General features: G+C 41.8%; 3 protein-coding genes and 1 long non-coding RNA gene across 8 annotated transcripts in view; 3 read left to right on the top strand and 1 right to left on the bottom strand.

Annotated features, from left to right (window-relative positions):
- Positions 1-23,577: 23,577 nt before the first annotated feature.
- Positions 23,578-57,974, bottom strand: bin2b (bridging integrator 2b). 2 transcript variants are annotated; one of them, XM_080462639.1, is made up of 12 exons: positions 57,729-57,974; positions 39,590-39,670; positions 37,767-37,821; positions 34,053-34,147; positions 33,827-33,922; positions 33,633-33,740; positions 33,208-33,293; positions 32,585-32,660; positions 32,372-32,454; positions 30,759-31,527; positions 28,803-28,895; positions 23,578-23,973 (listed from the first exon to the last, which is right to left on the bottom strand). In XM_080462639.1, the coding sequence occupies exons 1-12, from the start codon at positions 57,819-57,821 to the stop codon at positions 23,869-23,871; spliced, it is 1,740 nt and encodes a 579-aa protein (XP_080318765.1). In that variant the 5' UTR covers positions 57,822-57,974; the 3' UTR covers positions 23,578-23,868. The 2 variants fall into 2 exon arrangements, with proteins under 2 accessions (XP_080318765.1, XP_080318766.1); XM_080462640.1 differs by having other exon boundaries at positions 23,578-23,970; positions 57,729-57,860.
- On the top strand, positions 57,651-65,052 carry LOC308109208. Its single transcript, XR_013935324.1, has 3 exons — positions 57,651-57,992; positions 64,373-64,452; positions 64,628-65,052. It is a non-coding gene; the product is annotated as an uncharacterized lncRNA (long non-coding RNA).
- Positions 65,053-70,791: 5,739 nt separating this feature from the next.
- On the top strand, positions 70,792-100,306 carry txnrd3 (thioredoxin reductase 3). 4 transcript variants are annotated; one of them, XM_080461640.1, is made up of 16 exons: positions 70,792-71,212; positions 73,493-73,553; positions 78,015-78,124; positions 81,893-82,000; positions 82,128-82,200; positions 82,269-82,388; positions 82,532-82,674; positions 84,646-84,761; positions 87,152-87,377; positions 89,557-89,649; positions 92,717-92,793; positions 94,655-94,811; positions 96,073-96,180; positions 96,756-96,851; positions 96,932-97,066; positions 99,667-100,306. In XM_080461640.1, the coding sequence occupies exons 1-16, from the start codon at positions 71,099-71,101 to the stop codon at positions 99,727-99,729; spliced, it is 1,800 nt and encodes a 599-aa protein (XP_080317766.1). In that variant the 5' UTR covers positions 70,792-71,098; the 3' UTR covers positions 99,730-100,306. The 4 variants fall into 4 exon arrangements, with proteins under 4 accessions (XP_080317766.1, XP_080317765.1, XP_080317768.1 ...); XM_080461639.1 differs by having other exon boundaries at positions 70,860-71,212; positions 82,269-82,451; XM_080461642.1 differs by having other exon boundaries at positions 70,909-71,005; positions 73,500-73,553.
- A 36,505-nt stretch (positions 100,307-136,811) lies between these two features.
- Positions 136,812-144,179, top strand: part of LOC308109118 (carbohydrate sulfotransferase 11-like) — a 43,066-nt gene continuing 35,698 nt past the window's right edge. The window contains exon 1 of the mRNA XM_080462493.1: positions 136,812-137,157. Within this exon, the coding sequence (XP_080318619.1) occupies positions 137,067-137,157 (91 nt within the window). The 5' untranslated portion in view covers positions 136,812-137,066. The remainder of the gene's footprint in view (positions 137,158-144,179) is intronic.

Here is a 144,179-nt window from a genome sequence, read left to right as displayed (position 1 = left end):
TTCAGCGAGGGCATTTTTCAGTTCGGACTTTATCACCGCTGAAATATCCGCTTTAAGTGAAAGAAGGATTTCCGACTTTAAGCTCGCTATTTCCATCTCTCCGGTATCCGCTGGGGGTGGGGTCTTCTCACCTGGACTCTTGGAAACACTCTGGTCCGAGGAGTTGCTTGGCCTCGTGCTGGCTGGGCCAGAATACTTGTATTTCCGCAAATTAGTCGCCATTTGTCCGTCCTCAGTGAAGAAGCCTTCTTTGGAGTTATATCAATAAAGTTGTAGTTGCTGTATACATAAAAATACTCATTAAATATTGCTTTTAGTAGAGGCTCGACGGGAGCTCAAGCTAAACACGGCTTACTCCATCGCGGTCAAGCCACGCCCCCCGCACAAGGGTTTTCTAATCATCCATTAGCCTTCTGACACAATGAGCAAACACATTGTACCATTAGAACACTAGAGTGATAGTTGCTGGAAATGGGCCTCTATACACCTGTAGATATTACACCAAAAATCAGACATTTGCAGCTGGAATAGTCATTTACCACATTAACAATGTATAGAGTGTATTTCTGATTAGTTTAAAGTATCTTCATTGAAAAAAACAGTACTTTTCTTTCAAAAATAAGGACATTTCTAAGTGACCCCAATGAAGCTCATGACAGCTGCTACCAGTTCACTAGTGGACAGAAATAGAGAGCAATAAGTTTCTATTCGCAAAATTCAAACAATAATAATGTTCCATCTCACCTGTAAAAGTAATCCCCAAGCCCTACTTTCAACAGTCCGCCGATTTGTCCAGCAATGGACATTATGCATTCAAACACATCTTTCATTGCTGTTGTCATTTTCTCAACCACTTTATATTTCAGGTCTATACCTACATATATAGCTCCCCCTCCAACCGCCTTCCCCTCTCTGTTAGGTAGTTGAACTCGTATCCATCCAGTTCAAAGTGAGCTCCCTTCTCAGTGTTGATCCGTTTCAGAGATGGCAATAATACTGAATGATTGTTTGCGCTGATCTACATAATGTTTGATTTGGCTGAAGTTTGAATATAAGCTCCTACTATTGAAATGTATGATTGAAAGTTTATTGTCTGTTTGAATTGTCCTGTTGAATTGATCTTGAGAGTAATAGCAACAGTTGTCAGTGACGTCGTAGTAGAAGTTATTGTCCAGGTGGACATCCTCTCCTGTTCTTTATAGTAAGTGTAATTGAATGGTTTTATTTTTGGATGTTCACCGTTTGCAGTCATAGTAGTTGATGATCTGTCAGCAGCTGGTGATGCTTTGTTTCTGGAGTTGTGTTGCATAATAATGTGGATTAGTTCAGGTAATTTTACCTTATTCCAGGACTCAGCCTAATCTCTCCAGCTCCTTGACTTCACTGATCACCAGGACCTTTGCCTTCTCCGGTGTCCTGTTGAGCTTGACGAAGATCTTGCAACTGGAGGTCCACATTCCCTGGATCTTCCCCTGCTTCTTCAGGAACCAGGCTTTGATGGCAATGGCCGCGTTCCTCTTAGTCAGATGTTCATTGATGTACACATCCGATCCTTTCAGCTTCCTTCGTTGTTTTAGGAGCTCCATTTTGTGCTTCCTGTTGACAAACATTATGATGGCTGGTTTGTTGTTGCTCCTCCTGGGGAGCGGGTGACAGGCCTCCACGGTGTTTTGGTCCACTTCTATTCCTTTGGACAGAAGAAAAGCTGCCACTTGGCGCTCCACGGAGTTGGACAGGTTGTCCTCTGCGAGCTCAGCTGGATCGGATGTCACCGCCCGAGCATAGGTTGCTTTTCGGGAGTCAGTTTACACAATGTGTATGGTTTCATTACAAAAACAACCAACAGCACCCACTAGTGGCCTGATTGCTAACTACATTGTTATCTTAAGTGTTTCTGCATTTTTATGTAAACACACATCAGTTTAAAACATTGCTGTGTAAACGCAAACATTTCCTGAAAGAAATATGCAAAGTGTCTTGTAAATGGGGCTTCAGTATGTGTCTACAAGAAATGCCTCCATGTATGCAGATGATGGTGAACTTAATGTTCATAAATATCAACTTTGTTGGGAATTTGAAGAGTGATCTGTTGAAACATTCTTCAGTTCTCCATTGTTTTTAAACCTGTTTCATATGGGATGATTCCCATGTTAGAAACATCCCACTCTGGCTCTGTGTTTTCACATGTCGCCGAGTGTGACCTCCGACCTCTGCCTGAACTATGATCTTCCTGACTCGGGGCGAAGGGAAGAATAACATTGTTACAGGAAGAAATACTGATAAAATATTTCCTCTATGCTTTCCACATTGGGTGATTTGTTCTTCCAGCGTCAGTCATGTGAGTGCTTTCTGCTCCCTGTCTGAATGCATGACCCAACGAGTATCACAAGAAATTATTCTGTTCTGTTATTTGTGATAACTCCATTTAAAAAAAGAAATTATAACAAACTTATTACATCTGTTCCATGCTTTATGGAGTCTGAAGCTAAAAACTAAAAAAAAACATTTTTTGCAATTTTCTACCACATTAAAATTTGTCTGAGGATGACACAACTCGTTAAATCTTAATTTGCCTGTACATCTTTAAGTTAACCTTTTCAGTAACCTTCTCAGCCATCTTGACATAGCTGTTTAAGCCATTTTAATGTTTTAGCCTTTTTTATATACATTTTGTTTTGTTTTGTTTTCTTTTTGCCTTTTCCAAGTCATTTTTTTTAACCTGTACAAAAAACGAAAAAGAAAAAAAAAATCTGTTTTGCTGTTTCTGGCAAATCTTTTCCCCATTGAGGGAATTTGTCAAACGAGCCGTGAAATACTTACAAAAGAAAGACAACACAGTGTTATGAAAGCCATGCCCCCCCCCCCCCAGACCAGTCATTCCCTATTCTGTCCTTGGACTGTTGATCGCTCCTCTTAAGGCCAGATCACACTACAGGATAATCTGGACGATTTTAGTACAGATCTCCATCAGGAGGATGTCTCCAAAAAGAACCAGGTCTGATTTTCCTGTGGTGTGCGCTGTGGTAAGAGTGATTGTATTCACTCCGATCCACTTGGAAGGTCTCAGAAGGAGAGATCGTAGATAATGAACATGTTCAATATTTGCAATGACAAATCCTGTAGTGTGTGTTCTGCTCCGAGAGGAGCCGAGCAGCAGGGTGTGTGACGTCATGAGTACCTCTATGAAAGCCAACCAGGCTGAAAGCATCACTGCTGCTGCTGCCAAACCCAGAAAGTTCCTGACTTGATAATGCCTGACTTCATGAGATTATATGATATTAATTCATTGGACAATATAAGTAGACCTGCACGGCACTGTGATCTCTCAGTTTCACTTTATCATTCCTCACTGCTCTTCTTTAACTTTATATTTTCCATCAGTTTGTTGGGAGGTTGTTTGCCCCGTGTGATTGCATTTTGTGTTGGAATATTATTTCATCACTGTGGCTGCAGAGTAGATGTGCGCTCAATAAAGTCATGTTTCTGCAGTTCTGTCAGACATGACCATTATTATTAACCTCATTATTACAGATCAACCCTCGTGGAACTAAAAAGACTTGGAACAAGTCAAGAACAAAAAGATCCTTCAAAGCCTCGGTGACCAGGATTTATTTTATTATGTCAAAAAGATTGCTCAGAAATCTCTGTCGCTGCTCCGCTGCGCATGAGTATCCCACGTAAGCGGCACAGTCCGTGCACCAATCAGGATATTCTAAAAATAGACAGGTCATTTTCCAAGAGATCCGATTGGCCAGGAGACGATGCTTCTATGCTCTGCTCAGGAACAGTTAAGACATTGAGTACTGGGGTAATATATCCCGGTAAGAAGTAGGGATGCACCGATACCACTTTGTTCCAAAATGAGTAGTGTATGAGTACTTGCATTTGAGTACTCACCGATACCAAGTACTTTGGCCAATCACACATTAATTTTTTTCCACAGATGTTATTTGAACAATGTTGGGCTGAAGATCCATTCGTCAAAGGCCTCTAGTGGTCGCGTGGGTCATCGCAATCCCGCTTGACGTCCACCTAGTGGACGCATCAAGTCATTGCGCTCGCTCTCTGCGCGCTGCCGCACGCCCCCAGTGGTCGTCATGGTCACCACATTGACCCGCCAACATCTGCCTCCACCTGGTGGACGTTCGGGGTCAGTACGCCCATCACCCTCATCACCCTGATCATTCCAGACCACACACACACACACACACACACACACACACACACACACACGCACACACACACACACACACACACACACACACACACACACACACACACACACACAAACACACTCTTTGTACATAGTGTTTGATGTTTAATAGATTAGATCTCCGTGTTGGATGTCGTTTGCTACTCGAATGTGTTGATTTATGAGATGATTTCAGAATTATTTATGAATTAATACATTTTGGTAATAAATGCCTGTTAGCTGAATTGAACGATTCTTGGTGATTATTGTGTATTTATTGTTGACAATTCACTGGTTTGTAACCGTCTGTGCTCTGATCTCACACCTCCCCTTTTATTTTAGATTGTTATATTTTTACACAGAAATATTAATTAACTTAAATAAACCTTTTACAAACTAAACTGATATTTTGGTATTAGCTATTTCCAGTTTATCTGGTGGTGCCCCAATTTAATATTAATAGCTAAACAACAAATTTATTCAAATTAATAGCTTTTCATTAATAAATTATTTTTGATAATTTATTAACTTTTAAGTAATTACTCAACTACTTTAGGAGTTGTTAATGAGTAAATTACTATTTACTTCCATTAATATTTTACATTTTTCATAAATTCCTTCCAATGATTTATTACTTTCAGTAATCTATTACTTATAGTAATTTAATGCTAGTAACCAACCATAAATTCCAACAACAACATTTCTACATTGTGATGTACTGACATTCAAAATTAGTTATTTTATGGCTCTGGCATTTATACTGTCAGAAAACATTTCAATAAAACTTTTCTGAGGACAGCTTCGGCCCGGAGTAGAAGTTGGTCTCCCTTGCGTCTTCCGACCACGGTCTTGAGACCGGAGCAGGAAGGGTTAACATTTTGTCATAAACTGATGAGTAACATTTAATTAAATTGCTTTCACCAAAACTTTGTCAGAAACCGCAGGGTTTCCTCTACATTCATGTAGGAGTGGCAGGCCGCCCGGGGTGGCAGTGCGCTCAGTGGAACAAGACAAACACAGGCAGTATTTTTGCTGCTAAAGCCAGTTTAAGTAGCGGCAGCTCCATTTCACTCCACTGTTTTAGGCAGCGAGCCTCCAATCGTCATTTGGACGGTCAATGTTCAAAAAAGACGTCCAGAAAAAGTAGCGCATAGCTTGCTCAAAGCCGTCTTAAAAGTTTAAACAGCTTTGAGCAAGCTGTGCGCTCCTCACTGCCCACCCGTGCCTTGCAGTGAAGTGGCATAACCGTGCGCTGCCGTAAAGTGGTATCGGTGTGGTGGTATCGGTGGCAGTGTAATATCGGCCCGAGGTTGATGTGTGGCAACATGTTTGTTTACATGTACATGCCATATTTTACACTGAAGTCACGTTTGACTACGCGAGATTTGGAATACAGCGCGTGAAGATTCCGATAAGGATAATGCAGCTCACTTTAGCACTTTAGGGATAGATGTAGTAATAGTTAATAAAATTAAGGTTTTTGTGTTTTTAATTCTGTACTGTCTGTTTGGTATTGTGGTATGTTTCCCAATGCGTTATGTCATATATTATTTTAATGTGATGTGTTTTTTAGTGTGTGCTATGTTTTGCATGTATTATTGTAACTATGTATGTTTGTGTTTGGAGTTATGTTTTTACCCCATGGGACTACAGATGGAAATGAGCTCTGAGCTAAATCTGGCATATTTACAGCACTGGATGTCTGTTCATTAATATGCACTGTCCCATTCAAATAAATTAATAAATGAAAAATGAAATGAAAGGATACTCTGCTGAAGGATCGGTTAGTGTGTGGTGAGTTCCGTCGTCACACCACACACTATCAGATCAGAAGAGGAAGATCTTATGCAATCTGTTTATTGTGATCATCAAGTTTGTGTTCTCTTGATCGGAGAAGCTTTGAGAAATCCTGTAGAGTGTGCCAGCCTTTACAGTGAAGCCAAACGTTGGTCATTCTCAGTATCACCAGCACACAAAATTGGGAGCCTTTATAAAATTTTTGGAAAATTGGCAAATACTGTGTTAATCCCCCCCTTTTGAACATGAGTAGTTCTAACTTTTCCAGCCAGGAGTGAACAAATCCCTCTGTGATTGACAATGATTGACCTTCAAACAGCAAAGAAACTTTTGTTTGTATACAGCTGCATTTTTATGGCTCTAATGTTTTTGTATATTGATTCAAAAGCTTTGTTTAGTATTTAGAATCGTGCTTTTCTTAATTTTGTTTTATGAATTTGCTCAAATGTGTCTAAGTGGTGGCGGGCGCTACCTTCGTATAAATCATGTACCTAATTTAAGACCTCGATGTTGCGGAAGTTTCACTTTGTTTTGTTTTTCTTTTCTTTTTTTTAAATACTGAAAGCAATTTGAATTAAAACCTGAAGCTCATCAGCTGATCGATATGAAGGATTTTCTACTTTTCACACCAAGTGACAAAGAAATAAGCCCACCAACCTTTAGTTTAAAGTAAAAACATCTAAAATAGCATCAAAATAATATTTAAAAGTAAAATGAAAACAGGAATCAACATATATTAAATAAAGAGTAATGAATTGAAATAACATGTGGCCAAATATATGTGAAAGAAACGAAAATGAAAATGTTAAAAAAAAAGACTTAAGATGGAAAGTTTTTCTTCCTGAATTAGTTTGGATGTTTTCAGTTTCCTTCTCTGGATTAAAATGATGTGGGAGAGCAGAGGGGACTTTGTAAAGAGATAAACAATGAATGTTTAAGCATTTTATCATGAGGTTTTTATCTTTGGAATCACAATCATGAATTTAGACCCATTTACACGACAACCTTGTTGCATTTTTGTTTTAGAAAAGTTTTGTGTTTACATGGCAATGTTTTGCAAATTATGTCTGTCTACATGGAAATGGCAGAAATGCCAAAAACTATGTCGTTTTCCTGTAGGGTTAAGGTTTCTTGCCATTTGTGGGTGCTGTTTGATGTTTGTTTGTTTTTGTAATAAAACCACACACACACACTTGTGCGCAGAGAACAATACACTATAAACATTAACAATGGCGACTAAACAGACATTTGTATGGACAGACGACCAAGTTGGATTGTTATTATGGTGACTGTCAACTACAAAACTACAAAGTTCCAGGACAATGTAGACTGTGAGCAGGGATGCACAATAACTATCGGTACCGATAATTGCCGGCCCGATATTAGAAAAAATGACATCACACAGATAAGTCGGACAATGTAATTTTTTGCTGACAATGTGATCCAGTTACATCTAAATAGCCAACATTACCTTGATTTTGCTCGTTTTCAATCTGTTTGTTTGCCCTGTGACACTGCTGCCTGCTGTTGTTGCGCGCATTATGTCATATTGATGTGCCATCTCAAACATAAAAGTGGCGCCACCATCACTAGTGCGGGCATTTTGCATTGTTTCTCTTGTACTCTATTCAAAAGTGAAAACATCATTTTGATATCTTCGACCTATTTCATTCTGTGAGCCTTTAAGTTTGATAAAGTTCTCAGCCCTTTTTGGAGTTTAACATGGGTGTGTATTGGAAATGTTAAGAGTGAGGAGATTATGGTTAGAGTGGGAGAAGCTGTCGACTTCCCAAAAAAACCTGTCTCTTTCTCATCGCCATGGCCACATTTCTTCCTCTTTCTTATCATGTTATACATCAAAACGTAGCTACAGACCTTGTGCTCCTAACGAGGGCACACTTTTGTCTGGGAAATTCTCTCTAAAAAATCCTTAACTGGCAGCAAGTGCACGATTTCCGCTCATTCACTTCGATGTATTTTAGGAAGACATTTTCTCGCTGAAATCACAAAGTTGAGACATTCATCTAATCTCCTCACGGGGAGACGGAACTTCGTTAAAACATGAGAAGCTCACTATAAAGGCCAATTCATACTCCATAAGAACAAGAAGAAAGTTCGGCACTGCGGGGTCTTGCCGAACAAAATTACGTCATTTCCTTGGGCCAGCTCCCTCTGGCCAAAGAAATTTGTTTCATGGTGCTATCCGTCCAGGCCAAACTATGTGGGTGCCGCACTGCCGAAACTTCTGCACTGTCCTGTGCTGTGCATGCATGTTCCAGTTCGCTAATAACTATCGGTCATATTTTAATCATATTTAGCTTGTAACATCGCAACTGTACGAGCCCCGCAGCTCGTTAAGATGTCAGAGTGCAGGCTTACATGATGCACCTGAATTAAAACGCACTGAACTTCTAATTGCTAGTTAGCATGCTAACAAAGTTTGTTCAATTGAGCTGTACTAAAGAGTAAACATAGCCAGCAGAACAGCTTGTTGTGCTCCCAGCTAGCTGTCACCCAGTCATAGTGTTGGTAGTTTCCTGCTGTAAAATGCTGCACAAAGCCTTTGGTCTTCCTCTACTCACAATTTCCTTTTCTTCTGCAAATGAGCGCTTTGAAAAAGGCCCCCGAAGCAGGTCCGCTATCGTATCACCCAATCTTACTGTTAAATTAGCCGCCATCCCCTCCAGAATAGCAGATAATAACAGTGAGTCATCACCACCTGCCCATGGGCCAATCAGTCAAGCTCATTTCAATGACACACCAAGACCAGCACTAAACTCCTCTTGCCCTAGAACGTTCTGTCAATAACACATCAAAATGTGATTGGCTGATGATACTGTCACTCAACAGTTTAGCCCAATAGCAGCGTCCAGTTTCGATCAGAGGTTAGCAATGCAGTTCCTGCTGGCCCCAGCTGAGGAAAGTAGCTGTGATGCGTTTAGAGGACATAAAATATAACCAGTCGTTTTCTGGATAAAGTTGCATACTGAACAAGTAGCCTAGTTGATTCCAGACACATATTTCAGAATCACTTTGTAATTATAGAAAAAAAGAAAAATCATTTTTGACAGGGCGAGCAGTGCTAGCCCTGCTGCCCCTGACTGCACACCACTGGTTACGGATCATGAGCTAATTAGCCGGGTCCCGCCCACTTTTGACCCCACTCAAGGGTTAGGGTTACAGGACCAACCCAAGCTGAAAGTGGCTTGCTTTGCTTTATCGAAACACCACCCCCACCATCCACGCCCACTATAATAGATAGTAGGGGGTATCGGTCAGCACAAAAAGTTTCCTCTGGAATGTTTTAGTTCTACATTTATAAACCCATGCAACCATCACACCCCGACCTCTGGAGGAGCCCCAGAGAAAGGTCGTACCATGAACTGGAGCAGCGGCATGAGGCCGAGCATTGAACACCCGAGCTTCCGAGGTTTCCTCCACCTGAAGAAGGTCCCTCATTGAGGAGGAAAAAAAACAACATTTCATTATATTCATTCTGGAGCAGAGCCTGATGTCCACTGCTGTGAATATCATCTTTCAGAACGTCTATAATGAATAACAGAAGCTCAGTTCATGCTGGGGTTTTTTAATCTCTGGAGTGTCAAATATCCCGACTTACAGCTAAGTAATGTCAGGCTTACATCTGCAGAGTTACTGGAGAAAAATTCCCAGAGAGGAAAAGAGGAAAGTGAAGGAATATTTCCAAGGAAGGAACCTCAACATGTTTTTTATCTTCAGCTCGATGTGAAGCACAGAGGAAGCTTGAAAAGCCTCAATCAACCTGAAGAAGCTTCCGGATAGACATGAATTATTAGAAGATGCTGATATTTTACAGAGAGACCTGAGATGAGATATTGGTGATGCTGCCATGGAAGATGAGAGAAGCTACCTTAGATGCTTACAATGTTGCCTTAATTTAAATAATAAATAATCTTAAAACCAATTTATATTCCATGGCTTTTAGCCCAGATGGAGATTCTTTTTATTGCATTGCCACTCTATTGTCATGGTGTGTGTGTGTGCGTGTGTGTATGTGTGTGTGTGTGTGTGTGTGTGTGTGTGTGTGTGTGTGTGTGTGTGTGTGTGTGTGTGTGTGTGTGTGTGTGTGTGTGTGTGTATAAATCACTGGCACATTAATAATCTATTTACATGAACAACAGAGTTCAAAGAACAAAAATGTCAGACTTTGGTCTGTTTAATCGCTGTAATTTAAAATAGACTATCATGTGTAAAGTTCACACATTAGACGTGGTTTCACTCGGATCTTAAAGGAGGAGATTTCTTCAGGGACAAAACTCTTTCTGATCCAATCAGTGTTAGTCAAAGTCCCTGTGGTGATTTCATTTATCGGGAATGGAGCTCAATAAACAGGATGGTGATGGTGTCAGTACATTCTCAAAAGAAAGCCAAAGCCTGCTTTTTAGTAAATACTCGTCTTCATAGTCAACTTCAAGCTGGGTCACTGGAAATACACCTCTAAAGAAAATGACCACAAGAGACTAGACGACCAGCAGCAAGAAAGAAAGCAAGCATACTTTATTATATTTCTCTGCGTTAAACACATCTTATGTTTGTCTTCATCTTCTGGAAGATCTTCATCAGGGACCCACAGTGGTTACCCTTCAAGAAAAATACAATTCTTGACTATGCAAACAAAAAGAAAGCCGCAATTTTTGATATGTATATAATATTAGGTGAACATACAAGATGCAGTTATTAAGTACTGTGCTTTACAATAAAACAAACAGCTGAATAGATGATGTCACTCTCTTGAAATGGGTTCTTACAAAGAACTGCACTTCAGGTCTGGTTTTGAGGAGCCGTCTGCTGATTGGTCAATGATTTACGACACGCCCTCACGCCCTCAACCTACCGGTGCGTGCAGACACGGAGCGCTGGCCAGGGCCTCGAGAAGCGACGTGATGCAACGCGATGAGCGGACTCATACCGCATCCACACACGGTGCGCCGGGACACCGCAGCTGCTCCGAGCCCCGTTTGTAGGTCCTCGCATCATGTCCGCTCTCTCGGCCCCAACGCAGAAGTTGCAGACCAGCGCCGACCGGCTTTGTGCCGCCAGAGTGCGCTCCAGTGTCACTTCGCCGGGGCGACTTCACCGATAGGTTTGCCAACTGACCGTTGAAAAATGGAATCGTCCCATATTAGCAAACAAAAGTATGTGTCCCGTATTGAGTTGAAAAGGGACGCACTTTGTCCCGTATTACCATGAGAATCAAAAATAGTCTGTAAAATGTCAATGGAATTTATGACAAACAGGGCGCTTTATATCAAAACTTACGGTAAACTTATTCCGCCGCCTCTCCTGCTCTGTGACCAATGAGTTGACAGCAAACTCACACACGAGTATGACAATACAGAATCCCAATTACCTCATTGGTTGAGGTGCAGTTGCTCGAGAACAAGTTACCAGAAGAAAACAAATGAGCATACAAAGCAGCATGGTGACAGACTCTGATAGTACACCTTCGACCAGCAATGCTTCTCCAAAAAAAACATAAATAAAGGCTGCAGAAATACAGGGAGGAATGAGAAGAAGTCAACATCTGAGAGGAAAAAGTGCATGATAATAATCTTCATGGTAAGTTTTCTTTTTTCTCAGTGCTTTTCTGCCTTGTCATGAAATGATGTGCATGCTTTAATATTAGTTGAGGTGTGTAAAGCTTTCCTAATGTTGAGAAGTTTGGCTCATGTGATGTTTAGAGTATCTAGCTAAGAACTGTGCTTAGTTAGCAGCTTGCTTTACTGTAGGAGGAATCCTTATCAATGGTTGGTTTTTTAAAAACAATATTTAAGTTACTTTACTGGCCGTTTATTTCCTCTGATCCCCTGAAATTAATTATGACCAATCTATCTGTAATATGAATTATGAGTTAAAATTGAGTCTGTTGTGTTAAAATACGTGAATCATCTGTCATGCTCAATTTATAGTAACTGCAGTGTGTATGAAGATGGTATTTTTTCACCAGGGATCATTAGGTAGTATTTCAAGTGATGGCCTTTACACAGACAATCGTGTCTCTGTGTTGTGTGTACTGGTACTGGTAGATCAATTTGGGTTCCATTTAGATTATTCCATGTTGTGATGTATATTTGGCATTATGGAGTCAATGTAATTATTTACTTTTACTCCTGACTATTTTTCATTTGTCCACGGTAATTTACACCTGCAGAATTTCATGTGTACTTTGTTGTTATGTAAATAAGTATTGATTGCAGGTGAATTCATATGTTCTTGCAGATCGTCTCTTCAATCAAGGTTCTTGTTCCAGTACAGAAAAACTTCTGAAAACTTTCCAGGGTAAAGGAGGAGTGAAGGGGCAGAAAACAAAGAGCAATGGCACAATCTAATGTAAGGTCAGTAAAAATGTAAAGAACATAATTTTAATGATTTTGTTAGGTTATATTGAGATTTACAGGAGACCTAAGTAGTTCAGCATTTTCATAAATATTATATTCTCAATAGTCCATTTTTTTTACAGTTTGAGATTTTCTTACAATTTGAGAGAACATTGAGAAGAAGACAAACTGTCTGAGGTATCATTCTATAAATGATTGAGATGTGTTTTTATTTCCAGTGTTGCACAGTGTATTAATTTAACTCCGTGCACACCCACAAAAGACCCTTTGTATACTAGAAATGACAACTACAGGTGCATTTGAGAGTTGATCTTTAAATTGGGCTGCCTTCACTTCACACAGTCTGTTCTCTTCATGCTGATTTTCTACTATTCTAGATGTGACTAAACTGGTCTGTTGTCCGTCTCTTGTTTCAGTCTGATGATTTCACCATCAGGAGAAAGAGTGACGTGGAGCCGAACAAGTTTTCATGGTTACAATAGCATTAGTTCACCAATCCAGCCACTCAACATGAAACTGGACTGTATGGAGCATCTGAAGTAAAATTTTATTTAGTATTTATTTTGAATACTTCTTTGCATATATTATATACATCTTTATATTGGTTCATTTATGGGCTTTTAAATAAGTATGTTTCTTTCATAACATACTATTTGGTGTTTGGTTCCTTCAATATCAACTAGTCCTACAATTTATCACGTCACAATGTAGTATTTAATAGTACACAATGCATTAGAATGCATCATTTATTTTGTTATTTGCTGTCTTTCAACTTCAGCAACTGTTTTGACAGCCTCAGCTTTGGACAGCAGCTCACCATGTTCATTCAGATTCATTTCTCATCACAGATGTCAGGGGCTTCTCAAAAGAAGTCACACACAACTTTAAATGGGTAAATGCTGGGTCTCTCCTGGTGCTGATGGTTGATCTCCAAGCAGATGTGTCCTGAAAGAGCAGTTTGTAAGAACGGATGATTCCACTTAAGCTGCGGTTCCACCGCACTTTCTGTGCCAGGGCATCGTGGTGGCGGGGCGGGTTTATGCGTGGTCCGACTGAAAAAGTTGTGGATAGTACGGAAAGAAACCACGACCACCGGCTACGATTTTCCGCCAACCCTCAGTTGAGGTACCTAGCACCGAGGAACGGGTCTGTGAGGAGGAGCTGCAACACTTGATCGCCACTCTCGACTTACCTGCAATATTTAATGATTTCATCGGCCGTACGTAAACCCTCATGTTGTTGTTTACATACAGCGCTTTGCGCTCACTGGTTGATTTGTTAACTGGGTTTATTGAAACGTTGACGCGCAACACAACATTGCGTCTTTTAACGAGATACAGACGCTCCTCCGTCAGGAACAGAAGGAGTAAATTCAACACAAGCTGGACGCTGCTGTTTACAATGAGAAAGTTTAACCTGAGTCACAGAGAACGACTCAGACGGCCGCCGGCCGCTTCCCTGTTCTTTGCTGGACGCTCTCCAAGTCGTTCACAACCCCGCCTACATTTTTACCGTACTTTCTGTGGTGGGACCGCGTGACTGAGTTGATCCTGGGTGCGCTTTACCGTACCGTAACCGCCCGCTCTGGTGGAACAGCAGCTTTACTGACTCCAAATCTCCCCGTGACTCTATCCCAGGTCTGAGGAAAGCAGCTCTCTACATTGAGAGGCAGCTTATTCCACAATGAGCAGAGTCAAAACTAAAGATGGTTCCAGTATCACCAAGGAGCTCCTCCAGTTGAGTCTCAGAATGATTCTGAAGTGAGCCTTTCTCCAGAAATCAACATGCGTTTAGATTAATTACCTGTAAAATGTATTGTTCTGGAGTCAAGCACTGCATTTCAACATGCAAAATTTTCACATTTTATTTTTCTCTCACTTTGAAAATGAGCCTGACGTTATCTCGTAAATGAGATAATATATCAGCAGTCATACATATATTTTCAGTTCCATGTCACATGATGATAATTATTTATGGCATCAATTCATTGCGAAAATCACAAGTGCAGAAAAACTGTAATTGCGCACAGTGAGGCCACTATTTGTGCACGCGCTGTGCCGTTCTACACACACACCGTTTCTGTACCTAAGTGAAGCTGGCCCCCCACCCTACACAAAACTCAGTGAAAATACACCCAATCGATTATGCTGTGTTAGTGCTGGTTTGTGCCTAAAAATAGTTTTGCTGCTTTCGCTTTTCAGATAATAAAGAATATTTTAAAGGGGTCAATCTAAGTCCATGTATCTCCTCCACAATGTCCAAATTGAACAAAAATGCTGTCAGTCATTAGTGCCGCAATAGTGCTGGTTTGTGCTGATAACTATGCAAGACTTACTTGCCATGATAGCGCCTACTGTACCTCTGACCGGGAAACAGTGACATTTAAAGTAGCCAATCAGAAAGGAGGGGGGATTATGAGGCCGTCTGCAATTCAAAGTGCCAAAACTCAAACATCACCGCGTGCAGAGAGATCACAGAAGTCATAGCGAGCGGACAGACACAGACCGCCAGTGCGCAGAAAGGCACCGCGCATGCAGAGAGCAGTCTAACTGCACGATTAGTTTTTATGCGGCTCTGAATTGACGCTATAATTATTGTCAAACTGTTTTTGAATTGCACTGAATTCATTTGATCCGACAGCCAGCTGTTGATTCCATGCAGATGTTGATAGAACTATGAGGCAACTTAAATATATATTCAGCCACCCATCTTCTAATCGGTTTAAAACTAGTCAGGGTGGCGGGACGCTGGAGCAAGTCGCAGTTTAGCAATTAACCTAACATGCATGTTTTTGGACTGTGGGAGGAAACTGGAGTATATTTATATATACAACACTAAAATGTGTATTATAAAATGTAAATAGTTAGAAACTCTGATCTTCTGGACCTTTGGCTCAAGACATTTTGTCAAACTGGACCTCTGAAACAGGGATATTCTATTTATGTTCAAAGACTCAGAGGTTTGTATAGTATTAACAAAATGCTACAGGTTTTTATTAAAAATGTACAACTCAACATAGTGTTTTATAGTTTTATCATTAGAAACTTTGTTAGACACTGAAAGTGTGCAAGCATTTCACACAACTGACACCATTCAGTGAGTGTGTAAATGTGACAGATCGCAAGAGTACAAATGTGATCACATTAAAGTCCATTAACCATTTACCATTATTTCCTCAAATGACTCTTCAGGAGGGGGATTGGCGCTGCGCCCTCGACTGGATGAAATCTGAGCTGGGAGCTTGAATGAAGTGAGGTTTTGCACATCGGTGCAGCTGTTTGATGAAGCTTTTATCAGTCTTTGCTTGGTATTTATCGTGGAGAACCTCCAGTGGAGCTCAGTTTGGACAGTTGTGTTTATCTGCACATAGGCTGATTGAACATTTTCACATCAAGTCACGTTAACATGATACTGATCAACCAGAGTGAAGCTTCAACAGACACTTTCCTGAAAGTATGAACGGCTATTAGATTCTCTCCTGATTGTGGTTCCATCAAACTAGCCTGGAAGCCATGCTGTCAGGGGGAGTTTGTAAAAACATTTTTATCACGTTCACTCTGAGCCACAACAAAGAAACTTTTCATTTATAGGTTACTATGTCACTATTTTACCGGTCCGACCCACTCAAGATGAAATTGTGTTGCATGTGGCCCCTGAAGTAAAATGTGTTTGACAACTCTCGTCTAAATTTATCGCAGTTCAACTAAGACAATGGTCCAATGTGTTAATCATCAGCCTGGATTAGCATTGACACCTTTTTTTTTTTTTTTAGGATATCTAAAGCATAAAATAAAATAAATGAAACCTATTTTTCGACTGTTTAGCATAGATAACTGTAGAACTCTATTAAACATCAGATGTGTACAATGCGAACTGAAGTCTTTTCTGACTTGAGAATAAACATCAGATTCTGTGGTTTGACAGTCTACATATTTTGATATAAATAACTCATAGTATCAATTAAGGATGCAATCATGATTTTGAGCTTTTTGGTTGTTTAAATCCTATGTGCAGCTTGCAGAGTTTCAATCAATCAATCAACTTTATTTATATAGCACTTTTTATACAATTATTGTAATAAAGTGCTTAACGTGATATAAAAACAGTGCAAAGATACAACAGATAATTAAGAAACAAGTGAACACACACACACACACACACACACACACACACACACACACACACACACACACACACACACACACACACACACACACACACACACACACACACACACACATATGCAGACACACACACATGCAGACATGCCTAGTGGTATGGAGACATGGCAGGGCACTGAGGACTAGGGTGAGGAAAGGCCACATTTGGGGGCCGTCCACACTGGGAGTGGCACAGCCTCTAACCACGGGGTCCACTGCCCCACAGATCCCCCCAGCCCGGGCAGACCGGCCAGTCCCTCAACATTCTGTTCGTAGGGGACCAACCAGGTTCCCGGGACGGGGAAACCCACGGGACCGGCCCACCAGTGGGGAACGTCCCTCACAGTTCCCTGCCGCGGCTCTTCACCAGCTCTTTGATTGAAATGTTCAAACTTGGCGACGATAGGCCGCGGGCGCTGGTTGTCCTGTCGTCTTGCTCGAAGGCGGTGGACGCGGGCGAAGGTGATCTTACTCACGGTGTTGGCGGGCAGCTTCAGGCTCACCTGCATGAAGTCCCTCAGCGATGTCTCGGCGTCCTCCTTCGCCCCCTCAGGCAGTCCCGCCAAGACGAGGTTGTCTTCAATGCTCCAACTCTGGAGATCGAGGATGGACTCCATCTTCTAGTTCTCCTCCGTCAGCCCGGTCAGTCCTTTGTTCAGCGACTTCACCTCGTCCCGAAGTCCCTGGTTCTCAGCGGTCAGTTCCACCACTTGCTGCTGGCTGAACTCCAGCAAGTCCCGGAGAGCCTGAAACTCACAGTGGAGCACCTCGACCAGAGCGAGCCGGGCATCGAAGCTGGACAGCTTGTAGTTGATGCTGTCCAGGATGTCCTCAAACTGTTTGGATGGTGAAGAAGCCACAGGTGGAGACGGCCCTGGGCAGCTTCTTTTGGAGGAAGAGGTCTGCAGAGTCTTGGGCATTACGATAGGTCGTAGCACTCGTCCAAGTAGGCTTGAAGGTCTGCTATTGTGTCTTCTTCCAGCGTGGTGGGTGAGCTTAATTTCCCTTTTGTTTCTTTGTTTGTTTTGTTTTTTCTTCCCGTCGGACGGAAAACTTTCTATTACAAGCTGGGTGCCACCATGTTGGATTGCACTAGATTACGTCACACTGGAATCACTCACTGCGCATGATTCTCTCTCTAGAGGCCAAAACCGTTAAGACACTTAACTAATAAAAGAACCTTACAATCAATCCTGAAACAGGCGTGATGTGGGGCCGCCCTCTGGTCCTCGTCAGCACTCATGTAGCAGAGTTTTGCAGAAGTTGGAGAGCTGACACGTTTTTTTTGGAGAGACCAGAGAGCAGGGCGTTACAATAGTCCAGCCTACAGGAGATAAAAGCATTAGCACCTCCACGCTTGCCTGAGAGAGAAGTAGGCAGACTCTGGTTATGTTCTTCAGGTGATAAAAACAGTCTTCTTATATAAATATTATATATATACAGAGTTATATATAGTGGTTTATGTGTTTATGTGCAGAAGTCTACTTCTACATTTCTATGTGGTCTGTCTTCTTCTGCTTTTTTATTGTGTTTGGTGAGTCACAGCACCCCTAAAGGCCTGGCATGTGTACTACATGCCCTGAAGCCTCGTGTTGAGCCGTGTTCATAGTGAGGTGTGGACGGTTTTTTGGGAGCAGGCCAGGGAGAACAAAAGATTGTTTTTTCATCGTGTGGATGTACCCTCAGTTTACAACAACAACTAAAGAGAAAGAGAAGAATTTTGATTCAATAAGTGAGTTTTACCACAATTTCTAGCTAAACAAAGCTTCTTCCAATAGTGCTTTTAGCTTCAGACATCTTAGTTGCTCCAAAAGTAGACTATTGAGTATATTTGCAATAGCAATGTGAGTATCGGATCGGGAAAGTATCGGTATCGGCCGATACTCAATTCTGAAAAATCTGATCGTATCGGGGCAAAAAAGTGTGATCGGGACATCCCTAACATTTGACAATTGTTGATACTGTCATGTTAAACTTACAATACATCAGATAGCCTTGATGATATCCCCGAGTGTTTTCAGTGTGTGTAGAAGCAGAGCAGCTGTCACTGAGCTGCTCAGTGTGAAGATGACCTGATGAACATTCACTTCTCTTTTCCTCTCAGTCGAAACTGAAGGGAGTGAGAGCCACGGTCACATGTTCACATAAAACATCTTCCCATAAACTCTCAATAGTGTTTCACCGTTCCTCTCAAATGAATCGTCATCAGTTTATATTTACAGGCTTGGATCCAAACTTCCATCACTGACGAAATCTGTGAGACTTCAATCAGTTAATAAAATCAAGCATGAGGGAAAATGTGAAATCCCAAAATGTTCATTGTGTTTTGGGGTTCTGATAAGATGACAGTGGTGCTCAGAGCCACTGAAAAAACTAAGTTTTGAAAATGACTCTCAAGGTGGAACTTTTTGAAAATGGTAAGACCATGGAAACGGCGGAAAACACTACTTTTCCGAAATGCTGCTACTCTGCTGCTATTCTTCTGCACATGCTCAGCAGATGGACAATACTTTTGCCTCCAGAGTGTCATGACTCCTGGTGCATACTCTCCAGGGTTTGTTGTCCATCTTTAGTTCTTTTGAGAGTCGGAGCATGACCATGCGACACCCGTCAAATGAAATAGTAAATTCTGTAGAATTTGTAATCATTTATCGTCCTCCTGGACCTTATTCAACTTTTTTAACTGAATTCTATGAATTTTTGTCAGATCTAGCCCTGAATAAAGATAAGGTTATCATGGTAGGAGACTTCAATGTTCATGTTGACGTAGAAAATGATAGTTTCAATGCCAGCTTTAGATCTACACTTGACTCTCTAGGTTTCTCTCAGGTAGTAGACGGGCCTACCCATAAACATCTACACACCCTAGACCTTATTCTAACTTATGGTTTGAATATAGAGCATCTGACCATCTCTCCTCACAATGATTTCCTGTCAGATCACTTCTTAATAACCTTTGACTTTGTTCTAAATAGTTATAACCCTCCGGCTAAAGCCGTGTTAACCAGGTCTCTCTCTGATAACATAGTAACTAAATTCAAGGAAAGAATTCCCACTGCTATAGAATCAGTAGTGAATCTTCCTGACCCATATACTGTTGCTAGCTCAGACATTGAATATCTAACAAACAGTCTGACAGATATGCTAAGAACAACGCTAGACGACATAACTCCTCAAAAAATGAAAATGAAAAAACAGGAAAAGTTATCCCCATGGTTTAACTCATCAACCCGCGAGCTTAAACAACGCTCCTGTAGATTAGAAAGAACTTGGCGTTCAACAAAAACAGACATAGATTATATAGCCTGGAAGGATAGCTTCAAAACTTATAAGAAAGCTCTGAGTAGAAGTAGAACTAATTACTACTCATCCTTAATGGAGGAAAACAAAAACAACCCTCGGTTTCTTTTCAGTACTGTAGCCAAACTGACCAAGAACCAAAATAGCATTGAGCCCACCGTTCCTATCAATATATGTAGTGAGGACTTCATGAAGTTCTTTCAAAATAAAATTACAACGCTTAGGGATAACATCCATCAAACCCTACCGTCCATTAGCCCCATAACAGAGGAACTGGTTAAACCTAACAGTCATCTGGAATGCTTTCAGCAAATACAACTAGTCGAACTAAATTCCCTTATTTCTTCTGCTAAACCAACTACTAGCCTGTTGGACCCAATTCCTACTAGAATTCTGAAAGAGGCACTGCCACTAATCAATAATTCTATACTCGCAATTATTAACCAGTCTCTAACAATAGGCTATGTGCCACAATCCTTTAAACTAGCAGTTATTAAACCTCTCATTAAGAAGCCAAACTTAGACACAAGCCTTCTCTCAAACTACAGGCCGATCTCCAACCTTCCTTTCCTGAGGAAGAGGTCTTCTATCTGTTTTAGTTCTTCTGGACCTTAGTGCCGCATTTGATACTGTCGATCATAATATACTTTTAAGGAGATTAGAAGATGCCGTCGGCATTAAAATCTTAGCATTAAACGGGTTTAAATCATATTTATCTGACAGGTTTCAATTTGGTCATGTAAATAACAAATCTTCAATACATGAACGGGTCCTGTGTGGAGTACCACAAGGCTCCGTCCTCGGACCGATATTGTTTAATCTCTATATGTTACCACTCAGAAATATTATTAGGAAACACAACATTAACTTTCATTGTTATGCAGATGATACTCAGCTATATTTATCAATTAAAGCCAATCAGGCCGACCAACTTGTTAAATTAGAGTCCTGCCTCAGGGACGTTAAGTCCTGGATGTCTATCAACTTCTTACTGCTCAACACATCCAAGACTGAGGTTATAATCGTAGGTCCTAAAAAGCTCAGGGATAACTTTTCAGATAGTCTGATTACCTTAGATAATATTACCTTAACCTCTAACAGTGATATTAGGAACCTGGGTGTTATTTTTGATCAGGATCTGTCCTTTATTTCCCATGTTAAACATGTCTCCAGGACAGCCTTCTTCCATCTAAGGAATATTGCAAAAATTTGAAACTTCTTGTCCTTCAAAGATGCAGAAAAAATTATTCATGCCTTTGTGACTTCAAGATTAGATTATTGTAACTCCCTCGTGTCAGGCTGTCCAAACTCCTCTGTTAGGATCTTACAGCTAGTGCAGAACGCTGCTGCACGTTTACTAACCAGAACTGGAAGAAGAGAGCACATCTCCCCAGTCTTAGCATCCTTACACTGGCTTCCAATTAAATCTAGAATAGAATTCAAGATCCTTCTGATCACATATAAAACTCTTCATCACCAGGCTCCGTCCTATATCGAGAAACTTCTAGAAGTGTATCACCCTCCACGAGCCCTTCGCTCTGAGGATGCAGGACTGTTGGTAATCCCTAAAGTCCATAAAAGTAAAACAGGAGGCAGGAGTTTCAGCCATATGGCTCCTTTACTCTGGAATCAACTAGCAGCCTCGGTCCGAAGGGCCCACACCATTAGTTTATTTAAGAGTAGACTAAAAACCTTCCTCTTTGATAAAGCTTATCATTAGGAATAAAATAGGAGCACTAAGTTGAGCTGCTATAGGCCTAGACTGCTGAGGGGATTTTCTCTCTCCCGTTAAAGGGAGTAACTGTACATTTGGAGGTTCTGTTTCTTGTCTTTCTTTCTTTCTCTCTGTGTAACAACATTACTGTAGCCACCAGATACTGCCGCCGTCTGTTTTTCTCCCTGACAGGAGGAGAGCAGGATCCAGGGGTTCAGACCCAAGACTCACAGAGTGGAGTTACGACGGTCCTACTACCCGACCCCACCACAGCACCGGGACCCCACCGCAACGGCACGGCCCTTAAACTCCAGACTGAGATTGGTTCATCATCAGACCAACGCTCATCATAGACTTTTCTTAGTATTTGTACTTATCTGGCCTGTCTGCCACTCTCTCTGTCCCTCTTCTATTCCTCTCTCTCCCTGTCCTATCCCATGTACTTCTCCCCCCAACCGGTCAAAGCGGATGGCCGCCCTTCCAGAGTCTAGGGTCCGCCCCACGGTTTCTTCCTGAAGAAGGAGTTCTTATGAACTTCTCTCCATGCGAGGGAGTTTTTCCTGGCCACTGTTGCTTGTTACATCTGCTTGCTTTGGAAGGGTTTAGTTGGATTCTGTTGTACTCTATCATTGTAAGAGCGCTTTGAGATGTGATTTAGTGCTTTACAAATAAAATTGAATTGAATTGAATCGTGTCCGTAGCAAAGCCCACCGTCGCAACGAAAAAGTCGGAAGAGGGTAACAGCTTTGTTGATCAAGCTGGAAGAATCTACATCGAAACGAATAAACTAGATTGTATACATAAAATAATGCATAATGACAAAAAAGGGTACATGTGTCACAATTTTCTTTTTTTATCAAAACGAAGCTAAAGCCACAATCTAATCCAGCATTTTCCACCAAAAACAGAATGGAGATCCGCCATGTTCTTCTTTCCAGCCGGGAGGAAAGTCGGCAGTCACATGACCCAACATTGTGCCTATAGAAGAGACTGTGCAGATGAAACATCACTTTGTCATTGCTTCAGACGGCCTTTTGTGAAATGACGACATCGGTGTGCAGTGGACCAACGTAGCTATTACACAATTTGGAGTGAGACTGAGTTGGATTTAAAGACAAAACATAGGAATGATGACGTGGCATTAGCTGCTAAACCACAGAGAGTGCAATTGGGAAAATCTTTATGCTGAATGCTGCAAAATGCAACAAATCCAGACTTTTACACGACTTAAAAAATAATATATATATATATATGTATTTTGCTCCAGCACTCATCTTTAAAAAATAGCATAATGTTGAAATTACAAAATCCAAAAAATTGATTTTCCGGACTATTAAGCAGACCTGGATATAAGCCGCACTGGCAAAATTTAAAAAAAAATAAAATAATAATTTGTGTGCGCGCGCGCACACACACACACACACACACACACACACACACACACACACACACACACACACACACACACACACACACACACACACACACACACACACACACACACACACACACACACACACACACACACACACACACACACACACACACACACACACACACACACACACACACACACACACACACACACACACACACACACACACACACACACACACGGGGTTTTATCTCTGTTGATAAAAATATTTTATCGGTTATTTGCTGATTGTGATTCTGAGGAGGAATATTTCTCAGCCACGGAGTCCAGCAGGGCGGCTTTAATTAAAAACAAAATTAATGTTCAGGTTTTATCGATTTAAAAACTTAATTATGTCAAACTGCTGATAAGGACTGTGTGAGGAATAACTGATTAATTATATATTTATCTTTTTAATCCTTGTTTCAAGTATCTTTTGCCGTCTTACTTATCGATTCATTTCCACTTTGTCACAACAGTTTTCATTGCTTAAGATGAATAAATATGAGTTTTATGGAGGAAAGTGCAAAATCTGAGCAATAAAGGCACATTTCAACAGCCTGATTATTGTGTGTTAATGTGTAGAGCACTTCATCAGAAACCATCAAAAAACAAGATCTTTTACTTCGAACTTTATTAGGAAATTTTACATGAACAGCTTAAAAAGATTTGTATGTTTCACAGTGTCATAATTAAAGAATATTGTTCAAAAAATACTGACATTTTCCAGCGTCTCTTATGAAATGTTCGGCAGCTCTTTTTCTTTTTCTTTTTTAAAGTTTTTTGTTCCACAAGTTGCATCGTGGGATGTGTGTGTGTGTGTGTGTGTGTGTGTGTGTGTGTGTGTGTGTGTGTGTGTGTGTGTGTGTGTGTCTCAGAGGAAGCGTGTTGCAGGCCGAAGACTGACTCTTGCCTCACTCTGGCTGGATGAGTTTTTCCAAGAAGATCCCAGAGTGGTTTTCTACGCAGCGGTGCTGCTTCCAGCTCTCCTCCCTGATTCCCCTCAGAAGACCCTCCTGCTGCAACACACAGACACCAAACATGTGAGAGGTTGCAGGGCCCAATTGCCCCCCTGCCATCAGTGCAAGCGGTTTTAGCCTTTTTGTGGATGAAAATACATTAAAACGCTGCAGCGAGCATAAACAGGTTGTTCCTGTTATGAAGATGCGTCTCTGAGCTCATTGAAGTTAAAGTTCAACCATGATTGTGAGAAAGCGAAGGGAACACAGCGTATTTGTGATGAAAAGGTCTGTATTTTAAAGAAAACTTAAAACAATTACTACAGAAAATGACTAAAATCGCAACATAAAGGTCAATTGATTAATTTACTCATGCGTATCCGGTATTCTTTTCAAAGTTCAAGCTCGATTGGGAGAAGATTGATTTGAAAATACGTTGTTTTGACTTTTATTTTGAAGTTGTGTCCAGGAATGTTGTTGGTAAATAAGAGTATGAAGCGCTTATTCAGTTGCGGATCTCAGGTCGGTCGGAGCGCGGGAGAACCCGGGGTGCAAAAAAAATAAAGAAAGAAAAAGAAAAAAAAACCAGAGCGTTGTTTTCCGCATTTTCGATTGTCCAAAACATCACGTAATCCCCGCCCCCACGATCGTGTAAAAACCTGTCAATATCTTGCGCGCACCCTCCGTCAACGATGACTCTCCGAGAGGGATCCCCGGTCATTCGCCACACTAAGTGAATGAAAGTCAAAGCGGAGCAGCCAGCCGACGCTTCCCCCACAGAGAGACTGACTACCCTCCTCGATGCAAATTACAACACAGTGACGCTGCGTGGCGACGCTTCTGACGTCGTCTCTTGTTCAGGATTGGATTGACACGAGGAATGCGACATTTGTATCCTGTCTAGGATTGGTCTGTGCGTAGTGGCTCTTGATGTTCTGACTCCAGCCTCAGTCCACTCCTTGTGAAGCTCCTCCAAATTCTTAAATGCATTTTGCTTGACAATCCTCTCAAGGCTGCGGAACCTTTTCCTATCACACTTTTTCCTTCCACTCAACTTTCTATGAACATGTTTGGATACAACACTCTGAACAAGCAGCTTCTTTAGCAATGACCTTTAGTGGCTTACCCTCCTTGTGGAGGATGTCAATGACTGTCTTCTGGACATCTGTCATTGTGGAGTTACCACGGTCCTACTACCCGACCCCACCACAGCACCGGGACCCCACCGCAACGGCACGGCCCTTAAACTCCAGACTGAGATTGGTTCATCATCAGACCAACGCTCATCATAGATTTTTCTTAGTATTTGTACTTATCTGGCCTGTCTGCCACTCTCTCTCTCCCTCTTCTCTTCCTCTCTCTCCCTGTCCTATCCCATGTACTTCTCCCCCCAACCGGTCAAGGCGGATGGCCGCCCTTCCAGAGTCTAGGGTCCGCCCCACGGTTTCTTCCTGAAGAAGGAGTTCTTATGAACTTTTCTCCATGCGAGGGAGTTTTTCCTGGCCACTGTTGCTTGTTACATCTGCTTGCTTTGGAAGGGTTTAGTTGGGTTCTGTTGTTGTCTATCATTGTAAGAGCGCTTTGAGATGTTTGTTGATGTGATTTAGCGCTTTACAAATAAAATTGAATTGAATTGTCAAGTCAGCAGTCTTCCCCATGATTGTGTAGCCTACTGACCCACACAGAGAGACCATTAAAAGGCTCAGGAAACCTTCGCAGGTGTTTTGAGTTCATTAGCTGGTTAGGGTGTGACACCATGACTTTCTAAAATGGAACTTTTCCACAATATTCTAATCTTCTGAGGCACTGAATTTAGGGTTTTCACTATCTGTAAGCTATAATTATAAACATTTCAAGAAATAAAGGCTTGAAAGATTTCACTGTATGTGTCATGAGCCTATATCATATAGGGTTTTGACATTCTGAAATGAGTGACAAATAAATAATATTGAACCTTTTCATGATATTGAAATTTTTTGAGATGTACCTGTATGTTTGATATTAAACTGTATATATAATAGTTGTGTCTAGTATATATAGAATGTGTATTATAAAAATAGTAATATTAGTTATCTAGAGAGCCTTGTTTTGATTTAGGTGTGTATAAGCTTTTGCTTCAACCCAGGCCCGGAGTGGCTAATGGGGAGGACCGGGACGATTCCCGGTGGGCCGGTCAGATGTTTGGGCCGTGAGGAGCGGTCTTCACCCCCCACCCCCCCACCACACACTGGGTTGATCACATGCTGTTTCTGCTGTTCCTGGGCCGCCCTGGCCTCCATCCACTGGCAGCTTCCTTTTTTTTTTTCGCAGACGCAACCTGATGTCGGTGCATTTAGTCAGTGGGTTTGAAAGATGGATAGAAAGAGCAAAGTGGAGCAGAGAAGGCGAGAATAAAAAAAGAGGAAAGTTCTGGAAACAGATGCAACTAAATGTGCTAAGATTGACAACTTTGTCATTAAACCTAGCTCACGGTCAGAAACAACAAATGACGACGGAACAGGTAAGATGTTTAACTTTGCCTACAAACCACTGTTTAGTTTAATTATCAAGACAATGAATTCTGTGGCGTTGTGGTATATAACATGAAATTATATTATTTTAATAATAGTATGACGCAACGCCACATAACTGGGAAACGTTGTCTATTGGCTGCTCAGAAACCAGATCCAGTCCAGAGTGGGCAGGTCGGACTGATCACAGGATCGATCATATTATTATATTCACTATAATGAAGAGTATGATGGAGACATGCTTCATATGAGAAATGCCCCGATATTCTAGATGATTCAGCTCTACATTAATGAAACTGACCTGAACTTTGTAAAAAGGGAGATTTGTGCTCATAATTTAGGTGATTTAGTGTGAGAAGCAGAGCCAGTGGTGATGGAGGGGATTGATCCCGTCAGTATGGAGGAACAGCTGAGCTGTTGGAACAGTGTGTGAACAATCAAGCAGTACTTCAAATATATAAGTATATATATAAGTTTCTCAACAGTACATTTCATTAAAAACAGGCTCAGGAGCACTTTGACCCAGAAGAAACTTGAGGCTTTCATGCTCATGAGCACTGAGGAAGGAATCCTCATGTCTGTGGTCAATGTTATTGTCATAAACAAAGTGGCAGAGACCACTGCACTGCTCAGGGATTATTAATGTTTTATGGTCGGTCATGTTTCTTTGAAATACATGATAGTGTTTTAAGAAAGTTAATTTTTTTATTCTATATTTTGAATATTATATTTTTGTTTAATTTTTAAGGTTTGGATATCTGTTAACACTTATTTGAAATATATATATATATATTTAAAAAAGACGTATACTGTTGGTGCACTCGTGTTGAACAAAATTTTCACTATGAAGCAACCCTTACTTGCAATGAATTGGAAATATTTCAGAAAGACACACTGAATTACAAGGCTTTACAGAACAGCGCTATAGACGTCACATGTCAGATCATAATTACATGATTTTAATATGTCAGATCTAAAGTGGGTCGGTCTGAGGTATGAAACTCCAAGGCTGAAAATGAGTCCCACTCTGGCCCTGCTTCAACCTCCACCCTTTGGGCTGATTAGTTGAACAGTTGACTGTTATTTGTTCTGTTTTGGGGTTTTTTCTGAAGATTGACGAAATAAATACAAATACAAATATAAAGAGAAATCAAATAACTAAAATGTATGTGGAGTGTTTTTCTCACTTTTACATAAAACAAACCTTTTTGTAGTTTCTAGAATATTAATCTATGTTAGCATCCATATGAGCGTAGTTTAGTTAGTCAATTGTTGAGGTTGTGAGGATTAGAAAAAAACCCCAATAAAATCTCTCCACATTTGACAAAAAGTTTAAAAACATAATGCAGGATTTTGTGATTATAAATGTAATTTTTCCACGAAGCAGCTCAAAATGTGTTCATATTTCATGGTACATTATGTAACAAGACATTTAGGTCCCATTAACACAAAACCATGTCATGAGAAAATGCATCAATTTTTGGGTTTGTTTCTAAAAACATTTGCTTTTACACAGCGTTCTGAAGCAGTCCCCCCCCCACCCCCGTTTCCATGGATACAGTCTGAGTGTTTTGAAAAAGTTGTGTTTTCAGTGGCTTCGACCACCGATGACACCCAAAATAATGACAATTTAGCATTTTCACTCGAAAACGTCTCAGATTTGTACATGCAAACATTCATATTTTTCATTTCGAACATAAGTAAAAACAAAAGAATTTTTTGAAGTTGAAAATCTAGATGAACATGCGTACCAAAAGGAGTAGAGGATGCACAAGCTTGTTCAATCCTACCTGCATAAAATATGTGTGTGTGTGTGTGTGTGTGTGTGTGTGTGTGTGTGTGTGTGTGTGTGTGTGTGTGTGTGTGTGTGTGTGTGTGTGTGTGTGTGTGTGTGTGTGTGTGTGTGTGACTACATTTGTGTGTTCCTACAGGAAGAAGTTTCCTATTTAAATTTGTTTTACTCTCCTACTGCAGCAGAGACTTGAGTTTACCTTCATGTTTTAGTTACACACTGTCTCGACTTGAAGGTCCCATTTAGTCTCCGTAATATTAGGTTTGTGTTTTCTGACTTCAATGCTGCTCAGCGATACGACGGCTCTGTAGTCAGTGAGAGGCACCAGTGAGCCAGCCAGTCCTCGAAAAATCTAGTTATAGTCAGATCAGTGTTGGAAGTCAAGGTGAAGACAGACATTTACAGGTCATTGGAGGCAAACACACGATACACATATTATATATGCAGAAAGTTTGACCATCAACAGCCACGTACATGGTGAACATTGACAAAGTATTGCTTCAGCAGCTGCAACAGAAACAACAAATCCCACAATGCATCTGTTTGAGATTCAAAGCATGCAGGAGGTTTGAAACGCAGACATATACCTGCAGAGTGTCATCGAGTACCAGGATGACGTCTCCATGTTCAAACTGGAGAAGACCTTCCTCAGAGGCTGCATGGCTCTCCAGCGCCACCCCCTGGAGGAAGCACAGGTTGCATCAAAAGAAACATTAACCATGTTGAGACATTTTATCCAACCCAGTAAACACATCAACTAGTCACTTTTTCTACATGAAGTTAGTAGATTTGGCCTAATGTGTACTGAAGAAGCAGCTGCAGTCTCAACACTAAGAAGTTTAAACAACTGCTACAACTCAAGCTTCATGATAAAATGTTACATTGCAATACATTTTGACAGATTGGAAGCCCTGACACACAAAAGACTCATTTCTATTGAGAAAATAAAAATCTTGACATTGGTTTATTCACAATTGAATCAAAAGTCTTAAACCAGTTTGTCATATTAACATGGTTTTTATCTGAATTCTCATAATAAATCTATCAAACTAGTATACATACGGCAAAAAAAATAAACAATTACTAAATTGACTTGATTTGTCTACACAACCTTAGTATTATATTTATTCCTGTATCTTTTTTCAACAAAGACCATGATTTGATTTTTTAATATATATTACATCTTTCTCATTCAGAAATATGAATTTTAAAACATAAAATATCAAATGCATTAGACATTTAGACAATGACATTAGTTAAAATTATGTCAAACGTCTGCAAACGTGTCAGGTTAGATGTGCTTATTTTATTTTCAACAACTCAATATTTGTTCAAGATAAATTTATTCTAAACCAGGGGTCTCAAACTCGCGGCTCGCGAGCCAATTGCAGCCCGCAGGACGATATTTTGTGGCCCCCACCTTGATATAAAAGTATAATATTAGTGCGGCCCGCCAGGGGAGTGGACCTCCGACATTGCCAGTCAGCCAGCTCGGGGCTAAGCTACACCGGCTTCATGCACTCCACTCCACGCTTGAAACACATCCCGGTGTGTAATGAACAGCCAGACCATTCATGTTCAGGAGAAATCATTAAAATGGTTAATAATGACGTTTGAGGATTTTTTGTACAACTTTTTTTGTGGAATCCCTGCTGCGGCCCAGCCTCACCCAGACTCTGCCTCCAGCGGCCCCCGGGTACATTGAGCTTGAGACCCCTCTTCTAAACTCACTGTATTGGTGCCCCAGCAATCAACCACATTTCTATTTTTATATTTGGACTTTTGTTGAGCCTAGTTTTTCTTATTTTAAAAGGTCAAATCTTTATTAGAAGATCATATCTAGAAAATCGTGACATAATGTTAAAAAGTCAAATATATAGTGGAAAATAATGTCTGATGTTTATTTAAAGAGCTTCTTTGAAGCATAAAATTAGAAATGGGATAACAAGCTAGGCCTGCCACAGTCCTTGTATAATTCAAATTAAACACAGATTAAGGGAAATTTAAGAGGTGCATGGGTGGTTTTTTAAAGCCCAACCCTCAAACCAATTCCTCTGCAATGTATAAAAGTTAATCTCAAGCTTGTATCTGTTTGTCGCTCAGCAGGTAGCATATATTTTCACAGGCCTCGTTTACACAACAACGTTTCAAGTGACAACGCATCGTATGACACTCTGGAGACTGCCATTATTGTTATTGTCCACCTACTGAGCATGTGCAGAACTATTTACTACGGCCGTGGTGCGCAGTAGCAGCTTTTCAGAAAAGTTGCACTTCCCCGGTTCCACAAAGTCAAAACTCTTTTAAAAATTTCCACCATGGGAGCCACTTTTCAAACACTCAAAACACAAGTTTCCGTTTTCACTCGAAAGCATTGTCTTGTGAATGGTAGTTTATAGGAATCAAATATTAGCCTGTTGTCGGCCCAAAGAGCTGAACTGGACTATTGGTCAAGATTAATCTGATCAATTTTATCTGCATCATCACCACAAACACTGTACTTCTCGTAATGTCATGACAGCTGCACTCGCGCTGTGGCGTACCTTGTAAAGAAAGCCTGGTGGATTGTGGGAGTCTTCCATAGTCTCCTGGTCGACCAATTCTTCTTCCATCTCCTTCGGTGTGTTAGCAGACCTGAGGGGGGGCTTCACATTGGAGCGGAAGGAGACTCGAGGGGCTGGAACTGGTGGAGGTTTGGGCTGGTCTTCCTCCGGCGGTGGTTTGACCTCGTCTTCCTGAGGTGGTTTGACCTCGTCTTCCTGAGGTGGTTTGACCTCGTCTTCCTCCGGCGGTGGTTTGACCTCGTCTTCCTCCGGCGGTGGTTTGACCTCGTCTTCCTCCGGCGGTGGTTTGACCTCGTCTTCCCCTGCTGGTGGGTTGTTGGCAGTGTCCTGATCAGGACTCTCTGGGGCAGACTCGTAGAGACTGCTGGCCTCCTGACACACACCCTCTAATTGTTGCTCTCCCACCCTGGAGTCTTCAGACTGGCTCTCTGCCTCCTCTGTACTTTGACTCTCTCCATCCTTGGTGCCGCCCTCCTTGTCACACGTGGATCGTCTCTTTGGCGTGTTGGCGCCACTGGAACTGAAGTCGGACTCTGACGAGCTGCTGTCTTTGGAGGGGAAGCTGCTCTCCTCTGGTGGGCTCCCTCCTTCAGAGATGCTCTGGGTTCGCTGGACCGAAGTAGGCGCAGGGTCTTTGCCATTTTGGTTGGAGGACTGAATGGAGACGTGGTCCGTGGGAAACGCTGTGTTGCAGGGTATGGGGTTGGAGATAACCAGGGATGTTCTCTTTTTGGATTTTGTGGTTGTGCTATTGGAAGAGTAGAAGATAGTCATTCTTCTTTAATTATTGTTCATGGGGTTAAAAGCAAGTGGGTTCAGTTTAACGAGTCGAAACTGGACTCAGGCTCTTTGTACCAAAGAGTCTGGCTTTGGTTTAGAGCAGTTTAGAGGGTCTAGGTCCAGTTTAGAGAGTTTAGGTCCAGTTTGAAGAGTCTAGATCCAGTTTAAAGGCTATGGGTCCAGATTAGAGAGTCTAGGTCCAGTTTGAAGTGTCTAGGTTCAGTTTAGTGGGTCTAGGTCCAGTTTGAAGTGTCTAGGTCCAGATTAGAGAGTCTAGGTTCAGTTTGAAGTGTCTAGGTCCAGTTTAGAGAGTCTAGGTCCAGTTTGAAGTCTCTAGGTTCAGTTTAGAGGGTCTAGGTCCAGTTTAGAGAGTCTAGGTCCAGTTTAAAGGCCCTGGGTCCAGTTTGAAGTGTCCAGGTTCAGTGTAGAGCTGCAGTTTATAAGCGGACTGTTAGCATTAGCCCAACCTGCCGTCTAAGCGATCCAACTTCTTTACTTCTTTATCCAGTTCAGCACCAGCGATTCAATTCATCGCTGGAGCCCAGAGGGTACAGTCATCCTAATAGATACTATTTTGCTGAACTCCCGTTTAGCAGAGAAGCAGCTCCGCTTTGAATCTAAACTAACTCAGTCCTCCGAAGTGCAACATGAAAGCTGTCCCACTGCGGTTAGCCGGGAATGTGGGAATGTCTGAATGAAGTACGACAGGAGCAGCCATTATGGCCTCATGTGTATGTGTGGTATTGACCTCAGACGGGGTGTGGCGGGAGGGTGACAGCATAATGAGCACTGACAAGACACCAAAACCTCACCTGTTCAGACCTTTGATGACGAAAGCTTTACCCGAGTGCTGAGTCTCCAGTTTCTTCATCACATTGTACAGCTCGTTATTTAGCTGGAATGCACATGTCAAACAAAGGGACACAAATTGCATTCCTGCAGGTTTTCACCACATTCTGGACATCAATATGTTGGCGTTATTTCCCGAATGAATGAAAGGAAGTTAAAAAAGTGTCATATCTTACCACACTCATTTCTTTATAGAAGACATCTCTCAGGTTAGAGATATTTTGGAAAACAGTCACATAGCAGCCAATCCGACTGTGGAGACAATAGAGAGCATTTTATTCTCACATGATCCTAATTTTTTGTTTTTCATAACCAAACAAACAACCATAACTTCTCTTGAACCAAATGTTTATTACAACACTTCTGAGCCAGCTGTCTGTGTGGCAGCGCTATGTGGCTCCTGCACCCTTCTGTTATGGCTTCACTAAAGTATGTCATTTTTGGTAGTGATGCATCAATACCAGTGTTGGGTCAGATACTGCTCAGCATAATCATGAAGGATCCCCAATCGTCTTAAAAAGAAAGGTCAAATAAGTAAATGAAACAGCTTTAAACAGATACTTTATTAATCCGCTAAAGCAGCTAAAATGGCTAAATCCACAGAAAACAATTCTAAACGATATATAAAACGGCTAGAAATGTTTTGAATTGTTATCAAAAAACATTTCAAACTAATTATTTTATTTTTAGTAAAAACTAAGTTCCAACAAAACTTTGAGTTTCCTTAATTTTAAAGGTTAAACATGTTTTAAAGCTCCAGATGAAGTGTGTGTGTGTGTGTGTGTGTGTTGAAGTTCACCTCTGATAGAGGACAGGTAGCTCCTCCCTCAACTCGTTGTTTATCTCCTCAAAGACATTCTGGGCTTCGTTGAACTCCTCCTCAGCCTGTGAAAGACAATTCAAACCACTTTGATCATCACCCACTCTGTAGGTGCAGAGCCAGAGTTAGAAACCGCTTACACTGCAATATTTCAAGTTGATTTGGGGCCACTCGGTGGTGCTGTTGGATTTCTTTTTTTATGTAATGAAACCACACACGCACGCCCACAGAACAATATGCTAGAAACACAGCGTTTTCTAAAAGTTCCACCTTGGGAGCCGTTTTAAAAAAGTAGCATTTTCAGAGGCTCTGAGCACCTTAAGTGCAAACGGACGCCCAAAACACAATGAAAGTTTAGCAGCATTTTCACTTGAAAACATGGTCATGGACAGCCTGATACCAACCTTGGATATTTTGGCTTCATCCTTCTTCTTGGCGCCCTGCAGCGCCTCCAGGTGGTGACGTGCTGAATCGTAGTCCACCAGTTTGCGTCCGCGCTTTGCGACTCTTTCCTGAAAAGCAGCATCCCGTTAACACGTTTTCCTCTGGGAGAACATGTGGATGGGATAAATATTAAAGTTGGGGGGTGTCGGGTTACCTTGACCTCGGGGAACTGGCTGGTGTAGTTCTCCATGGTGCGGACGATCTGGTCACTCAGCTTCTCCTCGAAGTCGTTCAACAGTAAGTCTTCACTCTAACACACAGACAGGGAGGCAGAGTAGTTTTAGAATTCACGATTGAATTAAACATAGTTGAACTCTCTCTCTCTTTTTTTTAATTGTTCTGATTGTTTGAGATTGTTGTTGATGTTTTTTTAATCAGACTTCTGCAATGACGCCCAGGTCCTGCACTCCCATCCAGTCTGATTCGTAGACGTCTCTCAGGGTCTGAGACAGCCGTTTGGACGTCTCGTGAACTCCTGCAGGAAGGAAGTGGAAACAAAAGAGCAGATTTATTCAACGGAGTCTGTAAAGGTCGACACGTCATCGAGCTGCAGCAGAACACAATGCTGTGGTCAAGCAACATGGAGCTCTTTAAAAAGAAAAATCAGACAAATTTACACCACATTATATGGAAATAAACTTTAACCTTTAGACTATTTCACAAAAAGATTTCTTCCCCAAAAAAACTAATAAAATTGCAATGATGACAGAAAAAGTTAAAGGGTGAAATGCTAAAGTTGCTGAACGGGTTGAATATTATTAATTGTAAAAAATAAAAAAAATAAAAAAAAGTCTCCAACAAATAAAATGGCCAAAAACACCGACACCCACACCCACACACAAATCTGAAGCTAAAATCACTAAAGAATTAAAGATGGCTGAAGAAATGAAGAGAAGTTAAAAAAACTAAATTTGCTAAAATGCCTTAAACATTTTTTTTGCCGTTTTAACCAAAACACAAAAAAACATAAAATGGCTAGAACAGCTAAAAAAATCAATAAATAAATACAAGGGAAATCACTAGATAATGTAAAATCTATTATTTTCGGAAATAATTTAAGTTAAAATGAATAAAACAATTAATAACAGAAATGTAAAACAGCTAGAATTGGTCAAATGCTTTACTCTAAACCCCAACAAAAGGTTAAAAAAAGAGAAAATGATTATTAGAGTCAAAATGGCTACAATTGCAAAGGCAATTAAATAAGGTGAAACAGCTAAACAGGCAAAATTCGCAAAGATGATGAAACAAGGAAATCATTTAAAATGCTAAAATACTACAGAAAATGTAAAAAAAAAAAAAACGTGGACCAAAGAAAATAGCTAAAACGGCTTAAACCATGACTAAATAAACAAAGGAATAAAACACACACAATTGATAAATAAGTCAAAAGGACAAACAAATCAAATGTTGGAAAGAAATGAGTTACATGAGATGAAACAGCTAAAATGGTTAAAAATTACTTGATAATGTGGAAACTAAACTAATCTGCCAAAATGTCTAAAATATTCAAAAAGGCTACAACAAAAGTCTGCTACATAGATGGAAAATAACTAAATCTACTAAACTTGCTAAATTGCTTTACCTAAAATAGCTTAAACCCAAAGAAAAGGTTAAAAATGTATGATGGTTATTAGAATGCAAGTGTGGTTTCATTACAAAAACAACCAACAGCGCCCAGTAGTGGCCTGGCATGGAAGCTATATCTTTTTCAGCGTTGGTCATTTCCACGGAAACGGACAATGTTTTCAAAATGTTACCTAAACATGACAGTATTCTGAAAGGGAAATGCAAAAATGATGTGTTTTCAACTTGAAACGTTGTGTAAACGGTGCCTATAACAGCTTAAAACCACTTGGAAAAAACAGTCGAATGTCATAAACAAACATGGCTGAATCAGCTAGCTAAATCAAATCAAATTGCTGGTCTTGGTTTTAATAATATTGCAAGCGAGTATTACATGCATTTCTATAAACAGAGATGTCTGATTCTTTTATTGTTGCTGATGTCTGGAAATGTGCAGCCCAATCCTGGTTCAAACACCCCCTTAGGTTTCCACACCCCTGCAGAGTTTAAAGAAAGAGCTGCTCTGGGTTTTGTTTACATCTGAATGTATGTAGTCTTGTCAGGGAAATAGACATGCTGCGGATCTGGACACACTCAACTGATGCAGATGTTAATTGTTTTATCTGAAACTTGGCTGAGTAATTCTGTACCAGACAGTGTTGTAAATATTACTGGCTATAATGTGTTTTGAAGTGACCACCCTAAAAGAGGTGGAGGTGTCACCATCTATTCCAAGAAAAGGTTCAGAGTAAGTCTGCTGCTCTCCAACACTGTGTCAATGCAGTTTGAGCTTTGAGCCTTGGATCTTGAAGTCTGTAAATCTCTGCATCTCAATGTTGTTGGTTGCTATCAAACACCCTCAGCTGGTAATTGTGCCCTTTCCAATTTAATGCGGCTCCTTTCAGAATTCCTTCCAAGGAATTTAGAGCTTTGGGTGACTTTAACCTAAACTGGTTATGTCCAGTCTCTGATGAGTCCCAGTCTCTCTGTGATTCACTGAACATTTCCCAGCTAGTACAGTGCAACTCATCCAAACTTTGAAAATCCAGAAAAGTCCTCTTTACTAGACCTTTTATCAACAAATGCTCCCCATAAATAGACAACTGCCTTCATATTTACATTTGATGTCAGTGACCATTGTGCTGTTGTAACAGTGAGAAATGTAAAAGTACCTAAAACTAGGCCACGCATCATTTTTAAACGTGATATGAAGCATTTCTCAGAGCAAGGGTTTCTTTACATTTTATTCCACTTTGATCGAGGAAAGATTGATCTTATTACTGATGTGAATTGCCTGGAATTGTTTTCATGATGGTTTCAGCAGCATTGTCAACAAACAAGCTCCGTTTAGTAGGTATAGAGTCAAAGGCAGAGACAATGCTTGGTTTACTCTGGACCTTTCTAATCTTCTCCACCAGCAGAACTTGGCCTGGGCTAAAGCCAGAAAAACGGATCAAAACTCTGACTGGCTGATCTTTAGGCAACGGAGAAAACACATGTACGGTTAAGATCAAGAAAGCTAAAGCCAATTACTTGCTCTCACAAACTACACAAAATCTGAATCACCCCTCTAAATTCTAGGAAACCATCAAATCTCTTCCTAACAAAGTATAGGTTCTGAGCTTCCTCCATGCATTGTTTAAGGCTCTCACAAGATCTCTGAAAAAACTGAAATGCTTACTTGTTTTGATGAACATTTTATTGCCTCTGAGTCTTTGAGTCTCTTAACTTCACAAATGGAAATGCTACATTCACTACTTCTGCTTGTGTTGGATGGTCGTCTTTATATACTCGGAGACTCAATTACTGGAGTGTTTTTATTAGGATCCGAGCACTGACAGTGCATAGGACCCTATTGAAACTGAAGAGATTTTTGTGCATTTTCGGTCTGCTCCCATCCTACCTAAAGACCTACATCAGTCACAGAAACACGGACTCTAATAATCTTTGCTTGCAAGATCTTCTGTCATTGTCTGTTCCAAAAGTCAGGACTGAACTGGGGAAGAAGGCTTCAGGTTTGCGGCTTCATCTGCTTGGAACAAACGACAAAAAACCCTGAAACTCAAAAACCTGGTTTCACTGGACTCTTTTATAAAGTTGCTTAGCGACTTGGAGACAGACACATCTGTCTGCAGATGTTCTGAATGATGGACTTAATTTTAATTTGTGGGCAATTTATTTTTATTTTTAGCAAATTTGCACATTTTTACTGTATTGACATTTTTCTCATATGTTTTATGTGGCCGTTTTATCTGGAACCTTAATATACTGTGCTTGTCTTGGCCAGGAAAAGGCAAGAACAGCTGAGGCTTGCCGGCTGAAAGCTTCACAAACACAGTGGCGTAATCGCATGAATCACTCCTGCAGTGCTGAGTCTTTGTTTTTTCCTCTGCCGTACATTAGTTGTTCAAGACCATCATGGCAACGCAGACAGAATTGCAAAAGTCGACTGGGCATCTAAGAATAGAAGAAATCCACTTCCCTACTTGTTAGGCCTCTTTCCTGATGTAGACGCATTGTGTACCCACCTTTCACTGCAGCGTAGTAGGCTTTGAAGTCTTTAAACAACCTGCAGCCGTCGATCTGTGGAGAGGCAGAGAGGAGAGGTTAAAGTCGGGACCACCCAGAGGCGACATCTGTGTGTGTGTGTGTGTGTGTGTGTGTGTGTGTGTGTGTGTGTGTGTGTGTGTGTGTGTGTGTGTGTGTGTGTGTGTGTGTGTGTGTGTGTGTGTGTGTGTGTGTGTGTGTGTGTGTGTGTGTGTGTGTCATCTGAGCTACGAGTGCTTCATCATTTCCTCAGCGAGCCCAGTTGATGACATCGTTGCATATCTGCTGCTCTTTTGTTTGCTAAATTCTCCTGCATGAGCCTCGGAATGATCTTCTCACTGTACGGCCACAAGATTGAAACCATCGCACATCTGATGTGGTTCTGGTAGAGGTGAAGTGAAAGTCTGTCCTGTCAGCATGTCCACTTCCTTCCTGCTGTTCTAGTTGAATTTAGCAATTTATGCTTTTCTTCTATGAAGCAAACATTATCTTCACTGCAGAGTTATTCTCTGAAAGCATTTAGATCAGGGGTGTCAAACATAAGGTCCGTGGGCCAAAACCAGCCCACCGAGACTCCAATCCAGGCAAACCATCAAGTAAATTCTAAACATTTCAAAAACAACATTGATTTATTTATTTATTTTTAACTAATTTCTTAAGAGTAGCAGACACAACACAACACTGAGACCAAAGCTGACATATTGGTGACGCTGCCATGAAAGATAGCTACCTCGTTGCTATCAAACCAGCCTCAAAGCCAAGCTGTCGGAGTGAATTTGTAAAAACACCCATAATGCAACAGGGAAAGGAGAAGCTTTGTGGACATGTTACTGTATTTTGCACCAGGAAGTTTCCTCAAAGTCTGTCAGCTCTCCCTCTGGCTTGTTTCAATTCTGAAAAAGTGTGTTGCTCTAACGAGTGAATCAGAAATCAAACCCTTATAGTGTCATCAGGAGTTTAGACAATCTCAAGGTAGGCCCTCCCTTTGATCCTCAAACAATTAGGCAGCTCTGCTCCGGCACATGGCACCACGAGAGGAATTACTTCCTCCTCTTCCCAAGATGGGCATGTGTGGGCGGAGCCAGTCCAGCTCACACAGACACAGCAGATTCTGAATGCAGCTACAATAATCCAATATTTAAATTGCTGAAAATCAAGGAAAAACTGGATTTGGGACGCTAAATTTTGAATACAACCGTTTTGGACCAATGAGACCATGTGAAAGTGTTGAGACGCTGGATAATATCACTTCTTAAAAACTGCCTTCATGTTGTTGTCATTTTCAGTAGCAATTGTTTGGGTTTGTGGAAAATATAGACTTTTTCATCACGTATACTCTGCACCACGACAAAGAAAAACTTTAAAGTTTAAATCTAAAGGTTATTATGACACCATTTTACCAGCGTGACCCACTCAAGATGAAATTGGACTGTATGTGGCCCCTGAACTGAAACGTGATTTACAGACAAGAATAAAGTCTTCAGCGTGGCTAAATCCCTTTAAATTCCCTGTTTGTTCCACGTTGAATCCCTGCTGCTTTTTCTTTCACAGAATCTCCCAGAAGAGACATAACAAGCAGCCTTTATGTGGAATAGATAACACCACCCGATCGAGCCGGCCGTCCACACTCCAGAAACCTGCAGTTGTTTTGCTGCAGCGAGTAGCCCTCTAATCACCAGAGGACTTTTGGTAAAGGGAGGATGCAACCGGCCATTTAATCCCAGACAGGGTTAGGTCATGTTGCAAGCTGTTATTTGTTTAGTTTTTTGTGTTCTCTCTCTGAAGATGAACGTGTTGGGAGTACCTGCTGTTTGTTGAGGTTGCGGAAACACAACTCAAAGTGTTCGTCTTTGGTCTCCATGGTTTTTCCCAGCTTCTGAAGGACCTGAGGAGGAAGAAGAAAACAGAGGAGAGGAAAATAAATTTGTTTATTGTGAAAGAAACCGCTTCAAGAAACATTTAAAACCGGCCTGAAGAGGCGCTGCAATATATGTAATAATAAGTAATCAATAAAATATTTAAATGCATCAAAAAATAAACAAAATAAGTCCAAACTTTGAAACACTGCGAGTGATACAGGGCCTTAATGTACACACTAGAGACAGGAGAAAGAACACAAAGATACCAACGTCATATGCATAAATGTTAGAATTTGTTTCAATCATTGAGCGTGGAAACTTGATTTATTACTGCGATATTTTGAATGTTGACAGTAAATTAGTGATATATCATGTAGCCCCACTGAATAGTAAATACTATAAGCACTTCAAAACTACACACCTTAAAGTGTAAAATAATATTTCAAAAATGATTTTGTGAATACACAAAAAAAAAGCAAAGTACTGTCTCGAGGTTAACATGAAGCCTTTGTGGTATAACGTATATTAATTACCCCACAAGGTGTTGACTTATTGGCATTATCAGATAATTTAAGTGACCAGTAATTTTGCATTAAGTAGTTTATCATTTCAGAATTATAGCACACACAGAAAAATTGTTTCATCATGTGGCAGCTGATAAGTAACAGAACTGTTCAGACGTCACAAAGTCAAGTTGAAGTGTTGCAGAAACAAATCTGCTGTCACAACCAGTATTAGATAAGATATTTGAAGTACACGAGATGAGGATTAGTGTTTTGATAATGATATAGCTAAACTTCAAGACTTACTTAGAATTAATGCCACCACCCTCACTTCTTAGATTTTTGAATACATGCATGACCGAAAAATATTGATTTTATGTCTGTTGGGAGAGTTTTACACTGACTGAACATGGATTCCTCACTGTATTTCAACAGTTACCTGGATGGAAAAACACGACTCGATCACTTAAGTATTGGCCTCCTTGCTTTGGGTGTCAGTCAATTTTATGATTCAGTTAAAGATTTCACTGCCTGGTTTCTAACGTTTGAAGGCTTTAATTAAACTGAGCTCTGAACAGTTCAGTCCGCATGCAGAGAACTGAGGTAAGACAATAAACTGCTCTTATACATCTCAGCATCAAAGTTTAAAAAATTTTTTTTTTTAAATGTATATACATATATATATTCCGAAAGAGTATAAGGGCCACTAATGAAAAAAAAAATTTGAAGGCTAAAGAAAACCCCAAAAAACTCATCAGAAAAAACTTCCAAAATCAATGTCACCGAAGTACGGAAGAGTTTTAGGGCCACTGAAGAAAAAAAAAATTCGGAGGCTACAAAAAAAAATAAAAAAAACCTTTGTGGCCCCAGAAAAAGTCGAAAATCAAAGTCGAGATTTTTTTTTTTCACGGTGGAAAGAAAAGTCCGTCCATCCACATGCCAGCCGCGTGTGACTGCTTCCACCGCATATCAGGCGGTTTAATGAAGTGATGAAAAAATTCTTCAGGACAGAATGTTGCTCATAAACACGGTGCAGTTATCATCAGTATCAGGACTATAGAGACAGAGCAGCCTGCTGCCTTGTTCCCTCGCGGACGTTCGTTCGAGTACGAAGGACAAAGGCTCGGATCCCGGGCTGCTTATTTAAATGTGTTCTTATTAATCAAGGAAATCCTGTGTAAAGTCACATGTCCATAAGCAGTAAGCAACCCAATATAGTCAGAATTAAGTGATTTAATGTGAATTCACATCTACGGGCAAATGATGAGGGATGGCTAGACGTCTCTACGCAAAAAAAAATAAAAATCTCGACTTTGATTTTCGACTTTTTCTGGGGCCACAAAGGTTTTGTTTTTTTTTCTTCAGTGGCCCTAAAACGAGAGTTACGTATGTAACTACAGTTCTATGAATCCTTGAAGACCGCCAGAGGCGGTGCTTAAAGCACTAGATGTTCCATCTCGCGCATGCGCAGGTCGAGTAATTTATATCAACAAAGTCACCCGTGACCCCTGGATGACCCGGAGAGTCTATATCTACCGGCGTCATCAGGTGATCTGTTCCTGTCAAAATCATCTCGCGAGGACACGAGGATACTGAGTGACAGGATGCTCTGGCGGTCTTCCAGGATTCATAGAACCGTAGTCACATACGTAACTCTCGTTCTATTTCATCCTTTCAGACCGCCAGAGGCGGTGCTTAAAGCACTGGATGACTTGTACCAGAAAGGTCACGAAGAATCCTCACCTACTCAAGGCCTGGAGCTGTGGACAGTACAGCCACTGCCACAGGCTGTACACCAGCGACATTCACCTTATAGAAACGTCCAAAGGTGCAGGATGAGGACCAGGCCGCTGCAGCACAGATGTCCTGCAGGGGAACGCCCTTCAAGGCGGCCCATGATGCAGCCATGCCTCTAGTAGAATGGCACTTTATGCCCTGAGGCACCGGGATGCTCAGTGCACGATAGGCATGCTGAATGACCTCCACTACCCAGTGAGAGAGTCTCTGTTTAGAAAGCGCGGTCCCCTTTCTACAGCCTCCATGGCAGACGAAAAGGCTGTCTGTTGTTCGCAGGCTAGCCGTCTCTTCCATGCATGCCTTAAGCGCCCGCACAGGGCACAACAGCGATGATGGCTCGCTCTTCCCCTCTGAGGAGCCCGGAGGATTGAAGGCAGCCAACTCAATAGGCTGGTTTACATAGTGAGGGGGTAACCGCTTGGGCAGAAATGCAGGATTTGGCCTAAGACTCACCCCAGAGCCATCCGCCTTCCAGCGCAGACATGCCTGGCTTACTGACAGTGCATGCAGCTCTCCCACACGTTTTGCTGTTGCCACGGCAAGAAGGAAGGCTGTCTTGAGAGACACCCATTTTAAATCAGCGTGTCAAAGCGGCTCGAAGGGCGGCTGGGACAGCGACTGAAGGACAGCCTGCAAGTTCCATGATGGCAGCTCCTGGACCTGGCGCGGTCTGAGCCTCTGAGTCCCCTTCAGGAACTGCTTGACCAGATAATGTGATCCCACTGACTGGCCATCCACCTTGGTATGACTGGCCGAGATAGCAGCCACATACACTCTGAGGGTGGAAGTAGTCCTGTTTCTGTCAAAGATGGACTGCAGGAAATGCAGTATTGCCACCACTGAACATGTCTCTGGCACCTCGTTGTGAGAGTTACACCACTCCACAAATAGCTTCCATCTGTTAGCGTAGAGCAACCTGGTAGACGATGCTCGGCAGTTTAAAATCGTGTGGGCAACTGCCCCATTGCAGGACGCCACAAAAGTGGGTCCTCAATTGTAGGGGCCACAAGAACAGCTTCAGGCGACCCGGACTCGGGTGCCATATGCGTCCATTGATTTGAGACAGGAGGTCTTTCCTCTCTGGAAGACGCCACGGTGTTCCCTGCTGGAGTTTGATCAACAGCGGGAACCATGGTCTTCCTGGCCAGCATGGGGCAACCAGAAGCAGGCGGTGACCACCCTGCTGGGCCCTGTGAAGCGTTGCTGGTATGAGGGGGAGTGGAGGGAAAGCATAAAGTAGGCCGTCCGGCCAGGTATGCGCCAGGGCATCCTGCCCGAGGGGGCTGGTCTCTTCCTTCAGAGAGAACCAGAGAGGACAGTGGGTCGTTGCCTCTGAGGCAAAGAGGTCCACTGCTGCTCGGCCAAACGTGACCCATATCATGGTCACCACCTCTGGATGAAGTCTCCACTCCCCGGTTGGAGGTTTCTGATGAGAGAGGAGATCCGCGACAGTGTTCCCGAGACCAGGAACATACATTGCCCGGATGCTCAGGAAGTTGGGGTAAGCCATCGTGAGGAGCCTGTGTGCCACCCGCAGACACGCCAGAGATCTGGTGCCGCCCTGGTGGTTGATGTGGTACACGGCTGAGGTATTGTCTGACCGGACGAGAACATGCCGATCTTTTAGAACAGGTAGAAAATGCCTGAGCGCTAGGAATACCGCCTGAAGTTCCAACACATTTATGTGCTGTTGCTTCTGCTGGGTACTCCACAGGCCCCTGACAGTCCTGGACTGCCATACTGCCCCGACAAGAGAGGCGTCCGTCTCGACAACCTCCCAGCGGGAGGCTACCCTCCCCAAGGGTACGCCTGACATTAAGTAAGCTCTTTCCCTCCAGGGCCGGAGGGTAAGGAGGCACTGGGCAGACGCCCTGACCACCTTGTGCCGGTGAGTGCTGGGGTCCAATTGCAGGCTGTTCACCCATACCTGAAGGGGGCGCAAGGTAAGAAGCCCGAGTGGTACGGCCATGGATGCAGAGGCTAGCATCCCCATGAGCCGCAGGATCAGGCCATACTGCATGAGGCTGCCGCGCTGGAAACGCTGTAGAAGGCCCAAGATTGTGGAGACCCGTTCTGGAGAGAGGGAAGCTCGCATTAATGAGGAATCCAGCACCAGCCCTAAATACCTCGCAACCTGGCCGGGTACGAGGTTGCTCTTGGCATAATTCACCTTGAGGCCCAGCTTGCCCACGTGAGCGAGGAGTGCCGCAGTGTCCCTCAACGCCTGCTCCCGTGTTGGGGAAATGACAAGCCAATCGTCCAGATAGGGGAGTATCGTTACTCCGCTGGCCTGTAACGGTGACAGAGCAGCTGCCACACACCGGGTAAATATACGTGGGGCCAGGGAGAGCCCAAACGGCAGAACCCTGAACTGATAACCCTTGTCCATGAACATAAAACGAAGGAACTGTCTGTGATGAGGGGCAATGGGAATGTGAAAGTATGCGTCTTTCAGATCCACTGTCACTAACCAGTCTCCTGCTGAGACAGTTTGAAGAACGTCTGCCACTCGCAGCATATGGAAGGGGAGAACCTTGAGAAACCGGTTCAGACCCCTTAGATCCAGGACTGGGCGAAATCCGCCCTCTTTCTTGGGCACCAGAAAGTAATTGGAGTAAAACCCGCTGAGGTAAGCCTCTGGTTTTACTCGCTTGATGGTACCCTTTCCGAGAAGGGTGGCCACCTCGTGACTTAGCACGAGGGATTTCACGGGATCTCTGACCACAGTGTGTTTGATCCCGCTGAAGGTAGGGGGCCTGCGTCAGAACTGTAACGTGTAACCCTTGGAAAGCGTGGACACCACCCAAGGGTCTGTGGTCTGCTCTTCCCAGCTGTGCAGTTGCTCCTGGGAAAAGCGTCCGACGACCGGCCCCTGAGGTTCAGGTTCCGCCCCCCTTGTCTCTTGGGGGCCTGGGGGGGCAGCGACTTGGTCCAGAACCCCTAGGCCCCTGGGCATATGGACGCGCTGCTGCACGGTGTTGCCGAAAACCCGGCACCGTGACCTGCGGGCCCCTGGACTGCCCGGATGGGCGAGCGAACAGCCGTGGGTGACCTGCCCCCGCTGCTGCCAATTGTCCCTGCCTAGGAGGGGCAGTGGGTGCCCGGCGCAGACTGGCAAACTGCTGCCTTGCTTGGCCAACCTGCAGGCTACGCTCTGCAAGGCCTGCAATGCCGCTGAGCCAAATGTCTGGCCCGGTACAACCGGAAGAGAACGTAGTGTTCTGCGGCATGACTCGGATAGAGGGGACTGTGCCAGTCAGACCTGGCGACGTGTTAACGTTATCGTTGACATCAGCCTGCCCAACTCCCTGGTCATAAATCCGAATGTCTGCAGTGAAGCATCACTGAGGGACTGGGCCGAAGGCTCCGCCCCGGAGTCCTGCAAAGTACGTGACAGAGCCAGTACCAGGTGTGACAGCGAATTACCCAGACGTCCCATACGGGCAGCAATGTTATAACTACGGGTCAACAAATCGTCTGTCAATCTGCACTGAGGCCGGGGGCAGCGTGCATCTGGTCTCACGGCCTCATCCGGCGAAACTATCAGTGCTGCAATGGCAGGCTCAACTGGAGCTAGCTGTTCTAACCCATAGCTGCCAGCATTGTGCATGGCTGCCAGAGCCCTGCCTTCGCTTGTGTGATGGGAAAGAACCCTTGAGTCCGGCCAGCATCTGCGGAGCTCCGCAATGTAGGGGTCAGAGGGAGGCACCACAAAGGTCAGTGGGGGGTGGGGGTCTGCCTGAAGAAAGCATTCGCCGTTCGGGTGGGGACGGGGGCCTCATCCACCCCCAGGCGCGCCCAGGCTGTGCGCATTGCGGGCTGCACCGTTCCACGGCTAGACCCTGATCCTAAGGAGGAGCTCCTACTGGAACCCCCTGTAAGGGTATGAGAAGCCTGTGAGGCAACCTCATCCTGCCCATCCCTGCCAATATCACCAAACAGGGTACAGGATGCTGCCGTGGACAGCGCATCCTCTTCCTGGAGGTGGGATGGCCCCGAGACGGGGCAAACCACGAAGTCTGGCGCCCTGGGTTCCGTGTGCAGGCCAAGCAAGATGGCCTTAATCTGCGCAAACTCGGTGGTGAGAGCATCCACCTTGTTAGCCAGAGCGTCTACCTTCCTCGCTTTCCGCGGAGGAATGCCTGACGCTGTGACGGTGCGCTTAGCACCGGCGGCTGCGCACTTAGGACCGCCAGCCACTCGACCTGAAGATCGCAGGTCCATTGAGCCCTCTGCCTCAGCCAACCTGGAGAGTCGCAGAGCATAAGGCATAAAACTGCAGTTCATCCACGGATTATCGGAAGCCCCCTCTTTTAGGTGGTCAATGCCAAGACAAGCTGGACACCGATCATGACCATCATCTGCCTGAAGGGGGGCCATGCAGGAGACACACATATGGCTGTCCATCCCAATTATTAGTCGTATTAATATTAGCAACTATTGATAAGATTACTAATATATAGATATATCAGTCTTTATTAACAAGTAGTTATATTAATAACTATTAATTTAATTTTGACAAGGAGGTGTGAGCGAGAACTGCACACGCCGTCCCTTTAAAAAAAAAAATTTTTTTTTTTTTCTCACTTCGACGTCGAAGCTATGCTCAAGCCGGCGAGCACACCGGCCAAGAGTAGTCACTATATGCCCAGTGAATGTGACTGGAGCAACCCCGACAGAACTACAGCGCACACACTGCTGTTAGTGAGGGAGAGGGAGAGAGGGAGAGCGAGAGAGAGCCCAGCACTGTGCCGAACGCAGCCGTTCTCTGGCTCTCTCTTTTTTTTTTTTTTAAACTGCAGCTCACTGCTCAGCGTACAAGCTGCGCTAACCCACCGGTCCGCTGGTAGCGGCAGCGAGCCGGGAGACCGCGTCGGACCCACACAACAGCGAATCCACCGGTCAGGTAGCCACTCAGCAACACAGCAGAGTAATCTTAGCTGTTTAATACACAGAGGAGAGACAGCGGCGTAGCCGCGGCGCCACCGAGGCTAAGTTAGCACACAATCACATGGCGATCCGCCGATGATAATACGTGCGCAGTACTCACCACCTCCGGCAGCCCCCGGTAACTGGTTACCGTAGTCAAGCTGCGCTCTCACCTGCCGCGGACTGTCACCAACCTAGTATAATTCGAGTACTCAAAAGCGTATGAAGCTGGCAGTAATAAACTGTAAGATGCTGTTAGTAATATTGCTCGTGACTACACTTCTAGGGTTTGTGGGGATGCAATGACTCTCAAAATGAACATAAAATAACCGAGAACCCTTACATACAGAGCAGTGCTGATTTGTTGTTTAAATATTTTTCCTAAATGTATGTGAAGATTTAAAGCTGCCGTTTCATTCATTTCGGGTGCCGTCTATGTGCTGCGGTTCGCAGTGGCAACGCTCTGACATCAACCTTATTTTTGATTTGAAAAATACAGTAAATATAAAGAAGCCACTGTAATTTGGATTGTGAAGCTAAAACCTGTGCCTGTCAGCTTGCAGAATTGATGCTTCCTCCACACAGACCTTTTCGCAGACAGTTTCAGTTGCAGAAAAGTATTAAAGAGAGAAAAAAAACGTATAACCAGAAAACAGCAGGAATGTTCACCTTGTTGAAAAGAGACAGACCGACAGCTCAAAACCGCTGGATGTTGCCTTCATGCGAGTGACACATGTTCATCCACAGAGTCAGGTTCATGTATATGCTTTAAAAATGATACGTTGACAATCATATCAACATTATCAGCAATATCATACCTCCCACTGTAGTTTTTCTTTTTTACTCTCTCTGAAATTCTTTGAAAAACTCAGGGGAAAAAAAAAAAAAGTTTTCAATACCACAGGCAAGCAAGTCACAGCAATTCAGCAAGTCCCCCCCATCAGACACAAGCAGCCAGTATGAACTGAGCATAATTCAATTCAATTCAATTTTATTTGTAAAGCGCTAAATCACATCAACAAACATCTCAAAGCGCTCTTACAATGATAGAGTACAACAGAACCCAACTAAACCTTTCCAGTGGCCAGGAAAAACTCCCTCGCATGGAGAGAAGTTCATAAGAACTCCTTCTTCAGGAAGAAACCGTGGGGCGGACCCTAGACTCTGGAAGGACGGCCATCCGCCTTGACCGGTTGGGGGGAGAAGTACATTTGGATAGGACAGGGAGAGAGAGGAATAGAAGAGGGAGAAAGAGTGGCAGACAGGCGAGATAAGTACAAATACAAAGAAAAGTCTATGATGAGCGTTGGTCTGATGATGAACCAATCTCAGTCTGGAGTTTAAGGGCCGTGCCAGCATAAAGTATGGTGCCTATGGAAAGAATTAGACAAAATGAAAATGATTCCTGTATGGATATATTAGGGAAACATGCACAGAATGGGCTGCTGTTTAATTTGATTAGTCTACATACATGAAATGAAAGTCAATGTGTCATTTTACTTTCAAAGTAATACGATAAAGCTTAAACAGCGTTCCTCTGTCTGTCTACTCGTTGAGCTCAATGGCAAATTTAGTTTTGTACTCCATGACAACATATTAGAATGTGTGTGTTAAAGTAGTGCCCATGACATTTCATTACCCTCATCATGGTTTTGCATTCCTCTGTAGATCGACACTGATGTAATCCAGATGATGGACGATTCAGCTTTGGCCAACTACATTCCCTCATATGGAGATAGAATTGCACTTTTTTGCAGAAATCAACAGCCACTTTCAAAGCGCAAACTGGGTTTTCTTGAAATGCCCTGAGAGAAAATGAAGATAAGAAAAGAAAACAAAGAAAGTGGAGAGGAGAGGAGCCACAAACTTCTGAACCCCATTCCATACGGAAGTTTACACAGACTATTGAGATAGGTTGGATACACAAAGAAAAAGATGAAAGCAAACAGGTTAGAGCCAAACAAGGAGGAAGCATGAGGAAGGTTGTTATGGACATCAATGTATGGGACTTCAAACAAAACACTTTTTCTGAAGAGGTTTCAATTGGAACCGTATATGACACAGTCAAACTTCCAAAGCTGAGATTCTACATCGCCACACAGCCAAAACCCCAATCAGGTGAAAATGCTGAACTCAGAGAGAGTGATTTGAGCTATGAAGGCCAGGATGAAGTTATTGAAATTTCTGACACACCATCTGTATCTCTGTCATCCAACTACACAGACAAAAACCAGGCAAGCACCTTTTATCACAATGTTGTCACAGATCTACCTGCTGCAAATCCTCCAGTCACCACAGACCACCCAGCTTTCTCAGAGATCAACCTCATTTTAGAAGGAGACACTATGTATGATCATTCTGACCCTGAAATTACATTTAGTCCACACAGAGACGCTGAATTCAATCAAGATGACACACTGATTTATCAGCCTGAAACACCTGACCATTCAACTTTACCAAAGGTAATTACAATACATCATGCAAATTGCTTCAGTGACATGATTGAAGCAGATTGTGACCAGACCACTGGAAATTAGGCGATTACTACCAGATAACTCTGAGGAAGCTGGTAGTGGGTCAGGAACTTCTCAGGGACGTCTTTAGTGCATTTTGGCAGGATTTCTATGACCGTGGCACACTTGGGACAACACTGAAAGTACCTTCATCAGACACGATTTCAAGGCTGACACCTGGAAAGTCATTGGCAGAGTTTTCTTGAAAGGATACCAAGATTGCCACTATCCACCTTATTAAGCTTGCACCCCCTTTCATTGAGGAGGTGTTATTTGGAGCAGTGTACAGTGACCTGACAGAGGTCTTTCTTCACTTCATAAGCTGCCAAGAGAGAGAGGTCCTCATGCAAGCTTTACAAGACTTCTCTTCTGTTGAACCTGATGATCTTTCCTCCACAACTATGAATGCAGGAGAAGAGTCTCAGCAGACACCCTTTCAGCAATTCTGGAAGAAACTTCCCACAAAGAACTTGTGCAAAAGCCAAATTTTGTTATTGATTGTTGGAGAGACATCACAAAACCACTGATGAGTCTCAGTTATGAAAAACTGACAGATGTACGCTGACCTTAAACCTAAAACTAAGAAGCGTCCAGGCTGTTGACGTTCCCAGCAGATATGACAGCAAAGCAAAAGGAGGTCGAGCATCATCTCAAACGGTATGTCAGGGAACTGGATGAAGCAAAACTGGGCAAATTCTTAAGCTTTTGCACAGGATCTGATTTGATTGTGTCAGACGGCATCATGATTGAGTTCACGGTAATGTCTGAATTCACAAGACGTCCAATTGGACGAACATGTGGAATGTTTCTAGAGCTACCTGAGTGCTATGAAAATTTCCCAGACTTTCCTGCAGAATTCAATGAAATCCTTGACAGCAACATCTGGGTGATGGACATTGTGTAACACGGTACATGGCCCTTCAACCAAGACTTTGCTGTAATACTCTCAGTGTGATTATTCTTGTTCTTAGGCGTTCTGTAGTTATGCAGTAACTAAGGCCCTGATAAAAAGTTAAACTCTTAGATGTTATGTTTTTGAGTAGTCAATAAATGTTTTAGAATGTACCTGTCAATTTTAATGTCAAAGTTTCCCCTGTAAATACCTGTCGAGCATTATATTGGATGTTTATTCGTGTGTTCACAGTGCAACTTGCAGTTTCTGCAAAAATGCTAGTTTTGTGCTTTAAAATGCCTTTTGTGCTTCAATACTTTTTAAGTTGTTTAAATGCTTGTTTGGGTTGTTTTTCTTTTCAATTAGAAAATGTTCTCTTTTGTAACTTTACACCAATTAATTTCTATATTTTTTAATTTATCAAACCACCACAAGCATGTGTTGCAGGTCAACTGTGTTTGATATATATTTTGTTAGATAATCAATGAATAAAGTGGTTTATTTATTTGCATTTTGTACAAATTAAACAAGATGTTCTGTGAAAGCTGCTTTAAAAAAAACAAATACAAGTTTACTATTTTTGCCAGGAAAGAAAAGTCTGTTGTTCTATGAGGGCTCTGGGGGTTCAGTTTTTATTACAAATTAACCCAGCCATGTTCAAAATGTGTTAATAAAAATCACACTGATATTACACATATGGCCGTTTTGAATTATTCATTAAGCCAAAGGGCAAGATTCACTAAAGTGTTGCAGGCCAAACCCACGTCTTTATAGTATTTGTAGTTGTAAGAGCCATTTATACCCACTCTGGTTTAGGTTTATTTATTTAGTTTTGTTTGTATTTTGACCACTTGGGGGTGTATTGCACTAGGATGTCACATGTCCCATGGGTTTAAGGGCAAAGGTTAAAGGCAATGGTGAGCACAAGGTGTGGAAAGTGGGAACAACATGGTTCTTACTGTAGTCATGCTGTCCCCGACACACTGTACTGTACTAGCAGAGGGAAATGTGAGCAAATTAATGCAGTATTTCATGGACTTTTTTTATAATAAATGGGAACTTAAGCCAAGGAGTCAACCTCTCGGACAGAATTATGTGCTATCCACACCAGGGATAACACCTCATGCGAGTGAACAGTTTTTGTTTAATAGGGTAATTCTTATGGATTATAGTTCCCAAATTATTTGGCGGGAAATAAACTGCACATTGTGTCTGCCACAATACAACCTTTAATGAGATTACATGACGTTTGTCAAGCAACGAAGGCAACAGCTTACACAAATTCAGGCTGGTAATAAATTGGAATCTGTCTCACCTGACTACAACCAAGGATTTAATGTGGTCAAAAATGCATCTATAGGAGCATCCCATCCCTTTTCCTGCATCAGAAGACAGCAAAGGTCAAATACAGTTTCATCACATTGGTATTGGCTTTTGGGGGTGCATTCCTCGTGACAAAGGGCCAGTTCATCCATGTCGATTGTCTTGAGATTGTGTTCTGCTCTGTACATGTCTGGAAGTGTGTACATCAAAATGGGGTGACCGCCCATCACACCGTTGCCTTCCTTTGCTCTTATCTTGTGTGAATTCCAGCTTCTCACAACTTCATCAAGTTCATCCTGCATAAAAACAAAGCATTTCATAACTTGAGGTTTAATTCACTATACAAAACGAGAAATACATGTTGTTGTTGGAAGAATGCAAGTGACAGTTTATTTATGTCATTTAGTTTTCAAATTGTTGGACAGTGGTAGGAGACCTCACCATAAGCTCCAGTGCACTTAAAACGCAGTGTGTGCATGTCCGCTTGTACTTAAAGAAGAAGAAAAAAAGCATTCACAAGGGAACAATCAAGGGACTGACATAGGAGTGTGGGATGCATATTTCCCTTCCCTCACTCTCAGTAAAAAAAAATGTTTATCTCTAGATTATTGATTATATTACTTATTGCTTACAGGTTCAGCACCCTGGGGAGTGTCTGTAATTACCTGACAAGACAGGTTGTCTGGTGTGCGTGAACATCTGGCTGCGAGTGCAGTCACAGCAGTAATAAGGTTACTTTGGACTCCACTTTGAAGGTGGCCATATATGGTTATCATTTTTATTTATTCAGATCTCATCCTGCAGTTTATATTCTTACACAATGGGAAAATTTCCCTCTACAATTCAAAAATAAAGCCAAATGAAAAATCAAGTTGAATTCCTCTCTAATGTGCTCTAATCAAAAGTTAACATGCATTTGATTTTGTTAAATTCCATCCAGGTGACTGAAGGAGAAGCCAGGGGTGCCGACATCATACGTTACCAAGCCTACCTGAACAAGGTTTAGGAAGCAGAATTGGATCAAGCTCCTATCCAGGAACTCACCGGAGAAATGTCCGTCATTCTGGAGAGTCTGGAAAATGTCGATCCAAAACTGTGCACTTTGTTTTGTCAGGATCCCCCACCATGATTCATCCATTGGTTTGCGGTGCTGCGTCCATACATGAAACTATTTGTATGGTTGCTGCACAAAAACACAAGCATGTTTTCTATGTGCCCATTTTCTGTGCCTCTGTCTGCACGCAGTCGCTCCGCGAGTCCGCCCAAGTGCGCAATGGATGTGTGATCCCACACAGTAGTTGGCTATCACTTTTGGGTCGCCGTTTGTTCTGTATGCCTCCATTCACACAACATAGCAACTTATACAGCCATTGATGGCAATGCCGCATGATTTCAGTTTATCACACGAGTCCATATGCCGCAGCGCGTTGGGACCTTTGGTGCGGTAATGCCTCCTCCTCAAACGACAGTTCCACACCTTCAGGATCAAACAACTTGATGAAACCCCTTATTGTATCTTGTGATACCACGTACCCCCACTGAACTGTGCGCAGGCGCAGCCATCGACAGCCTTGCATTTGTCCATTACCCGATAATTCAGCTTGTATAAATGAGGCCACTTCTTCCAAGCTGGTGTGTTTTATCCTTCGGAAAAGCTGCAGTTTTTGGTACAGTCTCTCCCACGTCCTAATACTAATAACTACACCGTGTTTGTGAGCTAAGAGCAAAAGAATTTCTTTGTTACTAAGGCCAATTCTAAAGTATCGTTTAACCAGTTCCTCAAACTGCCTGCCAGGCATTTTGTACAAGCAGTCAGCGTAATGAAAAAAAAAAGTTGACATAAATTTTTGTCTTTTTTGTTGAAGAGCATGATTTTATTTATTTTTTTTACCTCCGATATTTTTTTTTCTTCAGTGGCCCTAAAAAATCTTGACATTGATTTGACTTGTTTTTCCTCCATGTAAAAAAAAAATCTCGACTTTGATTTTCGACTTTTTCTGAAGTCCATGAAGGTTTTGGTTTTTTTGAGCCTCCAAATTTTTTTTTTCTTCAGTGGCCCTAATATATATTAATACCGTAATATATATATTAGGGATATTGGTGATTTGGAGTGATCGGGGATTGGCAAATCCAGCCGATCACCCCGCTATAACTAGAGTTATATATAGTGGTTTATGTGTAGAAGTCTCCTTCTAAATTTCTATGTGGTCTGTCTTCTTCTGCTTTTTTACTGTGTTTGGTGAGTCACAGCGCCCCTAAAGGCCTGGCATGTGTACTACATGCCCTGAAGCCTCGTGTTGAGCCGCGAAGAATTTTGATTCAATAAGTGAGTTTTACAATAATTTCTAGCTAAACAAAGCTTCTGCCAATAGTGCTTTTAGCTTCAGACATCTTAGTTGCTCCAAAAATAGACTATTGAGTATATTTGCAATAGCAATGCGAGTATCGGATCGGGGAGTATCGGTATCGGCCGATACTCATTTCTGAAAAATCGGATCGGTATCGGGGGCAAAAAAGTGTGATCGGGACATCCCTAATATATATGAAATAGCCTCCATAATTGAATAATAGCTGCCTGGATCGTATATCTGTAAAACACAACTTGCCTTTGGCCCCAGTTTAATCATAATTAATAGTTTTCCATATTTCAAACTTTAAGTTTTACCTTTGGGATTGTTTTATAATCTGAAATCTGTTTCCTTCATTCATTTTGTATTGTATTATATCATTAAAGTGCAGAACTTTGGTTACCAAGAAATGTTTTTATACTTCATTAATAAAGTTTGACTTGATGTAGGGCACATTTACACGACAGCATTTTACACGTCCATTCACAACAACGGCGCTTGGAGCCACTGAAAATGCAACTTTCTGATAACATTTCGACTCCTTTGTGGAAAAGGCAACTTTCGTGATATGAATGTCTGTGTTTTTACATGAAAAGTCATGTAAACGGTTCCTAAATATCATTAAGTTAAATGTATTGGCGATTATTTATTTGCCTCTACTAGTGTTGTCACGATACCAACATTTTGGTACCGATACCACCATGTAGTTCGATACTTTTCCAAATAAAAAGAGAACACAAAAAATGTCATTAGATACAGCCTGTCTTAAGTAGGACCGATGTCTTTAAATGGTATGTTACTATGCAGTAATCTTTATAACATTAAATGGCTAAAATAAAATATTTTCATACTATATTCTTTTATATTCTTTATTATATTTATAATACTAATATTTATGATAGCTTACATTTTTTTTCCAGTGCTATTTTTTCATGGGTATATAAGTTATTACCTGTTGTTCTTTGAACTCCTAATGCAAGTCTGGGTGTTTGTCCTTCAGGTGTTTAGCCAGGTTAGTAATGTTTCCACCCATGGCCAGACATGTTCTCAAACACTGTTTGCACAGTGGTGCTTCGGTGTTAATGGAGACACTGTGCTCATTTGTTTTAAAGCCAAAGTACTTCCATATAGCTCTTCGTGCACCAGTTTTTTTTTTTCTACAAGGTGTGGCCTTGTTGATGTAACAGCAGTCTCTCTCTCTCTCTCTCTCTCTCTCTCTCTCTCTCTCTCTCTCTCTCTCTCTCTCTCTCTCGGGTCGTTTGAGTCAGTTACGCATGCGCACAAAAGCCATGTCATTTACGCATCCGGTATTCTTTTCAAAGTACAAGCTTGATTGGGAGAAGATTGTTTTGAAAATACGTTGTTTTGACTTTTATTTTGAAGTTGTGTAGGTCGAGTATGAAGTGCTTATTCAGTTGCAGATCTCGGGTCGGCTCGCTGGAGCGCTCGTGCACCCCGTCTCGGAGAAACCGGAGTGCAAAAAAAAAAAAGAGAAAAGAAAAAAAATCGGAGAGTTGTTTTCCACACTTTCGATTGTCCAAAACAAGTCAGAAAGCAGAGCAGCCCGCCGACGCTTCCCCCACAGAGAGACTGACTACTCTCCTCGGGGCAAATTACAACACAGTGACGCTACCCGGCGACGTAAAAAATAAAAAGTTACCGGTACCAGCCGGGCCCAGTATTGTATCGTTTTAAAGGCGTCAGTACCGCGATACCAATACAGTACCGGTATACCGAACAACCCAAGCTTCTGTTTTTGTTGCGTATAGTTGACCATCTTGTTGTCATTAAGTATCCGGACTACCTTGAGCAGATTTCTGCAGGTAAACAAAGGGACACCTCATCTTTATGAATACCATTGCTTGATAAATCCCTGGAGGAATGTCCGAATAATAATTGCCACAAATACTCATGATAATGAACCCATCAGACTGCATTAATACTACATTGTTCAGAGTGGAAGTCATACTATTTTATTAATTGTATGTCTGGTTATGCTACTTATATATAAAAACATATTGGGAAATGTTTGGAACCACTAGATGCCACTCATGGTGCAGAAACCTCAGGAAGTAAAAAATAAATGCGACTTATAACCAGTGACACTTATATTCAGGAAATAACTGGTCACACTAACAAGGAATCTGCACATTTGGCACATCTGACTCAGGACAGACGTTAAATCTTAAGAGGGAGACTGACCACATTTGGTAGCTGCAGCATGACTTTGTGTTTTCATAAACACATACAGGAGTACCGTATTTTCTGGAATATAAGTTGCATCTGTCAAAAAATGCGTCATGAAGAGGAAAAAACAAAGTCTTGTCGGTGTAGAAGAAGTTTTGTTTTCCATGTTGCGAGACAACTGCACCATCAGTGATCCTCGTCAAGCAGCTGCTGTTCCAGAATCATCTGTGAATTTCTGAATTTGTAGGTTTTTCTGTGGTACTGTAGCAGCGTTACAGGGAACAGTTTAATAAAAAAAAAAAAAATGTTAATGTTGTAATGGTGTTTATCTGTATCAATGTTAACTCTTGAGGGTTAAATGACTGGTGGGTATTAATATTAAAATGATTTTAGAAATTGAAGCAGTAATCATGCATTATCGAGGTTATTGAATCCAACACAAATGTTCATAATGACAATTTATAAATAATGAGCTTAAATGTACCTCAGCTGTTGTGGTATGTTCAGATTTCATGCAAACCAAAAACTGAAGCATCCTCAAAATTTGTTTTGATTTAATATTTTTTATTATTAACATGTTTTACAGCTAATGTCTCACCACTGTCAAGCCCCATTTCCATGACAGCCTTTTCAGCGAAAACACACCGCTTTTGCTGACAAGCAACACAAAGTTTGTGTGTTTACTTGAAACAGGGCCATATATTGTGGTGGGAATATCATTTAATTCAAAAATACCAAACACTTGCCTCAGATTATTGGAATTTAATGGCTCGGCTCATTAATTCTCAAACTGTTCTATAAATAATAGACATTTTCTCTTGGGTGACGGCCACTGGAGAGGAGTTGGTGAAGCGATCTGGAGTTAAAACCTTCCTTTTGGTTTATTTTCTCCACTCCATACTTCTCCTCTGATAAGCTGAGTTGACCAAAGTCATGAAACTCTTTGCATCTGGTAAAAAGTGACACAAGCGTTGACCTTTAACGGGAAACCTGCTGACAAACTCTCCCGCTCTGGTCTCTGAACCTCCACAGATTAAAATGATGACACACACACACACACACACACACACACACACACACACACACACACACACACACACACACACACACACACACACACACACACACACACACACACACACACACACACACACACACACACACACACACACACACACACACACACACACACACACACGACTTGTTTGTGAGTTGAAGCAGTGAAATCAAGCAACCACAAGCAGAGTGAAACAGTGAGAGGAAGTGCACAGGCAGGAAGTGGCAGCATGTGTGTGTCCCTGCACTCAGCAGCAGATCAACAAGTTAAATTAGCAACAAGACAACATTGATTCCTTTCACGTAAACACGCGTTCTGGTGTCAAAGTGAACATCCAGATAACAATTACTAACAAAACGCAGCTTTAAATCAGCAAATATCCTCCTGTAAGTGAAACTCAATGTCACATCCGTGTTTTTCTCTAAAGGGTTTAAGCCATCACATGATTGTTAAAACCAGCTGGATTATGATCTGCCTCATGGGGTTTCAAACTCATGAAGAGGAAGTTAAATCTCTCTCTCTCTATCTCTCTTACCTTCTCCTGGGCTCGGTTCAGAGACTTCTGGACCCGTTTGGCGAGGAATCCGGCTCCAGCCTGGAGGTTTGGACCCATCTTATTGTCCGCCATGGTCAGCGTGGAGTGTGTGTGTGAAGAGCAGTCCGCCTCCAGTAGCTTCCTCCGAGCCGATCAGCTGCACTTCAAGGCGCACGAGGAGGTGGAGCAAACTGCGCACATGTCAGGACATCATCATCATCATCACCATCCTGTCTGGACCTGTGCGAGGAGTCACGTCCTTGGGTGCGTCCTCATAGTCCCTCCTTTCTCATTTCCTATCCACTTTACCTTAACCCCGTGGATGACGTCACGGGTTTAAGGACAGGTGTTGGGAGTCTTCCTAAAGGAGCTCGGGAAAGGCGAGCACGGTGTTGTGACAGTCAGACCTTACTTTTCACTAAGTGACGTAATAATAATCCGCCAGCAGCGGACGTCTACCGTGGTAAAAAAAACGACATATTTCCGAGCATTTCTACCACTTTTCCCTGTGGCTCTAACGCTGATATAATCTCAGATATCACAAGGACTGAATGGAAATGAAACTACAGTGGAACTAAAGGCTACCAGGTGAATAAATAATCAATGCAAACTGAGAATAGGCTACACTAAAAGTTGACTTCACCCTGTTCGTTTTACAACATCTGCATAACATTCATAGTTGAGATATGGGTTTAGATTATTGAAAGTTGTTAAAAGCATATTAATATATTGGGAACTTACATAACTTCGCCACATGATGTAATCACGTTTTTTATTAAACATTGCACCAAAGTGTGAAACCAATAAATTTGCATAAACTTCAATATAACTCAGTGTAGTAAGAGTTTAGGTATGCTTGAGAAGTTTTTTTTTTTTTTTTTTTTAACCAACAGCTTCTTTTTCCTCTACAATCAAAGTTTATTGCTCCAAATCCAACTTTTCCTTGATTTTCATCCATTTAAATATCGAATCATATGAGCTACATCTGCTGTGTCTATGGGATTTGATGTGTGATTCACTTGTTGCACACACTTTATGAAAAAAATGAAAGAAGCCAGGGAGAGAGATGACAGACTTTCTTCACTTCTGGGGTGTCTTTTTAATCGGCTGGTATTCTTTCCTTATTTCCATCACAGCTGTCATGTAGTCATGATCAAAAACACTCTCCTTCTTTCGATAGTAAATGGCTTCCTCCATGCTGCACTGATAACCTTCTCCTTAAAGGTATAGTTCAAGATTTTAACCACGATAGAGCGCAGCGGTGCTCTCTGTGATGTAGCCTCAATTTTCCCCAGTTTCTTCCACCATCTTGCGGAATTCGGCTCGTACTTCTCCCAGCTGCTTTTTAACATCTTGTGAAAACGTGTCTTTTAGATGTGGGATCTACTGGGAAAGTCTGTTCTCCAAGTCAGACATGGACTGAGCCATGGAGTCATTGATAACCTCGCAGATGGAGGCTAGTGTTGGCGGCTCTGTCACGGCTTGCATCTTCTGTGTCAATTTGTCTTTTTTTGCTTCTCGTTGCCATGGTAGGACCCTTTTCTCCCCCAACCCAAGCATGTTTAAGCAACAAAATACCACAGAATAATACAGATGACAGAAACTGTGTTTTCCTGTGTAGTTCAGTCGGGAGCTAAAGTTTAGGCTACCATCATGGCTCCCACGTCACCGGAAAGTCCCAGCTTGAAACTTTCACCTTAAATGGGCTGGACTACTATAATAGTGCTAAAACAATTTTTACATTTAAAGTTTAAAGTTTGTTTGTTGTGGTGCACAGTATAGTTAATGAAAAGGTGTAAGTTTTAGCAAAACGTTTTGCAATCAGTACCAAGAATGACATTCTGAACTTAAATTCAATTTCAATTATACTTTCTGGCGCAAAATACAGTGAAATGTCCACAAAAAACCTTCTCCTAAAGCTGTTGCATTATGGGTGATTTTACACTCACCCTGACTTTGAGGTGGACATATGATGGCCGTTTCCAAATTCTTAGAACACCAGTGTGTACTCGCCTACGTCATGAGTAACTACTTGCAAGGCGTCCTCGGAAGTGCGGAAATGCAAATTTACGAGGACGCATCGGCGTTAATGAAGAATTGGAACACGAGTACTTGATGACGCGGTGGCTGTCATGGCTGGATGATGGACCCTGAAGCTGAGGAGGAGGAGGAGGAGGAGGAGGAGGAGCCTGTTGCCTCTCTGCCTTGGTAGGTGGGTGATTAATTCATGACATTTTATATGATGATCAAACTTTAGAACATTATAGTAAAATAGTTAGTACCTTTTCTGTCACATACATGCTGTGTATAGTACATTGTATAGTACAGTGTATAGTAGTGTACAGTACTGTGTATAGTACCATGTATATTACAGTGTTACTATTACTTCTACCTCCTATAAGCCTTTATTTTACTATTCATCTTCTTGAAGTTCAGTAACACTAAAAGTAGCTGATCAGAAATGTCCTACTAATACAAACAATTATTTTACTGTTTAACTGAAGATCCCTGATGTTTATTAATTAAATTAACCAGCTTTTCACAAACCTGCTTGCTTGTTGTCATCCTTCTGGTCATGTCATTAATATGTACTGTATTACATTAGTCTAATATACATCCTACAGTTAAGAACTCCAATCATTAGCTGTAATAATTTCTCTATAGAATAAATACATAAATGTCTTATACTGTGTGAGAGTAAATACATAAATACACACATTACCTACACTGTCGAGCAAAGAAAGATATCAAGCAGAAGATAAAGGAAACTTTATTTAATAAACTTCAGCAGAACCTACAACAGTAAAAACACAAGTTAGAAACATTATGTACATAGAACAATTACATTGTTTTTAAAAATTCTAAAGTTCTTTCTTTTATTTCCCAGGAACCCCTGCAGTGATACAGGTCAATAATGTTCCTATCCTGGATACTTTCTCTCCTGGAGGTGTCGTGACTCCAGCTTCAGGGTTTCCAGGAGCATCGTTATGTTGACACTGATGCTCCTGCTGGTCATCAGGCATTCTGCTGTACTGCTGATTGATGGTGTCACCTTCTAATTCTTCCTCCTGCTGGGGCTGTTGATGGTGTCACCTTCTAATTCTTCCTCCTGCAGAGCCACAACAAATCTGTTACCTAAACAGAAAACTTTCCCCCTCTATCATAGTGCCAAAGGAGGTTTATTGATAGTTGAATTGTGTTAATTTTGTCGTTCTAAACCTCATATATTATAGACTCTTTTTTGACGACAGGTAGATGCAGGAAAGATTCTACCTTGCTGACATTAGTGATGCATCAAATTTGTGATGCATCACTGATGAGTGATGCATCAGACATTAGTGATGCAACAAACGGAATTTCGTTATACTTGCACAATGACAATAAAGCTTCTTAAATCTTAAATGTTTCAGCTGCATCTGCCTCAGAGCGTCGTCTGGCCGGTCACCTGATAAAGACCAACGCGTCATCACATTCAGAGAGAGAACCACAGGAGTACAGGATGATGGTTCAGCTCTTCGGAGCCGCCTCATCACCAAGATGTGCCAATTTTGGCTTGAAACCTCTGGCATGACAGCACAAAGCTAATTATCCTCTCGCATCAACAATCGTGGAGAAAAACTTTTATGTTGATGATGGGTTAGTTAGTGTCCCATTGATCGAGGAAGCCACAATATCACTGAGTCACAAGAGTTGTGCAAAAGAGGCTTACATTTACATATATTCACCTCAAATGAGGAAGCAACCCTCTCCTGCTTAGATCGTTCAGAAAGAGCAGAATCTATCACACCTGTAGAACTGGATCCAACTCCATCTGGGTGTGTGCTCGGTATTCAATGGTCTGTTAAAAGTGACACGTTCAGTTTTAACATCAGCTTGAGCTGTAGTGATTGAGAAATTACTATGACTTTTTATAACTTGTATTTCTCACCCTAGTTCGCCACACAAGCAGGTTCGTGTCCAGAATGAGCAGGGCAGGAGGCGGACAGCTCACAAACATATAAAAGTTTATTACAATAAAAGATCAAATCCAAACAGTAAAAGGGGAACAAGATGGGCTCGGGCTACACAGTAGCCGGCCAACGGGTGCAACATGTGCTAAAGTGCAAATGTACGTTCTGTTAAAATAGACTGATAGGGAGACCATGGAATAAAACAGAAATGGGACCCAACACACTTCAATCAGATAAAAGACCACTGCACATGTTTAAAAATCACCAATGATAAAATAACACACCAAAGCATCACTAAATATAAAGTCCACAACTCCTGGGCAGCTATTTCTCAGACTGCACAATACCCTTTTTATATTGCACCTCGTTCATTAAAATAAAACCCCGGAAGAAATCAAAACAAGAAAATAGGTAAATAAAAAGGCCCATTAAAATGAATTCATGAGGTGGGAAAAAAACAGTAACAGTCATTGCACTTGTAAACAGTCCTATAAAACAAACAGGTGTTAAGCAATGTTCAGCATATTAGAAATCCATCTTTGTAAAATAATTAACCAATATGCCATACCTTCAAGTTGTTTAATTTATGTTCACACCAGCAGTGTGTTTAGTGTCGTGATGACTGCCACTAAAAAGAAACACAAAATACATTTAAACATCACAGTTAAATAAACTGTCTTTTTGATGAATGGAACTGCAGCATTAAATGACTTGCAGTCTGCACTGCAGTACTCTGAGCAGATGGCTGGAGAGATTCACTTCTCCACCCTGTACCTGCTGCCTCCATCTGAGTGCATGTCCATTGTTTGGCATGCTTCACGCGTCTGGTTGCACTTCCTTGTCTGTGCACGGTAGAGAGAGCAGTGTTGCTACCTCCTCAGTAAGGAAAGTAGCGATTGGCCGTCCTCAAAGTCGGTAGAAGTTGCTAAATTACGTCATCGCCTAATTTGCATAATTGGACATTAGCGTGTCATTAGGCCACCTGTAGGAAAGAGGAATAACATCGTGGAAGAGACAAAGTAAATAAAAAAAACACGCCCTAAATATGTTTAGAACTACAAATGAGCTTTCTGTTGCTGATTCTAGTGTTTTTGTTTTTATTTTTGTCATTGAAATAGGACTGTGCGAGTCAAATGCAGTGATTTATTGGATTTGTTTTAGTGTAACTGAAAAACATTTCTATTTACTGGCAGCTCAGTAAACCAGCGGCGGCCTTGCACATGCGCGGTTCATTCTCAGTGTGGACCGGTGTGGTGAGGGTCTCCTCTGGTCTGACTGCAGGAGGGACGGACGTACTGTCAGACTGACCACAGGTCAGCGAGAGCTGTTCATATTGAAATGCTTGAAGATTTGTCAACTGAGTCTTCCATTAACTCATTGAGATGCTTCATCAGCTTTAGAGGAGCCATTCGACAACTACACTGTGATCAAGGCTCTACTTTTATTGGGGCCAGAAATGAGTTCAAGGAAGCACTTAAACAACGTGACACTAAGCTACTGGAAATCTTCTTGACTGAGCAGCAGTGCAAATTTGTCTCCCTCTGCCAGTCATGTCTGGGAATCAGAACCATAAGAAATGTGTTGAATGCCACCTTTGCACAGTGCCCAGGTCGACTTGATGATGCCCGACTCCGAACATTGCTATATGAGGCCATGGCTATTGTTAACAGCCTCCCATTAACAATGATCCTCAGGCACCGGAACCTATAACACCAAATCACCTCATTTTGATGAAAACTCAAGTTGCTCTTCCTCCCCCTGGAGTATTTGTCAGGAGGGCATGTGTGCAACAAAGAGGTGGAGAAGAGTTCAGTATCTTATTAAACAGTTCTGGAGCTGCTGGAAAAAGGAGTATCTGCTGAACATATCCATCAGACAGAAATGGCACTTACCTAGACGCAACCTCAAAGTGAATGATGTAGTCATGATCAAGACGACAACCTCCCAAGAAATCAGTGGCAACTTGGACGAGTGATAGAGAATTTTCAAAGTAGCGATGATCTATTTCCTTGGGTTAATGTGCAAGTTGGGGAGCGAAGACCTCATGAAAAACAAGACCCTCCTTCCAAGCCCTTAGTTAATAAGAGACCAATCCAGAAATTGGTACTCCTTCTTGAGAACTGATTAGAAGAATGAGATTGATAACGCTGCATTCGTTGCTTTATTGTATGATGCTACAGTTACATCGCGGATTTATTCACTTGTGAAAATTCATTTCAAGCCAGAAATCCTGTAAAATTAATTACTTTTGTATATTTGTTCATTCATTGTACTAGGATTTGGTGGGAGTGTAAATGCCTGATAGAATTTCAGTGAAGCTCTGTGCCACTGAAAATTCACATATCAGTAGGATATTGTAGTCCCACAGTGCCACCTTGTGGTCAGCTCCGTCATTGTTTGTAGAGCAGCAGTCACTTCCTCCAACGGTTTTTTTTTTTGCGTGTGTGTGTGTGTGTGTGTGTGTGTGTGTGTGTGTGTGTGTGTGTGTGTGTGTGTGTGTGTGTGTGTGTGTGTGTGTGTGTGTGTGTGTGTGTGTGTGTGTGTGTAACATCTTTCTGCTCCGTCTCCATCGTCAAGCGGGATGGTAAAAACATTTTACAAAACCTAATTATCTGTTTGTTTGACTGCTGGACTCTGTCAGTTAGAGTTTATATTGTTATTTACCTCATTATTGTTCATTTCTTTTACTTTAAGAGGTCCAAACCAAAGACAAGTATATTGAAGTCCCTACTGGCTGAAACCATAAACTGGCGCCCTTTGGAAAGCAGATCGAGGTATGAAAACTTTGCTAGGATGCTATGAAATGTTGCTGTCTATTGATTTATGCATTTTATTTAAGAATATCATTATTTAGTTGTGTATAAGTAGAACTGTACATGTTATATGTGTAACAATTATTAGTGTATTGTTTGTGGAACTACAGAAAGGCATTTTGTTTTTCTTCTGTAGTTTTCATGGTGTTTCGATGATCGGCATTGATGATTGAGAGAAAAATAAATCAACACAACTGTAAGGGTCTGTCTGTGTCTGTGTCTGTGTGTGTTCGTCAAGTCCGCGTCTCTTACTCTGTGCTCACTTCCTGTTTTGTTGTGTAGTCCTCCGTCTGTCTGCGTCTCTGTCACCCGGCCTTCCTGTGTGTGATCAGCTTGCTGTGTCTCACCTGTGACTTCCCTCTCCTCATGTATTTAAACCTGCTCCTTCATGTCTCTGTGCTCCATCGTCATTGTTGTTCTGCTTCATGACCCCAGCCCTTTCCTCGTGTTGGTCTTTTGGATTTCCCCGTGTACCAACCCCTGCCTGGACTTGGACTGTCTCTTTGAACGCCATACGTAAACATGTCTGCCCTGACTGTTTAATAAAACCTGCAAGTTGCCAGTTCGTTGTGCGAGTCCGCTTCTGGGTTCTCCACGGACCCTGACAACAACACCCGTTTTGAAATTCTCTGCATCTTTGAGTAACTACATCTGAGGGGCCACTACACTTACTGCATATATTTACATATATAATACAGACAGATATTCATCATTCATAAAAAAAACACTCCCTCGAATCCTTGTGGCGATGTGACAGCTGTCAGAGCGCAGCAGGAGCAGCTTCTGGGGCTGCTGAAGGAGGTGAAACAACTGCGCCTCCAGAACGCCGAAAAAGACAAGTGCATCGTGGACCTCGAGAGGTGAGTGGACGAGCTGGAGCAATACTCCCGCATGAATGATGTGGTCATCACCGGCATCAAGATCAGGCTCCCATTAATCTTCTTACAGAAACGAGCGGTGCCGATCATTCACAAGGTTGGTTTTTCAGAACATACTCATAACTTGTTTATTCAGTCAGAACTGCTCAGATTTAAGGATCTCGTAAACTATAATACATTAATATTTCTATATGAAGTGTTCCACAAATTATTACCCACTAATGTACAACATTTCTTTACAACTCGTGAGAGAGTTCGTAATCGGAGAAGATATGGAGATTTTAACACTGCCGATACTTCGATCCACTTAGTAAAGTTTATGTGTCTGTATGTGGAGTAAAACTGAGTACAAATCAAGCAATGTCAATCTATTCACATATTTAAACTGTATATAAACATCAGGTCTGGTCTCAATATAGAGAGGGTGGGTCTTAATTTAATATGAATACGCTGACTACTATTGTTGATATGTGTTTTTTGTTTTCTTACCATTGTTGGTATTTTGTTGATTACCATTACTGGTATGTGTTATTTATTTTATTGCTGTATGATTTATTCAATAATGTGTACAGATGATTGCCATTCAGTTTTGAATCCATACTTACAGAAAAATGGAAGATGTAACTGTGACGTTCATTATGTAAATATTAATTGAAAATGGGGGTGGAATTAAGTAAGTTTTCTTCTTCCTACTCCCTTTCAGGCAAAACTGGAGCTTTCTTTCTTTCCTCTTCCAGTTCACATTTTATGTGAAATCTGAACAGTTGTTTTTGCCTGAAATAAATGAATGAATTAAAAAATAAATAAATCAAGTGGAACTATTGAATATTGGTTAAGGGGTATAATGTGATAAGTTTTACTTCTTCCTACCCCTTTTTCAGGCACATTAATTAAATATATGAGGTATATGCATGTGTGTCTATGTTTATAAGTGTTTGAGTATACTAAAATATAGATCTATTTTCACTGAATATTATTACATAAGTTATGATTTATTTATAATATCATCAAAGGGTGTATACATATATATTAATTTGTATGTGTATATATACTGACTATATGGATATTGGTAAGTATGTGATTGTACACAAGTGAAGCGCCATATGCCTGAAATGAATTAATTTAAAAAAAAAAAAGAATTTTAAATCTATAGTTTGTTCTGATTGATAACTTGCCTAATGTCGTGTTTTTTACATACAGGTTTATAAGATAATCATATTATTTTTCAACTTATTAAAATATCTGTGTAGTGCACTATCTGCTTCTGCATCATATATTTGTGTGTGTGTGTGTGTGTGTGTGTGTGTGTGTGTGTGTGTGTGTGTGTGTGTGTGTGTGTGTGTGTGTGTGTGTGTGTGTGTGTGTGTGTGTGTGTGTGTGTGTGTGTGTTACCTATCATATATAACAAATCAGAACATTCTATTATTGTTTAGTCCACTCTGAACATTAAAATACACCAAAGCCTGTGTCCTGTATCAGAACTCCATCTATGACGTTTGCAGGAAAGAAAAGCAGGTGAAAATCAGTTCAGTATTCAGCAACTTCTGATTGATTAACAGCGATGACATGACTTTTCTCCTGTCATGTCACAGTCCGCAGATGTTTTCCGCTGGGTTTTTGTTTTTGTGTGGGTGTGTGTGTGTGTGTGTGTGTGTGTGTGTGTGTGTGTGTGTGTGAGCATAGGTGGAGCGGATGTAGTAGGACGCACACCTGAAACCGATGAGTGAGGCCAGTATTTAGGAACCGGGATTCCAGGCTCTCATCACCCCGCCATGTTCATGTTCACCCCGCGGTACCTTGACTCGGCCCCTCGAGTTTCTTGTGAAAGTTTGTTACTTCGTGTTTAAAGATACTTGGAGTTATCTAACCTTTATTTTCCTCTCCTGTGCAGTCCCCGTGTGCGCCGCTTTGTCCTGCAGGGAAGATCGCTTCCCCGTGACGCCCACCTCCGCTTCCACGCCTCTCCGAGGATTACCGCTCCACTGGAAAAACCACTTAATAAATACTTTCCTCGTCCTGTCGACGCTTGAATCCTTCACACCACCACACTTGACATGTCAAACAGATTAGACTGAGTGGAGCGGGCGACTGGACCAAACACTGGACCAAACGGACGACTTCTGCACATAAACACATAAACCACTATATATAACTCTAGTTTTATAGGTCTATGGCCCCGCTCCGCCTGCTTCTACCTTCTGCAGCTCGACCGGAGCTTGTAGTCCGTGATTGTTGTGGTTATTAGATGACATAGTGGACCACGTTTTTGTTTTTTTAGATCGGCGGGGTGATCGGCTGAATTTGCCGATTCCCGATCACTCACAAATCACCAATATCGGCCCCGATCCAATATCTACCGATATGATCGGTATGATGTGTCTCCGTTATGCATAAAAAATCCAATCCCTGGGAGGTAAAGAAATCCTTAAGATTAAAGGTCTTGTTGGCTAGAGATCTAGTAATAACCACAGCCATCCGAACTGGGACTGGGACTCCAATAGGGAATCGCGGTCGATTGGGCGTCTACTCTTTACAATGTCAATGATTGAGCCTCTTTTCCTTAGCCTGACCGTTTTCCAATTCTTAGAACGCCAGCGCGTACTCGTATACGTCTTGAGTAACGACTTGCAGGGCGTCCTCGGAAGTGCGGCTCTCCTCCGGTATCTCTTGCCAAATGCATTAAGGGTAATTTCTCTTCCAAAGCCTGCACAGGTCCGTGTGAATGCATCCTCAATAAAGTGGGTGGAGTGAGGACACATCCGGGTATTCCATGTGTACTCGGTGAGAAACGACCTAAGAATTGGAACAGTACTTGGTCTCCCACTGATGACGTTTCACGGGTACACAAGAACAGAAGTATGGACAAGTATGGTATCGGAAAAAACGTTCCTTATCACTTAAACACTTCCGGGGTTAAGGAAAATAGATAGGAAAGGAGATAGGAGGGACTATTCTAAGGAGGAGTACTAAGGCCAATGAAGAAAAACAAAATTGGAAGGCTTAAAAAAAACAAATCTCATGCGCTTCAGAAAAAAAAAGTCGAAAATCAAAGTCGAGATTTTTTTTTTTTGGAGGTTAAAAAAAAAATCTTCATGTGTAACGAGGTCTATACAAAACTGCAAAAATAAACTCAGGATCTGGGATCACCACAGTTAACTAGTGATGTCCTGGTTTGAGGGTAAGATAATGTATTAAAGAATAATTAGTTAATTGTCAGTCTTAGGCAGTAGAAAAGGAGTGACTTCACACAGAGAGTAATTCACAGACACAAATCATACTTTTCTATAACAACATCATTATTTTCAAAATGCATACACACTTCAATTTTCACCTTTTTGTTATAAAAAAAACCCCAATATTAACCTCTGGCCAGAGTTCATGTTTTTGCTGCAGCTTTAGCTCGGTTCCAATGTCACTTTCTTTTTTTTTTGGTTCTTCCCGTCGCAAATAACAGAACGACCTTACTGGCGAGAGAGAAATGGAAATCCAAGTCGGTCGTCCACACAGTCATGGTCACGCTTTGTCCTTCATGTTGGATGGGATGAGGAAGCAACGTATGGGCGTACAGCTGGAGCCACGAGATCTTGCGGAGGATCCACTGGTCCAGCGCCACCAGAGGAACTCTGAGCACCGCGGCGGCTCACAGCTCTACCTGGGATGAGTCCAAAAAGAAAAAGAAAACAGCCGCCAGAGGAGAGTCAGCCGATCGGACGAAGGCAAGGGGTTAGTCGTGCTGGCTAACAGTAGAGCTACCGCCCGTCTCGGTCTTCGCTCGTTAGGCCAACAAGTAACCTCGAGCTCAAATCACTCCACCTCTGTAAAGGTTGGTTACTCGGTGTTCCGCAAGTTATCATGCTGATAGCTTGTCAAGGGGGAACAAAACCAACAAACTCTCGACACTTTCATAACTATTCCGCTCACTCGCATCCCAAACTCCTTCTACCTTCTCTCTCTCACTCTCCCGCTCCACTAAGAGGACGTTACCAAAAAGCGCTTACAACTGTCGTAAACTGTCAAAAAAAATGCCTCAAATACATAATGAAAAAAAAATTATGAAATCCTTAATATTTCCCATGCTCGTCAGATTACACTATTCAAATGAGCTTTTTTCATTTGTTTTTTTAAACTTACACATTATTTTTAATGATTTCTCAATGGTAACACTTATTTTAGGCACCCAATTTTTAGGTGGGTTACAAATGCACTCCAGAAAAAGTCGAGTTGTTTTTTTTCACAGAGAAAAAAAAAAGTTATTTTTACAAAGTTCGTCCATTCACATGCCAGCGCCTGTGACTGCTTCAAAATGCATCACAGGCAGTTTAATAAAGTGGTGAAAAGATGCTTCAGAACAGGATTTAGCTCATAAACACAGCGCAGTTATAAGTATTAGGACTTTGCAGAGACAGTGCAGCCTACAGATCTGCTTACATTCGTCGACTACAAAGGACAAAGGCACAGTGCTTACAAAATGTGTTCTTATTAATCAAGGAAATCCTGTGTAAAATCACAAGTCTATAAGCAGTAAGCAACCCGATATAGTGAGAATTAAGTGATTTAATGTGATTTCACATCTATGTCCAAATGATGAGGGATGGACAGACGTCTCTCCGTGAAAAAAAAAATATCGACTTTGATTTTCGACTTTTTCTGAAGCGCACGAAAGTTGTTTTTTTTTTTTTTTTTTAGCCTCCGAATTTTTTTTTCCTTCAGTGGCCCTAATACTCTTCCGTACTTCCGTACTATTCGGATATACCAAATGACACATGTGCGTCCTCTCCTGTTCCCTGTCGTAGAGCACGTCTATCACTAGATGGCGGTAGACAACAGACTATGTCCTCCGTAAAGTAGAATCTTGTTATAATGCAGAGGTTGGAAACAAGGGGTATCCAAGCTCGGTCCTGGAGGGCCGGCGTCCTGCAGGGTTGAGCTCTCTCCCAGTTGCAACACACCTGATTGCAAGGAAGGGCTCGTTATTGGGCTTTTTCACAACCTTGGTGATGACATCATCCTTAGATTCAGGTATGCTGAAGCAGGGAGAGAACTAAAACATGCAGGCCCTCCATGACCAAGTTTGGACACCCCTGTTGTTAACAGTTCATACATTATAATACTGACAATCCTCTGTTGTAGATTAAATTTAAAATATCCGTTATCATGTCCTTAAACAGTTTTATAACGAGTCAGATTACTATCTCCCTTTCTGAGACTCTTTTTTCTTATGCAGGTAGTTGTTTCTATTTCATTAAAACTCAAAGTTTAATCCAAACACGTTTTTAATCTGTATATTTGGAGTGTTTCTTAATCGTATGCTTCTATGATATGTAATTAGTCATTTTAGTGACGTTTTATAGATGGGCGCGTTTTGAATTAGTGGGTGTTTTGGCACGGGCGGTGATTGTCCTCTCCAAGCTGAACAGCCATTGGCACGGGCGGTGCTTGTCCGCTCCACGCTGAACAGCCATTAAGTTGAGCGGTGTACGCCGTGACGCAGATGTAACACACGCCGAGCAAAGGTTTGGCGCGGTTGGGTGAGGAGAGCAGACTCGCGCTGCAGACGGCGGACGGTGAGGAGACGTAGTCACACCGCCGAGTCTCTTTATAACTATTCCCCTCCTAGAGGAAGAAAAGAAAGACACGTTATCGGGTTTATTTGAGGACTTGTATCTCCTCCACTCGTCCTCCAGTTGTCGGCGCTTGCCCGTGTGCAGGCGGACGTAAATTCCTTGAAAATGCCTCCCGTCGAGAATGACACCGGGAGGGAGCTCAGGTCTCGAATACAGACGCTCATCGACTCCAACCAAGTGATCGTGTTCAGTAAGAGCTACTGTCCGTACAGTCTGCAGGTGAGGGGATTTATTGTTCTCTTTTGGAAGTTTGTATGTATTTGAGGGAAGACCGTGTTTATGACGCCGGTGGGAAACTTCCATCTCCCCGGGCAGAGTGACGGGCTCCGTCTAAGTGCTGGTCCGTCTGGTGTTTCGGGTTCACTGGTTGCGCTGTTAACTGGTGACCGACTTCCTTAGCGTTCTTTGTTGCTGCTGGTAACAACAGATTAAAAAAAATCCTTTGTTGTCCTGCGAACGCCGTTTAACTACTATTTACAATAAAGTTTTGAAGTGTTTCTGAGTTTTATTTTAACATCTGCCGTCACGATGGACGCTAAAGAAAGTGGGTCACTTGGTAAAAGGGAAACCACTTCATTTCGAAACAGCGGTTCACTTCAAGCTCCAAACAGTTTTTATTCCGCAGTTTGGGTTTTCTTTCGGTCGTGAAAAACTTCAAGTCACGTTTCTGGCAGAATTAACGAAATAAATGACGTTTAATGGGTTCGGGTGAATTTTACAACACTATCTTACATAATTTGTCCTTAACACAATGCTTGTCAAACTGAGAGGCGGGCCCCCTGTAGGAGGCGCCAGAGAATGATTAGAGCGAATAATTTAGTTGTTTAGACAACATCGGCGCTCGTAGCCACAGAAAATGCAACTTTTAAAAAACGTTTCCTAGGGTGGAACTTTTTGAATATGCTCCATCTCCATGGAAACGAGTGGAAATGCAACTATCTGGAAACACTTCGTCTCCACGTAGATGGTAGAAAGACTGCTACTGCGCATGCGCAAAACGGTCATAGTAAATTGTTCTTCTGCATATCCTTAGTAGATCGACAATAACAACTAGAGATGTCCGGATCAGATCGGTAGATATCGGATCGGGGCCGATATTGGTGATTTGTGAGTGATTGGGAATCGGCAAATCCAGCCGATCTAAAAAAAAAAAACCCGCAGTCCGCAACGTCACCTAACCACAACAATCATGGACTACAAGCTCCGGTCAAGCTGCAGAAGTTAGAAGCAGGCGGAGCGGGGCCATAGACCTATAAAACTAGAGTTATATATACGTGGTTTATGTGTAGAAGTCTACTTCTACATTTCTATGTGGTCTGTCTTCTTCTGTTTTTTTTATTGTGTTTGGTGAGTCACAGCGCTCCTAAAGGCCTGGCATGTGTACTACATGCCCTGAAGCCTCGTGTTGAGCCGTGTTCATAGTGAGGTGTGGACGGTTTTTTGGGAGAAGGCCAGGGAGAACAAAGATTTTTTTTTTTCCTTGTCTAAAGAAAAAGCCGCACCGAAGCAGCAAACTCGGTGCGGCTTTAAAATAAAGAATTTATTTTAAAAAAAAAGGATAAGTACCCACAGGGGAGCGATATGGTGAAGAAAATAACCCAGAAGGTTACGCTAGTTTGAAGAGAGACTGGGATATTCTGAATAAGTTTGTGAGAGAACTATGTTCAGACTACTTTTGTCAGACAGGTTTTACCACTTTGAAGTGGAATTAAGTGTTTATAATTCACATTGAAATGTAAATGTTTTGTGACAATTCAGGTCAAACCTCTCATACTGCTAGTTAAACTGAAATTTATTACACAAAGAAGTTACATTGTAGTGTAAGAGCTTTTATGTTTAAGTCATTCTGACAAGAATTTTGATTCAATAAGTGAGTTTTACAATAATTTCTAGCTAAACAAAGCTTCTGCCAATAGTGCTTTTAGCTTCAGACATCTTAGTTGCTCCAAAAATAGACTGTTGAGTATCTTTGCAATAGCAATGTAGGTATCGGATCGGGAAAGTATCGGTATTGGCCAATACTCAATTCTGAAAAATCGGATCGGTATCTGGAGCAAAAAAGTGTGATCGGGACATCCCTAACAACAACGTTTGCCTCCAGAGTGTCATGACCCCCAGTCCATATTCTCCTGGACATGGTAGTTTTATAGTTGACAGTCACTGTAACAACAATCCAATTTGGTCGTCTGTCCATACGAATGTCTGTGTACTCCAATTGTTAATGTTTATAGCGTTCTCTGCGTGCATGTGTGCGGTTTCACTGCAAAAACCGCCTATAGCACCCACTAGTGGACCAACATGGTAACTACATGTGTATCTCTAAAGTTTGGGCATCTGTCAACAGTTAGGGTGGCTAATAATTCAAACCTTTTCATGTTAAAGAACCTTGTTTTGATCAAATTGTAAACAATATGATCAAGTTTAGTGACTACATGTATTGGATGTAATGGGAACTTATTATGGATTAGAAACTGATCTGTCTCTTTTGTGTGTCTGTAGGTGAAAGACTTGTTCAGAGAGCTGAAAGTGGAGTGTAACGTGGTGGAGCTGGATCTCATCGGTAAGACTGCTTCAGTTATACAGACACATCAAAATATTTTAGCTTGATCATTAGTGTCAGACCCAAATATATTGCAGCTGATTGTAAAGTCGCTGTATGTATGTGTTAAGGCAAATCGACCCGTAAAACAGTAATTGGTTGCTTTATCTGTCTGTGATGACAAAATTGTGTTATTAGAAACTGATAAAATAGAAGTTGTGGTTAGATTGAAATGAAAGTGGAAGCATAAAGTAGCCTTCAACAATCACAATGTTTCACGTGTTGCTGCGTCTCTGAAGATAATCTGTGAAATCTAAGCCTCTTTTAAATTTAGCAGAGTCACTGTGAGCCGTGTTACCTTTAAAATCAATGTGCACTGACTTGACTTCCCTTTCCAAACGATTTGTTTGCCGACCCGTGCTTGTATGCCGTCGTCTTCCTTTGCTGGAAAACACCTGAGTCACTCCCTGAATGTGGCTCCATGCGATATTGCTCTTATCTTTAACGTCTCACTCCGCCTCACTATCATGTCCTTTTTCACCTGGATAAGTTTTCAGTTGAAGTTTGACAGAGTTAGTCATCAGTTACAGTTACTTTAGTCATAACCGGAATTTTTTTCACAACAGCGAAACCAGTCAGGCTGTTTATTTTTTATTGTTTGAAACCGTTTCGACAAAGAAGAATGTGAGATTGTGTAATATTAAAATAGTGAAGAGTTGTATGGTGTGAATTCAGTGCTAAAATCACAAGCACATAAGAACTGTAAACGCGCACAGTTAAGACCACTCTCGGACAGGCATTGCATAGATGGTCCTGTAATCCCCACTCCTTGTGATTGGCCACTTTAAGCGTCACTGTTCTCCGGTCAGAGGTACATTAGGGGTTATCATGGCTGAGCAAGTAAGTCTTGCATAGTTATCACTCAAATTTCATTAGGGTCTGAGCACTGTCGGTGCATAGGACAAGGTCAAGAGGAACAAAAACACTCTCTTACGGCCGTACTGAAAACTCAACAGGAAGTCGGATATTTGGAGGAGTTTTTCTGTGAATTTTTCCAAAACTTTACAAATTTTCCAGAGCAAACTTGTCCCAGGGGGAAACTCCAATCTATTTCAACTTGGGCTCCTTTGATAAAAGGGGTTGAAGAGCAAAAGTTATCACAATCTCTCTTAAAAGTTTTATGGCGTGGCCGTGACCATGCCACAAAGTTTGTTTCACCGTGAAACAGGAAGTGCAGTGTAAATCTGCCTCATATTTGACATCTTCTCTCACAGTCCGGTCCACATCACAACCATATCAGTGTTTTCTCTCGGATTCTTTTCAGCAGCGGGGGCAGGCTCTCGTGAGCAGTGGGGTTGGGGATCTGTAGTTTACTGACCTTAGTACTTGAATCATTTGGGCAGCAACCAGTGCTGGTCAAATATATGTTTTTTGTTATTACTATACAAGTAAACATAAAATAAAAATAAAGAAATGGAGCCCAAAAAAAAGAAAGGTTAACCCACACACACACAAACAAACACCTCAAAATTGGGAAAAGATAGGCTTTAAATGGTGCATTCTAATGCATTGTGGACGACGAAAAACTACATTGTGACGTAAAATATTGTAGTAGTATTGTAGACTACTTGATATTGAACGAACCAAATAATATATTATGGAAGAAACATACTTATTTAAAAGCACATAACTGAACCGGTGTAAAGATGTATACAATATGTATATAATATATACAAAGAGGTATACGAAATAAATACTAAATGAAATTTGACTTCAGGAGCCACATACAGTTCAGTTTCATCTTGAGTGTGCTGGACTGGTAAATATTGCTCTAATAACATTTAAATTTACACTTGAAAGTTTTGCCTTGTTTTGGTCACAGTGTCTGTGATGAAATTGTCTATAATTTGGCAAGATCACACAATTACTACTGGAAATGAATACAATCTCAATATAAAGTAAATTTTAATGAAACATTCTGCTACAAAATACAATGAAATGTAAAAAAAAAACAACCCTCCTATATAGCCTATATAACCGCTTTGTTTGGTGGTTTGTGGGGCCGAATTGGAGCTTTTTGCAGCCGGTTTTAGCCCGCGGGCCTTATGTTTTTTGACTCCCTGTGTAAAGTGAAACTTACAAATCACAGCAGCATCATGCTGCAAGAGGCTGTCCACTCATTAAGGTGTGTTAACAGTTAAAACCTCTTCGTTCACGACCATGTGTGAGCTCTTACCGGGTCCCCTCGTCCGAGGTTTGACTGTACATATTTTAGACGACTTTGAGCTGCGCACAATTTTTTCGGCCGTCTTTTTCAAAAATTGACCGTACAAATAACGGTTGACGACTGGCTGCCTTAAACTCTGCTGCTACTTAAACTGGCTTTAGCAGCCAAAATACTCATCCCCCTATTGAAGGGGTCGCGATTTTCCCGACTCAGTGAGTGCAGGACTCTGCTGTGAAGGTGGAGACTTGCAGCGGTGGAGTATTTGTGTCAATTAAAGAAGAAGAAAATAAGACATTTAAAGGAGTGGTGGCGAGGATTTAGGAATGGCGACCCACCACTATTAAATGAATGTAGATGAAACACTACATATGATGACTCAGTCGTAAAGCCATTTGAAGGCGTGGCAATGGTCAAGAACGCCATGGAACAGGAGATGTAATGTAAATAGACTGAATGTGATCAGATTGGCCTCAAATTTGATACGTTGCATCAGAGTCCGCCCCTGATCACAACCCTATGATGACTCTTAATCATAACGCCATTTGAGGGCGTGGCTCTGACAATCTTCGCCATGAAACAGGAAGTGCATTGTAAATAGACTGAACGTGATCAGATTGACCTCAAATTTGATATGCTGCATCAGAGTCCGGTCCTCGTCACAGCCATACAACAATTACAACCATAATTGTTCAACGCTGCTTGCAGTAAAAGTGAACCAAATAGAATGCAACTGGTACCACTGGAAGAGGAGGAAAAAACAAAGAAAATGACACCAAAACCATTCAGCCATCTTAACAAATAAGGAATTTATTGGCAAAAGAAGTTTATGAATTAGTGCAATTTTATTAAAGGTAATTGGTGCACAAATCTGTGACCGAAAACAGAACTTTTTACATAAAAATACTTGTAGTTTCTTTAATAATCAAGATATTTCAATGAAACTCTCAGGGAAGGTGTAGCTCTTTATACACTTTAATCTGAATGAATAAGGAAATATTTTTTAAGTTTGTTCTTGGTCTGAAATAAATTTGATAGTACTAAAATTGGAGCTGCCACACCCTACTACCATACTACTACATACTACCTACTACCACACCATATGTATTCTAAGAGTCGCTTTTTATCCTTATATACATGTTTTTAATAACATGGTAAATATGTCATGTATTTTTAATATATTGGTCAATAACAAATCAAATCCTGTCCGTTTCTCCTCCTCTTCCTCTTCCTGCTCAGTCAACTTTTATTCTGAACCATAAAAAGTTATGAAACTTCGAGAGTGCTCTCAAAAATACGTCATTCCACCTTTCAAAAGCGTCACTTAATTCGTTGAAGTTGTTTTTATGTGTTGAAGTCGAGTTAGTTTTAATACTTTCTGGTGATGGAAGTGAAAATGGCGGACGACGAGGAGTTTCTCGACTATGTAATTCCAGGGAATCCTGAGGAATTACGCGACACCATCCAATTAAAGTGCATATTTTCCGGGTAAGACGCTGCGCGTCACTCTCCAAAATGCTCTCCAATTAGTTATTATCAATGTAGCGTCATTCTAATTTGATCTCGTATTCATTTCTTCTTAAATGATTTCATATAATTGTAATAATTGTTGTTTTTGGAAAAAAAAATTTTTCCCGGTATTTACCGCAAAAACAAAGAATTATCAGTAATTAATGGACACAGTTCTTGTTTAACAGATACAGCAATTGTGTTAATTATTCTGTATCTTTTCACTTCACTGGAGCCACTTTAGGTGATTCTACAATAGCACAATTATGTTTCACTAAATTAATTTTTATTGACAATATTGTCAAAGCATACAAGAAACTGCAAACAGTACATGCAGATTTTTGTATTTATTCTTACGTATCGAAGTTGAACAGTTACTGGCCAGACATTGAACAACATGCTCATATTTTCTTCATATTAACACAAATTAATAACAAATCTACATATTGATTAATGACCATTGGGCCAAATACGTCTTCTGCTTCTCTGTGTATGACTCATACTCCATAGAATCGTCAATTTAATCAGCAATTTTCATTTTTCCATGACGAGCTGGAGTATGTATTCGCATTAGCAACTGGAAGCAGAACATAGAAGTTGATGTCATTAATTTCATTATGATAAATACTTCACCTCTCCTCATTTGTCCTTTGATACGACTGTAGATTCTGTGTTTTCTCACTATGACGGGACGCGAGCTCAGGATGACTAGCCTTTTTTCTTTTTCTTTTTCTTTTTTCTCTGTCTAGATGATGGAACCGACTACCAGGAGATACTGTTGGAGATGACGGGACAGAAAACTGTCCCTAACATCTTCATCAACAAGAAGCACTTCGGCGGCTGCGACAAAACCGTGCAGGTGTGTGTGGATCAGCTCGTTTTAAGGAGTTCCACTTCTGTTTGTCTGTTGATTGATGAGATCAATGCGCAGAGCAGTTTTTCTTCCTCTGTAGCCACTAAATAATGGGAGTATTCAAAATGTTGTTGTTGGCAGCAGAAAAGGTTGAGGTGAGGTGAGAAATGTGAAGGTGTGTCAGTGGATTGGCAAACAGGTTGCAACCTGGAAATGTTGGATGAGTTCATTCAGAGCTGTTTGAACATGTTTCAGTTGTAAATAAAGAAGGAAAAACCACAGAAATGAGTGAAGAGTTCAAGAGCAAACTGCTGAAGCCAGCAGATCGGGCAAAATATAACTTAGGCACCGTTGACATTACATCTTTTTCAAGTGAGAACACAAAACCTTAGCATTATGGATGTCCGTTTACATGACAACTGTGCTCCAAGCCACTGAAAAACAAGTGGGACTTTTTAAAAACTCTCCGTCTCTGTGGAAATGAAGGAAAAGACTTTTCTGAAACACTGCCACTGTGCATGCACACCCCAACTGTAGTAAATAGTTCTGCTCAGGTTCAGTAAATGTATAATAATGGCTATGTTTGCATCCAGAGTGTCATGACTCTCAGTCCATATTCTCCTGGGACCTGATAGTTTTTTAGTCGACAGTCACCGTAATAACAATCCAACTTGGTCGTCTGTCCATACCAATGTTGATGTACTCCCACTGTAGACGTAAGACAGACTAGAAATTATGTTCTGCCAAAATATCAAGAAGAGGAAAAAGATGGTTTGTACAACACCAGCAATTAAGTCACCAGACACATTTGGACCAGCAGAGTTAGATCCTGGAAGATTGTACTCTGAGCTGTGCTACATGCTACTTGCTGAAGAGTTTCGAGACTCACACGCCAGCAATGCTACATGATTAAGGTATGACAGATTCGTTCATTAACAGAAAGCTGGTGTGTGTGGCAGCACACAGTGAGCTCGCTCCCTCCATCTGGTCTATAGAACGCATAGAGCAGTGTGTAGATGGACGCTCCGCACTGCACTGTGCGTACGGTGGACACAGTAGTACACTGGAGCCTTCATGGTTGTTGGAGGTGTGCGTAGTGTCTAGCAGGTTTGATTACTTTCGATGTACTTCTTCTTTAAGGGAAAGGAGATAAAATGTCCCTTTTGAATTTGTAGATTATTGGCTGTTTCTAACTCTACTGGGTAGTTTTGTGCATCTTATCTGGTCTTTGAATGAGTTGATAATCCTGATGGCTTCTGACCACACCGGGGTTATGGTCCATCCACAGTCTTATCTTCTCTTTTGGCTGGTTTTTACTGTACCCAGTAGGATTCAGATTCCAATCCAATGCTGGTCCGTAGAAAAACTTAAAACCAATTTACGCACACAGTGCAGAAAGCAGACATTACAAACCTTTGTTATATTCATCATTAGACCTCATTTCTTAAAATCCATCATTCAAATGATCTTTTCAAGTATAACCAGTTACTCAGATATAAAGTACTCCCATCCTCATGAAATTAATTGATATGCACCACAACAAATGTATTTTAGTGCTACAAACAAATGATTCTCCATGAATTTACATATGGAAATTCCCATTTTAACTAAGCAATGACATTCTCCCTATTTTTAACACTAAACAGCTCTTACTTATTCTTCTTAAATGCACATCTTTTTTTAATCTTTTCCTTTTTTAACATCAGATGAACTACTTCACTATTTACAGGATATGTGCGTTCTTGCAACCCAAAATTAAATAAATCAAACTATATCTGCCACAAACAGAATGATACTGATGATACTCTCTTAACAAACTTAATTTCAACGAAATGAGTGTACTGCATGTTTAATAATGCATCACAGCTATTCGCATCATGGCTAATGCTATTAGTGATATCCACTAGCTAACACTATTAGCAACCTTTTAAGACATTTAACATAAATTACAATCGAAATCTGAAGTGAGCGTTAAGTGCTGCACCACCCTATCATCACTGTTAAAGGTCGAACAAAATGATGTCGGCCCCCTCTGGCCGAAGAAATTTGGTTCGGCTGTGCCAGCCATCCGGGCCGAAGTGTCGGTGCCGCACTGCCAAAACTTTTGCACTGCCGTGTGCTGCGCATTCATGTTAGCTCTCGCTAATGACTATCAGTGATATTTTAACCATGTTAGGCATGTAACGTCGCTACTGTATGAGCTCCGCAGCTCATTAGCATGTCGGAGGGTGGACTTAAGTGACGAGCCTGGACACATCATTAAAAGCGGTCAGGTCCTGAGGTTTAAACCAGACCAACATGGAAGCTCAGACACAAACTTTCTCTTATTACTGAAACAGTTCAGCGAAATGTATTTCTGAAAACATTGGAAGCGAGAAAGAAGCTGCGCCATTGAAAAGTTAAAATGCTGCTTCATAGACTTCTGCCTGCTTAGAGGGGGCGTGACTTACGAGTTCAATAGCTTCTTCATGGAGTATGAACTCTCGTGCCGGCAGCTGGCTGACATCACAGTCCGACTATTAGGGAAAGAACCCACGACCACTGGGTACGATTTTCTGCTACCCCTCCGTTGAGGTACCGAGCACCGAGGAACGGGTCTGTGAGGAGGAGTGACAACACAGCCATCTGCTGATTGGTAGTGATGATCGACACACTCGACTTGCCCGCAATATTTAGGTAGCTCATAAACCGTAAACCTCCCGTTGTTGTTTACATACGCCGCTTTGTGCTCACTGGTTCATTTGTTAACTGGGTTTATTGAAACGTTGATGCGATGTTGACACAACATCGCGGTCTTTTAACGAGATACAGATGCTCCTCTCAGCAACAGGAGCTGGATGCTGCTGTTTACAATGAGAAAGTTTAACCTGAGTCACAGAGAACAACTTGGACGGCCGCCGGCCGCTTCCATGTTCTTTGCTGGACGCGTCTCAGTCGTTCACAACCCCGCCTACACTTTTACCGTACTTTCTGTGGTGGGACCGCAAGTTTGGCCTGGGTGCGCTTTGCCGTACTGTAACAGCGGCTTAAATTAAATTAGTATCTCGCTGTTTTACTTTCCGGTCCGTAAATGCCACAAATGTTTGACTCCGTCCACATTGTTAAACGTTTACCCCGACGTTGCTCCGCTCTGTGGTCAGGGGTTATTGGCTCCTCGTGTTCACTTTCATTGGTAAGGATCAAATCGAGGGAGTCTTCAGCTTGTTCAGAGTGAACTTCCAAGATCACGTCTCTGCCGGGATAATTAGAGATCATGCAATGCGCTCTAACAATAAGAACCAGGGTAGGTACACCACCCTCTGTTCCAGCGTGAGACTACACCTCAATTTGCCTTATGATTAAGTAACCCTGCTCTGTATTCATGTGGGTTACAACATCATTTGCATATGCAGTCTAAATAAGGCTGTATGGCTTTTAAACAATTAGTTGTATCAGTACTTGGTATCGGCAAGTAGCTAAAGGTTACTATTCCTATTTGTTCTCGTCCATGAAAAAGTGGTATCAATGCATTGCTACTTATTATGGTAAACTCTCACTTGTGATCAATCTGAGCTGTATTTGTCCTCTGAACTAACGGTAGTTGGTATGTCAAGATTATGATGTGCCGCATGTATATCAACTCCTGTCACCATCAGCTGCCATGAAAAAACAAACGGTCTCATCTTATCGAAGATACAGTCCAGCTGAGCTTCTTTGTGCCTCCATAAGTTGTACACGGCTTGTGTTGAATATGCATGAGCACCTTTCTGATACAACACTTTGTTAATGTTTCAGGCTCATAAAGATGGCAGCCTGCAGCAGCTGTTGAGTGGAAAAAACGAAGACTACGACTACGACCTGATCGTGATCGGAGGAGGATCTGGAGGCCTGGCGTGCTCAAAGGTGACCGCACCTAACCATAGCAGGAAGCCTGCTGTTGTTGCTCCCTTGATTGGTGTAATTTCCCGAATCAGTGAATAACTTCTGGTTGAGCAAGTCAGGAGTAAAGTATCTGCTCTGTTGACAACAGGAAGCCGCCACGTTGGGGAAGAAGGTCATGGTGCTGGACTACGTTGTGCCCACGCCAAAAGGAACCACCTGGGGTAAGGCGCTTCCTGTTCCTGCACCAGTCGAGATGCAGAAAGTCTGAAAGCTAACAGTGTGTCTCCAGGTCTGGGCGGAACCTGCGTGAACGTGGGCTGCATTCCCAAGAAGCTGATGCACCAGACCGCCATGCTAGGCACCGCCATGCAGGATGCCCGCAAATTCGGCTGGGAGTTCGGGGAGACAGGTGAGGATTCAGAGCGGCGGCCTCGGAGGTCCCGGAGGGGGGACGTCAACCCGCCCATCCGCGGTAAATCGGCAAGTGAGAGTTTAGACTCGGTACCGCCTTCCGGCCAATCGTGCTCATGCTCGCTTCTCATTTGTCCTCAGTGGAACACAACTGGGACACGATGAAGACAGCAGTGAACAACTACATCGGATCTCTGAACTGGGGCTACAGGGTGGCGCTCAGGGACAAGAACGTCAACTACGTCAATGCATACGCCGAATTCATCGAGCCGCACAAAATCAAGGTAACGACTTCCAGATGATCTCAGTCGGGAAACGTCGAAAGCAGGCTTTAATTCAGGAGCCACAAAAAGAACAATTTTATCTGCATTGCAGTGTTGTTTTTGGCAGCCATATTAGTTTTAGTCTTAGTCTTAGTCTTAGTCTTATGGACGAAAATGCTTATTAGTTTTAGTCATATTTTAGTCATTTTCAAAATGTGTTTTAGTCGACGAAAACTCAAAGCGGTTTTAGTCTAACTTCAGTCAGGTTTGTTTTGTTTTTTAGCATATTAGTCTAACATTAATTTAGTTGAATAAATTTTCGAAATTGGAGTCAAGGTTTACAGGTTGTATCAGGTGTTGCAATTCATGAAACCAACAGTGAACCATAAAGCTTTCACGTAACCAGATTCCTTTCTTTGGCAATTGTGGCTTTATTATTGAGAATTTTCAAAGGTGCAATGAACATACACAACTAGTTTTGTCACGATACCAACATTTTGGTACCGATACCACCATGTATTTCGATCCCCGGGTGAAGCCAAGTTTCAGTGATCACCAGAACACAGCAGTCCCGAACATAGCGATTTCCAGCGAGTTGTAGTTCCAGGTTGTCCACTTTATGTACCAGGGATCTGGCATTGCAGAGAAACAGGCTCGGTAGAGGTGGCTTGTGTTGATGTTTCTTTAGCCGTAGCATAACACCGGACCTGCAGCCCCGTTTCTGCTTCCTCTCCCTTCGCCGTCTGCGCCGCCTCCCAGACCCAATAACAATCCACGGAGAGCCCGGTGGTCTCGCTATATCCTCTGGGATGTTGTGCTTGTGGTGAAAGTCGCTGGAGACCGATATCTGGCGATGGAAGCCAGTATCCAAAAGTGTCTGGCGGGTGTACCGAATGTTTGCCGAGCCGGTAGTGCACGCATACGTAAGAAAGAAGTAAAAAAACAACAGAGAATAGCACTGAGGAGGAGAGCCGCTAGCCGCCGCAACCGTGCGCACCGCCATCTTGGAATCCATCCAATATGAACGAATCCATTGAATTGATATTTTAGGAAATGTTCTGTCTGTACAGTAATATAATGATTTAAGTGTGTAATTGTGAAAAATGTTGATGTTGATGATCACGCCAATATGGCCACAGACAGTACCGTGTAAACTATTTTTTAAAAATGAACATAAGCTGCACCCACTATATTTAAAAAGAAAAAATATATTTGTACATATACAGTATAGGCCGCACTTGTCTATAAGCACGTGTGTCCATGTTGTAACAGGGCATGAATTTCACTGTGGGATTGCAGTTTTGTTTTGTTTTTGTTTCTTTAAAACAAGTTTTAAACATTGCTTCTGTGGTCTGGCCACGGCCTGGCTGAGAGGGCAAGTCAATTACTGCAAAAATACACAAACAGTGAGGGCTTTATCTGTGGTCATAAACTATTTGCTGATTGTGATTGTGAGGAGAGGAGATTTTCCTCTGAGGATTATTGGTCAGCCCTCGAGCGCAGCCACAGAGGGCAGAGTTACATGATGCACCTGAACAGTTCACCCATGTATTGTCGGCATGGATCGCGTTTACCAGTAAAAAAAATCTCGTAATTTTCGCCGGACCTGATGAGTGTGCAAAGTTATGTATGCTAAGGCCCTCAAAACCTGCTGACAAATAATATTAATAATCCCTATGGTTAGGGTCCTATGTGCTCAGATCCCAATAATCCTTACAATCCTTACAATTTCAATCACAATTTCAATAGGGTCCTTCAATACTTTCAGTGCTCGGACCCTAAATATGAGGGAAAATTTAGGTTTTGATAAAATTAGGTTTGTCCTCGTGGAAACAGGAATTTCTTAATATTTTTGGGATTGTGGTTAATGCATTGATTTCATGGCACGTTCACCTCATCCACAACCAAGTGCTGTTTGTGGACTGAAGTGAGACCAAAGACTTGAAAGTCTTGTGTTGGTTTTCTAGTCTGAAGCTTCCCTTTGTCTGACAGGCCACAAATAAACGAGGAAAAGAGACTATCCACACAGCGGCCAAGTTCATCCTGGCTACCGGTGAGAGGCCGCGGTACCTGGGCATCCCAGGAGACAAGGAGTACTGCATCACTAGGTGAGTGCGCAGGTACACACACTCTAATGTGATAGCTGTGTTACCTGAATCCTCTTTGAACCAGAGGGTGTGTTTTCTCCTGCTTGTTTTCAGACACAGATACAGCCACACACACACACACACACACACACACACACACACACACACACACACACACACACACACACACACACACACACACACACACACACACACACACACACACACACACACACACACACACACACACACACACACACACACACACACACACACACACACACACACACACACACACACACCTTGTTAATGACTCAGCAGGAAGCCTTGGCTCAGGGAAATCATTAATCTTTTGCCTGTCAAAACCTCTTATTCTCTGGTGTGTGTGGCAATAATGTGAGCAGCCGTCGCCTCTCACAGAAGATTTATAAAGACTCAAAGTGTGTAAGAAAGAAGAGACAACTGGAGTTTTACTGTTTGAATGTGTTTTGTTGAGCTGGAATCTGGTGTTGGTCATAAAGTCCAAATTGAATCCATTCAGTTCGTCACTAATGAGGAGCTAAACACATTTTCGAGAACTCCTGCTCCAAATATTTGACATGACTGTGTGCATGTGACATGTTTTTCTTATTAGGGCCCGACCGATAGGGATTTTTTTTGTGGCTGATTCCGATATTACGAAATAAAATTTTTATTTGAAGCTTCTTCAGAAAAAAGACAAGCTTGTAACAACAGCTGTTAATATGTCAGCAAACTTGAATTACTCTAACGACGCGGTTCCACCGCACATTCTGTCGCGGAGCGTCATGTGGCGGGGCGGGTTTTCGCGCGGTCCAACTGAAAAGTTGTGGATACTACGGAAAGAACCCGAGACCGCCGGCTACGATTTTCCGCTACCCCGCCGTTGAGGTTCCGGGCACCGAGGAACGGATCTGTGAGGAGGAGCTGCAACGCAGCCATCTGCCGATTGGTAGTGACGATCGTCACTCTCTACTTGCCCACAATATTTAATTATTTCATCGGCCATACGTAAACCCTCATGTTGTTGTTTACATACAGCGCTTTGCGCTCACTGGTTGATTTGTTAACTGGGTTTATTGAAACGTTGAGACGCAACACAACATCGCGTCTTTTAACGAGATACAGACGCTCCTCCGTCAGGAACAGAAGGAGTAAATTCAACACAAGCTGGACGCTGCTGTTTACAATGAGAAAGTTTAACCTGAGTCACAGAGAACGACTCGGATGGCCGCTTCTGTATTCTTCGCTGTATTCTTTAGCAACGCAGCACAAACAGCAGTGTTTCCAGCTCTAACACAGCACGAACGATTGGGACTATTTTCAGGGAGTTTTACATGGAGTAGGACGCAGATTCACGGAGGTGTGAATCAACTGCTCCTGCCTGGAGGAGCTACTTTTCATTGTTTTGATGGCGCAGTCAGTGCCGTTCTCCTCGGCGCGGTGACGTCTGGCAGCAGAGCGCCGCCTGGCTGTACTACAGCTTTGCAAACATCCATGTTGATGTGTCGCTTTGCTGTGTTTTGAGCGTTAGATCCGTCCATACAGCGACATGCTGTCATGAAAATTTGGATAGCACAGCGCTACTACGCTAGCCTGCTAGCTGGCTGTAAACTGTGGAATGGATTTCCTGACTCATTACTCCGAGTCTCATTGAGACCCACTTCAGGAAATCCATTTCACATTTTGTGGCCAGCGAGCAGAGCAGCAGCAGGGAAACACTTGTGGAGTCATTTCAGTAACAGTAAAGCACAGATGAGGCTCATGGATCGGAAATCTCTGCAGGTTGGATCGGAAATTTCTAATTTTCCACTAGTCCCACGGACTAGCCATCGGAAATGTATAGTAGCTGGCGGACTGGCGTTGATCAACCCCTATATTATTGTGGTCACAGCACCCCTAAAGGCCTTGCATATGTGCTACATGCCCTTAAGCCTCGTGTTGAACTGTGTTCATAGTGACGTGTGAAAGGAATGTTGTTGTTTTTTTGTTTTTGTTTTTTTGAGAATGCCTGGGTCAAAAAAGATAATTTCGGCTCGTGTGAATGTGGCCTCAATGTCTTTGCTATTAACACTTTGATGACAGGTGAGAAGAAACCTTTTTCAGAAACCAGACTCAAAGGTGGAGGCTTTCTGCCGGCCGGTTGGGGTGAGAGGATAGAGGAGAGAAAATTATAGGACAGACAGATTGGGGGAGTGGTGCAGACCCTTGTTTGGGTATGGGCTAAGAAACAAACCCTGGTTTGGCTTAGGAACCTGTTTGTGAACTTTCTGTTGTTATTAGCACTTAGCAGGAGAAATGCAGTATTGAACTGTCCTGTGCATCTCTGAGACAAACTGACCATCAGTGCAAATGATGCTTCGGCGTAAAGAAATGGCTTTTCCATCCCTCAGTGACGACCTGTTCTCGCTGTCGTACTGCCCGGGGAAGACGCTGGTGATTGGGGCGTCCTACGTGGCGCTGGAGTGCGGCGGCTTCCTGGCCGGCCTGGGCCTAGACGTCACCATCATGGTGCGCTCCATTCTGCTGAGAGGCTTCGACCAGGACATGGCCAACCGGGCCGGAGAGCACATGGAGGAGCACGGGGTCAAGTTCCTCCGGAAATACGTCCCTGTCAAGGTGAGCGAGCGTCCGCAGGACGGCCGTGGTTCGCTGGTTTCGGTAACAAAGCGTCTGCCAACAAAGCAACAGGTGTCGAGCAGACTTTGAACCCAGAGTGTCTGCATTTGATTTATTGTTGAACCATCTGGGGTCGACAGTTTGATCCAAAGTCTGAAACGGATTAATTATTAAATTAACCGGATCACCATTTCAATGTAAAGTGTGAGTGTTTTTTCTTTCTGCAGTCCCTAGTGCAGGTAGAAAATCTCATGAATTAATAATTAATATTAACAAAGAATTAATATTTAAGCCATCTTTGTTCTCTCTGCGTTCATGACTATATCAAACATTTACAATTTAAAACTCAGATCTCAGACAATCAGAGTGGCACCTGAACGTCTCTCAGGAACCAAACAAAACTTGTAGGAATCTCAGCAGAACATTTATCTGTTGAATTAATGGAGAAAAAAAACAAATATACCTGAATTTTATAAAAAATCATCGAGGTTACGGTGAGATTAGCTTTGAATCGCATCGAAACCAAATGTTCCACTCTTAACAGGAAATGAATCGTATCTTACACACAGTTAGTAAACAGATCGGTGATTGGCAGTCTTCAGGTCGATTTATACTCCATAAGAACAAGACGAAAGTTCAGCACTGCGAGGTCCTGCTGAACAAAATGACGTCATTTTCTTCGGTCACCTCCCTCTGGCTGAAGAAATTTGGTTCAGCTGTGCCAGCCATCCTGGCCAAAGTATGTCAGTGCCGCACTACCAAAACTTCTGCACTGCGAAATTGGTGAAATCAGTGAAGTACCACATTTTGAAGTGACGCAATGACGTGGCTTTCACTTTGCTCTGTTAACGGTGGAAAAAGAACCGATTCTTGGCACCGGCTCTGAACTAACTCCTGGTTCTTTTTGGTGGAAAAGTTCTACCAGTGCACCACTGCGCTGCGTGGGAGGCTGTGTGTTAACGGTTAAAAGCTGTCCATGCATAACGATTTGTCCGCTCGTCCCAGGTTCTACTGTACACATATTTTAAACGGCTTTGAGCAAACCGGCCATTATTTTTTCGGCCATCTTTTTTGAAAATCTACCATTCAGATAGCGGTTGGACGGCTCGTTGCCAAAAACAGTACACTGAAAAGGACCTGCCAAAATACTACCTGCATGTTCAGTCTCTTCCACTGAGCCCACCCTGCCCCCCTATTGGCAGATGTCCTCGCGAGTGCAGGAATCTGCTGCGACGGTGAAGACTTGCGGCTGTGTGTATTCGCGTCAGTTAAAGAAGGGAGATAGAAAAAAAAAAAAGACATTTGAAGGAGTGGCGTAAAGGACTTAGAAATGGCGGCCCCCCACTCCTAAATGCATGTAGAGGAAACACTGAACCATGTCATTGTGAAACATTAAATTTATGATGTGAAGAATTGTGAACTTAATGAAAAAGATAGACTTATTTTAATCTTTCACAATCTGACTGTTCAGCAGAAATCAGAGAAGATGTGTTTGTTGATCTTCAATAAATATTAAAGATTTATTCCCGGTCTTCTTTTGTTTATCTTGTACAAAATAAAGCTAAAATGGCTTTAAAATGGGAAGAAGTTGCTTTATAACTTTCAGACCCCCAAACTTTCAGCTGAATTAATTGTATACTGTTGCCGCCCCTGATGTTGTGATTTTGAATCATACTTTTCTTGCATTGAGTGTTTTTTTTTCTTCTTTTTCTTGCACACAGAAATTTTATTTGACTTTTGGATTTGACCATGTGACTCATGTGATTTTATGTGATGTGTAAATTTGTGTTTTTCTCTTCATTTGAGCCAATTCAAAATGTTAATATCTGCTTAAGATGATACATTAGCCAGTTTGGTTTTATCCATTGTTTGATCAGTGGGGGAAAAAAGGTATCTGTTACGGACAAATAGTGACGAATGAAAATGCAAAGCGAACAAGGTCCAATAAACTGGTGCCTCCTGTTGAAACAGAAGGGAATTACCTGATAACTTGAGCAAGATATTAAAGCAGCTGTTTCCTGTTGTGCTGCTTTCTGAGGCGACTGGTTAATGAGATAAGACAGTTAATCCAGCCGCTTGCTCTGTTCCCACTCTTTCTGCTGAGTCATAATGACGGATGGATTCTATCAGAGCTTGGTTCCAGAGTGACATGAGGTTACCAGCTTTCTCTGTGTGACAGGTGGAGGAGCTGGAAGTAGGCACTCCTGGCAAGCTGAAGGTGACAGCCAAGTCCACAGAGACCGACGAGATCATCGAGGGAGAGTACAACACTGTACGTATTGTCACTTCTCACACACTCCTGAGCTTATTGGAGAAGCAAGCAAAGCAACTCAATCATCCAATAACTCAGGCTGGAGTTTTTAATAGGTTGTATGTATGATAGTAATCTTATTTTATACTCAAATTTTGTTGAAAGAAAAGTGAATCAAAAAAAAATAAATTCATTAAGTTTAGATCAGTGGCATCAAACATATGTTAGTTCAGGGGCCACATACAGAACAATTTCATCCTGAGTGGGCTGGAACGGTATAATTGTGCCATAAGAACATTTAAATTTCAACGTTGGAAGTTTTTCCCTGTTGTGGTGCAGAGTATATGTGATGAAAATGTCACAAATTTAACTTCAACTTTATTTATATAGCACCAAATACAACAGTCATTTCTAGGTGCTTTTAACGGAGACGCCCAACAAATCAAATCCACATGAGCAACGGTGGAAAGAAAAAACTCCCTCAAATGGGAAGGAGGATAGAGGAGGGAAAAGGATAGGACAGACGGACAGATTGGGGGAGGGATACACACCCTGGTTTGGGTGGGGATGGTAGAAGGAAAAAGAAAAGAAAAAAGTACATATATAGGCCGCACTTGACTATAAGCCGCAGGTGTCCATGTTGTAACAAGGCAGGAATTTCACTGCGGAAATACGGGGATTGCTCATATTTTCATCAATTCCCGCAAATCTGTCTTTCATAGTGCTGGAAATTCCTGCACACAGTGGTGTGTGTGTGTGTGTGTGTGTGTGTGTGTGTGTGTGTGTGTGTGTGTGTGTGTGTGTGTGTGTGTGTGTGTGTGTGTGTGTGTGTGTGTGTGTGTGGTGTGGGTGTGGGTGTGGGTGTGGGTGGGTGTGTGTGTGTGTGTGTGTGTGTCGTCCGCCTGCTGCGGAGAAGCCAGCAGAGAGAAAAATACACAATCACAGTTTTTTTTTTATCTCTGTTGATAAAATATTTTATCAGTTATTTGCTGATTGTGATTCTGAGGAGGAAGGACTATTTTCAGGGTGTTTTACGTGGAGTAGGAGGAGTGAATCACCTGCTTTAGTATGGAGGAGCTGCTTTTCATTGTTTTGATGCTGCGGTCAGTGCCGTTCTCCTCGGTGAGCTGGAGTTTTAAAACGGTGACGTCTGGCGGCAGAGCACCGCCTCGCTGTATAACGGCTTTGCAAACATCCACGTTGCTGTGTTGCTTTGCCGTGTTTTGAGTGTAGAATATGTCCCAACAGCAACATGTTGTCATGAAAAGTTAGATAGCCACAATGCTACTTACGCTTGCTGGCTGCAAACTGTGGAATGGATTTCCTGACTCATTACTCCGCGTCTTATTGAGACCCGCCTCCCTTCAGGAAATCCAGTCCACATTTTGCAGCCAGCAAGCAGAGCAGCAGCAGGGAAACACTTGTGGAGTCAACAGTGAAGCAGACGAGGCTTCATGGATCGGAAATTTGCGATCCGTGAATTACGTTGGTATCGGAACTTGTTACAGATACTGGATCGGATCAGCCCCATCCCAAATAGATAAATAGATTTGTGTGTCATCTGTCTGATAAATATGATCAGAACCAATTTAGTGCTGTACCTTTAAGCCCGATGATATGTTCTAGCCTATGTAATAGGATGTTATGATCAATAGTATCAAATGCAGCACTAAGATCTAACAGACAAAGGACTGGTCTCTGTTCTGGTCCTGAGGCCAAGAGAAGATCATTAGTAACTTTGACCAGAGCTGTCTCTGTGCTATGATGAGCTCTAAAACCTGACTGGAAAGACTCAAATAAGTCATTTCTGCTTAAATGGTCACATCGCTGACTTGCAATTACTTGTTGTAGGATTTTAGAAATAAAGGGAAGGTTGGATATTGGCCTGTAACTTGCTAAGACACCTGGGTCAAGGGTGGGTTTTTTAGGAAGAGGTTTAAGAACAGCAACCTTAAAGGCTTGTGGTACATAGCCTGTTATTAGAGATAGGTTGATCTGATCTATTATTGAACGATTACTACAGAAAATAACAATCTCAAAATGAAGCCATTTTTTTAACTATGCTTCCTGGTGCAAAATACAGTGAGGTGTCCCAAAAACAAATACTATAGCTGTTGCATTGTGGGTGTTTTTACAAACTTACCCTGACAGCATGGCTTTGAAGCTAATGCTAGTTTGCTAGCTTTCAGAGCACGCGTTTCATATTTCTGCTTTATTAATAGAATTTTCATAAGGGTGCCCAACTTAAGGCCTGTGGGCCAAAGCCAGCCCGCAAGAGGCTCCAATCTGCTCAAACCACCAAGCAAAGAAAAGTTTGACTTAAAAACCAAAAAAACAAAACATCAACAAATTTCTTAAGAGTAGCAGACACAACACAACACTGAGATATTGGTGACACAGCTATGAAAGCTAACTACCTCGTTGCTATTAAACTAGCATCAGACCCATGCTGTCAGATTGAGTTTTTAAAAACAGCCATAGTGCAACAGCTGCAGGAGATGTTTTCTGGACATTTCATTGTATTTTGTACCGGAAGGTTTCATTAAAATTGGCTTTATGTTGAGATTTTCAGAAGCAATTGTTTGGTTTTGTGAAATATAGACATTTTCATCGTGTATTCTCCGTATATACTCCTCCTATACACCACAACAAGGAAAAACTTTAAAGTTTAAATTTAAATTTGTTATGGTACTATTTTACCAGTCTGGCCCACTCTGGATAAAATTGTTCTGTTTGTGGCCCCTGAAATAAAATTGAGTTTGACTCCCCTGTTGTAGAGCCAAGTTTTCATAAACATCAAACAAATCATCATCATGAAGTTAATAACTTATAGTAGATTTTACACATGTGGCTGTAATTTCTCTTGGTGCTCTCATGGTGTTAAATACTTGGTATAATGTGCTTTTCTACAACATAATGGTTCACTCGAGGTCAAAAAAACCAGCAACATGTTGCCAGACGGACCTCGGGGTCTGTAATATCACACCGAGCAGAAAGATCTGATGGAAGTGATTAGATAGATATGATGCAACGTTTCCTCTGCTGTCCTCTCACTCTGACCGTCTCTCACTGTGTGTTTGCCCCTCAGGTGTTGATCGCGGTGGGCCGGGATGCCTGCACCGACAAGATCGGCCTGGACAAAGTTGGGGTCAAAGTCAACCCCAAGTGAGTGTGTGAGTGAGTGTGTGAGTGTGTGTGAGAGAGAACGCCTCTTCTCAGGTCATATGTGGCACACTGCGCCTTTAAGACTCGCCCTACAGTCACGGTGATTCAGCACTTTCTTGTCTCCCCACAGCTTGTGTGTGTCAACGGGGTGACTTGCCTGTAATGTGAATACGCTGCTGCCTCTTTTCATTACTCTTTCATTAATTCTTCCTTTGATTCTGACTTCACAAGCAGAAAAAAGTTGGGTGGGTTTTTTTTGTAAATCAGAGAAATAGGCTCGGCTGTGTGTTAATCACCTCTCGGTCTCATGTTCAGGTCTCATGACTGTGTAGTACTCGGATGATCAGGTGTTCCAACCTTAACGTGGCTTATAGAAATACTACGACTCGTACTACATGGTGTGACCTTTCACCCACTTTGTTCCTGTCATGTGATCAGTGTAAAAGTGCTCCGTTGTTCCTAAAGCCAAAAGTTCAAACGTTTTGTTCCTTGTTGTCTGAGATGAGAAAAAGAGTGAATGGTTTATTGATCAGACGGATTTAATTTTAAGGAAAGAAATGTGTTTTGTAAATGTAAAGGTTATCATGGCATTATTTTACTGGTCTGTCCCACTCGAGATTAAATTTAGAGGCGGCGTTTTAGAAGTGTGAAAACTGGGTTTTTGGATCACGGGTCCCAGAGTGGGGAAATTCTAAAACCTCGGCTCAGCGGTGAGGTGTGGACGACAAAGAGGATCACCTTTGGAAAAACAATGACGTCGTCACCCCCCTCTCCCGTCCGCAATGTCACCTAATAACCACAACAATCACAGACTTCAAGCTCCAGTCGAGCTGCAGAAGCTACTGATAGTAGCAGCAGGAGGAGCAGGTCCATAGACCTAGAGTACTCGTATAGTATACTGAAGTGTATAGTCTCAGAGTCTACTTTAAAATTTGTATGTGCTCGGTCTTCTTAATTTTTGGTGTATTTAGTGAGTCACAGTGCCTCGAAAGGCCTGGCATATGTACTACATACCCGTGCTCATAGTGACTTGTGGACAGAATTTATTTTTAGAACCCTGGGGAGAAAAAAAGATAATTTTGTCTCATGTTGATGTGGCCTCAGATTTAGCTGAATGAAGCTCTTCTCTTATACACACTCCCGAACCAGAAACGGGTCGTGTTGTAGAAGAAAAAACTAAAGTGAAGATATAAAATCCCAGTAAATGTTGAGTTTCAGTTGTTTTGTTTCTGGACTGTAGAGTCTGGAAGCTAAAGGAGTGAAAACCACATTAATTAACTTTTCCTTTGTCTTCACACCCATCATGAGACTTTATCCTCCTCTCCTTCATGGGAAACTTGTGTCGGCCAAACTCGGCGGGAGGAGAAACTCTGCACATCTGAGAGAAACTGTAACTACAAGAGGAAAACCTGAAGATGTAGAATGATTCTATACAGGCGTGGTGTGCATGTGCATGTGCAGTCGCAGTGTTTCCACCGTTTACACGTTTTCACTTGAAAGCGTTGACCTAGCAGAGAAGCTAGGCTACATTGCTAACATTCTCTGTGGTGCTCGTGAAGAAAAGCTGTGGACAATGAGACTTTACAGCCAGGAGACTTTTCTAAGAATTCACATCCAATACAAGCTCATAATCTTGTTGATGTGATTCCAGATTGTGAAATTTGAATATTATCTGATTCACTTTGGTTGTGGAGTTCCAATTCGTGGTAAAATGTTATGGTGGTTTTTTTGTCTTTTAAAGCATTTTTCTGAAGGTTTTTCTTATCTTGAAGAGTTTTCATCCACTTTTTAAAACCCTTCATCAAAGCAAGGGAACGCAGACTGTTTTCAGTGGTTTCTGATGTTTCTTACCCTCCTGCAGGAACGGGAAGGTACCGGTGAACGATGAGGAGCAGACCAACGTGCCGCACATCTACGCCATCGGGGACATCCTGGAGGGGAAGTGGGAGCTGACGCCTGTCGCCATCCAGGCCGGCAAGCTGCTGGCACGCCGCCTCTACGCCGGCTCCAAAGTCATGGTGGGAGAAGACACAAACATGAAGCTGAACAGCTCTTTAGATTCACTTTGCCTTTCATTTCAGACTATTAAAATGGAAATAATCTTTTATTATTTGGTCTCAACCTACCTGAAATGACTTTATGAAGATATTTCTTGTGGAAATTATTTTACTGGATTTATATCATTAATCTAAAATAATTTTATGGGGAAAGTTAAATTCGAGTTATTCAAAAAGTATTAAACACCAATTTGTGGTATACATCAAAAAATTTTGGAGGAGGACCCAAGTACAATTCTGAAGAAGCAGGATTATGAAAGTTTTTTTTGAAGATAAAAAGTGAGAATTTTAGTCTATTAACAGATTTTTCACTATAATGTGTCCAATGCAAAGTCGTTTCAATCAGCTTTAAACTTTCCAAAAGATTTTTAATGGATATAATCGCATTTAACAGTACAAAGTGAAAAAACTAAACATTCTTGATCAAGTTTCTCTATTTCCAAAGATTTGAATGAGTTAAAGGGTTTATAACTCCTCGTGACACTTTCTGTACAATGAAATGCAGCACAAAGTACTTTACAGGCTGAAAGCTGTGGGCAGACAAGAAATTGCTGAATCACTGTGACTGTAGGGCGAGTCTTAAAGGCGCAGTGTGCCACATGTGACCTGAGTAGAGTCGTGTGTGTGCACACACACACACACACACACACACACACACACACACACACACACACACACACACAGAGGTTAAAAGTGATTACACAGTCTCTTGAAGTCTCGTTTCCAGTCTGAGGACCTGATTTAAGCTTTTAATTGAATATTTTGGAGGGAAACTGAGATTTGGTGAATTAAATTTAGGGATTTTTAAATCTATAGGTTCAATAGTAAGTGATGTTATTGGCACTTTTTGGATTATGAAACATTTTAAGGTACATCAGGTAATCTATTGAGTAGATTATTTCATGTAGAGGATTTCTAAAGCAATTTGATCAGACATGTTTGATTTTGAGTCAGTTTAGTTACTTAAGAACACATTAAATTACATTTTCAATTCCATTATTTGTACATGCACATACATTGCCACTGTCTTCATCTTAATGAAGTTGTACAGATTTACTTTATGATAATGGGATGTAAATAGTACGATGCATATTGTTTTTCTCAAGTTATTATTCAGCTGACATATGTTTCATTCAGTGATTTGACTCCCTTGAGCTTCCTGAGCTGTTTCACAGCCTCTGGAGAAAATTTCATTAAAAACTGTTCTCCTGTGTCTCTGCAGTGCGACTACTTGAACGTGCCCACCACGGTCTTCACCCCGATGGAGTACGGCTCTTGTGGCCTGTCGGAGGAGAAAGCCACCGAGCTCTACGGCCAGGAGAATATTGAGGTAAAATGCCATCAGCAGGACTCCGAGGCCCCATTTACACAATGTTTCAAGTGAAAAAGTTTGGTAAACGTTTTGAAAATGATGTCTGTTTACACGGAAGAGGATGGAGTTAGTATGTTGGGCCATCAGTTGGTGCAGTAGTTTGTTTTTGTATTGAAACGAACAATACACTATAAACATTAACAATGGGAGTAAAGTTGCATTGTCCTCTGTTTCCATCAAGACCGAGCCTTTTCAAAAAGCTGCGTTGTTGGCTCTGAGCACCGTTGCCATGTAAACTGACAAAATCACAATGCAATTTCTCATTTTTCGCTTGAAAGTGTTGTGGTGTAAAAGCGGGCTCACGGTCTCTCCTGGAATCCGGTGGAGGCTGGCAGTGATCTGTGAGGGGATTCTGTCTGCTGGTCTCTGCTGGGCTTCAGGTCCACATTTGTAGCCTGAATGTTTGTGTTGGCTGGTTGATTACATGTCTGTTGTTGCTCCAGCATGCTCGTTAAAAGGCTTCAGGCCTGAGTGAGCTGGATATACAAGCACATGGGAAAGTTTGCCTTCTCTTTTTCTTTTCTTCCTCTCAGGTGTTCCACAGTCTCTTCTGGCCTCTGGAGTTCACCTTGCCCGGCAGAGACAACAACAGATGCTACGCTAAGATCATCTGCAACAAACTGGACAATGTGAGGCTCCCTCCCTCCCTCCACTCGGTACTGTCGTAGTTTTCCATGTTTTTATCGATCTGAAACATGTTTCTCTGCAGGATCGAGTCATCGGCTTCCACTACCTCGGACCAAACGCCGGCGAGGTGACGCAAGGTTTCGGAACAGCCATGAAATGTGGTGTGACCAAGGAGCAGCTGGACGGGACCATTGGGATCCACCCCACCTGTGCTGAGGTGAATGCACAATTCTGTTGCTTCATATCTGTGAACTTTAACAACCCCCAACACAAAAACACTCAGCAGGACCAATGAGCTCTGAGATTGACTTTTTTTTTTTTTCTTCTTTTTTTTTTAAATGGTTGTTTGTACGAGCTCGGTCCTCCACACCACCCACAGGGCAGTGTGGAGAGCCACGCTACGCACTGCGCTGTGTGTGCTGTCTGCCACCTGTGGCTCCCTGAAACTCCTTTGTAAATATGCAAATAAACATTTTGCTTCATTTTTATTATACACCACACCGTTTTTCAAAAACAACCTGAGCTGAAAACGTGGAACCCGCGTAACCCACGGGCTTTCCCTAGGGAATGCCCGCTGGCAGCAATTAGCTAAAATAGGCAAGATGCATAAAATGGGAAAAATCCGTTAAAGGAAAAATGGCTAAAAAGGATTCTAAAAGCAAAATAAATATTACACAAAATATGTAAAGTGTAGCTATGAAACATCTTAAATACAGTGTGAGTTTTTACTTCTTTTTTCGTTTTAGTTTTTTTCCTTCATTTCAGATGAATGTTTTGTGGCTCCAGACAAATTTCATTTAATGGCGTTAAGTAAACAAACATCTTAGATTTCTTTGGAAGAAAACGTTGAACTGGTTTTAAACTGGTTCAGCTCCACCAACCAGTTTAAAACCAGTTTTAGATGCTGCTTAAGCTCCTCCAGCAAAGTGAAACGGTTGCAGGTTTATTTCCCTCTGAACTAAAATCTGATGGCGCTGCTGTTAAAAACCTGTGTGCCAAGTTGATGAGACGGCATCGTGAACTGGGAGCGCAGGGTTTCGTTCAGCAGGCGCCGCGCCACGCCGCAGTTTCAGTCCCATTCAGTGTTTGATGGAAGCAGAATAAATGTTTAAATTATCGCTTTTTGTGTTAATGAGCTTCACTTGTTCACGATGTTAATGAGCAGGTTCCTCCTCTTTGCTCTGTGTGTGTGTGTGTGTGTGTGTGTGTGTGTGTGTGTGTGTGTGTGTGTGTGTGTGTGTGTGTGTGTGTGTGTGTGTGTGTGTGTGTGTGTGTGTGTGTGTGTGTGTGTGTGTGTGTGTGTGTGTGTGTGTGTGCGTGCGTGCGTGCGTGCGTGCGTGCGTGCGTGCGTGCGTGCGTGCGTGCGTGCGTGCGTGCGTGCGTGCGTGCGTGCGTGCGTGCGTGCGTGCGTGCGTGCGTGCGTGCGTGCGTGCGTGCGTGCGTGCGTGCGCGGTGGGGAGATAACGCAGACTCGAGTTTATTCTTCATACTTTCAGGCTGATTTCCGTTGAGTTCTTTATTTCCTGACCAACAATATACATCTTTAAGTCATAATGTTAATCCACACATCTTTATCGTCTCCACAGACATTCACGCCTACAGAGTCCGAGTCACTGATTGACCAAGACAAACGGTTTTGTAGTTTAGGAGGAAAATAAAATTGTAAATTTTACAACATGATCGTATTATCAGTTCTTTCTTCATCTTTTGTTCAAATATGCAAATTACAGCTGCTCCAGAAGATGGTTTGAATTTGTTATGCTTTCTGAGACAACACAAGCCTAAACAGACAATAGTCCTGGTGTCAAATTACAAGTAGTTGATGCTACAAGTTTGCTGCTTCAACACTTTTTGTGAATTAAAAAGCTGCAACAATTTGATAACAATAATATGAACTGAGGCCTATCACCTGACTTTAAGGTTAGTTTGAAATGAATTTAATCTGGCGGAAGATAAACAAAATAAACTTGTCGGCAGCAGTCGGATATCTGTAAATGTGAGAGTCGCTGTGTACACAGACTTGAATCCGGTCTGACTACACACACCTCCTTCATCCTAAATTTAATATTCGCTTTTAATCATGATAATCAACAGATGAGTGAGTCGCAGCTGGCGAAGTTAAACAATGTCCCACATCTGAGTTGGAGCACAGTGTCACGTTTCTTTCCCAAAGTATGAGTCAGCATTTAATCAACAGCGTTTAGAGTGAAAACGCATCTTTTTTTTGCATTTCATTGCCAAAGAGTTTTAGCGTTTCCGGCTGTGGTGCACATGCGGATTAGCAGGCTTTAAGAAAAGTTGTTTTCCCGAAAGACTGAGTCGGGAGCGTTTTTGAAAACGTCACACCAAAGCTGGTTCTAATGATATGGACCACAGGTTAGACACAACAGGAACAGTGATGATTGTTCCAAAAGTTTCAGTAGATCCAATAAGAAAGACGCATGCAGCTTCACAGGATGATCCAGGTTTAATCTTTGGCGTCTGTCGCCATGACGACTGCCAGACTTGAAGATGCCTTCAGGTGCATGTATCAGGTACTTCAGTGATGTGGAATTCATTGTAGTTCAGGGGTCTCATGCAGACCGATTTCACCTGGAGAGGGCTCGGTCTCTGAAGTTGTCCCACGACTTTTAAGAAATCTGTCAAAATAAGTCGATGCTTTCTTCAAAAGTTCTATAGGTTTCTTGGTGGCTTCGCGGGCCACATTGGAGCCTCCTGCCAGCGTGATTTTGGCCTGTGAGCCTTATGTTTGACACCCGTGTTGTTTTTCTCCAAACGTTCTTCCTCTAACGTGCGTCTGTCTGCTCCACCCTGCAGATCTTCACCACTCTGGATGTGACCAAGAGCTCCGGTGGCGACATCCAGCAGACCGGCTGCTGAGGTTAGATCCCGCTGGTTCGGCAGGCGGCCCCCCTTCGGACGGGCCGCCCACTGAGCAGCGGGGTCAATCTGCTGAGGTTCCCACTGGCGTGACCTTCTCAGAGGAAGTGCCCACACACACCACCGCTCAACGTGTGTGTCGGCTCTGTCTGTGACGTCCTCGCCCTTAACCTGGAGTACAGGTGGGCAGGGATTGATGTCCCTCTGCAGAATCACTTCATGGTGGTCCAACACCCCCCCACCCACCCCCCCCAATAATTCTCCAGTGACTGGGCTCTCGTGGCCTCTGTGTGAATGCATAGATTCTCACCGTGCGGCTTCAGTCAACTCTCACAGGTTTTCATCCTTGTTATTTATCTTTTGCTACATGGATGCACCGTTTGTTCTTCTCTATGCAGGTCGTTCTGACTTTACAGACTTCCTGGTTCATTCTGAGCTTTTTGCTGTTTTCTGCTGCTGCATCGTGTGTGTGTGTGTAAAAAATCTTCTAGAGGACGGTGTGCTGTCGGTAATCTGTATAAATGATTTGTGTGTTGGTGTCAAACCACTGTAGACATGTAATAAAGGATGGATTCAACTTTGGTCTCTTTTTTTATATATATATATAGATTTGTTCAGACTGTGATCTTTAAACTCTAGAAATCAAAGCAATTCTCTTTACATCCCTGCAATATTATTTAGGCCTGTTTTTCGCAGCTTAACAATGAGAAGTTACTGGCAAAATCCGTTTTTCACTCGCATATTCAGAAGTCTGAAGTGTGGTTAGAAGGGAAGTCTGGTAATAATGTTGCAGTTAACAGGAAGAAACCTCACACAACCATTACACCATTAGAACGGTTCTCTGAAAACACCTCATCATTGCACACATTTGCTGAGGAGCCCCTGAGGATTCACATACTTGTTTCTGAAGGTTTTGCTTCATATTATGCCAATATATAATTTTAAATGCAATACACATCCATACACCTTGTTTTTTTAAATCTAGATTTTGGAAGGTGGTAAAATGCCTCAAACATGATGGAGAAAACAAAGTAATCCCTGTAAGTTATGTAAAATCTAAGCCATTAACGAATCTATAAGCTGATGTCATAAACTTTTGTCAATAATTTGTTAAAAAATTTAAAATGTTAAGGAAAAAACATTAATGTAGGAGTGCAGTTTTCTGGAGTTTCTTCAACTACTTTAGTACATCTTTGATTTTATTAGTTCCAAAATCATTACCTTACTGATCACGTCACAGTTTTCCGGCCACCTTACATCCAGTATATCACCACGTTCCTTTAAACTGTCGGTGAGGACCCACGGAGATTATGGCTGGTGGATTGGTGACGTTCACCTCTGGGTGTCGGTCAGGACACACAAATGACAGTCGATTCTTGTATTATTTCTTCCTTTATTATAGGGAATGCCGGGATAGTACAGGCTTCAGTGCGTATATGGTGGGTGTGAGTATGGCTTTGGGTGTGGGTGTGGGTGTGTGTGTGTGGTCCTACAACAACAACAAATAATCATTAGATTAATGGACCACAGAATCAAAATCACAAACTGCCTTCAGAACATCTTCAATCAAACAGGGTACAAAGTAAACATGAACTGAATTCACCAGAACATAGACATATTAAAAAGATATATATCTCTAGTCAACAGTGACACCTACTGGACTTAAAAGTACAAACCCACAGATCCGCCAGACGAGTGTCAATTAACAGGTACTTACAGAAACTACAGTAATTTATACCACTGGAACAGTAACACCCTTATCTTAAAGGACTGGCAGACTACATGCTTAACAGCCAAACCGAACTATATCAGTAAAATGTCCCAACTATGAAGTAATATCACTTATTACTACCTAGTATCCACAAGGCTATTAGTATATACAATACAACACTACAACATACTGCAACACGCAATGAACACTGTACACAACACATCCGAATTGTCCCTCCTATCACCTTATCTATTGACCTTTCCTTCACCCCAGAAGTGTTTTGTGTGGCGGCCATGATAAAGACTGTCTGAATTCTCAATAAGCAAAGGAAAGGAGGCTCCTTGCTTCCTTTAGAGCTTCCTTTAGCATAGGAACCGCTGATGCTTCCTTTATCAAAGGAGGCGAGCTCATGCTGCCCCACAATTCCTTGCGGCGACAACATTTAAAGGGACCCGCTCATCCGAGCGTGCAGAGAAGCTACAACCATAGACATATACACTAGACGCCGCGCAGCCTGCGTCCGCCCACCGCTCTGACACGTCAGAGCGGCCGCCATCTTGTGAGGGGCAAGTCTGACCCGTCAGCCTAAACAAGTCTATGTGACCTCGATGTGTTTTCTGTAGAAAACCACGCAAATATACATTTACATGACTGTGAAGAATCATTCCTTTCATTTTTAATTTATTAAATTAAAAATTATTTCATTTATTTATCTATTTAATGGAGCATACTTATAGAAAGTATTGAGAGGAAATGGAAGAAGTTTGCAGATGGGACATTGGGACGCTGTCCTCTCCTTTTAGAGCAGCAACATGATGGAGCTCATGACAAAAATTTGCAAAAGACTTTTATGTACAATGAACATGTACATTAGGGCACAAGTTTTAACTTTTTTGTGTAACAAATTTTGATTTTTTTAAACATATTTACACACAATAACACATTTACCTATTATACTTTCATTTATTTTTACATAGTTACCTTTGGGTGTGGCCATAGACATATACACTAGACGCCTCACCGACTGGCAGGCCAAAAGTTTTGAGAATGCCACAAATATTACATTTTCACAAAGTCTGCTGCTTCAGTTTTAATAATGGCAATTTGCATATACTCTAGAATATTATGACGCGTGATCAGCTCAACTGCAATTAATTGCAAAATCCCTCTTTGCCTTGAAAATGAACTTCACCCCCTCCAAAAAAAACATGTCCACTGCATTTCAGCCCTGCCACAAAAGGACCAGCTAACTTCATTCCAATGATTCCTCCGTTAACACAGGTGTGGGTGTTGATGAGGACAAGGCTGGAGATCAATCTGTCATGATTGAGTTAGAATAACAGACTGGACACTTTAAAAGGAGGATGGTGCTTGACATCATTGTTCCTCTTCTGTTAACCATGGTTACCTGCAAGGAAACACGTGCAGTCATCATTGCAGGGCCTAACAGGGAAGTTTATGGCAGCAAGTAATATTGAACCTCAGTCAACCATCGGATTATCAAGAACTTCAAGAAGACAGGTTCAATTGTTGACAAACAGGCTCCAGGGCACCCAAGAAAGTCCAGCAAGCGCCAGGACCGTCTCCTAAAGTTGTTGCAGCTGCAGGATCGGGCCACCACCAGTGCAGAGCTTGCTCACGAATGGCAGCAGGCAGGTGTGAGTGCATCTGCACGCACAGTGAAGCCAAGACTTTTGGAGGAAGGCCTGGTGTCATGAAGGGCAGCAAAGAAGCCGCTTCTCTCCAGAACAAACATCAGGGACAGACTGATCTTCTGCAAAGGGGACAGGGATTGGACTGCTGAGGACTGGGGTAAAGTCATTTTCTCTGATGAATCCCCTTTTCCATTGTTGGAAAAAAGACGAGGTGAGCGCTACCATCAGTCCTGTCTCATGTCAGCAGTACAGCGTCCTGAGACCATTCATGTGTGGGGTTGCTTCTCAGTCAAGGGAGTGGGCTCTCACAATCTGGCCTAAAAACACAACCATGAATAAAGAATGGTACTAGAACGTCCTCTGACAATCCAAGAGCAGGTTGGTGACGAACAATGCCTTTTCCAGCACCTTGCCATAAAGCAAAAGTAATACCTAAATGGCTCACCGAACAAAACAAAGATTTTGGGTCCATGGCCAGGAAACTCTCCAGATCTTAATCCCATTGAGAACTTGTGGTCAATCCTCAAGAGGCGGGTGGACAAAACTAAAACCCACAAAGTCTGACAAACTCCAAGCATTCATTATGTAAGAATGGACTGCCATCAGTCAGGAGTTGGTCCAGATGTTGATTGACAGCATGCCAGGGAGGATTGCAGATGTCTTGAAAAAGAACACTGCAAATATTGACTTGTTTCATGAACTCAGTGTAATTGTCAATAAAAGCTTTTGATACTTATGGAATGCTTGTAATTATATTTCAGTATACCATAGAAACATCTGAGAAAAACACCTAAAAACTCTGAAGCAGCAGACCCTGTGAAAATGTAATATTTGTGTCATTCTCAATAACTTTTGGCCACGACTGTATATATACGTGTGTGTTGATATATACAGTGGAGGAAATAATTATTTGATCCCTCACTAATTTTGTTAATTTGCTCACTGACATGCAAGTGAACAGGTTCCTTTTAACAATGAGAGATAGAAGATTCAGAAAACCACATTATATAAAAGATATAAATTGATTTGCATTTTATCGAGTGAAAAAAGTATTTCATCCCCTGGCAAAACACGGCTTAGTAATTGGTGGCAAAACCCTTGTTGGCCAGCACAGAGGCCAGAGGTTTCTTGGAGTTGATTACCAGGTTTGAGGTACATATCATACCATATCAAGAGGAACCTTGGTCCACTCTTCTCTGCAAATCATCTCCATATCCTTAAGGGTTCGAGGCTGTCGCTTTGCACCTCAAAGTTTCAGCTCCCTCCACAGATTTTCTATGGGATTATGGTCCGGAGACTGGCTCGGCCACTCCATTACCTTAATATGCTTGGTTTTGAGCCACTCCTATGCTGCCTTGGCCGTGTGTTTTGGGTCATTGTCGTGCTGGAAGACCCATATTCAGCGCCCTGGCGGAGAGAAGAAGGTTGTCACCCAGGATTTCACGGCCCCGTCCATCTTTCTATCAATGCGGTGAAGTCGTCCTGTCCCCTTAGCAGAGAAACACCCCCAAAGCATGATGTTTCCACCTCCATGCTTGACGGTGGGACGGTGTTCTTGGGGTCATAGTCAGTATTTTTCTTCCTCCAAACACGGCGAGTCAGTTGATGCCAAAGAGATCGATTTTGGTTTCATCTGACCACAGCACTTTCTCCCAAGACTTCTCTGAATCGTTCAGGTGATCATTGGCAAACTTCAGACGTACCTTCTTGAGCCGGGGGACCGTGCGGGCACTGCAGGATTTTAATCCATTGTGGCGTAGTTTACCAATGGTTTTCTTGGTGATTGTGGTCCCAGCTGCCTTGAGTTCATTAGCAAGCTCCTCCTGTGTAGTTCTTGGCTGATTTCTCACCTTCCTCAAGATCAGTGATACCCCCCGAGATGAGATGTTATGTGGAGCCCCAGAATGAGGTCGATTGGCGGTCATTTTGTATTTCTTCCATTTTTAAATGATTGCACCAACACATGTCTCCTTCTCACTCAGCTTCTTGCCGATAGTCTTGTAGCCCAATCAAGCCTTGTGCAGGTCTACAGTCTTGTCCCTGATGTCCTTAGAGAGCTCTTTGGTCTTGCCCATGGTGGAGAGGTTGGAGTCTGATTGATTGCATGGACAGGTGTCTTTTATACAGGTGACTGATTGACACAGGTGTCCTTGCTGCAGGTAACAAGTTTTTTCCGGTGTGTCTAAGGAGTAGGAGTATTTAACCAGTCTGTGGGAGCCAGAATTGTTAATGGTTGCCAGGGGATCAAATACTTATTTCACTTAAAATGCAAATCAATTTATATCTTTTATAGAATGTGGTTTTCTGAATGTTCTTTTTGATATTCTATCTCTCATTGTTAAAAGGAACCTACCTTTAAAATTATAGACTGTTCACTTATATGTCAGTGAGCAAACTAACAAAATGCGTGAGGGATCAAATAATTATTTCCTCCACTGTGTGTATATATATAATATGTATGTAGTATATTTTTGGTTTGTAATTATATATTTATGAAGTGCATATGTGGTATAGATATGGTATATATTTATGTAGCTGTATTATGTAATTATAAGGATATCTGTGTACAAACTAAAGAATAGGTAATAAAGGGTGGGAAATTAAAAATGTTTTGTACTTCCACTCCTTTTTCAAACAATGTTTGGTGTTTTGTTTGGTATTGGCTATATGTTTAATTTAAAAAAAAAAAAAAATTCTACCTTTTCTTTCTTTTGTATGTACAAATGGCCGCCCTGGCGTGCTCAGTTGGTAGAGCACGAGACCCACAGTCTCAAGCTAGTGGGTTCCCGTGGGCTCACCACCTGCAGGAAGGTTCTTAATCGGTGGTTAGCAACAAATCACAACAAATAATCAATAAACTATAATCTCTGCAGCCTTTTTTATAAGAAAGGGATGAAAGGTTAATATTCATACCTCTACCCAGTGAAAGATGTGCTGGACACTGGTCTTGTCGTCCAGGAGGAGTCTCTCCAGCAGCGCAGCTCCTCAGGAAACTGGAGTTTCAGTGGGAGATGAGATGAGAGAAGTGAATAATTATGAATAATAAGTGTTCTATCAGTAGGTTTGTTTAGATCAGGCGTGTCCAAAGTCCGGGTCTGGAGCCAATCAAGGCCCACGGTCAGATTTTTATGGCCCGCCCCCTCTGACCTAGAATGTTCTATTTTTTGTCACAAACAAAATAAAGAAATTCAATATTGGATTTGCTATTTCTAACTAATGTTGGTAGCATCTAGACAATGTTTGTAAAGTGTGACATGCTTTTATAAAAGACATTTTTGGACGATGTTAGTGTCACGAGTGGTCAACCAGCAGTCAAGTCTTTAGTTTCCATCCAGCTGCTGGTGGTTTGACTGAGAGGAGAAGCTCCTCCTGCAGTGACTCTGACCTTGGCGCTCGTTGGCGTTTTGCTGAGCTCCATGAGCCTGCTGCTCTTCCTCACTGGCTCTGTGTGGCAGGGCGCTTCTCTCTGCTCTTTCTCTCTGCTGTCTCTCTGTCTCTGCCCTCTCTGTCTCTGCTCTCTCTGTCTCTGCTCTCTCTGTCTCTGCTCTATCTCTTCCTGCTGTCTCTGTCTCTGCTCTCTCTCTCTCTGCCCTCTTTCTCTCTGCTGTCTCTCTTGCTGCTCTCTCTGCTCTCATTCTCTCGCTGCTCTCTCTACTCTCTTTCTCTCTGGCTTCTCTCTTCCTGCTCTCTCTGTCTCTGCTCACTCTTCCTGCTCTCTCTGCTCTATCTCTTCCTGCTGTCTCTACTCTCTCCGTCTCTGCTCTATCTCTTCCTGCTCTCTATGTCTCTGCTCTCTCTCTTCGTGCTGTCTCTGTCTCTTCTTTCTCTCTCTTGCTGTTCTCTAGGTTTCTCTCTGTCCATGGAGATCAGCTGATGGTGCACTTTACTGAGATGTTGCTGCTCCTCAATGTGAGCTTCCTTGTGGACCTGCTTGATAGTTTTTGGCCCCTGGTCAGCTCTTCTCGAGTTGTTCTGATAAAAACAAATGTTTTTTATTAATGTGAATCAATGACTTGTGTCGTATTCTGCAGTTTGAATTCAGTACACAAATATAGTGTTTCAGGAATTTAAAGAAATCATGAAAATGAATCAATGTAGGGTAAAGCATGAGCTTTATAGGACTTCAGACTCGAGCAAACATCTAAACTAAACACTCACCGGTCTCAGGTCCAGGACGTCCTGGAGCAGGAATCTGATTTGGGAGGACGCCTTTTGATTCTTGATGATATTTTCTATCTCAGTATAATACTGATCCATTTGAGGCTGATGGAAAAAACACAGAGAAGGTGAGACTTAGTTTTATTTTTGTTTCTCTGTTTCATGACAAACAGCGGATCAATTCCCAACAGAAACCCTCACTAATGTCTCTGCAAACTGTGCTGAATCCATAACTCGGCTTTGTCAGTCTCACCTTGGTTTTGTCAGAGTTGATGTCTTTTTCGATCGTCTTGAGCAGCTTACAAAGCATTCTAGTGACTTGTCGTCCTGGATCTTCAGGAGCTTCTCCAAACAATTTATCATGATGGCCTCCGACAGCATGTCGAGCCTGAAGAGCTGGCCAATGAACTTAATATTGCCTTCGGGCCTTTGCCTGAGCTTCTTCAAGCTCCACCTGAATCTGCTTGCGCTCCGTTGACTAAAAATAAACAAGACGAGCAAAAAGGAATATTAATAAAATATTAGTATTAGCCTTGGTAAGTTATTCAGACATATCTTTGCTAAAAATCTGAAGTTGAATCAGAGCATAGTGATGCAGCAGAGTCCAGCGTCTTCTGCTGCCTCAGCATGTCTCCCTCTTTATCCTTCTGGAATTCTTCCCTGCAGCGCTGCAACAGCAGGCTGCGGAATCCTACTGTACTGTTGGGCTGGTCTCCCATTTGGACGTTTAACTGTGAACCACAGACAGAGGTGGAGGTTAGGAGAAGAAGCGGACCACTAATAACGTTTAATATTGAATCCCCCACCACACTGGTGTTTAGAGTGCTATTCTCTGCAGTGTGGCACAAAGCCTTTCTACATCTATAGAACTGTTTGTCATCCAGCTTCTTTTTTTAGAAGATGTTCTTACCTTCATACCGTTTAAAACTATTCTTAAGACAAAGGTTTTTCTGAGAGGATTATTCACGTTGGTTGATCAAAACATCAGATTCACACAATCAGGACTTTCATTATGGATTAATTTGCTTCATCCTCACAGTTTAACACATTTCTTAAAGCACTCATTTTCCCAGCTTGCCCAAGGTGGCGATTCCAGACAACTGGTCCAAAACGGTATTATTTCTTTCATACAGGACAAAGAAATTGAGCAGACCAACAGGAACATGTGCATTTCTTCAATGAAATTTCTGTCAGCTGAACCAAAAATAAATAAGTCATGCTTACAGTGGCAAGGCAGCAGCACATCTTGCCGTAAGTCTCTGCGAAGCTGGACTCAGCGATGGCTTTCTCATAGATCAGGTCGACCACACCTTGGAGTCTCTCCTCAGTGTTTATTTGGAGACCGCTCACTTGTTTCGTCAGAGCGTCGAATTTCTCTGGCGTCATTTTTATTGAAGATGCTCCGAAATTTCTTGAGGAGCTCCCGGGGGTAAATCAATTAGTAAAAATGGTTAATCATTGAGATCATCAATCAATTAGCTTGTTTGCATCCACATCCAGTCATTATGTGAGTTCTGGACTTATTAGATTATTAACTCATGTCAACATAGTGTAACCTGCTCTATCAGACATGATGGTTGTCTGTTAGAGTCACTTGTTTTGGACTATTGTGGATGAAGCTCTTTCACAAACACATTGTATTCAGGAATATTAGTGTGGTGCAGGTAGTGTGTTTCTCTTTTGAACTGATGCCAGTACCTCAGTGTTCTGCAGTTCAGGACTGACTGCTGGGCTCTGCCTCTTCATGCCGGGTTTCCAGGCATTAGCCGATGTTTTCAGCTGAACATCCTTTGCGGACATGTTGAGGACAATCCTCCTGGGAGGAGGACAATGTCCCACTGTTCATTCCCTGTGGAAGCAACGGAAACACAGAATACACACTCAATGTACGCAAACACAAAAAAGGAAAATGAAACAAATTTCAAGTAAATGTTTGGTTTGTTCCTCAAGTCATAATATAATGAACTCTCCCCTACATAAGTGTACAGAAGAGTATTAGGACCACTCATGAGGGGGAAAAAGTATAAGAGGTAGATGTTTTTTTCATCGTGCGCTTGGAGAAAAAAAGTCAAAATACAATGTTGAGATGGGTTTTTTGAGCCAGAAGAGTTTTCTTGAGTGGCACTCGTACTTTTCTGTATTAACAGACCTTACTGCTTATTATGTGCATAAGTGTCTATGTTTATAACTGTGTGAGTATACTTAAATATAGATGATCTATTTTCTCTGAATATTTTTTCATACGCTATGATTTATTTATAATATCAAAGGGTGTATAAATATGGATTTGTATGTGGATATTGGTTTAAGTATATGATTGTACACAAGCAATGTGCCATATGCCTGAAATTCATTAATAAAAAAGAATCTAGAGTTTGTTCTGATTGATAACTTGCCCATTGTCTTGTACCTTACATATGGGTTTATAATGTATTCATATTGTTTATCAACTTATTCAGATATCTGTGTAGTGCAGTATCTGCTTCTCCATCATATATTTGTGTTTGTGTGTGTGTGTGTGTTGTTATTTATTTTAGCAGTTGTGGTTATTTTACAGCGCATCTACTGGAACTTATTTTACAGTATAATACCGTTTTTTGAATGACAGTACCTGACGGTAGGATAACTGGGTTGTCGTTATTTTACAGCCCATCGGCTGTAATTTGTTTAGCAGTATAATACCGTTTTTTGGATTACAGTGCATGACGGTAGGATAACTGGTTTATTGTAATTTTACAGCATATCCACTAAATTATTTGACAGTGTTAAGATTTCTCCAAGTTATAGTGGAGTGTGGCTTCCTGCCTTTATTCTGAAGTGGGCGCTTTTATTGTTAAAGGCCGAGTGGGCACTTCCTTCCTCCTATGCACGTTCGGAGGCAAACACGTTTACGATGGTGAAGCAGTCACTGACGATAAAATGCTAAACCGTAAATCACCATGGCAAACTCTTATTAGTAAAATACAAAAACGGTGTGCTCCGTTCACTGCATTGTATGCAGAATACTCCACCGTTCATAAGATTCCTCAGTAAAGGACTGAAATCCTCTCTGATGTCTCGTGTGCTCTCTGACCGGAGCCCTGTAGTGGTCAGTTAGGCAAATTAATCAGCAACAGAGGTCGTATTCCTCAACAGACAGTATATTACCGTATTTGGATTCCAGAACTGCGGGTTCTGCTATGTTTGCATTGGTATAAATCCTCACAAATTTAAAAACAAAGTATGCAGGGCTTATCAAATACCCAGACCTAATCACTGTTCATGTGTCAGAGCTCACCTGAAGAAAAGGAGCAGGAAACGTTAGTGGAGGACTCAGAGGAGGAGATTATAGAGTGGACAGAACAACGAGCGCTCACTCTGACGCAGTTTTCAGGAACCAAGAACCAGAACTCAGAGCTGTGCACTCACTCCAGCACCGTTTCCCAGAACCAACAGTACAGAGCTCTCACTTTAAACTTGTTCAATTGATAACTAATTTCACTTAATAACAAACTGTCTCAGCTGTGTTTGCCTCAGTTTCTATCATCAACATAGGGTTTCTTTGCATGCCGTCTCAATGAAAAGACATATTCATTACAAATTGTTTGGTTAAAGCCAATCTCTCCTAACCTCTGACTCTGAATAAAACTCAGATGCAGACCTGTAATAAGTTTGAGAGCCCTGGTGTAGAACATAAGACAATATATACATTGCTGTAGTTTATTACAAAAGGCTCATTTGTACAGCAGAATTTGTAAGATTGGTAACCTAGAGAACAGTTGTAGTACAAAAATGACAAAGTATTGCATTACCACATTTGGAAGAAACTGTCTTCAATACAATCCTCAGTGACAGGCTTTACTGAACTTGGAACATAACCTCAGACGCCGATTTAAAAAAACCAACTAGAACAGTGTAACAGAACAGTTGAGCTTGAGAACAAGTATTTTACATGTGAACAATAAGAGTTTACCTGGAGAAGGAAAAGAAGGGGAGAAAGAAAGAACAAACAGTGAGGAGTTGACAGCAGCATTTGGTTGGTTTCCTCAGTCACCGATGACGAGTGCCTGTAAAAAAATAAATAAATATAGTTTGCAACACAACTTCTGGCAAAAATATACAAATATGAAGGATTAAAGAAAGGAGATAAAGAAAGATAAAAATGAGTTTAAATGTGCAGACTTACCGAGATTATTAGGCAAAGTTAAGGAAGCTGATTTTTTTGCTTCTTCATTTTCACTGATTGAGAAAGACAGACATGACTACAATGGAGTACATAATAAAATGTGTTTGATAGATTTTTTTATGTTAGAAATGGCAGGAACACACTAACACACCTTGCTTCTCCACCTGGTGAGAGACTGGCCATTGTAGGTCCTCATCCTCACTCCCTCCCTGTGGAAAATCCTCCAGGTCCTTCCTGTTTGTGGTTGGACAGTCAACTAACCACAAGTTAACACAGGTTAGTTATATCTTCACAAAATTGGTGATTAACTGTAATAACAGAACAATCTCTAAGATGTTTATTTAAATAAATGCTTGTTATCTATGGCCTAATGGGGTAACACAATAGTGAAAGCCCATACCTTTGCAGTGATTGTTCTGTCAAACTGCCTGTGAGCTGCTTCTGCCTCTCCCTCCACCGTCAACAAGGATCAGGTGAAACAAATGAACTGGCGGCTCAGCGCTCTGAAAGGCCAGGTATAAGATGTGTGCCTGTCAGGTGTGCGGGAACTCAAAGGCAGAGCTCACCTCGCAGCAAAACACTTGTTCTTCCTCTGATTGTGACGGTTCTGTGGCTCGTAAACCTGGACGAACAGCTGCTTTTTACCTAAAGAACTTTCACCTGCTGTTTCAATACAGAAAAAAGGAATTTGAGGGTCTGGTTCTTGGAGTAAAGTCCAGTTTAAAACATCCGGCGAAGAGAAACTCTTTTCAAGTCAAGAGCAGCACAACAATTAAACAGACTTGACAATGATACAGTGATTATTATTACAAACTGGATGTCAGCTGGGACTTTCACCTCCCCTAGGAGAGGTTGGTCCATCAAAGAGGGAAGACACATATTAATGCTGCAGACCGACATGTGAAAGTGGCTTGGGGTGAAGCCACTTGGCGGGTCCCCTACTGTCTTATTCTGCTCTAATTCGGTTTAGCCAGCTGCTGAGCCACTGGAACACCACAGAGAATGAAACTGACAAATCAGGGATTATCTTCTTAAACTGCAGTTTAAATGTATTAAGGTATTTAAGGATACAGAAGGTAGGGTATTTATAATTTTGGCGGAAATACAGTCTCAACTGGTTACATTAATTAATATTTATGCTCCAAATGGGGATGAGCCAGATTTCTTTGGAGAGTTGGAGGCTAAAATTCAACAAATGGGAAATTATCAAATTGTAATTGGAGGAGATTTTAACTTAGTGATGGATCCAATTCTGGACCGAAGTAGCTTAGTGAGGTGTAGGAGAAAGAAAGCTGCACAGACAGTCAAAAGTATGTGTGAGAATATGGGATTAATTGATGTGTGGAGAACTTTAAACCCAACCAACAGAGATTACACATTCTTCTCTGCTCCTCATAAGACCTTCTCTCGTATAGATTTCTATCTGATTTCCAAATCTCTTTTGAAGTCGGTCATTACATGCTCAGTTTGGAGTATCTTGATATCAGATCATGCCCCAGTGGTGCTCGAGTTGCTTCCTGTTATTGAGAAGATTCGAATGCCAAGATGGAGGTTCAATTCTTCTTTACTGCAAGAAGTTGAATTCAGGGAGGCGTTGAGGGGTCATATTAACTCTTACATTGCCGAAAATGTTACCACTGCGCCCTCCGCTGGAGTAGCTTGGGAGGCTCTCAAGGCAGTGGTAAGAGGGTTTGTCATACAATATGCGTCACATAAGAAAAAGAAAAATATTATAAAGCAGACGGAACTTAAAAGCAAAATTAAGAAATTGGAAACTGATTTGAAAAGGTGCTTCTTTTTTTTTCTTTTTTTTTGATTGAAATGTTTATTTTGAATATAAGGTACAAAAACAATAAGAAAAAAAGAAAATTAACAACAAAGTTTTCCTCTCAGTAAATAAATAAATGGTTAACAGTAATAATAATATAAAATAAATCAAGAAAAACATCGTCAGATGAATATTCGAAAAGGAGTGAGAAGAAGTAAAAACTTATTTACTCTCACCCCTTGTCACAAGTAAATAATATAATTACTTCCTTCCATCTCTTACATACATACATAGATACACACACACACACACACACACACACACACACACACACGTGTCCTGTGCAGTACATAGAATATATATACTGTACATACACGTCCATTCATACATATCTACAGACATAAACACCTGTACCCACACACAAGCCCACAGTGCAAGGAAAGAAACGAACAATATAAATAACCAAAAGCTTCAATACTAATGGTCTCAGAGAATTAACTAAACTAAAATATGAATATAACTGTATCCTGTCTCAGAAAGTAGAGTTTTCTCTTTTTAGGATGAGACAAAAATACTTTGAATCCGGGGACAAAATGGGGAAATTGTTAGCTCACGGCTTAAAACAGAGGGAACTATCTTCACTGATCCCTGCAATCCGAGACCCAGGAGGAGACCTCCTCACTAAATCTATTGATATCAATAATACGTTTAAAGATTTCTATAGGGAGCTGTATACGTCGGACTGTAGTAATGATGATGAGAATATGAAATAATTTTTGGAGAAATTAGACCTACCAAAATTATCCGAAGAACAAAAGAAAGATCTTGATTCACCAATAACTCAGGAGGAAATTGTGAGGGTTATTAAAGGCTTACCAAATGATAAAGCTCCAGGCCCTGATGGGTATACGGCAGAATTCTTTAAATGTTATGTGACCGAGTTGACTCCTCTATTAAATGATATGTACATGGAATCATTTGAGAGAGGGGAACTACCTCAAATGCTATCTCAAGCTCTGATTACACTTATTGTGAAAAAAGACAAAGACCCAAATGAGTGCAAAAATTATCGGCCTATTTCTCTGATATCTCTGGATGCCAAGATATTGTCAAAAAATTTTAGCCAATCGATTAGACAAAGTTATCACCTCTCTAATACATAGAGACCAGGTGGGGTTCATTAATAAACAAAACTCATCAGACAATATAAGAAGGTTTATTGATGTTATGTGGGCAGTTTCAGACTTGGACTCTCCAATGGCTGCTATTTCGCTTGATGCTGAAAAAGCGTTTGATCGGGTCGAGTGGGGGTATATGTTTAAATTACTGGAAATTTTGGGATTTGGCAGGATATTTATCAGGTGGATACCATTATTATACTATCAACCAGAGGCCGCAGTTCAAACAAATGGATATATTTCTCCTTACTTTAGACTAAGCAGGGGAACCCGCCAAGGCTCACCACTCAGCCCGGGTTTGTTTTGCTTAGTATTAGAACCACGAGCAGCAGCGATCCGACAGGATGAGAACTTTCACAGAATTGACATCGAGGGATCTATTCATAAATTGATGTTATATGCGGACGATATTTTGCTGTTTGTATCGGATCCTCGGGTATCTATTCCTTCAGTGCTTAATATAATTAACTCATTCTCCAAATTTTCAGGGTATAAAGTTAACTGGTCAAAATCAGAGGCCCTGCCACTGACAAAGTTTTGTCCCACAGCATTGTTTCAGGAGGGTAATTTCTCCTGGCCTAGGCGGGGTTTACAATATCTTGGCATTCTGTTTCCTCCTCATCTGGATGATCTTATTAAAGTGAACTTTGACCCACTGATGCAAAAAATCTCTGTCGATGTGAAACGCTGGTCATCATTGTCCTCGTCTCTCTGGGGTAAGGTTAATGCACTTAAAATGAATTCAATTCCAAAACTCAATTATCTGCTACATTCTCTCCCCCTACAGATCCCTCTAAGTTATTTCAAAAAATTTGATATTATTTGTAAAGATTTTCTCTGAAATGGTAAGCGCCCACAAATGCATCTTGGGAAACTTCAACAGCCTGTAGAAAGAGGGGGCCTGGGACTTCCAAGACTACTCTTTTATTACTATGCATACAGCTTGAGACACCTTGCACATTGGGCATTGCCTCCAGAAAGGGCCCCACCATGGCACTCCATCAGTGACGTGTAGTCAGGGGAGGCAGGTGAGGCAGTGCCTCACCTGCCATCATGGAAAGAAAAAAAATGTAAAAAGAAAAAAAATTTATTAAATTGTTATATGTATCCAGTGATTATACTATAAAGTTATTTTCCATTTAACTTCACCAGTTTTAGATTATTTTTATTCAAAATCGCTGAATTTTCACATTTACCATTCAAATACTGAGAAGAGACTTGCGGTGAGGCAGCAGCCAGCTGAGCCTCACCATGGATTGCGCAATGACTCGGCTAACTGCTGGCCTGCTGTGCAGTGAGACCGTATTGCTATCTCTCTGTATGTCGCTATTAAAATGTTCAAACACTTTTGCTACATGAATTATATTATAAATTTCCATAGTTTAGTTAACTGAGGTATATAATGTACAGTGTATTTTGTCAACAACTGTATGTGTGTAACGCGTTTCTTGTGCTGAGCAATCATAAAACGGCTGCGAAGACGCATTGGGTGAGGCACGCAGTTCTCCTGCCTCATGGTAGAGGGCGCTAGTGATCCCAGGGATCCTTCTTGCGACTCCTCGGCTGCAGAATAAGTGACAACACGCTACAGTTAGCAAGTCAAGTGCAGCGGCAGCGATCGTTTATTTTTTCCTCTCGACTTCATTTATAAGTAAAGGTAAGACCATAATAACGTTTTTTTTTATTAAATGTGCTTTTTTGTGTGCCACAGTTTGTATGTGTAAAGAATGCTGGTATGAGCTTTTAAACATAACCCGTTAACTGCTGCCAATCAAATGGTGAATAAGATACTCTTTAGGGTTCATATGTTTGTAAATCTGACTGTGATGAAGTCAGTGCCTCACCAGCCATGAACCTCACCGCACGTCACTGCACTCCATAGAGCAATCTGCAGCAGCACCTTTACCATTAATAAACTGTCAAGTAAAATTAGGAAGGGTGACAAATTCCACCCTATTATATCACATCTTCAGGAGATGTGGAAAAAAATTCTAAAGATTGTAGATGTTGACCCTTATCTAAATTGTACATCGAGTATTTGGCTGAATCCAAAAGTTTGTATTAATAAAGTTTCCTTCTTATGGACCGAATGGTTGGATAAAGGGATTGGCACTATGGGGGACCTGTACAGTGGGAATATAATTAAATCATTCGAGGATCTATCACAACAATATGGGCTGGGCTGGAACCACATTTGGAAGTACTTTCAGATTCATCATGCTTTGAAAGGAGTGTTTAGTTCACAGTATCAGGCCCCACAGACTGCAGATCCAGTAAATGCAATTTTTAAGATTTTTTGGGGGGGGCGGGAGGCTTCAAAATATTACAAGTTGTTGTTCAGCCTCGGTGAGAATAAAAACATGGCCTCTCTGAAATGGGTATGGGAAAAAGATTTCGGGATTTCTTTTGATGACCAGGATTGGGCAAAAATATGTGCTAATGGTGGTACTTTATCCAGAGACCTAAGAGTGAAACTAATGCAGTTTAAAATATTACACAGCTTTTATTGGACACCAAGTAGATTATTTAGAATGGGGTTGCTCGAATTCAACATTATGTTGGAAATGTAAACACTGCGATGGCACTTTAATACATTTGCTGTGGTCTTGTCCACAAATCCAATTGTTTTGGATGAGAATACATAATTTTATACAAAATGTATCAGGTGTACACTTTGATTTCTGTTCATCATTGTATGTTCTTGGACACTCAAAGGTTTTGCTGAACTTGCCTAATGCACTTGTGTTTGAAGAGTTTTATACAAGCATTGATATGTATATATAATTGTGTTTTGTTTGTGGAAAAATAATAAAAAAATGTTAATCAAAAAAAAATAATGAGGGAAGAAGCTCATGACAGGCAAGAGGAGACAGCATGTGAAGTTTAATGCACAATGTCTGCGTTCTGACCATTTATTGTTTTGGTCGCAAGGCATTGGCCTTTTTTAAGCCTCCAAAGAGAAACTCACCACTTTGAGAACCTTTCATCTTGTGACGACAACTATGTACCTGAGTAAATGTTTTATTGGCACTGTGAATTTCTATTGGCTGTTGTCTCAATGGCAATCTGGTCGGCGCTCTTGCTTTACAGACAGAAGATCAGAGGTCCAAACCCAGTTGGTGGTGTTAGTGGAATTTAATTGTGTGTACATGGGTTCTCTGGTTCCCTCCCACAGTCCAAAACAAATGGCAATGCTAACTTGCCTGTCTGTGTTTATCCTGTGTAAGACTGATGACCTGTCCTTTTTCTTTTGAAATGTATTTTCATTGACATCCATATGACGTCCAGACAAGACATCCAGACAACGTCCAAGAAAGGCGTCTAAAAAACTTTCATTCAGACCCCTCTGAGGACGACTTCTGGATGTATCGAGATGATGTCTTCTAGATGTGCTTTGAACCTCTTTCTGCTCAGTGGGTGGTTGAGAGAAAATACTGTTTCCTGCTGTTAAATTACACTTATTTACTGTTATTGTGAAATGACTGATTTAACTGTTAATTTACATGTGAGGGATGAATGTTTAACTGTATTTTACAATTATTATAAAATACAGAAGGATACTGTTGGAAATCCCTCCTAAATTTACAGCAATTTGTTACAGTGTAATTACAGGCCCATATCAAGATTATAAGTACGATTATTGAAAAGGTAGTTTTTACACAACTTAATGCTTTTATGGCACAAAACAATGAACTAAATGTTTTCCAGTCTGGATTTAGGTCAAACCACAGCACTGAAACAGCTCAAGTGCTGAATGACATCTACATGAGCAATGACACTTCCAGAGTCTCAGTTTTAGTATTACTGGATCTTAGTGCTGCTTTCGACACAGTTGACCACAACATACTGCTGGACCCACTGGAACAATGGTTGGGAATTTCTGGCACTGCACTAAATTGGTTTAAGTCCTTTTTGCAAGATCGCGACTATTCTGTGTCAATAGCTGATTATAAATCTAAAATTAAAATCACTTGTGGAGTTCCTCATGGTTCCACCCTTGGACCCCTTTTATTTAACATCTACATGCTCCCGCTGGCTCAGATCATGGAACATTACTACATCTCTCATCATAATTACGCATACGACACACAGCTCTGATCAGTGTCAGTGAATGACCATGCCCCCTTATACCGGCTGAGTACATGCATAAATGAAATTAATTTGCCTTGCCTTGCCTTGCCTTGCCTTGCCTTGCCTTGCCTTGCCTGAAGGGTTCTTTTATAACATGCAAAACACTGTGTCGCTGTGGTGGAACTGTAGCACATGAGGACATTAAGCAGTGATCCGGTGGGAGTATATCTTCAGTCTGGAGGACAGAGGACGGATGGTGAGGTGGTGGTGGCGGCGGCGGCGGCGGCCTTCTTTTCATGGCTCCACATCAGAGAGCTGTGCAGAAAAGACGGCATCCCCTTCCCGTGTGCGTGCCACCATTCAGCCCCGATCAATGGGGCCCGGTCCCACTGTGAAGCCTTTGTTCACATCTCAACACACCGGGCTGTCACCTGCCCGCGTTGACACGGCGACGCCAGCTTTGATGGGTTTCACCCAGCTGATGGAGATTTGAAGGATGAGAGCTGGGAGCTGATTGGATGAAGAGAGTCACAAACCGTTTTGTGTTTCTCTGCTGTGTATGATTTCTACAGTTCATCTGCATCTGTATTGTTTCTGTTTGTCATTTCTGGATTTTGCCATTAAAATGTTTTTTTAGTTTTAAGTCTTTTTCTTTACTTTTCACATCTTCAGTTTCTTCAGTTTTTTCTCAGTTAGTTTGCGGAATGAATGTTGGGCCAAGAAGCTTATGAATTTTGGCTGTGTGTATTTATTAGGGACCAAGCCCAAAAGGCCAGACCCCTATTTTTTTCTGTAATGTTTCTTAATCTTGTGCCTGCCACTTTAAGTGGTAAAATGCAAAGATTACTATTCCTAGGGCCGCAGGTTGTTTTTTTAATCTTCTTTCTCTTCTGGCATTTTTTGGTAAGTAGTAAGTCGTAAGTAGTCCCGCACCGTTGGCAGCACGTACACGTACACATCAAAACGTGCGGTTTCTGAAAAAATCGCAAAAAACGGCGAATAATTTCCCATTCAAATCAGATGGGAACCGAATGAAAAAAAAACACGTCATAACAATTAAAGACACACAATAAACCAAACAAGCAGATAATAATAATAATAATAATAATAATAATAATAATAATAATAATAATAATAATAATAATAGTAATAATAATAATAATAATTGGTCGAGTGAGGCAAGACAGACAAGACAAGAGCTCAATGTTCCGATAAATAATTAAAATAAGATCAAAATAGATGAAGAAAAACCACAATAAAAATCACAATAATACCTTACAGAGGTAAAAAGCAGTCACTCATATAAACCAGAATAATAACATCCAATGAAGAGTCACGATAATAAATAAAACTAAAAATTTATAAATACAATAAATACAATAAAGTGCAATGTCACTGAGTCTTATTCAGTTCAGTGAAGGCGACAGGAACCAAGCTGTTCTTAAAGCGCTTCGTCCTGCACCGTGGGACCAGGAACCTTCGTCCAGAGGGGAGGAGCTGGAATTCGCCTCTTAAAAGATGGGAGTCACTGTTAAGGATTGCTGAAGCTCCTCTGTACCTGTTAGTAAACAGGGAGGCTGGAAAAGACTGGGACTCACCAATAAGTCGACTGGACCATTTTACTATTTGGTTCAGTGAGTTTCTCTCTTTTAAAGAAGTCTGACCGAACCAGGCCACCAAGCAAAAAGATAAAACACACTCAATAAAAGACCGATAAAAAAGACTCAGGATTGTTCGCTCAATTTGGAAAAAGGCAAGTTTCCTGAGGCAGTGGAGACACTGGTGGCCATTTTTACAGACCGACTTGCAATTTTCCTCATAGTTGAGTTTATCATCAATAATGGTCCCCAGGTATTATCTGATTGCACTTGCTGTAATTTCTGGCCTTTAATTAAAGTGATTGTGTGCCTATCTTGTTGCTTTCTAAAATCAATGACCCTCTCTTTTGTTTTTGATCTGTTCAGTTGAAGGTGGGACTCTTCACACCGCTGTACAAACTCACCAGTGACTGGGCCGTGAATGCTTTCGTCCTCTCTGAGGAGGCTGACAATAACACAGTCATCTGCATACTTGATGATAGTTCTGTTGTCATGTCTGCTCCCACATGTTTGTGTAAAGGATAAATAAAAGAGGTGACAACACACATCCTTGAGAAGAACCTGTGGAGGAGAACGGTGGGTGAGACAGAACCTCATTTATTCTCACTCTTTGTGACCTTTCTGCAGTCAGAGCCATGGAGGGGCCTTCAGTGGTCTTTGTGTGTGAGGCCAAAATTAAACTTGTGTTTTGCTTACTGCTGCTGATGTGGCTCCCTCAGTGAAATACTTGTGTTAAAGTTTACATTCAGTGGTGTGTTTAAGTGGCAGGCTTGTAAAACTTTCACATATTTCACTTTTACTAAATATCTTCCGTATTCTTCTGCCATCAGTGATGGTATCAGCCCCTGCATCCTCCATGTTTGAACCAATAAGAACAAGAAGAAAATTCAGCAGTGACGTCAGCCAGCTGCCAAAAGAAAGCTTTTTCAGCAGGACTGTTAATACTCCGATAAGAAGCTGTCGAACTCACAGGCCACGCCCCCTCACAGCAGACCACGCCCCCTCACATCAGCCACAAGTCTGTGTTTTAACTTTTTAACTGCACAGCTTATTTCTCGCCTCCAGTGCTTTCAGAAATGCATTTCGCTGAGCACAATGTTGGTCCGGTTTTGACTACAGGAGCTGACAGCTGTTCGTGATGCCTTCAGGTGCATCACGTAAGCCTGCGCTCCGACATCTTAACGAGCTGCTGCGCTCACACAATCGCGATGTTACAAGCTAAATATGATTAAAATATGACTGATAGTTATTTGCAAATTGGAACACGCATGCGCAGCACACGGCAGTGCAGACGTTTTGGCAGTGCGGCACCTACATAGTTTGGCCATGGCGGTTGGCACAGCCAAAACAAATTTTGTCATTGACGTCATGTTATTCGGCAGCACCTCGCACTGCCGAACTTTCTTCTTGTTCTTATGGAGTATGAATCGGCCTTTAAGTGTTTCCTCCAAACTCAACTTAGACAGCGAGCTTAACACAATAGAAATGGCCCCAGAAACGACAGAGGGCGCAGGGTGATTTTATGTCCAAAGACCATTTCTTAAACTTGTAAAACTGCAAAACAGATACAGAATATACATCAGTATTTGAATATATGTACAAAACAAATAGAAGAATGTGTAACTTAATACACATGAGGTACTAGTGCGTAACACAATGAGGACAGATTAAAATAAGCATAGCTGGCTCACACAGAAAAACGATTTATGCAGAAAATACATAAACATACATTTACAGCAAATAATAATTTACAAAACAACATTTGTTACTTACAGATTATGTCTGGTCAAGGTCAACATAAGGAAGGTGTATAGAGAGGAGCAATTTTGACGTAAACTCCTCCAGTGCTGTTCTCAAAATGGCGTTTTTAACCTGCTGCTTACAGGTGGTGGTCAGTAGGTGGCACTACCACAAACAAAGTCAATCTTAAAGAAGACGTTAGATAAGTAAAGTGACCAAGTCAACAGCAACATCTTTTGGGCAGATAGAGTATTGCACCTGAATTGCAAATAAATCAACTTAGAAACATAAACAATTACAATTATCAAAATATGAGTGTCAGAATACATATTGTGTAACATAATAATATTCTAAACAGCGGAGCTTTTCCATTATGTTATGTGTTACATGACTGTTATGTGCGCGATGCGGTGGGTGCATATTGTCGGTGCTACAGTAGGGAATTACTAGAGATCCCCAACAGAACAATCACTGAATGATGGAGTTCCTCACCGCACCAGCAGAAAGAATCTCTGGCACTGACACTGACTGCCTGACAGGCTAGTTAGCATTGATATGAGCTAACGACTAACATGCTAGCAATGCTAACTCTGTTCCGCAGACAAATGTGGCGTTGGGGAAGGTCTGTGCTCTACCGAATGCCTGCTCTATATTGTTGATTAAGTTCCCTCTTGATGTTTTTTCATTTCGGTGAAATCCTGCTGTTTTCCTTCCTGTTTTTCTCTTTGCAGTTGTGTTTGTTTTTACAGTTTCAGGTGGTTATTTAAATCAAACTTTATCAAACTTTATTTATGTAGCACTTCCCATATAAGGTTGTAGCACAAAGTGCTTCACATATACTGAACAAAAATATAAACGCAACACTCTTGTTTTTGCTCCCATTTTTCATGAGCTGAACTCAAAGATCGAAGACTTTTTCTATGTATGCAAAAGGCCTATTTCTCTCAAATGTTGTTGACAGATTTGTCTAAATCTGTGTTCGTGAGCACTTCACCTTTGCCGAGATAATCCATCCAACCTTACAGGTGTGGCATATCAAGGTTCTGATTAGACAGCATGAATATTGCACAGGTGTGCCGTAGGGTGGCCACAATAAAAGGTCACTCTGAAATGTGCAGTTTTGCTTTATTGGGGGGGTCTGGGTGGGCCAAATGTTTATTTGTTCATGTAATTATGTTCATTCTGTGCCTCTGCCAGAGATTAATGTTTGTTCATCATTTTTTTAAGTCTTTTTCTTCTATGTTCTCATAGTTTTGTTGCTTTTTGATGGAGTTCAAAATATCTGTGAAATCTTGTTTGAAATAAACAACTTTGTTCTATTTGTAGTAATTTTGTGAATTTTTAAAATTTCAAATGTTCATTTAAATTAATTTGTGTCTTTTATTCCTCTTTTTAGTCTTTTTGTTGCTCTTTTCAATAGTTTTGTTGTATTCTGTTCTGGTTTTATTGATTTATTGATTCATTTACTTGGGTCTTATTTTCAATAATTTTGTGCTGTAATTTAGGATTTCTTTTCAGTTGATTTTTTAAAAAATATTTCCATGACATTGTCCTCATTTGCATCTTTCTGATCATCTGATCAGTGTTTTTGTTAATTCGCATGGTTTTGTGTGTTGTTTTTTTTTTTTTTTTTTACAATTTTATTGTTTCAAATAATTTTGAGATAATTTATCTTTTTGAGGTTGTTTTTAATACTTTAGGTTCCAAATATCTTCCTGAATACTTGTCTTTTTATTAAACACTTCTTTAACAACAAAAACACAGTAAATAAACAAATTAGATTGAATTAAAATAAACCGAAACAAACAAATGACTTGAAGATATTATCACAAAACAAACAAAACAGCAACAGAACAAGTGCTTCATAGTGCCTGTAAACATGAATTAATCAATCAATCCAGAGATTATAGGTTCAGACACAGGCCAGCGCCTCTCTTTATCCCTACAGAGTACTTCTGCTCAGTTGGAGTAAGTGCCCTTGAAGCGAATAGTACAGCTTAGTAGTGAGCAAGTACAGGTGGGGAGGTTAGTTGAGATTTAAGCCAGCGGACTGTGGCAGAGCATGCAGGAGACCAAGTCTAGGGTGCATCTTGCTTCAGAAGGGCACGCAGCGGTGCAGTATTGTCAGAGTATTGGGGAAGGAAGCGCAAGTAATACACTGTCATCCCCAGAAATGATGATAGGTGCGCCGGGCAGGAGGGTTCAGGCAGGTGAAATAGCCCTGGACAAGGGGGGCTGAAAACAGTGTAAATAAAGTAAGCGGTCCGTTTACCTTCCAGACATTCGATTTTCGTTTTGATGTCGGAGAACGAAAAACCGGAAACCATGCGGTTTTCGGTTTTCGATTTGATATCGGCAGGTTTCCAGAGAACCTGCTGCCTTGTGCCTCTGTAGCAGCAGACTGGTAGGATGCAGAGAAAGGTTTATCCCTGACCAGGGTCTCAGGCTTTAGAGTCGAACCTTTCATGACCGATGAGGTGAGACAACAGGCTGGAAGACGATTTTCAGAGGCTTGTGGGGACATCAATCCTCTGTTTGATGGCATTGCCAATGACAATCCTACGCCCTTCCTGGAGGCTCTGCAACACCTTATTCAGCAGTGAATAAAAAAACTAAGTAAAAAGGGCAACACCCGATTTGAACTAAATATCCATTGTCAACGAGAGAATTTGTCAACATATTTAACCAATGCCTGGGATATGAAATAAATATGAATTTTTTCCATACTATTTCAAAAAACATTCATTTATTGTTGATTGGTTCAACAGTAAACTGCAACAGCAGGATCAAAGTGCATGTAAAGATAAGTCAAAATTTAACAATGTGCAACAGCAGGATAAACTACATAATAAACATCAAAATTGATTGCAACAGCAGGAAAATATACATAAAGAACATCAAAATCGACTGCAACAGCAGGAAAAAACTACACAATAAATATTTAACTTTCAAAAATACATAATCAAATGAATTTCATGAACTCCATAGCAGCATCCAGACCCTTCACGGCATGGATGCTGCTGTTGAAGTCGGGGCTTCTGCACTTTAAAGGAGACATATCATGCTTTTAAATCCTTCCTTTTTACATATAAATCATACAGTTGTGGTCTATACAACGCGAAACTGCAATGCTTGGGTCTGAATTCCTCATTATTAGAGCTCCACAGGCCCCTTTTCAACCCCTTTTCTGATGTGCTTCTGAGAGCAACTCGTTTTGGGGCGGTCTCTTCAAATGCAAATGAGACACTTCATACCCCTCCTCCTCTCCAGGTTGCAGAGGTGACACTCGGTTCAACGTCACCCTGTTCGGCCATCTTTGTAGTTTGATAGAACAGATACAATTATCTAGCGGCGCACAAACTTTATATTCACACATTATTTACAAAATGTCAACAACGGAAGATTTGTCCATCCAGCCATACATGTTGGAGCCAGAGTCGGACCCGGCGGAGCGAGATGAAAATGACGATGATGCACCTACAGAACAACGTCTTCATATGGATGTAACGCAATGGTGTGTTACTATATTTACACTAACTTCTCCATCCATGCCCACTACTACAATACTGCCTGTATTACAACGACTATTTAACACAGAAGTTACATTATAATCTAAAACGAGCACACAGCGCTAACATATGAAGACGGTGCAACTGCTAATGCTAACAAAACAATGACAGGGACGTCTTATCATCACACTTTTTAGCGTTATATACAGCTTACCGAAGTGCTCTGTTCGTCGTCTCCATAGATAGAAGGAACTGACCGCTCAATCAGACGAAGTCTTTCGGCAAATCCTTCTTTATACTGGCGGAGGTTGCTGAAGCAGTCGTCCTTAAAGTGATTCGCGCACACAAAAATGACCTTACCCACAGATGTGGGTACATTTCTGTGAAAAATAAAACTCAACCAGGCACTTCGAAAAGGTTCTGATGCTGGGAGACGGTGTAACGAAGCTTGTGGGTTACTACATCCAACAACCGAACATTTCGACTTATCCTCTCGTAACTTCGGTTGGACTACAAAATCGCAGCGAGAAACAAAAATGGCGGATTGCTCGAAATGTCGATGTCCTAATTTGGCAGTTCCGCTGAGAATACTGTGACGTCATTGTTCAAAAAACGTAATAGAGAATAGAAAAATCGAAACCGATCGCAAAATATGACCAAAACAGAATATAAAGATATCAACGGAGCACCTGAAGAGACTACTTTGAACTTTTCTGTACTTCTAAACACTCTAAATATACAACAAAATGCATTTAAGGGCTAAAAAAGTGGATTTAGCATGATATGTCCCCTTTAAGTAGTGGTCTGCAGTGAGGAGCCACTGCCTCACACAGGCTCCACAGCCCACCAGTGAGCTGCAGCACTTGGCGAATGTGGGCTCCACCATGATAGCTGCAAGGTTTGAGATAAAAAAATCGTCAATCAGAAAAATCACATTTGAACAGTTTATTAGAGGCACTGCAAACCAAGTTCACAGAAGGATACTTAAGCTACATATCTTCTACATCCCTTTACACACCATCCAGGTGAAAGCCTCTTTGGTTGGCTGTACATCTGCCTTCGTCACCTTCTGCTTGGCCATCTCAGACAGCTGATTAATGCTGTCTGAGATGCCTTGGAGGCTCTCAGCAGCTTTCTGGGTGGCAGTCTGAGCACTGTCACCCAGATCACATTGCACCAATTAAGAACCGTTTCCTGCAGGTGGTGAGTCCCTGAGAAGGTGGCACCCAGCGTGGGACATGAACCCACTACCTTGAGACTGAGTCTCAGGCTCTACCAACTGAGATAGCTGGGGGGGGGGGGGGGGGGGGGGTGTAAAAATCAACTAATTAAAAATAAATAGGAGCTTATTAAATGAATTGATAAATGAAATAAAATAAAAGTAAAAATAAAAAGTAAGTAAAATAATCAACTAATTAAAAGCTAAATTATAGATGTGGGTTTTGAGCCTGCTTTTAAAAACACCAACAGTCTCTGCAGCCCCGAGTCCCCCCCCTGCAGGCTGTTCCACAAACGTGGGCCATTGTGACAGAACAAGGCCTCACCATAGGTCCTGGTCCTGACACTAGGAACCCTTAACAGGCCGGCGCCAGAGGACCAGAGGGCTCATGTTGTAAAAGTAGGTTGGAAAGATAAGAAGGCCCAAGACATTTAAGACATTTAAAAACTAAAACTAAAACCTTAAAATCAATCCTGAAAACAACCAGGCAGGTAGTGACTTTAAAACAGGTGTAATGTGGTCCTGTCTTCTGGTCTTCGTCAGCACTCGTGCTGCTGAATGCTGGAGCAGCTGAAGGCTGCTGATAGTTTTCTGGGGAAGACAAGAGAGCAGGGCATTGCAATAATCTAAGCCACTGGAGATGAAAGTGTCCCTGGCTAGCTCAGTTGGTAGCGCATGAGACATGCAGTCTTAAGGTAGTGGGTTCATGTCCCACGCTGAGCGCCACCTTCCTGTGGGCTCACCACCCAGAGGAAGATTCTTAATCTGTCCAATGTGATCTGGGTGACAGTGCTCAGACTGCCACCCCTGGAAATGGATAAGTGGGAGAAAATGGATGGATGGATGGAGATAAAAGCATGCATTAGCACCTACTACTGGCCAGAGAGAGAAATAGCCAGAAAACTCTGGCTATGTTCTTTAAGAGATAAAATCCTGTTTTTGTTACATTCTTAATATGGGGAATCAAATCCAGCTCAGAGAACACCCAGATTTTTAACACACTGCACAGTTTTCCAGTCCTGCAGTGATTGTAAAAGCCTCTCTCTCTGATCTTCAGGACGTTTAACTAAAACCTCAGTTTTGTCCTTGTTGAGCTGGAGGAAGTTCTCTGCCATCCATGACTTTAAATCTAAAATACAATTAAAAAGGGCCTGTGTCATCAGGAGACATGGCAATGTACAACTGTGTATCATCAGCATAGCTGTGAAAGCTGATGCCATGTCTCCTGATGACATCCCCAAGCGGCAACATATAAATATTAAAAAGTGTTGCACCTAAAATTGAACCTTGGGGAACTCCACACTTGATTTTATGGGTTCTTGAGGAACAAGTATACTTACATAAAATCGACGATCAGAGAGATAGGAGGTAAACCAGTTAAGAACAGTGCTGGAGAGTCCCACCAGGGCTTGAAGTCTATTTAACAAAATGTGGTGATTTACAGGGCTAAGAAGCTTTCCGTCCTGGTTCTACTAGATCTGAGTGTCCATATTACACCTAATGTCATTAACAGTCTTTACTAAGACTGTCTCGGTACCGTGGTTCATCCTAAAACCAGACTGATTTCTGTCTAAGATATCGATTCTATTTAAAAAGTCCTTTAATAGGATTAAAACCAGTTTTTCTGAAATTTTGCTTAAAAATGGTAAGTTGGATACTGGTCGGTAGTTATCAAAGTGTCCGGGTCGAAATGACTCCTCTTCAGAACGGGATTCACCACCGCCGTTTCAAAAGCAGCAGGGAAAAGACCCATCTATAGAGAGTAATTCATGATGTTAAGAATCTCAAACTCAAAGAACCCAGAGAGTGTTTTAAAAAACGGTGTGGGGCTCGGGTCTAAAAGGCAGGTTGTGGGGTTAACTAGGGAGAAACTTGGGGGAAAGTCTCTCGGCGTCAACAAGGGCAAAACTCTCTAGTGTCTCCTCTGGTAAAGACCATGATTCAGAAGCCTTCAAAGTAATTTGTTGAGATAAACAAACAGTTCTTATAGCATCAATTTTACTCCTGAAGTGGTCTGCAAAGTCCTCACTTAAAACGTCTGTTAAAATCCTGGAGGATATTAAAATCTGTATTAATTAAAAGGTCATTGGTGGAAAAGAGAAATCTGGGATTGTTTTTATTATCTGGAATAAGTTTAGAAAAATTTGTAGTTCTTGATTGTTTGACTCTACTATTGTAGATTTTGAGTTGCTCTCAGACGATTTGATGATGTTCATCTAGTTTCCCTCCATTTCCTTTCTGCACTCCTGCATTGCCTCTTTAGTCTTTTAGTTTCCTTGTTTCTCCACAGAGGCAGAAGTTTGTTTTTAATGATTTTTGTTTTTAGTGGGGCCACTGAATTTAGGCTTGTGATCAGTTTACTATTAAAATCATTTTCAATAAAATCACAGGACGCAGGCAAAAGTTGTCTAAAATTTGCAGCCACTTCAGAATTAAGATATCTTAGTAAGATAGTAAGATAATGCTTTTACATGCTTTTTAATGCTAATGCTAGGCTAGTTAGCTTAGCATGTGAGATAAGACCTGATTCCAAGTCAGGGACACCTGGGGAGTAACCTGTGTGATTTTCAGGTAGATAACAGGTACTAGTCTAGCATGCTAACAAAGTTTGTTCAATTGAGGTGATATTTGGGGGGGTGGCCTAAAGGAGGGGCTAGGTTTACGGATTGATAGCTAAATCGCCGGGGCCCGCCCATTTTTGACCCCACCCTAGGATTAGGATTACAGGACCAAATCTATCTGAAAGTGACTTGCTTTGCTTTATCTAAACACCACCCCACCATCCACGCCCACTATAGTCGATCCTTATCTCTGGAAACCAGAACAATTAGGGTTAGGGTTGGGGTTAGGTGGTGGCCTATATGCCAGGAGCTACATTAGACTTTAGTTGGCTTTCAAAATAAAAGCCCCCCACATTTTTTCGAAATAAAAGTCCTTTTTTGTTAAAACCTTCAAAATGTATATTTGATCATTGTTCAAAGGGGCCAGAGGCCATGATTGGGCCGGAGTCCAGAGTGCAAGGTCCCAATCAAGGCTGCTTGCAACTTTAATTTCTTTTGGATTGTTGACGATATTTTTATTGTTTCTATAATCAATTCATTTCCAAATTTCCAACAGCTTCTTTCGCATTGACCTGGTTAGAAATGGTACTGATTCCAATGGCACATTAGGACAGGCCCTTTGCTCCATTTCTACCCATGTCGTATCTTTATCCATAATATTAAGTTCTAAGTTTGGCTGCCCAATAATAGTTCCTGAGAGCTGGTAAATTTAGCCCTCCTTTATTTTGAGGGGCTAACAGTGATTTGTATTTATTTATAGCCTTTTTGTTTTACCATAGAAATGTTGCCAATTTTTGTCCAGTCTTTTAAAGGTGCAGGCATGGATTTTAACTGGAAATGACTGGAAAAGAAACAACAGTCTTGACAGGACATTCATTCTCAATGTTTCAACCCTCCCAATGAGAGACCAGGGTAAAATCGACCATCTATCCAGATCTTTTTTAATTTCCTTTATCAGTTTTCTATAGTTTGCCTCATATAGCTGTGAGACATAAAAGGCCTTTTACGAACAATGCTAAACATATCCACGCTATCTATCTGTTTCCTGGGTTAACTTATCCAGACACGCGCGATCCTGATCACCGTTACTACGAAGCAGGTTATCAACTCACTGGTTCACATGAAAGGGGCGGAGTTTGTGTTGGAATATTAATTCAACACTGCAACGACACGAGTAGTTATACGTTCCATAAATTCATGTTTCTGCAGTTCTGTCAGGTATGATCATTAACCTCATTATTACAGATTAACCCTGGTGAACAAGTCAAGAACAAAAACATCCTTCAAAGCCTCAGTGACCAGCATTTATTTTATCATGTCAAAAAGATCGCTCTGAATTAATTTCTCATTTCTGCTTTGCTGCAGCTCAGTGCTGAACCCGCTCACCAATCACCATCATTTAAGAATGGGCGGGTCATTTTTTAAGAGACCAGATTGGTCAGGAGGCGGAGCTCTGACCACTTATTGAGAACATATCCTGCTCCGGGGCAGGTTAGACATATAGTGTAAGTTACCGGGGTGATTTATCCTGGTGAGAAGTGAATGAATGTCGTAGTACGAAAAAGCCAGGGTAAATCCATGAAGTTATCTGGATAAGAGAAAATCCAGCGTCGTAGTACAGCCCTCTGGAGTAATAATAATACCCAGGTATCCAAACCCTTTCTCAGTTCATTTAGGCCCTGTTTACACGACAACGTTTCACGTGACAACACCTAATCTGCAAAAAAAAAAAAGGAGCGTGTTTACACTGCAGCAGCGGACACAGAGACAACGATGTAGTTAGTATGCCGCACCACTGGAGGGCGCTGTTGCTTGATTTAGTAATGAAACTACACAGACGTGTGCACACTATAAACGTGAAGAAAATGGAGAGAACCTGACATCCGCATGGACAGATGACACATCGGATGCTATCAGGGGAGTGTCTCAACTATTAAACTACTGATCTGGACGATAAAACTAGAATATGGACCGCGGGTCGTACCACTACAGGTCTTCCATGTTTGTTTACAACTGAATGAGCAGGAGGGAGGGGGAGAGATGTGCATGCGCAGTAACAGGCTCTGTAGCCTCCAGCAGTCTCCGCAGGAGGGATTTGCGCCGGGAAAGAATCTCTCCACCTTGAGAGCCAGATTAAAAACTTTGCTGATACAGTGCATCCGCACACTGGTGCCGTGTAAACGGACCCCCCAAAAGTGAAGAAAGATTTGCGGATACATTAGAATTCGTTGTCGTGTAAACGGGCCTTAAACATAACCTTTTCTTTTCGCTCTGCTGGACATTTACCTGAGATCATCATAGCAATTGATTTGTATTCATTAGTCAGATATCCTGAAATATTTCCATATACTCTGAGATTCTCTCAGTGGGCTGGATCATTCAAAAGTATTAAAAAATCTTCTGCAAATGCTGATATTATGTGTTCCACTCCTGCTTCATCTTTTAATCCCAGTATTTGATTGTTCTGTCTTATTGATATAAAATTGTAGGGAAACCCAGAAGCTGATAGCGTCTGGTATAAAAAGCTCCATTTCACCCCATAGAAGGCCCTCTGTGCATCAAGGTCTGAGGATTGTATTTTGTACTCGATATATTTAATATTCTTCTAATGTTGTTTAGTCCCTGGCTTCCAGGAATGAATCCACTTGTTTGTATTTTTGTTCATATTAGTGTTTTTGGCTGATTGCTTCAGTCTGTCTGTCTTTGACATTGTTTGTGTTTTTTGTTTACATTTAGGCATATATACATTTTGTTTATATTGGTGTTTCTTTCAGTGTTAATTTTGACAACAAATTCTGATTTAGTTTTAGTCTTAGTCTTTTTAATAACATGCCATTTACTTTTAGTCTTAGTTTAGTCATCTGAAACCTTTTTAGTCTTAGTCTAATTTAGTCGAGAGTTTTAGTCGACTAAATCCACAGTGGGCTTACTCGTCTAAGTGTTTCTCCACAATATAACTCTTAAACTGTTTACTTTCTTTCAGTTTAAACTTTTCTCTGCTGCTTACAGTCATTGTCCTCTAGAGGGCAGCAGCATCCCATCAATGCCTGCAGACCTTGAGAAAACCCTGCAGATCATTACAGAGTCCTCTTATGTGATCTGATGTGATCCGTATTACAGCCTCACGTGTAGATAAAGTGTCGCAAGATCTTTTCTGTGAAGGAAACAAAACAAACAAAATGAATTAAACTGAATGAAACCAGTTCTAATGAGGCTCCATAAAGACACAATGTTGCTTCAGTCTGGTATTGATTAGGACGCTTCACTTGGGACACAATGTTACAGTTAAACTACTGTCCTCCTCTTCTTCCTCCTCCTTCTGCCTCCTCTTCCTCCTCCTCCTCCTGCTTCACACAGCAAAGTAAGTTGTCCACTAAAGTCCTTAGTTTTTACTCTCTCTTCATATCTTTCTTAATTTATCATGCTTTTCCTTTGATTTAAGGCTATTGTGCCCCATTCTTGTGATTATTTATGTTAAATTTGCAGTTCTGTACGTCTGTTTTTGTCAGTCTGGACTCACTCTGCAGCCTTTTGCAGTCTTTCACATCATCCATCCAATAGAGGTGAGGAATCGATCATGACAAGGAAACATCAAAAAAATTGACAGAATATAATATTTATTATCTAAAATGAGAGAAAATGACAGCTGTAAAGTCTAGAAACGGCCACTCATCTCATGCAGTACCACTGTGTACCACCAGGTAGGGCAGTCAGTCATTGTGCTGCTTCCAGTAAAAATACAAACTCTGAAATGAGCAAGAAACACTCCAGGAAAAGTGTTTTTATCTAAGATCGAATCTTTCAAATCATCAAATTGTCCTGATTAGATCTTCTTTTTCTGTATCAGGAAGATAAAATTCTACAATGACTGAAGCTTGCCATTGGAGATGATTAGGGTCCGAGCACCGGCAGTTCACAGGTTATTTGCCAGCCCGAACGGATGCTTTTTTGAGGGCCTGAAATACATAACTTTTTGTGGAACTTTCTACAGTCGTTAGGTCTGGCGAAAATGTTGATAATTTGGGGGCGCTACATATGTGACTTGCTGAAATGGCTAAACGCCGCCACCTGCAAAATTGGAGTAAGGTAGCCCCAGAATCTCGTTTCACCAAGAGCTACCAAAATCAACACACATATGTAACAGGCCAAGACTTCAAACTCAACAGAAAGTCGAATATTTGGAAGAAAATGACAGATTTTGATGAATTTTTTCCCAAATTTAAAAATTTTCCAGAGCGAACTCGTCCCAGGGGGAAACTCTAATCTTCTTCTACTCGAGCTCTTTTGATGGAAAAGGAGTTGAAGAGCAAAAGTTATCAAAATCTCTCGCAAAAGTTTGAGGGCGTGACCGTGACCACCATCAAACAAGAAGTGCAGGGCAAATCGGCGAAACGTGGTCAGATCAGCCTGAAATTTGACACATTGAATCAGAGTCCAGCCCTGATCACAACCGCATGATGACTCTCGGTCGTAACGCCAGTTGAAGGTGTGGCAATGGTCCAGAACGCCATGGAACAGGAAGTGCAATGTAAATACACTGAACATGATCAGATTGACCTCAAACTTGATATGCTGCATCAGAGTCCGGCCATCATCACAACCATACAACAATTATGACCATGAGCCAGCCACCTGCTGAAAACAGGAAGTGGGGTGTACATGCTTGGATCTAGCTCTAACTTCACACGTTGCTTGAGATTCCACATCTGATCACAGTCAAAAGACAGCAACAACCATTGGGCAAAACACATCTGCATTAGCACACACACTAATTAGCACATGGACTTACATTAGCATATACGCTCATTAGCATACATGTTATCATTTGCATACACGCAAATTAACTTAGTTCTAACATTAGCGTATCATTAGCATACACACTTAGCATACGGGTAGCATGAGAGACCAGATCTGATGACTGTCAAGAGACAACCATTGGGCTGAAACTTTACACGTTGCATTAGACCATTAACGTCCACACCCGACCACAGCATGAAGACGGTTATATCGATCAGGCACAGCACCACCTGCTGGTAACAGAAAGTGGGGAAACCTCCACAAAACCTCACATGCAACACATTCACAGGACCTTTTCAACGCTGCTTGCAGCTTTAATTTATTTATGTGTCTTTTGTCGTCTTTCTGCATGTCTCTGGTCTCTCTAAGTGACAGGTGAATCATCACCATGTTAATCACCTGACCTGATTCGAACGGGCACCTCTCAGTTTGAACCCAACTTCTTGCGACCTTTGACCTCGCTCTGTCTCTGCTGCACACCACCCAGCTGATTGGAGGGAGTCGTACACAGACTGACTTGCTGACCATCACCCCCCTCCCGGATGAGTAAACACAGACAGACGTCACACCGCCTCGCTATCAGGCTGCAGTTTGATCAGCGTGTGTCGGCTAATCCGGCCCGACTGCTCCCGGAGAGATGACCAGGCACATCTGAGGAATGCAGGGGGGAGGTCAGAGTGCAGAAAGCCCTCTGCAGGACGTCTTATTCATGTTTATTAGCTGCAGAGATGCTTCAGTGTCTACAAACCTCAGAGGGAACCATCATACAGAGGATAAACATTTTCAAGTGAAAGCGGAAAACTTTCTTAGCATTTTAGTTGTAAGTTCACACGACAGCAGCGCTCCTTGTACCGAATGAGAGCGTTGCATGCACCACAATAATCTGGACACGTTAAGGCTCAAATACAATGTAAATTTTGGCTGTAGGAGGTGAAAGATTGGATTGCGGGAGAATCGTTAGTAAAATGGCCGTGGTTTAATCGGTGGCTGTAACTTCGCGCCGTGGGCAAGGTTTATTGGATGGCCGAGTTGGTGCTTTAAGCCTGTGATCAATACTAGATAGTGTCAGATATTTGGTGCGATCGTAGCAGCTGCTGAGACCTGCAGCCTGCACAAAGCAAACAGTTTTGTTTACACGGAGTGTGTTTCGTTGGAAAATCAAAGAGCACTACAGTAGATACTAATGTAAAAATGATAGTAGATGCTAAAAGATGCTAACAAGTACATAATTCAAGCTCCCGCTGCAACTCTGGGTTGTCAATTCTCTCTGAGTCACGACCGTGCCCATATTCTCCTCCTTCTCTGTTTTGGGGATTTCTTTCCAAACACATAAATGCCACAATGCTGAGGCTCCGTTCATGTGACCATTTCAGACGCGATCAGTCATGGTGATTATGCAATACGCGATTATTAGCCCTGCACCCACCCACCGACTGCGATTCAGTGTGTGTTCGTACAGTCTGCAGATATGATTATTTACATTCAGCTCTTGCACACTGAGAGGCTATGACGACTAAAGATTTTTAAAATCGCACAGTGTGGTGAAGCCTTTAGGTTAAGTATGGTACTCGTTCTAACCACTCACAAGGCTGTATGTGTGGAGCTCTTCTGTGTTGAAGAATAAATGGCAAGCAGGCCAAAGATTACTCTGTCTCTGTGTACCCCTTATTCCAGGGGTTCTCAATTCCGGGCCTCGAGGGCCAGTGTCCTGCATGTTTTAGGTTTCTCCCAGTTGCAACACAGCTGAATCCAATAAGGGGCTCATTACTTGGCTTTTTTACAAGCTAGACGATGACATCAACATCAGATCGAGGTGTGCTGAAGCTGGGAGACAGCAAAAACGTGCAGGACAGCGGCCCTCGAGGCCCGGAATTGAGAACCCCTGCCTGAAAACACAACTTTTTGAAAACTGTCATCGAGGAAACGGGGGAAAACACTCTCTGTTCTCAAGGAACAAGATCTGCAACTACAGTGTGAAGTTTTGTCCTATTATTTAAAAATGTGTTCATTTAAAGAAATAAATAGGTGGGTTTTTTTGTACTTTTGAAAGTTCAAGTAGCTACACTGCTTTCCTGCTCAGTTTCTGCAGGAGAAAGACTCACTATTAGAACATATTCACACCACCTTGTGGCAGAAACCTGCATTACAAGGCAGGATAGAACTTACGCTGAGCCCCTTCAGACCTGGAGTTAACAAGCATTTCAGCTGATCCAATCACATGTCGAGTCCTCACGCAGACTGTTTATACTTGTCCGTATCATGTGTTTCGGGCTAACCACTTGAGATCGGATTGTATTACTACCTCTATGTCATTTCCGCTAAATGGCCCGGTGCTCAGTTATGAGCTGGATGGTATCCTCTGCCCAGGGTGCTAGGTGTCTCTGCAGACCTTTAGGCAAGGACGTCCATTTTCTTTCCCAGAGTTTCTTTAGACATTTTGAAAGTTTTAAAGACTGAAACTCATTCTCGTAAACGAAAACACTGCATACAATACATCAATCAATTCGTTTATTAATCCCAGAAGCAAATTCTTCACAGTGTTGCTCCACACGGAATAGAATATAATGAAATAATAGAAAATTACAAGTAAATCAAGTAAAAATGTAAAATCAATATGTACAATAAACATGGAAGAATAGAAATTAGTGGAGTGAAGGTTGAAATTGAGAACTGAAAGAAGACTACAGAAGGTAGAATTAGAGACGTTTTAATGGGTTATGATTTGATTTATATTTCCTTGTGATGCGGCTTAATTGATGTCTCGCGCTTATGAATGACACCTCGTGAGACCATTCAGCAGGGCTGGTAAACCACTAAGCCCCGCCCCTTGTTCAGCCCGGAGAGGAAGGGGTTAATCAACCCCCCGCCTCCACACACACACACACACACACGCACCCCGGCCACGCGCTCCCTGGGAGGAGACCCGAACGAAGTGTGTGTGAGAGAGAGAGAGAGAGAGAGAGAGAGAGAGAGAGAGAGAGAGAGAGAGAGAGAGAGAGAGAGAGAGTGTGTGAGCAGCGGCGAGGCTCTGCAGCCCTGAGTTCGCTTATCTCCTCTTGTCCGTCCGTCGCCCGGCCAGAAGGACAAGCGAGGATGTCGAGGGCGGGGAGCGGCAGCGAGGGTCAGCGCGCTGGATCGATGCTCCTGTCGGTGATCAAGTAGACGCAGGCGCCGCTTCCACGGCTCGTCCCTCGGCTCGTTGCCAGCATGAGGAAACCCAAAGTGATCCGGATGGTTTTCGCCCTCAGCCTCGGAGGCTTCGTCATGGTCATATTCTATGTCAACAGCCTGAAGCCCGGTGAGCAGAAACCAATCGATCACATCCAATGATCCTGTTTGATATGCTGCTCTGTGTTCGCACACCTCTGGAAGCTTCTCATATCATTCAGTCCAGATCAGCCACACAAGGAACCTTTGTCTCAGTCCTTTACATGCGCCTTTACAAAAGACGCTCATTTCGATTCATTTCCATGGATTTAAGGAGCCAACATTTCTTCCTAACCAACCACAATGTGGCCGTCTTTGAATTACAACTTCAACTCCCAGGCAGTGCAGGTGTGTATTTGTATAAATAACAACAATTATATGAGAGACTTTGATGGCCCACTATAGTTTCCTAGAGCCAAAATGTACCCTTGCATTTCTTATAAACGTTTTTTTCCTTTTAAACTTTCATGTAGTCCAGCTGTAAATTTGTAAAACTCAAATCTGTTATGTAGTAGTGCTTATATGGAGGCATTATTGTAGCAAAACTATTTGTCAATGGTATGGAGAGTCTGTCTCTATTTCAATCTGTCTGTCCAAAGTGAGAGTTGTCAGTGTGTTAAAGAATTTGTCTGGCCAGGGCCAGTTCTTAAATGAGCACCGCCAAAGAACCGGTTCTTTTTTCACCGTTAACGGAACCAAGTGAGAGCCACGTCACTGCAAAACATTGTATGTCACTGATTGCTCATACAGGAACCAGGAGATGGACTGTATTGATTGGTTTAGTCCGGGTCGCTCCATCTAGTTTGGCCTGAACCTCAGATGCACCAAAGAGCCAGAAAACATTGAGTCTCTTCGTATCTCTATTGGTGTTTTTTCACGTCAGACTTGCTTTCGTCCGGAGTGGACATTGAGAGAAAAAAACCCAAAACGCATGAATGTGTACATACATAGTGAATGTCTGCTCCTTTCACTTTATTTCTGATGTGTCTGAATAAAATGCTTCAACATCGGAGAGGAATGGAGGTGTAGAATGATAGAACGCAGCTTTAATCACCTATCCTGCGTGTAACACCATCCATCCATCCATTTTCTCCCGCTTATCCGTTTCCAGGGGTGACAGTCTGAGCACCGTCACCCAGATCACGTTGCACCAATTAAGAACCTTTCCTGCAGGTGGTGAGCCCTCAGGAAGGTGGTGCCCAGCGTGGGACATGAACCCTCTACCTTGAGATTGTGAGTCTCATGCTCTACCAACTGAGCTAGCCAGGGGCGTGTGTAAATGCATGCTAATTAAAGTTACTTTTGGTTACTGATGAACCAAAAGTATTGCTTCATTATAAAGAAGTTCTGTGGGTTAGAAAATAATAGTGGGGCGTCTCATGGCGGAGCGCAACGCCTCCTCATGCAGACCTCAGCCTGCGGTCATAATGCCATACAAGACCTGAAAGTGAAGTTAGTTACAATGATGTTACCATGAAAAGTGCGAGAAAAACGACAATGAAAAACTGCTTCTAAATTCTATATCCAACGCAGCTGACTTTGTGTGACAACGCTGGAGCACAACAGTTCGAGAGCCACCTCGCCGCAATGGCGGATTAAATGATCTCGTTCCCTCGTATTATTAACTTGAGGGAGCGACTTATTAACTCGTTCCCATGCGTTATCATTATTATTTTCTCTATAGCCACTCCGGGGCTCCGTGTTTGCTGTAGATTTCAGAATGCTGGTTCAGCATCTCTTCCGCCTCGTAGGTAACGATATTTCCGCCCCCAGCTGATCACGTGTCAGGCCCGCTCTGGCCCAGCAACGATGGCCGGCTTAGCACCCGTTTAGCCCCTGAATCACCTTATTAATCCCTGGGGGAATTCTTTAGCAACGCAACACAAACAGCAGTGCTTCCAGCTCTAACACAACACGAATGATTGGGACTATTTTCACTGAGTTTAGCGTGGAGTAGGACTCAGCTTCACAGAGGAGTGAATCACCTGCTACAGCCTGGAGGAGCTGCTATTCATTGTTTTGATGCCATTGCCAGTTCCGTTCTCCTTGGCGAGCTGAAGTTTTAAAACGGTGACGTCTGGCGGCAGAGCGACCGCCTGGCTTTACTACGGCTTTGCTAACATCCACGTTGATGTGTTGCTTTGCCGTGTTTTGAGCGTAAAATACATGTAAACAGCAACATGTTGTCATGAAAAGTTGAATAGCCGCAGTGCTGCCATGCAAGCCTGCTCGCTGGCTGCAAACTGTGGAATGGATTTCCTGACACATTACTCCTCGTCTCATTGAGACCCGCCTCCCTTCAGGAAATCCAGTCCACAGTTTGCAGCCAGCGAGCAGAGCAGCAGCAGGGAAACACTGTGGAGTCATTTCAGCAACAGTGAAGCACAGATGAGGCTCGTTGGATCGGAAATTTCAGATCGGAATTACGTTGGTATCGGAACCTGATACAGATACTGGATCGTATCGGCCCCATCCCTACTGCAAAGCCTCGACATCCCACCTCTATTGGCTCACAGCGGGCTTTCAAGCCTCTCCTCCAGCATTCCTCAGTGAGCTTGTGGTATTTGAGCCTTTTGCGCTCATTGGCCTCTTCCATGCGGTCCTCCCAGGGGACTGTTAATTCTAGTTGTAGGACTTGTTTAGAGGAGTTAGATGTCAGCACCACGTCTGGTCTCTAAGAAGTTGATGTTTTATGCTTTGGGAACTTGAGCTGCTTACACAAATCAACTCGCAGTTCCCAGTCTAATGCCGATGAGAGAAGGCCAGCTGTTGGTGTTGGTTGTGGCTGTGGCTTCTCTCCAGCTTTCAGGAAAGGTATTATTCGGAAGCTGCGGATTTGTTTGACGTTGGCCACTGTAGTAGAGATGGTCTCGGCCACTGTCTTCAGCACCTGGTCATGGCTAGGGATGCACCTATCCTTGTTTTTTCACTTCCGATCTGATTCTGATACCTGAATTTGGATATCTGCCGATACCGATACTATTCCAATCTTGCTCGCTGGCTGCAAACTGTGGAATGGATTTCCTGACTCATTACTCTGCGTCTCATTGAGTCCCGCCTCCCTTAAGGAAATCCAGTCCACAGTTTGCAGCCAGCGAGCAGAGCAGCAGCAGGGAAACACTGTGGAGTCATTTCAGCAACAGTAAAGCAGACGAGGCTTCATGGATCAGAAATCTCTGCAGGTTGAATCGGAAATTTCTGATCCATGAAATACGTTGGTATCGGAATCCGATACCGATACTGGATTGGATCAGCCCCATGCCTGGTCATGGCACCAGCAGTAGTGGCCTTGGCCAAGGGCTGCTGGGCAGCTGCTCAGGATTTGCTCCAGAGCATGGTGGAAATAGATTGACTGGAGAGGGGGCAGGATTTAATTAGCGTTCCTCCGACTTATTTTCAAACACGTTGGCTTTTCTACTGCAACGTATGTTTTTTTTTCTTTTTATGTTTGAAATGAAACAAAAAAGACAAAAAAACTCCTCCTGTTGTAGTTTATTGTTGTCCATCCTGCTTTTGCAGTTTACTGTTAAATTGATCTAAAATACATAAATGCAATGTTATTTGAAATAGTATGGAATAAATTCATTGTTAATTCATATCCCAGGTGTTGTTAAACATGCTGTTTTTGATTCCTTTGTCAATTCATGAACCTAGCGATGTTGACGGCGTGTGCAGAAATGCTGGCCGTTCTGTGTTGTATCTGGAGCGAGATAGTTTCTCCTGCATGAACAGGCTCAGGTAAAACCCTGTCCCACAGTCTGCTCGAAGCTGATCCCACAACCTGTACTTCATCACTGCTTCCCTTTAACAATAACACAAAACAAAAACATGAGGTGTGTATATGCTCACATATTTGTGTTTAGGGACAAAAAAAAAGTCATGCTCACTTTTTTCACAACATGTTGATATAAAATCTCAATATAATATCCTGTCCAGACTATTTTGGAATTACATGCAACATGTAACACCATACTTGTACACCTTTGCATATATTTTGAGGTGGTTTTTCATTTAATTAAAAATTTCATAAATCTGTCAGAGCCAACTACACTTTTAATGGTTCAAGAAGAACACTCATACATTTTTGTATTTTATTATGAACCATTAACAAATATACAAAACAGTGTCATTTGATTTTTAAATGTGTGAATTTTGTAGTGTAACTACAAATTATCCCTCTAAGTACAGTTGTAGTGTCACATTTGTAATAATTTTTTTAATGTGTATTTTTTCTCCTGAAATTTTTTTCTTTTAATGTGATGACTGAGCTCTGAGGACAATCTGCAAGTGTGCTGCTTCTGCCATTAGGGGGCGCTGTGAGACTGCGGTTAGATCAATGAAAAGCCGCGATTTTAATCATATCATAAATGAATCTGGTACCACCCTACTCACCTCAGCAGTAGCTGAAGCATGTTCAGCTTGGAGTTGATGCTCCGTCACGTAGGTGGAGAAGCCTCGCTCTGCTGGAGATCCATCGTCAGACATTTCTCTCTAGTAGGCCAAACTGCTGAATGGGTCTGCAGAGATTTCACCCGCTGTCATGATGTTGGTGTTTCTGGCGACTATTAAGTTGGCACAACTGTCCAAAGACATTTTTACAAGTTTTTAATCATTAAATTTAAACAAGAATATCAGTGGGGGGGTAGCCTGACGAGTTTGGACGTTGAAGCAGCAGCAGCAAGCTGCAGCTGAAGAAGAAGCAGTTCGACTTCTGGCTTTTCCGGCAGATCATGCTTAAAATAAAGAATTACGGTCATATTTTATTTCCAGAATTTTACTAAACAAACTCATAACAGGAAAAGGGAAACGATCCGATTTCCGTTTTTCGATTTTCAATTTCCAAACTAGAAACCCTTTTTGTCTACCAATATCAAATTGGAAAACAAAAATCGGATGGTTTCCTGTTTCCCGTTTTCTGACATCAAAAGGAAAATCGAATGGCCGCAAGGTACATGGACCAGGATGCCATGCTGGTATAGCCATACCTTGAACTTGCCGGGTAAGCCAGATTTATCTACAGTGGACAACCACGCTTCCCACTTGTTGATGGAAGCTTGGACTGACGCTGTGTCTCTCAGGCTGCAGCCAAACATCTTGCCTAGGCTTATGAAGGAGGAGGAGCGTCGGGGCGACTGTTCTCTCCAGCCGCAGCACTAGCCCCGGGCAGAGCGGTGTTAAGAATAAAAAGCTTAAAAATGTTTTATTGACTGTTGCACCCACTGTAAAATACCATATTTTATCAAGTAGTGAGGTTTGTTTCTTCGAGCTCACCACATCTTTGAGCAAGTGCATTGACCATTAACTACATTTCCCACAATGCATGCCAATTATATTACCCGCGAAATGAAGGCACCCCACCACTAGATTGCACTGTATAAGCATCAATGCATTTTTCAACAAGTAAGAAATACAAAATTATCCCAAAATGTCCAGGAAGAGAAAAATTGATGCAGATGAAAGGCTGTTTCATGAACGATGGGAGGGCCAATACATGTTTGTGCTTTAAGGAGAAAGAAACGGTATGTTTTTTGTGTTATGAGGCATGTCGATTGTCAAAGAGTAAAATATAAGTCGGTATTTTCACACAAAGCACGGCGCTAAGTCTGCCAAAGTTCGACTTAACAAAGCAAAGAGCAAACATATTTTTTTTTATATCTATGCAAATGCACATTTAATATATCCTGGGGCTAATAAAAGCTTTGCTCGGGCAAGTGAATCATCAACCCACCTTGCCACAACGGGCTCGTGGTTTTTTTGCGATATTTTGACATTTTTTCAGCAAACATCATTTGGTATCACCAACAGATCACACCATCGGCGGGCGCGGCCATTTTTGCGTGACGTTTCAACAAGATCTCGCCCCGAGAGCGCGATCACGTGATTCCCGCATGATCGGTGATGATAGTGTGGGAAAACAGCGTGAAACGTGAATGAAAACATTCGGAGAGCGCTGCATGTAAGATAGTTGTATTGTATTGGTAGCAACAGTGCTTTAAGTGGGCCGGTAAGCACGAGTACGCAGTACCGGCACTTTTAAATTTTACCCCTCAGCGTACCAGGACTTTTTTCTAGCGTACGGCGTGTACTGGAACTTATTGTAATGTCTGGACTGTCAGCCGCTACTATTTCACACACTTGGAACCCAGTGACTTAAACAATGAGGCTAATTTATGGATTTTTACTGGTAAACGAGATTCATGCCTACAATACATGGGTGATGTGTTCAGGTGCATCATGTAACTCTGCCCTCTGTGGCTGCGCTCCAGGGCTGACCAATAATCCTCAGAGGAAAATCTCCTCTCCTCACAATCACAATCAGCAAATAGTTTATGACCACAGATAAAACCCTCAGTGTATTTTTGCAGTAATTTACTTGCCCATTCTTCCTCTCTCTCTCTCTTTCCCTCCAGTCCAGGCCGTGGCCCCACCACAGAAGCAGTGTTTAAAACTCGTTTTTAAAAAAACCCCAACTGAACCCCCCCCCCCCCCCCCACTCCCTGCAATCCCACAGTGAAATTCATGCCCTGTTACAACATGGACACACGTGCTTATAGACAAGTGGGGCCTATATTGTATATGTACAAATATATTTTTTCTTTTTAAATATAGTGGGTGCAGCTTATGTTCATTTCCTAAAAATAGTTTAAACGGTACTGTCTGTGGCCATATTGGAGTGATCATCAACATCAACATTTTTCACAATTGCACACTTAAATCATTATATTACTGTACAGGCAGAACATTTCCTAAAAATTCAATTCAAATAGTATATCAGCAAAATGCACCAGGTTCCTGTCTTGTCCATTCCTACATGACCCCAGGTTCCTCTGTGTCACTTCTCAAATGGATTCACTGCAGCTTTTTTTTCCAAGTATTGTCGTTTTTAGGAATTCCCTAAAAAATCTAATTGCTTTCAGCAAACTGTACCACATTCCTGTTCTCAATTTTGAAATGGATTCACTGCAGCTTTTATTCACATTCACACACTAAAATCACACCCAATACATATAATTCTGTACAGACTGATTAAATAAAAATTCCTACAGGGACAATAAAAGTATATCTGAACTTATTCAGGATGGAGTGTAGTGACATCCACTCATCTCTCTTTCT

This window comes from Lipophrys pholis (genome assembly GCF_963383615.2).
Source record: "Lipophrys pholis genome assembly, chromosome: 4".
NCBI lineage: Eukaryota > Metazoa > Chordata > Actinopteri > Blenniiformes > Blenniidae > Lipophrys > Lipophrys pholis.
Note: the sequence above shows the minus strand (reverse complement) of the source record. Positions and strands in the feature narration are given on the sequence as shown.

What these genes read in the sequence shown, in the direction of transcription:
- txnrd3 (XM_080461639.1), top strand. Translation starts at nt 71,099, where the DNA reads ATGCCTCCCGTCGAGAATGACACCGGGAGGGAGCTCAGGTCTCGAATA. An exon ending in ACTGTCCGTACAGTCTGCAG is followed by an intron (nt 71,213 to 73,492) that starts GTGAGGGGATTT and finishes GTGTGTCTGTAG; the next exon opens with GTGAAAGACTTGTTCAGAGA. An exon ending in TCGAGCCGCACAAAATCAAG is followed by an intron (nt 82,675 to 84,645) that starts GTAACGACTTCC and finishes TTTGTCTGACAG; the next exon opens with GCCACAAATAAACGAGGAAA.
- bin2b (XM_080462639.1), bottom strand. Translation starts at nt 57,821, where the DNA reads ATGGCGGACAATAAGATGGGTCCAAACCTCCAGGCTGGAGCCGGATTC. An exon ending in ATGAAGCCAAAATATCCAAG is followed by an intron (nt 33,294 to 33,632) that starts GTTGGTATCAGG and finishes TGTCTTTCACAG; the next exon opens with GCTGAGGAGGAGTTCAACGA. An exon ending in GTCATCAAAGGTCTGAACAG is followed by an intron (nt 31,528 to 32,371) that starts GTGAGGTTTTGG and finishes CTCTTCCAATAG; the next exon opens with CACAACCACAAAATCCAAAA.